This window comes from Miniopterus schreibersii (genome assembly GCF_964146895.1).
Source record: "Miniopterus schreibersii genome assembly, chromosome: 2".
Taxonomy (NCBI): domain Eukaryota; kingdom Metazoa; phylum Chordata; class Mammalia; order Chiroptera; family Miniopteridae; genus Miniopterus; species Miniopterus schreibersii.
In genome coordinates this window covers 167,585,716-167,709,207 of record NC_138102.1, presented here as the reverse complement: position 1 = coordinate 167,709,207, position 123,492 = coordinate 167,585,716, and the positions used below count along the sequence as shown (strand labels likewise).

The 123,492-nt window shown below is 41.1% G+C and overlaps 3 protein-coding genes across 12 annotated transcripts; 2 read left to right on the top strand and 1 right to left on the bottom strand.

Moving 5' to 3' along the window:
* The first annotated feature begins 7,280 nt into the window (after window positions 1-7,280).
* PEX5 (peroxisomal biogenesis factor 5) lies at window positions 7,281-31,591 on the top strand. 10 transcript variants are annotated; one of them, XM_081127662.1, is made up of 17 exons: window positions 7,353-7,431; window positions 8,059-8,221; window positions 8,801-8,836; window positions 9,093-9,225; window positions 9,442-9,573; window positions 17,757-17,882; window positions 21,309-21,414; window positions 21,899-21,989; window positions 22,395-22,505; window positions 22,771-22,863; window positions 23,205-23,324; window positions 27,927-28,070; window positions 28,276-28,346; window positions 28,760-28,972; window positions 29,288-29,453; window positions 29,787-29,944; window positions 30,125-31,591. In XM_081127662.1, the coding sequence occupies exons 2-17, from the start codon at window positions 8,075-8,077 to the stop codon at window positions 30,324-30,326; spliced, it is 2,049 nt and encodes a 682-aa protein (XP_080983788.1). In that variant the 5' UTR covers window positions 7,353-7,431; window positions 8,059-8,074; the 3' UTR covers window positions 30,327-31,591. The 10 variants fall into 10 exon arrangements, with proteins under 10 accessions (XP_080983794.1, XP_080983788.1, XP_080983790.1 ...); XM_081127664.1 differs by having other exon boundaries at window positions 23,229-23,324; window positions 30,125-31,585; XM_081127668.1 differs by lacking the exon at window positions 17,757-17,882 and having other exon boundaries at window positions 7,281-7,431; window positions 23,229-23,324; window positions 30,125-31,585.
* A 1,669-nt stretch (window positions 31,592-33,260) lies between these two features.
* On the top strand, window positions 33,261-72,661 carry LOC308552617 (antigen WC1.1-like; the record flags this gene model as incomplete). Its single annotated transcript, XM_081127827.1, has 10 exons — window positions 33,261-33,336; window positions 54,915-55,235; window positions 58,891-59,199; window positions 59,290-59,607; window positions 66,489-66,578; window positions 66,657-66,971; window positions 68,621-68,935; window positions 71,146-71,187; window positions 71,280-71,594; window positions 72,477-72,661. 10 exons carry the CDS (start codon window positions 33,261-33,263, stop codon window positions 72,659-72,661), a joined length of 2,286 nt encoding a protein of 761 aa, XP_080983953.1.
* A 7,917-nt stretch (window positions 72,662-80,578) lies between these two features.
* Window positions 80,579-110,710, bottom strand: LOC308552616 (antigen WC1.1-like; the record flags this gene model as incomplete). Its single annotated transcript, XM_081127826.1, has 13 exons — window positions 80,579-80,697; window positions 84,296-84,433; window positions 85,491-85,574; window positions 85,784-85,858; window positions 87,117-87,431; window positions 87,524-87,565; window positions 89,362-89,676; window positions 90,803-91,117; window positions 91,196-91,285; window positions 98,135-98,452; window positions 98,542-98,850; window positions 105,888-106,202; window positions 110,527-110,710. 13 exons carry the CDS (start codon window positions 110,708-110,710, stop codon window positions 80,579-80,581), a joined length of 2,619 nt encoding a protein of 872 aa, XP_080983952.1.
* Window positions 110,711-123,492: the final 12,782 nt, after the last annotated feature.

Sequence of the window (123,492 nt, the reverse complement as noted above, 5' to 3'; positions counted from 1 at the left end):
CCCCTCCCCATCTCTTGGAACATTCCATCTGGAGCACATGGCCTTCTAGCTGGGGCATCCAGGAGGTAAGGGCAGGCAGTCCTGCCATTTGTAACAAGAGAGAGTGGGCTCTGAGACATGTTCCCTGGGTAGTGAGGAGCAGTAACCAGATGGAGTTGTTTCAGAAGAGGGACCTGTAGTGGGAGCATCCTTCCTGTGCCGTCCCTGCCCCAGGAAATACCAGGGTCCCAAGTCTTAATTCCTTTCTGTACCATGAGGGGTTTTGAGTATCAGTAATGTTCTCTGGGATTCTTGTTAACATAGGTGGGATGGCAATAGAGCTCACTGGCCCATCCCATGCCCCACCCAGTGCCCAGTCTTACTTCTGCTGGGTGCTCCATCCTTACCCATGGCCTCAACTACCAGCTGTGTAACGATGCCTCCACATATAAGTTTTTCCCACCCAGACCTCTTTCCTGACCCCTATTTACAACCACCTATTGGTATGTCTACTCAGGCATCCTGTGCCTCAGACTCAACCTTAGCCCAGATTCTGCTCTATTCGTGCTTACCTCTATCACCTTTTGCCCAGTTACCTAAGCCAGAAACCTGGGCTTCAGTCTAGATTTCTCCCTCTCCCTTCATCTCTTATCCAAGTGGTGATGAAACCCTGTCATTTTTACCCCTTAAAGTCCCTCAACATGTCTTTTCTTTCTCTTTCCCCTACTTCAGTTGTTGTCTTGATTCACAACCTCTTCATTATAAGCCTGGTCTGTTGCCAGGGCCTCTGACCTGTCTCCTACCTGTTCTTTTTGCCTTGGTGTCTTGCTCCACTCCAGCCTGACTCAGTCTGAGTGACCTTTCTAAAGTGCAACTCTGGTTATGCTGCTTTCCTCTTAGATCCTTCCCTTCCTCCCTGTCACTGCCACGGTCAAGTTCTGATGTCTTGGGAGGCCCCTTAACACAAGTGGGGCAAGCCTTACCTCCCTCCCTGGCTCCTCTCTGCCACCACTCCTGCTCACCTGGGCTCTGGTCACATAGACCACATTTACCCTGTTCATTCTTGCCTCCATGTTTTTGCACATACTGTTCCCTCTGCCCAGCATGTCCTTTCTCCTTTGTGTGCTTATGTTCTACTTACCTATTCTACTTATCTATTCTACTCTGTGTGAAACTTTCTACTTATCACTGGAGACCCAGTTCCAATGTTGCCTCTTCCAGGAAGTCTTCTGTGCTCTGACACCTCTTGTTTATGCCTCCATAGCAGCACTTCCTACTAGACTGTCTCCACCGCCAGATTTGCTGTATCCTTAGCAAACTGTATAGGGTCTGGCATGTAGTAGGGGCTCCATAAATGATGAATGAGGTGATGTGTGTGGCTCTCACACTGAGAGACTTATTGGTAGAAGGAGAGAGAAAAGCTGCTCTGGTGGCCCTCTGGCCTAGGAGGTCAGTGCATAGAGAGCGGAGGTGGCCCCATACCTCTCCTGTGGTGGGGCTGCCCGGATGCCAAGATGACATTTCCATGTCTGTGGCAATACCATGTGGGAGGCAGCTCTACTGGTTCAGTTTGAGTCCCTGAGGCTCAGATGATGACTCAGTAGGTGGAGAGGTGCGAGAGTCTGTGGCCCTGAATTTCGGTGCTCATGCCATCCTCCTCTCCCTTGCCGTCCCTCTGCATCCTTCCCCTCCCTGGTCTGAGAGACCACAGCTTCCCGTGCAGAGGAGCTGAAGCCAAGAGCATCCCCTTATTTCTGTGCTCACCCTTGGAGTCCACAAACTGTGGCTGAAACTTAGGTACTGGGGCCTTATTCACCTCCAGTTCGAGCCACAGCTTTAGGGAGTGCGTCAGGGAGAGGGAGAGCTCACTGCAGACTCTGTCCCCCCTTGATGTACACACATCTGCAATATAGAATGGCAAATGGCAGTGTGGAGTCTTAGCATCTGCCCAACCTCAGCTGGACTTGTGTCCTTTCTGGGTCGTCTGTCTCTGGGATGGGGTTTCTTCTGACACACTCAATTCTACATTAGTTTCCTGGAGACTCTCCAGAATCAGAGCCACCGATCACTGATTATGTCTTATAGGTGTAACCTTTCCTGTCCCTTGTGTCTGACACCCCAGATCCCAGTGTATGGTTACTGCCATCTCCCTCTCTGACAATTGGACACGTAGAGGAGTCATGGGTGGGGAGGGGGTATAAGTAGGAGCCTGGAGGCCTGGAGAAGACCTTGAACTCTTTGTTCCGCCAAACCACTGGCCTAGCTTGCTGGCCCACCTTTCTCTTTCTAACACACACACACACACACACACACACACACACACACACACACACACACAGAATCGGGTGTGAGGCAAGGTGCCAACCTGATCATGAAAAGAAAGGACAACAGGCAGAAGTCCAAATGGGTTTTTATTTTGTTGCTCAAGATCTCCTGGAAGGCTGTTCCATAACTTCCCTACAGAAGCTGGCAGAGCCTCCAGGTGCCTGCCATTGGACAGCATTTCCAATTTACCTACTCCCATTTAATTTGAAATAGCCAACATCTCCTTTGGCCTGACTCCATTCTTTCCTTCTGCACTGGAGGGCTGTTTTCCTCTGAGTTCCTCTCTCTGCGATGAAAATTAATTAGCTCTTGAAAGATGCATGCTGAAGAGCTATGCCCTTGGGAAAAGCCATGCTGTAGAGGCAGATACGGTAACCACAAGTTTGAGAACAAAGTGTGCCCCTCCCGTTACCAGACCAGAGACCTGAAAACTCACCTTTGTGCCTTCCGGGTGGTGGGCACACACACGCTGGTAGTGTGTAAACGCAGGAGGGCTCTGCCCGCTTCAGGAGTCTCCATTCCGCCCTGCAACCTTTGGAGTGATGCACCAATCAGCAAGTATTAGGAAACCCCCATTTCCCCACCCACTAGCCCCACCCTGGGGACTTTCTGGAGTAGGTAAAGAATGACACTTCTGCTCCCAGTCTCCTAGGAGCTATGGAAGATCTCATATGCCCTTCAGATTTTAATATCAATGTTTGCTCCCCAAAGTGTATCCCCTAGGTCCCCAGACTTATCACACCTCAGGGCTCTCTGGACTACATGTTGATCTGGTGAATCCCTCAGACCCCGGGATGTCTCAGGGGTGTCTGAGGATGACTTTGTGTCTATCGTTTCTCTGCGCACCGGGGTACGGCTTCCTCACCTCCACCTCTTGGGAACCCTCTCCTCACCCAGCATCCTTTGGGCAGCCCCTAGCAGGCCGGAGGAGGCACCTGACAGACAGAGAGGAGGAGCCGGCACGATTATTTTCACAGTGCTGGTGTCACTGCATCTCCTGCGGCACCATGCTGTCGCTCCCTTAAAATACCCACGTCCTACGGGAAAAGGACAGATGAGGGTTTAAATTTAGTGACAGTGGGTAGGAGGGGGGGGGTGATGGAGACTCTGGGATGCGGTGAAGCTGCGTTTGTCAGAACAGGGGTAGAAATCCCACGTGCCTGGGTGAGGATTCTAACACACAAGGATAAGGGAACGTCAGTCCCAGATATCCGGTCTCAAAGAGCTGACCCGAATTCCCCAAGTTCTCACTTCAGGTCGGCAGCCCTCTCCCATCTCCCCTTGGGCATGGTCTTTCCCCTCAAACACGGGCAGTGAGGGTTATACTGCAGTCTCTCCAAGGGTCGCAGCATGGCTGGTCCTGGGGGGAAGGGGCTAAAGCAACGTTTGAGAAGAGTTCTATTTTAAGTTAGGCCTCTGAAGGAAGAGTAGCCTTCCTTCATTCTATGGCGCTATAGAGAGGGTAAAGTCCAAAAGGCAGGAAGCAGTGAAGAGGGTAATGCATCTTCCAGGTGACAAGTGTCAAAGCCCCAGGTACCAGGTGGACTTACGCTGCTCTACCTCGTCCCCTGATAGTGTAGCAGTCACCTCACAGAGCCCAGGGCCGGAGACCCTCTCCCTCAGACTCTTGACATGCCATCTTGTTGCTTTGAGGAAATCTTCCAGCATGGAGGGCCCCCCTTGCCAGGTGAAGTGGTGAGGAGCAGGGCTGAGAGGGCTTTGCCGTCGGCTCTGCCTCTGTTCAAATCCCAACACTTAAGTGTTTGTTCTTGGTCTTTAACTTTTCTAATCTTTGGTTCATCACCTAAAAGGGAATTGCTTCCTCAAAGGGTCGAGTGAGGCTTAAATAAGAGCTTTTTCTGAAGTAACTCAGAATCAGCATATTACCCATCAGCTATCATTATCATTAATTATTGTGAGATGGACAAAACCATCCCTAGCTACAGTAAATGGGGTCTTTAAAAGCATGAAGTTCTAGAGATGGCAGGATACCTAAGTTCTTTCCATCCAAAGCCCAGGCAGCATGAGGTTGTTGTTTTGAACACATGCTTTGGAGTCAGACACACCTGGATTTTTTTCTCCTTGGCAGCTTACAGAAGCTTATGCCCATAGGAGAGTGACTATTTTTATAGTTTCCAGCATGTTATAAACAGACACAGGGTTATTATTTAATAGACAGGGGCTTTAGCAGAGGGAGCTGCTAGGTCCTTAGCAATCGAGAGCTCACAGGCTTTTGGGTGCTGACTTCTGTGGGTGACCTTGATCTAGATGGGCAAGGGTGAAGTGGTACTGCAGTTAATGCAAAAATACAGGTTAGTTCACCAAACAGGTTTGTTCACACCTCAAAATGGGTAGAATCTTGGCTATAAAAGCTTTTTAAGTAAGGCATTGGTGTGTAAAATGGAGTTGGGCCTGCCATTCCATATGAACTGCCTTGCATCCCTTACTCCTCAAACCTTGGGATGTTAAAATGGGGCAAAATAACCTTTGGACTGGGGCTAAAGTAACATTGTATCCCAAATAACTGTTCGTGAAGATAATAAGAAAGTGAATATTATGATTACTGGACTAAAAATTAAAAAACATGCTTGGGATTAGTGTCATGATGTTAGCTTATTTGCACCAATAGAAATCCCTTCCTTCTGTGAATGTCATTGTTCCCCTTCTCTTTCTCATAAATACCCATTATCTTTGACTCCTCAATGGAACACTATTTGGGTTTCTGCCCGAATCAATACTTCCTGAATAGCTATTCCTTTTGGTCTTGAATAAATGCTTGTTGCCTCTCACTTTGGCCTTTTATTTTTAGGTTAACAGGTAGATGGAATAACTTTTTGTACTGCTGTGTTTTCCAGCCAGGTTTTCAGACTGAGCCTTAAACCTCAAAAGGAGTTAAGTTGTATTTCTGAGCATGTGTGTGTGAGCTTTGTGCAGGCCCAAGTAGGCCATGCCTGGTTAGCCTCTTACTGTCATTGTGAACTGTATCATGGGTCGTGGGAAGGAGGTATAGAGCAGCCAATAACTCAGATCATTAGGCTTGTCCACAAGCTCACAAGAGTTACCTCTAACTATCTCAAGGTGGATCTGGAACTTTGCATAGAGACAGTGAAGTAAATCATATTTTTATGTTAAGTTTAAGACAAGTTTAAGAATCTGTTGAATTTAAGTTAAATTAAGCTTTGTGTTTTTAACTTGAAATATCTGTATTTAGAGTTATGATTTTTAGTTGAAAGGTATAAGACTGCTCAAGCTTACAGAACATTTAAAACAGATCAAACATCTGGACATGGTAATTAGATTTACAAGAGTTGCTTATGTTATAAGAAAGGTTTTTCATGTGAGGATTTTAAGTTTACCTTGTCAGGCAATTGAAGTGCATGAGGAAAAAAAATCAAATACATTAAGCATATGAATATGATCTAAACAGTTATGGAAATTTTACTAAGTCTGTAGATGAGACTAATTGTTAAGGAAATTTAAATTTGTTTAAGTTGAGTTAAACATCAATCAAAGAACAAGTAGAAGTAATTTTTTAAAAAGTACATTTATAAATAGAATTGCATGATTTAGTTGCATGCAACTAAAATGTTCAGTGCAATGCCTAGATTTTTGTAAGCATTCAATCAACATTAGCTATAATCATCCCCCCAAGAGCTGGGCACATAGTAAGCTATTGCTAACCAGTTACTAATCTCCTAGCAGAGCAGAAGGTTATGTGTGTGGTTTGAGTGGTATTGGGAAGACCTCTCTAGATGCCTTGATTTGGAAATTCTACCATATCACATGCTTTCAGTTAAAAGCTCTCTCCAGGGATCCTCTTTTTAAAAGTATACACTTCTCAGAGGGCATCCCTTCCTCCTCGGCATGGTTTAGTTTATTAGGTACTAGGTATTTGCTTTACAATGGTAGCCTGAGAACAGTGAACATGCAAGGGGAAAAACAGTATTGGGTTAGGGCCCCTGAAAGAAGGTGAAAAGGTAAGGAAAAGAAGAAATTTTGTACAATCTTCCAGTCTGCCCTGCCATTTTGTCCCCCTGATGTATCAGAGCAGTTTCTCTACCTTTCCAGAAATAAGTTTACATAGCTATGCCCCTGTGGTACCCTGGAGCCTCCACCTTTGAAACCTGCCAGACAGCCTGAAAACAACCTGGCCCAGGGCACCACCTGCTCTTCTGTGTGTCTCTTCTCCCATACCCTGAGCTGGACCCGGACTTCTGTCCTTTTGGCACTAATCCATCCCTGCTCATCTACTAGCAGCCCCGAGCACCTCCTGCCCTTCTTCATGACATCAGGACTCCCTTGGTCTTGGAGCCAGGTGAGATTTCAGGATTTCTCAGTGACCTTGAAGTTTGACACCAGAGCCAATCCGGTGGCACATGGAGGGTCCTGAGGCTTAATTCGTGGTTAAAAATCATTTGTTGCATCATGTCTGTGCTTTCCCAGTTGGAGCAGTGGGAATAAGGCCGCCAGGGTGACCCTGACCAGTGGCGTGGAAGGAAGGATGGAAGAGGAGTGACTCACTCTGCACCTTCCCTGTAGGTTATCAGCTTGAGGTCTCAGGATGCGTTGGACCCTATATTAGTCTCCTAAACTGTTATCATCCAGTGCTATTTTCCCCTTTACGCAGAGGTGGCAGAGGGGTTGGGGGCAGGCCTCTGTCTCCACGGAGACTGTGACAAGGTCCACTAGGGGCAGTTTAGAAGGGGGCAGGCCTCGAAGGCTGGGAAGGCCCCGGATTTACACTTCGCAACTCCCCGTTACACACGCGCCTCCAGGGAAGAGCCAGGATGAACGGAGCTCAGCAACTCGCGCCCTTTGTTTTCACCAAATTTGAGGACGCTCCAGCTCCAAGTCCTGGAGTCTGTGATCCTTTTAAGAGCTCCTAGAGCGGTTCCAGACTTCCCCCTTAAGGCGCTCTTCCCCTTTAAGGTGGCTCCTCCCGTCATGCCGCGTCGCCGTCTTAAGGCTCCGCCCTTTGAAACAGCTTCCGCGAGGCAGCAACAGCCTCGCTGTGGTCACGGCCCCTTTAAGCCTGAGCCCCGCCCCCGGTTCCCCGCCCCATTTTTTCCTCTCCCATTCGGGCCCGCACCCGGTGCCCCAGCGGGTCGTGCGGCTCCGCGCGCGACGGTGAGCGCAGGGCTAAGGGGAACGGAGGACACGTTCACCGAGCTTTCCCTGTCCTTGCCGTGTCCTCGCGGGTCCTGGGGACAGGGCTGGAGTTGCGACTGGGGCGGTGGAGATGGGACGGTCCGGAGCGCGGGAGGGGTGGGCCTGGTTTGGCGGAGCTGGGGGAGGGGCTCAGGTGACTTAGGGGAGGGGATGGTTCCCCCGCGATGCTCTCGGGACCACCGGGATTATGGGGGACTGGCCTTGCGGTCAGGCGGCGTTCCCACTCTTCCTTGCCCTGCTAATGCCCCGGTACAGCCCAGGTGCGGAATTATACCCCCCTCGTCTCCTGGGTTCAGGCCCCTCTGAGGGTTGCCTGCCGGCCAGTCCCTCCGCCTGAGACCGCAGTCTTGGAGGCTGCTGGGGAGGCCGAGGCTGAAAGCTGTGGCCTTTGAGAGGGTTGCGGCAGGAGGGCAGCGGCTCCCTCTGGGACTCCTGACAGGTGGGGGCCACAGCAAAAGGCACAGGGTGGAGCATGGCCAGTGGCTAACCTGGGACAGACTTCTGTCTGCTTCCCCCAGGTAGGGGCTGAGTTGTGGGCTGAGTTTGACTACGGGACCTCAATTCCTAACCTTCTCTGCCCATCAGAGAGCTGGTGGTCACCATGGCAATGCGGGAGCTGGTGGAGGGCGAATGCGGGGGTGCCAACCCTCTCATGAAGTTGGCCGGGCACTTCACCCAGGACAAGGCCCTTCGGCAGGAGGGGTTAAGGCCTGGTCCCTGGCCACCAGGAACCCCAGCCTCTGAGGCGGTGAGTGTTCTTGAGGTGGAAAGCCCAAGTAGTGCCTTGGGATGGGGGATACCTATTAACTGCTTTCTCTCTTGGAGTGATTTTCAGTGTGCTGGAAGAATTTTTAAAACGTGAAATACCTGACTATTTAGTCAGAGGCACTGACCTCTTCCCTTAGATTGTCAAAAAATAAAAATAAAAAAAATGACAGCAGCCAATACAACAATAGCTGTCGGCTGTGAATGAATCAACATGATACCTATTTCTTGTCAGATGGGCAAAAAAAATGTTTGGTGTACCACAGATTTTTAGTAATTGTTTTATGTGTGCCATGAGATGAAAAAGGTTGAAAATCACTGCTCTATTGTGTTGCAAATAATAGTTACCACTTAATGAGTGTTTACTAAGTAATAAGCTAAGCACTGTCCATCTTTATATTGATGAAAGCAGCCAGTTTATAGATGAAGAAATGGAGGCTCAGAGAGGTTTTGTGACTTGCCCAAGGTCATATAAATGGCAAAGCTGGAATTTTAACCCACATTTAGTTAGTTGTGTGTCTGATCTTTACCACTCTACCATATTGTCTCCCTTCTGTCTTAGGTATCTAAGCCTTTGGGGGTAGCCTCTGAAGATGAGGTAAATATACCAGTCTCTTCTGTTGCATTTTTCTTTTGCCCATTATGTTTTTACTTTAAACTTGGCTCACTCATATTTTAGTTTTTGACCAAATGAAATTTGCCTTAGCCTTCCTGCTTATTTCTTAAAATGTATTCTTTGAGTATTTCCAAATCTATAGTTTCTGTGTTTTCCTTCCCTTCTGTTTGACATTAGTAACCCCCATCTAACTGGCCTGTCTCTTGCCGAGTTCATCTCATCATCTCTCTTCTGATAGTTGGTGGCCGAATTCCTCCAGGACCAGAATGAACCACTTGTGTCCCGTGCCCCTCAGACCTTCAAAATGGATGACCTCCTGGCAGAGATGCAGGAGATTGAACAGTCAAGCTTTCGCCAGGCACCCCAGAGAGGTGGGTCCAGAGTCTGGTGTGAGGGGAGATCACCATTTTCTGTGTAGATAGAGCCAAGGGGGTTCCATGTTTGGATGTTGCTGGGACCGGGAAACTGAGATGCAGAAGGAGACAAAGGGAATAGTGTTTTCATGTGCACTCAGGGTTCCTTAGGCATGATAGAACAATATGTATTTCTTTTGTTTCTTAGTTCTCTCTCTCTTTCTCTCTCTCAAGCCCCTGGTGTGGCAGACTTGGCTTTATCTGAGAACTGGGCCCAGGAGTTTCTTGCAGCTGGAGATGCTGTGGATGTAACTCAGGATTATAATGAGACTGACTGGTCCCAAGAATTCATTTCTGAAGTTACAGGTGAGGCTCATCATTGAAAAATCTAAAATGGTTCCTATGGGGCAATCAGTGTTCTACACTGTTACCCTAAATCATCTAAGGGTGTAGAGTGATTTCAGGGGCTTATGACTTTTCTGGACTCAGCTTATTTCTATGGGGGCACTGAACCTGAATTCCCTTAGGTGATAATAGGGAATTGAAACTTGTATTAAACAGTGAACTAGGTTTGAACTGGATGAAATAGAGAGAGAAGGAGAAAAGGAGAGAAGAGAAAGAGGAAACATGAGGAGTTATGTTTACTTCTTTGTTATTTGAAACTTATTACTATAGTTTGGTGAAGAGATTGGCTGGATTGCAGTGTGGCCTAGGAAGAGAGAATTATTTAACACAGCCATGGGATTCTGGCATTAAGTCGTCTTGAGCAGGATTGGGCCTTGGAGAATGAAATTGTTGAGTTTAAGGACCTGAAGTATAAGATCTTGGAGGTCAAAGAACATACCCTGGTGATAATAATAAAAATTAATAATAATAGCTAATGTTTGTTTACCATGTTAAAAGACTTTGTGTTAAGTGCTTTTAAATGCATTATCTATTTAATTCCTATGAGAACCCTTGAGATAGTTATTGTTTTTATTCCTAGTTTACAGATAACACAACTGCCGAAGGTGACACAGCTTTGTGAGTGGTGGAGTTAGGATTTGACTCTGGGTTTAAATGATTCCAGACCCTGTGTGTTTAACCATTATGTGGTACTGCCAGGCTTACAGTGTCAGCTCTTCAGGGTCTCAGTCTTCAGGGTCTTCCCTTTCGAGAGCATCCATGATCACTGCATCCTTTGAGGTTGATCCCCCTCCCTGCCAAGCCTGTCTGATTAGGGACATAGAAGAAGGGCATTCTCTTTAGCTTTTCTCTTCTTGATTGCTCTCAGAGAAGCATTGCTAGTCTTTTTCCAATTTAAGAAATCCAGAATAACGAGATTCAAATGAAGAATGTTACAAAAATTCTAGACTAGCCCAGCTGGGCGTGGTTCAGCAGTTGAGCATTGACCTAGGATCCAGGAGATTGTGCTGGATTCCCGGTGAGGGCACATGCCCAGGTTGTAGGTTCCATCCCCAGTTGGGGGTATGCAGGAGGCAGCTGATCAATGACGGCTCTCTCATCATTGATGTTTCTATCTCTCTCCCTTTTTCTCTCTAAAAAAAAATTAGTAAGAATAAAAAAAGTTAATGGTCTCTGTTATCATAACTCCCTTTCCCACCCTTAAGTTGGAGTTTAAGGTAAACAGTAGGTGCTCTTGGTTTCATTAATCGTGCTATACACATTAATCCTCACCTGAGGATATTTTTTCCATTGCTTTTTAGAGTGGAAGGGGGAGAGAGAGAAACATCTATGTGAGAGAGGCACATCAATTGTTTCCTTCCCCCTTCCCCCCCAGCAGGGCCAGGGATCAAGCCTGCAACCGAGGTATGTGCCCTTGGCCAGAATTGAACCTGGGGCCCTTCAGTCCATTGGCCGATGCTCCAACCACTGAGCCAAATTGGCTAGAGCTACACATTATATTCTTTTTTTTTTTTTTTTAAATATATCTATTGATTTCAGAGAGAGGAAAGGAGAGAGAAAGAGACAGAAACATCAATGATGAGAGAGTCAGTGATCGAGCCCACAACCAGGCATGTGCCCTGACAGGGAATCGAACCTCGATCGCCTGTATCCTAGACCCACGCTCAACCACTGAGCCGTGCCCGGCTGGGCTACACATTATATTCTTAAACCCATTTGATCTTCACAAGAACACTTACAAGACTGGCATTCTTTCCCCATTTTATGGATAAGGAAACTAAGATTTGGAAAGGTTAAATACTCTGTCCAAAGTCATTCAGTAACAGAGATGATATTCTAACTCATGTCTGTTTGACTCTAGGCTCTATACTTGGAACCATTACACTATTACTTAGAAATCTGAGCTGTAACAGAGACCCTCCACCAGACTAAAACTCAGTGTTTCATACAAACCTTAGGTATAAGTGCTATCTCTTATTACAGTTGTAATGTGTGGGCATCAGTCATTTTTCACAACTCAAAAAAAAAATCATTGCTACTAAAAGCATTGAGACTGATGAGATTTTCATTATGGTTACCTGAATTGTTTGCAGCCATTGAAATCAATGTTGCAAAACAACTTTACAAAAACACACTGGACCTGTCTTACCTTAAGTCTGTTAAATCTTCTTTGGGAGATCTCTCTCTCCTCCTTTTTTATAATTCTTTTGTAACCATGCCTGCTTCACAGAGGCAGGGACATGGGAAGCTGGAAGTAGAAGGTGAGCTATTTGGAGTCTCCCTTCATAAAAATGTCTTATTGCAGTAGTATATTGCTTTGTATGTAGTGGATTTTCAGTATTTAGTGAGTGAATAAAGTAAAATCTGGGAGAAAGAGCTAAAGGAAATTGATTTTCTATTAATTGAATTTTTTTTTAAATTCTCATAACATTTGTGGGTGATATTATTATATTGATGATATATAGAGTACTTGTTACTTTAATGGATAAGTAGACTGAGATGAGAGGATATATTCTTTAAATCCTTGTTATTTTCTTTTCTTTTTTTTTAAGTTTCTTTATCTTTATTGTTGAAAATATTACAGATGTCCCCTTTTTATCCCCATTGATCCCCTCCACCCTGCATCCATCCCATCCCTAGGCTTTCCCCATACCAATGTCTGTGTCCATGAGTTATGCTTATACACATATAAGTTCTTTGATTAATCTCTCCCCATCCACTCCCCCATCCCCACCTTCCCTCTGAGATCTTTCAGCCTGTTCAGTGCTTTTATGTCTCCAGATCCATTTTGTTCATCAGTTTATTTTGTTTATTATATTACACATATAAGTGAGATCATGTGGTATTTGTCTTTCTCTGACTGGCTTATTTCACTTAGCATAATATTTTCTAGTTCCCTCCATGCTGTGCTAAAGGATAAAAGGTCCTTATTTTTTACAGCTGCATAGTATTCCATGGTGTAAATGTGCCACAGCTTTTTTATCCACTCATCTACTGATGGGCACTTGGGCTATTTCCAGATCTTAGCTATTGTAAATTGGGCTGCAACGAACATAGGGGTGCATAAGTTCTTTGTGATTGGTGTTTCGGGTTCCTTAGGATATATTCCTAGAAGTGGGATCACTGGGTTAAATGGCAGGTCAATTTTTAATCTTTTGAGGAAACTACATACTGCTTTTCATAGTGGTTGCACCAGTCTACATTCTCACCAGCAGTGTACTAGGGTCCCCTTTTCTCCACATCCTCGCCAGCACTTGTAGTTCATTGATTTGTTGATGGTAGACATTCTGACAGGTGTGAAGTGATACCTCATTGTGGTTTTAATTTGCATCTCTCTGATGATTAGTGACATTGAACATTTTTTCATATGTCTCTTAGCCATTTGTATGTCCTCTTTGGAGAAGTGTCTATTTAGGTCCTTTGCCTATTTTTTATTTTATTTTTTATTTATTTTTTTAAAAAATTTATTTTTGTTTAAAATATTACAGATGTCCCTTTTTCTCCCCAGTGACCCGTTCCACCCCGTCCCTTCCCCCTCCCCAGTCCCTCTCCCCACCTTTGTCTGTGTCCTTGGCTTGTGCATATATGCATATAAATTCTTTGGTTACTCTCTCCCCCTGCACCCACCCGCCCTCCTCCATCCCTCTGACATTCGTCAGTCTCATCTATGCTTCCATGTCATTGAATCTATTCTGTTCATCAGTTTATTAAGTTCTTTAGTTTCCACGTATAAGCAAGATCATGTGATGTTTGTCTTTTTCTGCCTGGCTTATTTCACTTAGCATAATATTCTCCAGGCCCATCCATACTGTCCCAAATAGTACGAGATTCTTCTTCTTTACAGCTGCATAGTATTCCATGGTGTAAATGTCTCACAGCTTTTTTATCCACTCATCTACTGATGGACACTTGGGCTGTTTCTAGATCTTAGCTATTGTAAACTGTGCTGCTATGAACATAGGGGTGCATATATTCTTTCTGATTAATGTTTCAGGATTCTTAGGATACATTCCTAGGAGTGGAATCAGTGGGTCAAAAGGCAGCTCCATTTCTAATTTTTTTGAGTAACCTCCATACTATTTTCCATAGTGGTTGCACCAGTCTGCATTCCCACCAGCAGTGTACTAGGGTTCCGCTTTCTCCACACCCTCGCCAGCACATGTTGTTTGTTGCTTTGTTGATGGTAGCTACTCTGACAGGTGTGAAGTGATACCTCACTGTGGTTTTAATTTGCATCTCTCTGATGATTAGTGATATTGAACATTTTTTCATATGTCTCTTAGCCATTTGTGTGTCCTCTTTGGAGAAGTGTCTATTTAGGTCCTTTGTCCATTTTTAATTGGATTATCTTCCTTTTGTTACGCTGTATGAGTTCCTTATATATTTTGCATATTAACCCTTTATCAGATGTGTCTTTGGCAACTATGTTCTTCCATACAATGGGCTCCCTTTTCGTTTTGTTGATGGTTTCTCTTGCTGTGCAGAAGCTTTTTATTTTGATGCAGTCCCATTTGTTTGTTTATTTACTCCTTAGTTTCTCTTGCCCTAGGAGATGTATCAGCAAACATATTGCTACGAGAGATGTCTGAGATTTTGCTGCCTATGTTTTCCTCCAGGATTTTTATGGTTTCATGTCTTACATTTAAGTCTTTTATCAATTTTGAATTTACTTTTGCGTATGGTGTAAGTTGGTGGTCTAGTTTAATTTTTTTTGCACTACTTGTACAATTTTCCCAACACCATTTATTGAAGAGACTGTCATTACTCCATTGTATGCTCTTGCCTCCCTTGTCGAATATTAATTGACCATAATGGCGTGGGTCAACTTCTGGGTTCTCTGTTCTGTTCCACTGATCTATATGTCTGTTCTTGTGCCAGCACCAGGCTGTTTTGCTTACAGTGGCTTTGTGGTATAACTTGATATCTGGTATTGTGATCCCTCCCAACTTTGTTGTTCTTTCTTAAGATTGCCGGGGCTATTTGGGGTCTTTTTTAGTTCTATATAAATTTTCGCAGTGTTTGTTCTAGATCTGTGAAATGTGCTGTTGGTATTTTAATAGGGATTGCATTGAACTTATAGATTGCTTTGGATAGTATGAACATTTAATGATGTTAATTCTTCCAATCCATGAACATGGTATATTTTCCCATTTGTTTATATCTTCTTCTATTTCTTTTTTAGTGTCCTGTAGTTTTCTAAGTAAAGGTCTTTTACATCTTTGGTTAAGTTCATTCCTAGGTATCTTATTTTTTTAGTTGCAATGGTAAATGGGATTTTTTTTTTTTTTTTAGTTTCTCTTTCTGAGACTTCATTGTTGGTGTATAAAAATGCCATTGATTTCTGGGTGTTAAGTTTGTACCTTGCTACCTTGCTGAATTCATTTATTAAATCTAGTAGTTTTTTGGTGGAGTCTTTAGGATTCTCTATGTACAATATCATGTCATCTGCAAATAATGACAGTTTTGTTTCCTCCTTTCCAATTTGGATGCCTTTTATGTTTTCTTCTTGTCTGATTGCCATGGCTAGGACTTCAGTAGTATGTTGAATAAGAGTGGTGAAAGTGGACACCCCTGTCTTGTTCCTGTTCTTAGGAGAAATGGGTTTGGTTTTTGCTCATTGAGTATGATGTTGGCTGTAGGTTTGTCATATATGGCCTTTATTATGTTGAGGTATGATCCTTCTGTTCCCACTTTGCTAAGTTTTTATCAAAAATGGGTGTTGGATTTTATCAAATGCTTTTTCTGCATCTATTGATATGATCATGTGATTTTTGTCTTTCAGTTTGTTTATGTGATGTATCACATTAATTGATTTGCGAATATTATACCAGCGTTGCATCCCTGAAATAAATCCCACTTGGTCATGGTGCATACACGATTTGCTAATATTTTGTTGAGGATTTTAGCATCTATGTTCATCAGGGATATTGGTCCGTAGTTCTCTTTCTTTGTAGTCTTTATCTGGTTTTGGAATTAGGCTAATGCTGGCCTCGTAAAAAGAGTTTGGAAGTATTCCTTCCTTTTGGACTTTTTGAAATAGTTTGAGGAGGATAGGTGTTCTTCTTTGAAATTTGGTAAAACTCCCCTGTGAAACCATCCGGGCCAGGGCTTTTGTGTGCTGGGAGTCCTTTAATTACTGCTGCAACTTCATAAGCAGTTATTGGCCTATTTAGGCTTTCTGACTCTTCCTCATTGAGTTTTGGAAGGTTGTATTTTTCTAGGAATTTATCCATTTCATCTAGGTTGTCCAACTTGGTGGCATATAGTTGTTCATAGTATTTTCTTACAATCCTTTGTATTTCTGTTGGGTCAATTGTTATTTCACCTCTTCCATTTCTGATTTTGTTTATTTGGGTCCTCTCTCTTTGTTTCTTGATGAGTCTGGCTAAAAGTTCATCAATTTTGTTTATCTTTTCAAAGAACCAGCTCTTGGTTTCATTGATCTTTTGTATTGTTATTTTGGTCTCTATGTCATTTATTTCTGCTCTGATCTTTATTATTTTCTTTCCTTCTACTTTGGGCTTTTCTTATTCTCTTTCTAACTTTTTAAGTTTTAGGGTTAGAGAGTCTATTAGAAGTTTTTCTTGTTTTTTGAGGTAGGCTTGTAGTGCTATGAACTTCCCTCTCAGGACTTCTCTCGTTGTGTCCCATAGATTTGGAGTTGTGTGTTCATTTTCATTTGTTTCCAGGAATTTTTTTTTATTTCTTTCTTGATCTCTTTGGTAACCCATTCATTGTTTAAAAACATGCTTTTTAGCCTCCATGTGTTTAAATGTTTTTTAGTGTTTTTATTGTAGTTGATTTCTAATTTCATGCCACTGTCGTCCGAGAAGATGCTTGATATGATTTCAGTCTTCTTGAACTTGTAGAGACTTGGTTTGTGTCCTAACATGTGGTCTATCTTTGAGAATGTTCCATGTGCACTTGAGAAGAATGTATATTCAGCAGCTTTGGGGAAGAATATTCTGTAAATGTCAGTTAAATCCATCTGATCTAGTGTGTCATTTAGGGTCACTGTTTCCTTGTTGATTTTTTGTCTGGAAGACCTATCCAGTGAAGTCAGTGGGGTGTTAAAGTCTCCTACTATGACTGTATTGCTGTTGATCTCTCCCCTAAAGTCCTCTAGAAGCTTTTTTATAAATCTAGGTGCTCTATATTGGGTGCATATATGTTTATGACTTTTTCCTTGACCAGGTTAGGGAAGTTTTATGCCATTATTTCATCAAACAGGTTCTCTAACCCCTGCTTACTTTCGATCTCCTATGGCACTCCTATAATACAAATATTGTTATGTTTCATGCTGTGCCGCAGCTCCCTTAGATTTTCCTCCTGTTTTTTAATTGTTTTTTGTTTTGGGGTCTCAGATTGAATGATTTTTTTCTACCCTGTTTTCTAATTCGCTGATCCGATCCTCAGCTTCCTCTAATCTGCTATTTATTCCTTCCAATGTATTCTTTATTTCTGCTATGTCATTCTTCATTTCTGACTGGTCATTTTTCATAGTTTCCATATCTTTTTTCATGCTGTTCAGCATCCTTACAATCAGTATTCTGAACTCTATATCTGAGAGATTGCTTATCTCCATTTCATTTAGCTCTTTTTCTGGAGACTTCTCTTGTTCTTTCATTTGGGGCTTGTTTTTTGGTCTCTCTATTTTGGCTACTTTTTTTGGTTTGTTTTTAAGTGGTAGGTAGATCTGCTAGGACTCTCAGGCTTTTTGGAGGGTCTCTGGTACAGGCCAATGTTAGATGCATTTTTTGACTGGCCCTGAGCACCATTTGGAGCTATCAACTACCCTAGGCTTGAGGTCTTCTCTGCTGGGGCTGGGTGCATTAGGACTGGACCAAGATGCACACCAAAGTCTGCTTTTCCAAGGCCCAGGTCCTGAAGCAGATCAGGCAAAGACTCAAAGCACCCTGAGGCCTGCCTCTGCCAGCAGGCTGATTAATTGATTCTCTTAATGCGCCTGGGGCTGTAGAAGCTCCACAGGGTGGGGCAGCTGCTTGTTATCTGTCTCTTAACAAGCCTCAGGCTGTAGAAACTCCTCTGGGCAGGGTGAGAGGCTCTCCAGCAGGGTGAGGCAATTGCTTCCCCCCTCAGGCAAAAGTGGAAAATTTGCTGCCTGAGAAAGATGTCCTCCACAGTCTGCGGGAATGACTTGGCACAGGAATCCAGATGGGCGTCCCCGATCTCACTCTCCAGAACCCACAACCCCAGACTCTCCCCACACAGCTCCAGTCTACTCTCCTCTCCCTCCGCCGGAGCCCAAGGTGAGTGGCTGCACACAAAACGTTGGCTCTTTAAGAGGGTGCCTGCAGTTCCAGCTGCCTCTCCCTGGCAGACAGAAACCCAGCTGCTTTTCACAGCCAGATGTTATGTAGGCATCTTTCTGAGTTCTGGTGCTCTTGGCTGGGAAGCCAGCCTGGGGTTTAGGCCCCAGAGTCCTCAGTGGGAACCCCCCACAGCTGAGATATCCCTCCAGACCTTCAGCTGCTGCCTGTGGGAGCCCAGCCAGCCCTCTCTCATCCACACTTCCTACCAGCCTCTGTGTTGTCTTCACTTTTCCTCCTTGGTTATGAGGGTGCTCTCCAGCTTGTCTTCAGTGGTTTTCAGGATGATTTTTCTACGTTTTAGTTGTAAATCCAGATTGGTCCCCGGAAAATGTCAGTGTAGCTTCCACTCAGTCTGTTGCCATCTTGGATCTCTCCTAAATCCTTATTATTTTCTAATCCCCGTTGTTACGATTTAAGTTTAAAAGGAACCTTGAAGTTCAGTTTTTTTGCTTTAATGTTTTATTTGGAAATAATTATAGTTTCACTGGAAGTTGCCAAAAAATGTACAGAAATGTTCTGTGTATCTTTTATTTTGTTTTCCCTAGTGATAACATTTTGCATAACAGTTAGTTATGCACAATATTAAAGTCTGGAAATTGCCTTTGGTACAGTCCACAGAGCTTATTAGATTTCACCAGTTTTATGTGCCCTTATTTGTGTGTGTGTTTATAGTTTTATGCAGTTTTATCATGTGTAGATTTGTGTAACCACCGCCACAATCAAGATATAGAGTTATTCCATCACCACATGAACCTCATTTTTTAGTCTGCCATATTTCTTGATGGTATCTGCCCCCCCCCAATCCTAATTTTCTGGGCCAAATAATTCTCCATCTCATGATTGCTCAGCTCTGGGAATGAAACACATCTTTAAGGAGTTTTCAATTTAGACAGCCTCAGCTAATGTGGTATGTGAGGTTCAATGATAATCATGAGAGATAAACCTGTACTTTCATCGGAAAAGCAGTGGGCAGCAGAAGCAGAAGATTGCCATAGATTCCCCTGGATGACAGAGGAAGAGGCTATGGAATGAAATGAATAACAACCCCATCACAATAACAATTGTGGTGTTTTCTACTTTTGGTGTGAGTTTGCTATGAGCAGACAACTATGATAGCAATAGCTAATATTTGTTACTTTGTGTTTTGTGTATACATTATCTCATTTGGTCTTTATGACAATCCCTATGAGGTAGCTATTATTATTTCTATTTTATAGATAAGGAAATGGAAACTTGGAGGGCTAAGTAATTTGTCTGAAGATGCATGGTGAATAAATTGTGGAATTGGGATTTGAGTGCAGGTGGGCTGACTCTAGAACCTACATTCTTTACCACTGTGCTGTTTAGCAAACACAGAAACTTTGATGGATAAGGGTAGGAAGTTCTGAGTTTGGGGTAGATGTTCCTAGTTGGAATGAACACACCATGAGAAACTGTATGAAGGTGAACATTTTGAATTGTATATTTGGCATGTAGGTTGTTAATTTTAACTCTGCTTATCAATTTTACGTAGGACAGTCTCCTTCCCTTTGTAGGCTCTAGTTGCTTCAGTCTCAGAGGTATCCAAATGGGTCTGATTTTCTGTAAGAATTTCTCAAAAAATATTGTGAAGGCCAAGTGGTATTCTTTTGGTAATTTTATTTTGACTCCTTTGTTGGAGCAGTTCCCAGTGCCAGAAAATTCTGAGTCTTTTGGCTAATATGGCCAAATATCAAATTATAGATATTTGAAGAAGTCTTTTCTCACCTCTGGGATTTTCTTTTAATTTATCTCATGTCTATTTTGTAGTCCAGGTGCTTTGTATGTTTTTCTGTTGCTCCTTGTCTTTGTAAGGAGCACTTGTGGCCTGAGTGTACTTTTATAAAGCACGCTAGTTAAGAATAAGAAGGAGGGATGGGTTATTTTTCAACAGAATGGGACAAAGGAACTGGGAGGTATTATAAAGTCTAAGTGTTAGGTATCTCCTTATTAGGTCTCTACTCTTGAGCCAGCATCTAGTTGGGGCAGAGGAAAAATAAATGTTGACTGTAAGAGCTAGTGAGGGAAATCTGGATATAAATGTTGGGAGTCTGTGAAATTAAGAGACAGAGTCCATGATCAAAAAATTAACTGTATCTCTTATTAATTAGTAATATTAATAATTATATTTTGAGAGTCTTGATTCTTTGTATTTTCAGATTTTGACGTTACTTTCTCAGATGTTGAGATTACTTTGTTGAAATTATTCAGGCAAAGTCTCAGTTAAATGGAATATAAAGTTCTGTTAAACATTAAGAGGGAATAAATCTCCTCAGTATTAAAAGAAATGACAGATCTTTAAATTGGGAACAAAGACAGAATGTCCATCTTAGTATCTGGTTTGTAAATATGTGGATGCAGAGCAGGAGTGAACACTGTAGGCTCACACTTTCTCTACATTTACACATTTTTTAGGGCCCTTTAGAATAATTTTTCTTTGCTTCCCCCCTCCTCCTGGCCCCAGAATAATAAAGGGCAAAGTCCTAGAGGTTGAGAAACACTTAGTTCAGCACCCTCATTCGATCTGTTGCCTTAATATGTTTATTTGGATATTGCAGCTGTGCCCTTTGTCACTAGAGCTAAGTCAATTTCTAGAACTAGACTTAAAACATAATCCTCAAAATTAATCAAAAGTGACTGAAGTCAGAGTAGTTTATCCCTGGGGGATGGAGGCATAAGGGAACCTGTGAGGGAACTGTAAATATTGATCTGGGTTGTGGTGATTTGAGTGTATTCCTATGTAGAAATTAATGAAACAGTCTACTTAAGTTTGGTAGACTTGATGAACTTTCATGTCTGTATTCAATCTCAATTAAAGAATGAAAAAAACCCAAACATCAGTGGGAAGAGTGGACCCATAATTCTAGTTCAGTGTCCTGCTTCTCAATTTCTCTTGGAAGGTACATTAAGATGAAATATGAGGCTCCTTTCATTGGGAGGGTGTGAACTCTGTAGATGGAGAACAGACCAGAGACTTGGTTAAGGAACAAGAGCTCTTCTGTTCTCCCTTAGATCCTTGCTGCTTCCCGGCAGTACCTTCGAGGAAGATGGAGGCCCTAGTGCCTTCTGTTTTTTATTGAGGTTTCAGTAAAAGGGTTTGTCCTCACTCCTTTCCTGAGCCTTTTTATTTGGTGTCCTGTTCCTAACTCAGTAAATTTCTATCCTAGGCCCCTTGGGGGCAACAGTGGGTTTGATATTGAAAATTTAGTAATATTTTCTTTTGACCAGGGGTCTCTAAGGGATTAAATAGGATTTTGTCTGCTTTCGCTTGGTCAAGTTAATATTCTTATTCCCTGTCCACTCACTGAATCCTGTGTGATTTCCCCAACTCTCTGCTTCTTGCAGACCCTTTGTCTGTGTCCCCTGCCCGCTGGGCTGAGGAATATCTGGAACAGTCAGAGGAGAAGTTGTGGCTGGGAGAGCCTGAGGGAACAGCTGCCACTGATCGCTGGTGAGTGCAGCTACTTCTTTCTGGATGGATCCTTGTGGAAGGAGGATTGGACAGTTTTCCTAGCTTCCTCCAACCCCCTCCATCCACATTCCCAAACCAACTTGTTACCCCCTCCTTTTGTACGTTAAGGTTTCCACCTATGTTATGATCCCTAAGAATCCTAATTGTCCTAACCAAAAGTTTGTAGCTTTACTTTATGCGCCCTGTTTCCATTTTAATTTGGAGCTTGTCTATTCCTTCTCGCTGAAAAGATATATTTGGGAAAGAGAGAGAAAAGGACGTGGCCAGTGCTTTACCACTCCTGCCCCACTGTCCTTTTTAAATGTAAATTGGAATTTGTAGGTCCTCAACAAGAGAGTGGAGTAAGGTCATTCTCTTTTCCCCCATAGGAGCTGTGATTGCCATGGGCTGGGAGGGGAGAAATAATATGGGGAAGGTAATGGCTAACTAATGTGTAAAATTAGTTTGTTTTTACCTGTTCCAGGTATGATGATTATCATCCTGAGGAGGATCTGCAGCACACCGCCAGTGACTTTGTGGCCAAAGTGGATGACCCCAAACTGGCTAATTCTGAGGTGAGCCACACCCCACTGCTGCTTTGCCCAGCAGAGCTGGTGTTGAAAGTCAAGGGTCTTGCTTCTCTTACCCCAGTTCAGTTTAAAGAGAAGGAGATGAGATCCTTGGTCCATTCCTTCCAGTCTGGAGAATGGAGACTTTGGAACCTGCCTCTTCCTTCCAACATTCTTTCCCTCATTTCCTTGCCTACTAACCCTTTCTCTTTTCTGTGCCTTCTCAAATCTTTAGAGCCAGAAATCCCTTTCTTTTTTGCTCTCTACATTTTTTGGGGTCTTCAGCATATCTTGTCTGCAGCCATAGATGGTCAGGGGGGAGGGGTAAGTGCAGGCTCCTCTTGGGCATGATCAAGAGTGCACACCTGGAAGTTCTTTCCCGAGTGGCCTATGTGTGTCTCTGTGCCCCAGTTCCTGAAATTCGTGCGGCAGATTGGCGAGGGGCAGGTGTCCCTGGAGTCCGGTGCAGGGTCTGGCCGAGCTCAGGCAGAACAGTGGGCAGCAGAGTTTATACAGCAGCAGGTAGGACATTGTCACCACCCAGTTCCACTTCAGAGCCAGCTTGTACCCTAGGCCTTGGGTTTAGTGTTCAATGGTCCCAGATGGGGAAGGGATTTTATTTCCAGCTTGTCTTGGTAGCATTCAGGTCCAAGTGGGTGGGAAAGAGGTTCTGAGACTATTCTTCTTGGCCAAAGTGTCCAGGTTGGTGGTAGTCAGTGGGTATTGAGTTGGTGTTTAGTGGGTAGAAAGTTGGTGGTGGTGGTATGACCATCCTTCTTTGTCGCAGGGTACATCAGAGGCCTGGGTTGACCAGTTCACAAGACCAGTAAACACATCTGCCCTTGATATGGAGTTTGAACGAGCCAAGTCAGCTATAGAGGTGAGAGCAGATAGTGCAGGAGCAGACACTTATTGAGAAAAGACTCCATTGGAGCGAGTGGGTGTGTTAAAATAAAGGTGATGAACATAGAGTTCCTGGATCATCTGTGTCAGAATTGCTTGGGGTGGGTGCCTCTCAATGCCAATTCCTGGCATCACCTCAGACGACTGAATCAGAATCTGGGGGTAGGATCTAGGAATCTGCATTTTTAAAAAGCTCTTCAGATGCTCTTAAACATATTGAAATTTAAGAACTGTTGCCTTAGGGAATTGTTCTAGAGGAGCTGGGGGGGGGTGGTCATGATGTATCCCCTTTTTCTAGCTGCCTTCCCTTCCTTACAGTCTGATGTCGATTTCTGGGACAAGTTGCAGGCAGAGTTGGAGGAGATGGCGAAACGGGATGCTGAGGCTCACCCCTGGCTTTCTGACTATGATGACCTCACGGCTGCTTCCTATGATAAGGTAAGAACTAGGTTTTCAGATTGCAGGATTTCCTTGTTTTGTTGTCTCTTCTTTAATCCTGAATTTGGGTACTCACTTAAAAAAAAGTTTGTATTGATTTCAGAGAGAAGAAAGGAGAGGGAGAGAGATAGAAACATCAATGATGAGAGAGAGTCACTGATCGGTTGCCCACTGGGGATCAAGCCCACAACCCAGGCATGTGTCCTGACTGGGAATCAAACAGCGATCTCCTGGATCATAGGTCAATGCTCAACTGCTGAGCCATGGCAGATGGGCCGGGTACTCACTTTTAAGTAATTATTTTCTTAAGCCCCTTTCTATGAAAGGAAGTCTAAAACATTCCCTTACCCCTGCTGTCCTCTAGTAATTGAGAGTATGCTTTATTCTTAGGCTATAAAGGTTAATAATAATAGACCATCCGTGTTAAATACCAATGATATGATGATGTTATACCTATGGTAGAGGTTTGTACATGATGCAGGAAGAGCACAAACAAAGGAGCTCTGCCTGAGAGGTTGAGAACATTTTGAGAAGATTGATAACTCTTTTGGTGTGGAGTGCCTCCACACCTCTCTCTGTGCCTCCACACCTTTTTTTTTTTTTTAAATATCTTTATTGATTTCAGAGAGAGGAAGCGAGAGGGAGAGAGAGAGAGAGAAACATTGATGAGGAGAGTGTCACTGATTGGCTGCCTCCTGCACACCCCCTACTGGGGATCGAGCCCGCAACCTGGGCACGTGCCCTGACCGGGAATCGAACCCCGATCGCCTGGATCCTAGGTTGATGCTCAACTGCTAAGCCACACCCAGCCGGGCAATATCTGTGTACTTTTAATTTTATTATTTTATTTTATTTTTCCCATCATCATTTATCCCCTCTATGCCCTCTTCCACCTCCTCTTGCCCTCTGTGTATTTTTTTTTTTTTAACTCATAAATTTAAGTTCTAATCTCTCCCTTGAGATTAGAACCACTTGCCCCAATTTAGGGTGTTTTTAAAGAATTATACTAAATGTTAGGAAAACTTCACAGGAGTCACTGGTGAAAGATTACCTAATTTTGTATATAGTATATACTATTGCCTTAGAAGTGTGTATTTTTTCAGACTTATCATTGTAAAAAAATACTACCTGTGGGTTGTAGGGCATTTGGGGATGTGGTTAATAATTGAGCTGCTGAGTTGAAGCATGATTGGGAAGGGAGAGAATTACTTGGTTTTGTAGAAGGCAAAATAGGAACTTGGGAGGTGAATAGTAATGTTTTTTTCTCAGGTCAGATCTGTTTTGGAAGGGACTTGGGCTAGAACCAGGGGTGGAGATATAAGGCAGGATGATGAAGGTGGATCTTGACATAAGGGAGCTGTGCAGAGGTAGAGATGAATAAAGTTCAAGATAACTTTAAAAAGCCAATGAAACAGTACTAAGAGAAACACGATTTTTATTATCCCAGTCTGATTTCCTGAGAGCTATCTAGTAATATAATAAGAGAGTTGACTTTTTGGGACCCTGCCCTATGTTTTACCATAATAAGAGTTTCTCCTATAGCATTCTGATGAGGGAGATACCACTTTTATTAATTTGTATGAATAATTTTTGTTGACTTATAAATGGCAAGTTCTGAAATTTTAGATAAAAATTTCCATGCTTTTGATAAATATAGACATAGCACTAGTTTCATATGAGCAGCATTTTTTCTCTTAGCATTTTTTTTTACTCACATATTAATGATATGCTAGGCCGAATAAATTTTTAAGTTCAAAACTTAAAAACATAATTCTGTTTTAGATTCTTGAACCCTATTTGATATCATTGATCCTTGGGATATTGTGAAATTAGTATTAGAAACATTTGCATTAATGTTTCACAAAAATATGCTTTACTTTATTACTTACTAATAATGAACAATTCAGGTTTTATCTGGCTTTGTGCTATTACTGAATTATATGTCATTAGTACTTTCTTCCCCCCAAATGTGAATCTGACTCTGATCGTCATATAAGTTCATGGGTCTCTGACTATACAAACATTTTTTTTCTTTTTTTCTGGTCTTTATTGATTTCAGAGAGAGGAAGGGGGAGAGAGAGAGAGAGAGAAACATCAATGATGAGAGTGCTCATTGATTGGCTGCCTCCTGCATGCCCCCTGCTGGGGATGGAGTCTGAAACCTGAGCATGTGCCCTGACCCATGTGCCCTGGATCTCCTGGATCATAGGTTGATGCTCAACCTCTGAGCCACACCCGCCGGGCATGAATGTACTAATTTTTATTGATGGTCCTTTAATTTTCCAAGACAGCACGTATGTATAGCTCAAGCAGATGTTATATACTGTGAGCATAAAGGAGAAATTTCTGTGATAGGATACACTTCTTAGTAGTTATCCTATTTTTGCAGTGTGATCCTGTGAAATTTTTGAATAAATCAGAAAATGATCAGACCCAATGATTGGCTTGGATTAGACTTTTTAGGATGTAATAGTGTTGTGTTTTTTTTTTTTTTTTTTTTTTAAATATATCTTTATTGATTTCAGAGGGAGGAAAGGAGAGGGAGAGAGAGATAGAAACATCAATGATGAGAGAGTCATTGATTGAGCCCACAACCCGGGCATGTGCCCTGACCGGGAATCAAACCCTGATCGCCTGGATTCTAGGTTGACGCTCAACCACTGAGCCACACCCGGCCGGGCAGGATGTAATAGTTTTGAAGATTCTTCTAGAGCACTTTAAAAGAAATCTATGCAAATATTCTCATTTTGAAAAATGTCTCTCTGATTAGCATTTGATAAAAATCTCAAGGAGGATAGATAGCATAAACAAGAGGATACTTAGAGAACCCTGTGGTTGCAACATAATGGCACCGACTTGTTACATTGTCTGCTGAGGGTAATACCTTTTTACAAATAGCATTTTAAGCTTTTTGGTAAAGCTTTGGTGAATATTCTCATTTGATGCTTTCAATAGCTCTGAGAGGCAGGAATTACTGTAATTAGGGAATTGTGTGATAGACAACAGTGGTCACTGTTTTCTACAGGGTGGCTTAAGACTTGGACTGATGAGGACAGTAGTTGAGGATGAATACAGAAGGATTTATTTTGTTGAACTTTAATAGTCTAAGGTGGGTGTTGGCAAACCATGTCCTGTAGGTAAATCTGGCCTGCCACCTGTTTTGCATGGCCTGTAAGCTGAGAGTGGTTTTAACATTTTAAAGTGATTGACAAAAATGAAAAGTAATATTTTGTAATGTGAAAATTGTATAAGTCATGCTTAGTTATTTAAATAATAACTGTGGCTGCTTTCTCACTACCATGGTGGAGTTGAGTAGTTGGGACAAAACATTACCTGGTGCTTTACAGAAAAGGCTTACTGATGCCTGGCATAGTGTCATTTTCTACCTTCTGAGTTTTCTGATTGTACAGAGATGTCCCAGGAACATTACCTATTCTTGACATGAATATACTTTTTATACATTCCATCTTGTATATGTCCAAATCCATCTTGTATATGTCTTGCTTCTTAAACCTCCATTGTAATTATTTAATTTTTATTTGTTACAAATAATTTGCATCTGATGACTTTTAATGATTTAGAACTTTTTGGTAAGATTTAAATGTTTCTGGTTCTTTAGCAGTTTCATAATAATATTGTAAAAGGGCCTTACTCATATATTTATTATGTACACTTTCATCCTCATTTGTCCTTAACTACATTTAGAAGGGACCTACGTGGTATTTTGCATCTTGTTGTTATCTGGTATATTGTTTTGTGATGGTAACCGTTTACTCTCCAAGAAGGAACATTTTATTTGCTTGTCCCAAGTCATATGGTTTATTAGTGACTACCATTTTACCTTATTACGTCTCTGCCTAACATAAAATACCACTAGACAAAACTTTGCACAGAGCATCATAACTCTGTCTTCAAATGAGAAGTCCTCAGTTAGAAGGGAACAGTGTTTTTCTGAAGCATTTCTGCCCCAGGATTTTGGGATCTAGCTTTCATTTACTATCAGATAAAGATTAATAATAATTTTTAAGAATGAAATTGGGGAGTAAATTAAAATTTTCAAAGTGCTTCAACACATGCTATCTCGTTATTGCCCACAATGACTCCATGAGCTAGGTAGAGTTGCATTTAAATGGCAGGGTCTCTGACTCCAAATTGCCTTTCCTTTATACATTATCACACTATTACAGGATAACAAGAAATGTCCTTTGAATAGTTAAGTAGAACTTATCTCATTACTATAAGCAAATTCTGGTAAGACATGTGTTCTGTTCAGTCGTGAGAAGTCAAGGATGTGGAAATCCAGGCCTATAAAGGGTCCCTAAAATAAGCTTGTTGTCAGCATGGATCAGAATTTGTAGACTAGCCTAGCTTTCCAGTTATTGTGAACCAAAGATAGAAGTGTGAGCACAAAACTGAATGATTTTACTATAGCCATAGAGGATCTCCTTATTAATATGGAGAATTTTCCAGCATTTATTCAGATACCTTTTTGGAGGCCTTCCAACTTCTTCTCCACCCCTGTTTTGGTGTCATCTCCTATTCCTGCTGTTTTGTGATGGCTCCTTCTCATATGGGTTCCTGCTTGGCTTCTCTTCCTTGCAGGGTTACCAGTTTGAGGAGGAGAACCCCCTGCGTGACCACCCCCAGCCTTTTGAGGAAGGGCTGCGGCGACTTCAAGATGGGGACCTTCCGAATGCTGTGCTGCTCTTTGAGGCAGCTGTGCAGCAGGATCCTAAGCACATGGAAGTGAGTAACTCATTATTCTGACTTCAAGTTAGTGACTGCTTCCTCCAGTTTTGAGGGAGGCCCCAAAGAGTAGTACAGATGGATTAGAGCCTGTGTGATGGCCTGGGGTGAGGGTGAGAGTGAGATAGTGGGTCAGGGGGAGCCAGAGGAAGGGAGTATGGAAAGGTGAATACATGGGTGATGGAATCTGTCAACTTTTCTCTAGGCTTGGCAGTATCTGGGTACCACTCAGGCAGAGAATGAACAAGAACTATTAGCCATCAGTGCGCTGCGGAAGTGAGTACACTGGAAGGTGGGGTGAGGTGGTTCCAGGGTTCTCCAAAAGCCTTTAGAATGATAAGAGCCTGGATCCAGATCCTTGTCTTCTTTCTGGCCACTAATAAGACTGTTTCTCATGATTGAAACTCTAAGGTTTGGAGTGAATCGGAGATAACTGGTTCCATTCCTTCAGCAGCTTTTGGTTTTATTTGTGGGACCCTGGCTTGTTCCTTGGCTGCTAAAATGTTTCCTTTCTCAGATCTGTAACTTTATTAATAACTTACATGTAGAGGATTTCTCTGTACATTAATCTGAGGGAGTTGGTAGGTGAGGTCATCGTGACTACATTCTGAATCTTGGCTTGGGTCCCAGGGTGCTGATGGGTGCCACTGTCACTGCAGTACCAGCTCTGTCCATCTCTGTCCAAACAGGTGTCTGGAGCTAAAGCCAGATAACCGGACAGCACTGATGGCACTGGCTGTAAGCTTCACGAACGAGTCCCTGCAGCGACAGGCCTGTGAAACCCTGAGAGACTGGCTGCGCTACACACCAACCTATGCCCATCTGGTGGTGCCTGGGGAAGAAGGGGCCAGTGGGGTAGGACTGGGCCCCGGCAAGCGCATCCTGGGATCTCTGTTGTCCGAGTGAGTGAGGAGTTCCTGGGGTGAGAGTGGTAATCTGATTAGGAGGAAAACCTTGATTTTGGAAGTTTGGATTGAGACTCAAGGGTCTAAAAGTGTAATAGGAGTCCTAGGGTTGACTTGTAGAAGGTCTACATTCTACGGTGTAATGCTGGGAGGAGACATAAAAACAGGTTTCTAAATTGGAATTTGGGAGTAGAGTAGGAGGGATGGCTGATAGATTGATGGATCTCTGGGATATGATTGACTAATTAAGGAATTATTTTGGAGGGGTAGGAATATAGACATATCCATCCACATTTTTCTCTCCTTTTCCAGCTCCCTGTTTCTTGAAGTGAAAGAGCTCTTCCTGGCAGCTGTGCGCCTGGACCCTACGTCCATTGACCCTGATGTGCAGTGTGGGTTGGGGGTCCTTTTCAACCTGAGTGGGGAGTATGACAAGGCAGTGGACTGTTTCACAGCTGCACTCAGCGTTCGTCCCAATGTAAGCCTCGGGAGAGTGGAAAAGGGACATAACTGTACCTGATGGAGAATCATTTGGTGGGACCTTTGGAGTCATGGGACAGTTCATTCCAGTGTTCCATGTACTGAATACCTTGGGAGATTTGGGCAAAGAAGGGTGGATGTGTAGGGTCCTCTGAACTTAAGGGAGTCTATATGGTGAGAGTGGTTACACTGAGCCACACAATGAACTGTTGAGGAGAAAGGAATGGGGTTGTAACATGTGTTAGCTAAGCAGATTGATGAACCAGAGGAATGGGCAGAATCTGACCTGAGCCTGGCTTATGCTCCTAACCCTTCTTCATCCCTGTCCCAGGACTATTTGCTGTGGAATAAGCTAGGGGCCACCCTGGCCAATGGAAACCAGAGCGAAGAAGCAGTAGCTGCTTACCGTCGGGCCCTCGAGCTGCAGCCAGGTTACATACGGTCCCGCTATAACCTGGGCATCAGCTGCATCAACCTTGGGGCTCACCGGTGAGAGTGTCTTTCGAGTAATGAATGAATGAACTTTTTCTCCCTGCCTTTGGCCCTAGCTCCTCATTCTCTGCTCCTGTTATTTGACTAACGATCCCCAGCGTTCTTTCTCCCCATACCAGCTGCACTACCTCCTTCCTTGGTGTTCTGCTCACCAGTACTCATTCCTGTTCCCTACAGGGAGGCTGTGGAACACTTTTTGGAGGCCTTGAACATGCAGAAGAAAAGCCGAGGCCCTCGGGGCGAAGGGGGTGCCATGTCAGAGAACATCTGGAGCACTCTGCGTTTGGCATTGTCTATGTTAGGCCAGAGCGATGCCTATGGGGCAGCTGATGCCCGGGATCTGTCCACCCTCTTAACTATGTTTGGCTTGCCCCAGTGACAGTGGGATGGGCTGCCCTGCGAGTGTCTGCCTAGAGGGGTCCCCGCTCTGGATGTGACTCCCTCCCCCCAAATGGGCCTACCAAGGGGGTGGGCTGATAATCATAAGCGGTATGGCCTCTCAGGAGCGGCCTCAGTGTAGGCGTGAGTAGTCTTTGTTTTTGTTCCTACATAATTGTAGGAAAATGAACTGTGTTATCTCAGAGTCCCTTGGTAATTCAAGGGCCGCACATCCAGCTACAGATCTCTCTGCTCATCATGCCCTTTCTTGGTGCTGCTTTTTGGGTAGGACCCAGAGTAATAGGGTAACTGTTGTCATCAGCTGCCATTTCTCATAGGGTCTACCACATTTGTAATGTCTGTTCTCCACTCCCACCCCCCTTTACTGGGAATTGATAATAGTACAGCTTCCTTGAGCAGTTATGTATAGGATGTTCTACTGTGCACCTCTGTGATGACTATATCTAGGATGGGATGGCAGGAGTTGGCCTGTTTGATTTAAATGCTGATTTGGCTCAGCAGAGCTGAATTTGGGTAGGGATACTCAGAGTTCTGTCATTCTTGAACCTCTCCTGGCTGTCGCTTGGATTCCTGGGTACAGTGCTGCACACAGTAATGCTGGCATCACTATCGAGGGGTCCTCAAGAGCTGCCAGGGTAAATTGCTACACAGTGTTTAGGTGTTGGGTAGCAGGAAGGCTCACTTTTGGAATTAGCCTAGAAGGGACCAGATGAGATCAGATCAAGGGCTCTGTTCTGTGGCCGTTGGTGGGTCAGAGCAGCAGGATGAGGAATGTGGTGTGTGCAGCAGTCCCTCCTCCTCTTAGACCTGTGAGTAAGAATTGAGCTAGTAGCTCTTCTAGAAAAATTGGTTCAGAAATTGCCATCTTGCCAAATTCCTAGCAAAGAGGGAGTTCAGTGTTACCTTAGGTTATTTGCTGTATGTCTTAAAATGTTTCTAGGGGAGAGTGTCAGAAATCCCCTTCCCTGTAGTCCCTTCTCAAGGTGAAGATGGGAAGCTGAGGGAGCAGCTTGGACTCTTCTCAACTGGGCCCTGCATGGAGAGCTGCACTAACCTCCAGAAAGGACTGCTGAGCCTCTTGCCTTGTCCTCAGTAGCTAAGGATCAGAGAGATTTTTTTTAAATTACCATGGTCCCAAGGTTCCATCCTGAAATTTATTTTTCTTTGTATGAATGTGTGTAAATGATTTTAAAATAAAACTGTAAAATATTTGTATGAAGAATAAATGGGACTGACATGTGTCTGAGTTCTGCTGCCAGGCATGAAGTTGGGGTGTTGGGAGGTTGGTTGGTGTTTGGAGGATTGGTATTCAACAGTTTTCCCCTTTTTATCTTTCAAATTCTCATTGATATATTGATTACCCATCTGTCTAGTAATTATTTAGCACCTAATACATGCTAGGTATTATGACTAAGGTGGAGCTTATGGTTTAGCAGGGCAGACAGGTGTTTAACAATCATTTTTTACACTTCTATAAAAAATATGAGGGTGCTGTGTCATTGTTTGGTATTGTTTTATTGTGAATTACAGGGGAGAATTTTTGTAGTTTTTTTTAATGCTTAGGGCTTTTAGAGGTTTTCATTTGGCTCTACCTGGTTTCTCAGGACTGTGTGAAGAGCCGTATCAACATGGGTCACTATCCTAGGGAAAATTTTAAAAATACAAACAAATATTTCTTTTGGAGATAAATGTTCAAGGCCACATTAGAATTTTAAAAAAATGTCTAAAGAGAACTGGTTCAGTAAATTTCTAGACAGGGAAGTATTATTTAGCTATTTATGGTATAGTTTCCAAGGACGATAAATGCTGACATTATAATGAGAAAAGGTTAGCATACCACAGGTTATTGCAAGAAAAAATACATTGAAAAGAGAATAAGGAAATATCCTAATATGCTAAAAGTGTGAAGGTTATGAGTGATTTTCCCCATTTTGTCATGCTTCTCTGTAATTCCGATTTTTTTTTAGTTCATATGTAATACTTTAATAGGAAAGAAAATTAAATACCATGAGGGAGGAGGGCATCTGTTGCCACTACCTGGGTGATCTCCAGGCAGCTGGAGTCCGGGGCTCTGAGAAGTGGGCAGTGCGAAGCTCCAGGCCTGGGTTTGGGCTGGGCAGTCTGAGGCAGCAAATTCTATAGCAGGGAGATACAGGAAAGAAGAAAGTGGCTGAGTAAATGGCTTGAAAGCTTAGCTAACGTCTGGTTTAAATGAAGTCTTCAGGTCTGTCCGCCTTGCCTGCACTTGGTGGTGGGAAGGCATCCAGGAGGATGCTTTTCTTGCATGGTCTGTGCCAGGTGCCTCTTTTGAACCCAAATAAAATTCAGCCGGTATTTGTTGAGCCCCTATCATGTGCCAGGTGCTGTTCAGCACCAGGGATACAGTTCACAAGGCAGACAAGGTCCCTGTGCTCGTGGCTTACATACTAGGGGGAGAGGCAGAATAAGCAAGTAAATAAGAAAATTTCAGGTATTCATATGTACTATGAAGCAATCAAAATGCACAGGAGAGTAAAGGGGAGGGTTTGGGGGGCAACATTAGATAAGGTAGTCAGAAAAGGTCTTTGTCATTAGGTGATCTGAGTGAACGGAGGGAGCCAGCCACTCGGAGTTCTGGTCCCAGGAGGCAAATGGGAGGACTGATGTGAGGTTAAAAGCTCTGTGCAATCCCACAGGAAGAAGGCTGGGGTGGAGAGGAATAGGGGAGAGGGTAGACAGGTGGTCAGGAACCATGGCAGAGAGGCTCTCTTTGATTATGGTAGAGTTTAAGGGGAGGAGTGGGGGACATCTGTAATACTCAACAATAATAAAAAAGAGTTTGAATTTTATTCTAAGTTCCACAATAAATCACTGGAGAGTTTTAAGCAGAAAAGTGATGTAGTTTTAAAAGACCACTATAGCTGCAGCATAAAGAATGGATTGTGGGGGTGTGGAGGCTGGACTAGAGCTGAAGCAGGCAGACCAGTATGGAAGCTCCAACAGTAAGCCAGGTGAGGGATGTTAGTGGCTTACTGTAGGGTGGACATGGAGTGGAGGGGATAGGTGGATAGCATATAGCCAGAGAAAGTTGGACAAATTCAGTATATATACATTGTAGGTACAACTGATAGAAATTAATGCTGGATTGGATGCAGAGGGTGAGGGAAAGAAATGAAGGATGACTCCTAGGTTTTTGGCCTGAGCAACTGCAACTGAGAAAGGGAAATAGTGGATGGAGCAGATTTGGGAAGGAAAATATAAAGTTTTATACTGAACACATTAGATTGGAGGTAGAGATCTCTCCAAGTATAGATTTTAAGTAAATAAATGGGATGTATAAGTCTCAGAGGGAAGTCAGGGCTACCTATATAAAGTTGAGTGTCTCATTTATATAGATGGTATTTAAAGCCCTGAGACTGTACATGTTTAAAGAGAAAGTAAATGAAGAGGAGTGTGTAAGGCTGCACAATTCACAGGTTATCAGGCACATAGGATCTGCTGAGGCAGCTTTTGTTCCTGTATGATACAAATCTGTAAAGAATAACGTTTTAATTTTTATTTTTAAAATCTGAGTTGCATATCTTCCTTTCTGTAACTTTAAAAAAGAAACAATTTAAGTCCTAGCCAGTTTGGCTCAGTGGTTAGAGTGTCAGCCTGAGGACTGAAGGGTCCCTGGTTCAATTCCAGACAAGGACACGTACCTCGGTTGCAGGCTTCATCCCCAGCCCTGGTTGGAGGCAACATCTCACATCGATGTTTCTTTCTGTCACTCTCTCTGAAAAGCAATGGAAAAAATATCCTTGGGTGAGGATTTAAAAAAGCACCACCACAACTTAAATTTCCTCCCAAGTTTTTCTGTCTACAGGGAGAAATATAATTGGAAGGTGGTTTGAATTCTTAATTCAATATGACTAGACCATTCTCCCTCTATAGGTAAACTGATAGGAGGTGAAATGACGGAAAGGCTGCTTGGTGAGTGAGGGAAATTAGCTTAATAGGATGTCTTAATAGTCCCAAACTCTGGTTGCTGATGGTCCATTTTCACAATACTATCAAGCTGATTCAAAAGGTTGTAGTTCCCTTGGGATCCTGAAATCATCTTGGGTCTCTACTTATGTTTCAGTGTTCCTAAGCTTTCATATAGGAAAACAAATCCTCACTTGTTCAAAAACTAGATGAAAATTATTAAAGTTTGGTTACACTAGACATTACATGGCAGCTTTATATTTTAATGAAAAGAAATAGATGAACTAGGGGGGAAAACCCACCCACAATTTCAGGATAAAACACTTTTGTCCTAGGATTTCTAGCAAACCACATATTTATTCTACCCTTTAAGGCAATGGGTCTCTTGTCTTGAGGAAGGGCTGCCACCTAGGGCCATACCTTTTTTCCCATCTAAACTCTAGTCAAAGTTTCCTAGCAATCTGGGAACTCATCCCTTGATCCCCACTGAATGCTTAATTTCAAATGTCACAAAGAAAGAAACTATCTCAAGTTGGGTTAATATCTATCTAACTTAATAATATTTTTACATAATTTTGGAAAAATTCCAAGAGGACAGAGCTTAAATGACTTTTCCTCTAAGTTTGACTACATAGGCCTCATCAGTTCAAAAAAATTCATGTGCTGACTCCACTAACAACATCTGGCAGCTGCTACTATGCAGCAAAAACTACTACCACTGTTATATATTTGAAGTTATCTTACTTTCTGATGATTCTCAAAGCCAAGGTTATTCTAGGTTGTTTGGACCATGTTAAAGGCAAGCACAAGTTGAGACAGGCTCCAAAACTCAGAGAGGTGACCTTGGGAGTCATGATTTGCTTTTCACTCCTTCTTAGTTTAATCAACCAGTCCAAGGTACCAGTTTCTTTTAGTTTAAGTGAGAGCCAATTACTCTCAATCTCTTTGTTTTGATAAATGATCCAACAGAAGAACACATTATATTCAGATGGTTCAGTAAGAGGAAGAAAAAACAACTATAGGGAATCCAAACCATTTGCTACTGCCAACCCTAAGTCAACAGCAGATGGCGCCAAAGGACCTTAGTAGCAGCGACAGTTACCATGGGTGTTCTCTGCTCTCTCTTACGGGGAAAATTCCTGCAGAAATCATTATGGTAAATTCATATAATAAAGAATGGTTCTGGATTTCTAGTTGGATTCTAGAAACCACTCTCTTCTGGGTTTAAATATCTTGATTCTTTTTTTCACCCATGCAATTTATTTTGCCTGAGAAGTCAGATTTAGCACCGTAATTGTGCTAAATCTTCCAGGTGCCCCCCTCCCCCAACCCCAGCCACAAGTACCATTCTGCTAACTGTTTGGATGGCCTGGTGGCATATTCTTTGCTATTTTCTAATGAGTGCTTTGGCCATATTAAGCTGGTTTCTTGTTACTATATTACAGTTTGCCAATCTTGGAAAAGCCTATGTGAGAAAGCCTTACCAGCCACTATGCCTTCTAACATTTGGGAAGCCATTGTGAAAAAGAGCCCAAACTCCTTATAGTTGATCATGAGCATCTGTGAATGAGCATTGCTCCAGCAGATGTGGCAAACCAATGATTAACTTTTCTATAAGGTTGCCTTTGTCTCTACAGAGTTTTACTTGGATGGATGCCTAGTCCCTGTTTCTTTGTCTTCTTCCATATTTTCTTTTGATTTTTTCTTCCCTTCTCACTGTTAAGGCTACATCTGCTACATTACCTGAGCTAATGTAATAACAGCTTTGTGAATGACCATTTAATTTCATTTACGAATGACTGATTTTTTAATAAAATATATCTTGATTTCAGAGAGAGGAAGGGAAAAGGAGAGAGAGATAGAAACATCAATGATGAGAGAATCGTCATTGATTGGCTGCCTCTTGCACGCCATTGTCAACTGGGGATTGAACAGTGATCTCCTGGATCCTAGGTCAATGCTCAACTGATGAGCCACGAACAGCAGAGCTACGAATGCCTAGTTTTTTTCCACTTTGGGAGAGCAGACCAGGGAGGACCAGACTTCTTGAGCCACTGAAACTCCTGGGAAAATCCTCACAGGAGTATGTTAGGCACAAAAATATTCTGCACCTGCAACATGACCTCCTGGCTCCTCTTCTCTCTGTCTGTTGTTACTCTTACTGGGAATTTACTGTATTGTGCAGAACAATTTAGTTCTTGGCTGCTACAGTGCCCTTCAAGGTCAGCTCAAGAGGCTCTCCTTTCACAATGTGGAAGATTAATTAAGCTGTGTTCCTAAGCAAAACAACTCTCTCTGCGCCTGTCTCCATCCTTATGTCATATAGACACTGCTGCAGTACTTTTTAATTGTGGATATTTCTTCCTGTTATATTCCTGTGTGGTTTTAGTTGAAAAGCAGCCAAATGATACATACATGTATAAATATCCTGTCTCCTCTGTTGGGTCTGATTAAGACTTAATAAGAGGTTGCATGGTTTCCAGCTGTTAGTATGTTGTGGTTTTTCTTGTTTATCTTTGGAGACAGACAAATTTGCAGCATTTGTTATTATATATTTGTTGGTGATAAGCTGCTTTTGTTTTGAAAGTTGAAATTGCTTTATTTATTGCTGAAATCCTTTGACATGAAAATATCAGTTACCTAAACAATGTTCTCAAAAGTAGTTCTTACTTAAGATAATTTCTCTTAAGTGTCTAGGCCCAGTGCCATTCTGTCATTCAATAAATATTAGTTAAGCATCTATTAAGTTATAGACTTTGGAAATACAGAGCCATTCCCTCTAAAATCTAGTTTAGGAGATTAAGTGGCACGTAAATAAGTGAGTTAGAAATTTCAGGCATTAAGGTAGCAGTACCTGGGAGGTAAAATGGGGCATAAAGGAGGTACATAGATATAGACTTTACACTAATATTAGGCCCTAATAGGGCCTCAGAAGATGCCTGTAGCCTACAGGGGCCTTAGTTAGCATGCTCAAATGGGGAAAGATTCAACGATAAGGAAAAATTTATCCATTCACAGACTTTTTAGATGTTAAAGGCAAGAACAAATTTTTGCTGTATTTCAGTGTTTTCAAGCAGGCCTGCAGGCAGGACTAAGCTGCACCAAAGCTCCATGTGCAACAGCACCAGTGTGGGAGCAATTAACTTTGAATTTTGAGTGCCAGCCATAGATGGGCAATGTTGGGTCAGCTGACTAAACTCTTCTCCTCTTATTTTGACTTGAATTGTCTTCTGGGCTAGGGAGCAAGCTGTGTTGATGCTAATCTTGGATTTAAGTGGGTTAAGAATCACCACCTACAAGAACTCAGATTCTCTGGAGTTGTTAATTACGTAACCTCTGATCAGAGATGGATTAATCATGAACTAATGAAGCTTAAGCATCATGGATTCTCAGGTACCAGCCCCTTCCAAGGCCTTGAGAGGGGTCCTAACACTGTGCTCACAAGGGCATATGTCTTCAATGTGCCATTTTCTTGGATCAAGAAAAAGAGGCAATTCAATGAAATTATTTCTTACCCAAAGGTCAAGAAGGTAATTAATGGGGCTGAACATGAAACAATAAATCTAGAAATCAGATTGACTTGAAAAATCAAGAAGAAACTGCAGAGGTTTAAAAATACCAGCTGCATTTTCATTAGTATAGAAATGGTGGAAAGATAAAAATAAAATCAAAGATGATGAGTTGAGTAACCCAGAGGAAAGAGGAGATGCTAAGGATTAAGGTCAAGATGCTAAGAGACAAAAGTAGGCTAATGGGAGCATGACTGTCAGCATAGACTGATTAAAATGAAAAAGGACATGCACTTAGGTCCAGGTGCTCTTAAAGATGGTTCTAGATCTAGTTGTCAGTAAATTGGAAATGGTAACTGTGAGCCAACAAAATCCAACAGAGGAAATAAGGTGAGATCTGAGAGAGCAGGTAGGAATGAATACACAGAAGGAATCCTAGCAAGCTATTTTCTCCAGGAAACTATTGAGAAACACCTTCTTCAAGTGACAAATTTCATCTTTTTTTTCAAGTCTTCTTTACTCTTTATATTGGTCAGAATAGACTATGTTATGCTGCTGGAACAAGTTAACCCCAAATCTCAGTAGCTCTCACACACACAAAAATTTATTTATCAAGTCTATCATGGTCAGTGGAGGGCTCTGCTCCACATAGTAATGCAGGGATCCAGGCTGACTGAGGATCCATCATCTTGAAGATGTATCTTCTGGCCATTGCAGTTTTGGGGGAAGGAAAGAGACTAGAGAATCATACTTGGGTTTTTCACTGCCTCCTCTCAGGAGTGACACATATGACACCCACTGACATTTTGGTCAGAAATACTCATTGGGGATTAGGAAAATAAATATTTGGCGAGTATTATTGTCTGTACCACATCCTTCAATCGAACTCTTGATAGCGATGCTGTCAGTTTTTTCTTGCCTTAGAGAAACTTCTGAGGTACAGCTTTGTGCAGAAATTGCACATGATCTGAACCTCCCCAGAGGGATTGAAGATGTGATTTCTTTGACTAGTGGGGTCTTTAACTCCTTACTTCCACTTTAATCTGTGCCAAGTGTGGTTACTCAGATTTGTATCTCCCCTATCCCCAACTCCCATGACTCCCAATAGTCATCAACTGCAGGGTTATCTCATGCTCCATTTATTGATTCACTTATTTACTTATCCAATATTTATTAAGCTCCTGCTGTGCACCTTTACTTGGCCCTAAAGAGACATTGAAGAATAAGGTACAGTCCTTGCTCTCAAGAAGCTCCTACTTTAGAGGCAGTAAGCAAGTTTGTACAGATTAAATAGACACAGCAGTAATTTTGAGCTGGAAGGATCAGAAGAGCTTCGTAGAGGTGACAGTTGTGCGCATTTATAAATACGGGAAGATTTGGGAGTTAGTTATCTATAGTGGGCTTGAAAACATGTCCTCTAAAATTTGAATATGCATAAGTGTAGTATTCCCCATTTTCATAACTGATTTCATCTTGCTCACTAGCAAGAGGTGTTTGTATGGATTAAAAGTTTCCATAAAGTTGACTCAGACTCTTCTATTTAAAATGTCTTTTTCACCTTAGCTCAGGTTCCGCATAATAGATACTTTGTCAGTTTTAGGTTCAGACTTCCTGCTGGTTTTCCTCTTTTTCAGGAGACATTCCCTTGGTTTCTCCTCCCAAAGATGGTGTCTGCGATGAGGGGGCTTTTTACTACCCTAATGGCATTGGGGAAAGTGCCCTTGGTCTGCACGCTTTCCACTTAGCATCTGCTTGTCTTTGATTTAGCAGGTTTGACCTGGTCTGGTCTCAGGGCATTATGTGCTGGACTTGTGGAGAAAAGAATGAGGCCTCTTCAGCGCCAAGCTCTTTGCTAGATGTTGTTAGTCAGAGTCTGCAAAGGGCTGAACAAGGATGACAGACTGGACCTGAGCCAGTTTATGACCTTGCTCTTTCATGCCCTTGGGGTGAAGTGGGCTCTGGTGGAAGAACCTTTGCTAATCCTGTACCGTTCACAAGGAACACAGATTGGTGAGGTGGATCATCAGTGCTTTTGTGAAATAGCTCAATAATTTCTTTTTAATGTTTTATAGCTCTTTTTTAATTCCTAAGAGATATTTTGTATTTTAGTCACTCTGTTTCTGGTAGGTCTTGAGGAACTGTTCCTCAAACAAGGATGTTTAATTATTAACTTCCCCAGAAAAGAGATTACTTAACCTCTTAAACCTCCACTTTCTTATGGGGAAATTGGGAATGATAATGCTATGTTACAATATTGTTGTAATATACTGTATTATGTTACAATCCATAAAGCGCAATTTACCAGTTATGCTAAGTAAAGGAACAGAATTCTTTCTGCTCTTTGCTTCTTCATTTCTTATTCAATATAGAAGCTGCTGAACTAAATTTTTTCATAACAGAATTTCTTCCTGTTACAGTCATGTGTGGTTTTAATTGAAAATGTGCCAAATGATAAATACATAAACATCCTGCCCACTTAGCCATCCATATCTGATAGAGCAAGAGGCTTCATGGTCTTCAACTGGCAGTGTGTTGTGGTTTGTTTTCTGTATCTTTGGATATACAAAGAAACCTGTAGCATTTATATGCTTTTAGAACTGGCTGTCTCAGCACTGCCCTGGGGATGGGGCTGCATTTGTTTTTGAAATTGGAATTTACGTATTCACTGCAGAAACACTGTGTTGCTTTGAAGCATAGCTCATACCATATAATAGTATTGTATTAAGTACATTAATATAATAGCCTTTAATGCTATTATCATTATATCAAATGATATAACTTCTATTGCGATATTAAGTTCTCACAACATCAAGTTGAATAATGTTCTCAAAACAGTTCTTTTTAATTGAAATGACTTGTGTAAAACACTTAGCAGAGTGCCATTCATTCATTCATTCATTCATTCAATAGACATATTTGGAGTTTTTAAATAGCCAGACATTGAGGATAGAGAGGTGAACTAGAGATAGAACTTCTACTAAGAACATTAGAGCTTATAAAGTAAAATTGGCAAGTAAACAAATAAGATCACAAAAGGGTTACTGATACTAAGGTAGAATTTCATATTCAGTAGAAGGCTCATAGCTCTGAGTGGCACAACTATCATTATACCATCAAGGCACCACTATAGTTCTTTGATAGATTTTTGACAGGCTCCAGTCAAGGCTAGAGGAAACAGAATTTAATTTCACACTCTAGAGTCCTGTGATTCCTGAGATGGGATGGAGAAAGATGCCCTAATGCCACTTCTCTACTACTACCATCCAGCACTTTCCTTTTGGCCTTAGATCTAAGACGGCGAGATCGCTGATGGTTTTAGGTAGTATCTGTCCCCTTCTCTTTTCTGTTTCACATGCTTCTCCTTCACCACCCTATAGCAAGAGACTTTATCTTGTCCCTTTCTGTTTGGGCAGTTCCCTAAAATTATATTTTGCATCTCTTTATTTATGCTTTATAATACAATTGTGCTCTGAGTCCTTACCAAACCAAATTCTCAGTATATAAAGGGGAACAATGTGAAGTTTAGAAAACCTTAGTCTTTCAAAACTATTGTATTCTTGGGACCCAAAAAGCCTATTTTGAAAGGCCAGAGTTGAGTGTTGCCTCATTCTTTTTCTTTATTTCCTGTAATAACAATCTCTTTCTCCCCAAAGCATCATTTGGTGAAAAGGGATAGTTTACATAGAATGAAATGCAATAAGGAAAAAAAGATTTAGCTTATTTTAAAAGCCCATTATATAGCTATTATATCCATCTATTTGTCTATCTAGCCATATCTATCTGTCTACCTATTACCATCACCACCATCAATTTATAATCCCACCTACCTACTCTATTTCTTTAGTGTTTATATTTCTGTCTTCATTAATTTCTTTTATACTTCAAACAATGAAACTCTGATATATTGCTCAATAGGCCATTCTAGGATGTTTAATTATGAAATAGATCTTAATTGTAATTAAAAAAACAAACAAAAAACAAGCAATTAAATTTTACTTGGCTCCTTCAGCTTCCAGGAATTTGTCATTCCCAGTTCTGCCATCTTGTGGCGATCCTTCAAACTGCACACTTGCAACCTGGAACCTTCGATCTTAGACAAGCCACACCATGGACAAGCTGATCCTTTCACACATTAGACAAGTCCACTGATGCAGTGAGTGGATTACAGTTTGACCCTGAACTTTCTTTGTAAAAATTAATAATTTAAGTATTTGGAATTCAGAAATATAGAACCAGTCAAGGGCTATGTAAAGACCCCACGCCTACGTTAGCCAAGGGCTGGTAGTCAGCCCTAGTAAAGGGCAAGGGAGAGGCTGGGGGAGTCATGACACGAGCCTCCTTTGCCTTAAACACACCCCATTCCAGCCACTCCTGGAAGAGATAGTCACCTGGACCCATAGTGGGATGAAGGACATAGGTTTTTTTTCTTTTCTCCTTCTTCTAGAAGGTTGAGTGATTCAGAGGAGAATAGATAGATTTCCAGGTACTACATGGCAATATAATAAAAAACTTAATATTTTTGCCATTTGACTACTAATAAATTTCTTTTCTGCATATGTAATAACAACCCCCCCTCTGGATATCTAGCACAAGTAAGTAATCTGAACTGCAGACAAAATTTATGTGAAAATTTTTTATGTTAACATTAATTATATGAAAATGAAGACATGGAATTTTCCTTTCCACCTTCCTCCTTCTCCTCACTCTTTTCTTCTTTTTCCTCTCTGATAATTATTGATAAATTAGTACCATTAAGGAAGCTAGCTGTTAATGTGGTCTTATTTTCAAAAGGATATGAGATGGCTACTAACTGCAACTTTTCAGAAAGCAATTTAAAATTTAAACCAGAATGCCATTTTTATTAATTTATACTGGGAAATGCAACTCTCAGATGGACTGGATGTTATATGAATATGACCAAAGCATCTTCTAATCATAACCCACAAGGGTGCGTAGAGGAGAGGTTGGAATGCCATGACCGAAAACTTGCTTAAAAACAGGGAAGGTTGGATGTTTAGTTGGAAGTTTTAATGGCCTCGAGCTCTGGAAGCTGACAAGCCCATCTTTGGATGTACCTTCCATTCCAATGGGACTCTCTCATATGCCTTTCAGGATTCCAAACCCATCATACTGGCCAGAGAGGGCATTCTCTGGCTTAAGCAAGGCTTGCACAGACAGTTCCACTGTTTGTCTTTGATAGCTCTTTCATGCTTCTGGAGTAGAATGTTAAAAACTGGAGTTTCCACCAAGATACCAAAACGTAATAGCTATGAAATTCAGACTACTAAATATAGAATTTGCAAAAGAAATATATTAGACTTGGTTCCATCGCACTTGGCCCCTTTAAGCAGAGTATGAATATTAAAAGGATCATAATATCAAGGGAGGAGGACTTTTGTAAAGGAGGGTTTGGGCACCTTTTGTGCCTGAGCCGAGAAATGAGAGATTTATCCTCATGCTGCCCAGTTCAAGGCAGGCAACCTCTGCCCCAAAAGTACTTCAATCCCCTATTTCCTCCGAGAAACTTGAGGGGACGGCTAGGTTTAGAATGTGGCCTTGCTGGGGAGGGCCAGCCTGAGGTCTGCCCTCCTACCCTTCTCATTCCCACACCTCCCACACAGCAAGAGGCCTGGCCTGTAAACCTGTGTTGCCACCCAGCCTGTACGTCTCTGCTCCATATAAACAAGCACTTATCACACCTCGATGTGCATAAGAATAACCTGGAGAATTTATGACAACACTGATTCAGGTTTAGGAGGTCTGGGGTGTGGCCTGAGGATTTTCATTTTTAACAAGCTCCAAGATCCTGCTGCCTGTGGATGTACCATACTTTGAGAAACCCTGGTCTAAACTGTATCTCTACTTTCACAGCAAACAGCAGGCCCTTGGTTACCCCTCAGGACCAGGGATGCTCACTCTGCCCACTCTTGGGAGGATGTGTTGGGCAGATATTTTCTTTTCTTCTTCTTCTTTTTTTTTTTTTTAAAGGGAATACCTTTTTTTCTTTTTTTCAAAACACACATTTTTATTGATTTCAGAGAGAAGAAGGGAGAAGGAGAGAGAAACATCAATGATGACAGAAAGAGTCATTGATTGTCTGCCTCCTGCATACCTCCTACTGGGGATCGAGCCCACAACCCGGGCATGTGCCCTGACCAGGAATCGAACATTGATCTCCTGGATCATGGGTCAATGCTTAACTGCTGAGCCAAGACTGCTGAGCAGGAAGTTATTTTCAAGTTACACTGGGTTTATTTGGATGTAACCCCAACATAAATGGAGGAGCATCTATATTTGGTCTTTGTTCACAGTTCCTGGCTCACAGCTAAAAGTGTTGATAGTGATACAGGTGTCTTGTTATATTAATGAGGTGACTTTGGGAAAGTACCTAAGAATGGGGACTGGCTGCCAGTAGAGCCAACCATGTGCTTAGAGGGTTGGAACTTTCAGTACTCTATCCCTTCCTTATTTCTGAGGAGGAGAAAGGGGCTGGAGGTTGAATCAGTTGCCAATGGCCAATGGTTTAATAAATTATGCCTATGTAATGAAGCCTCTATAAAAACCCAAAAGGACTGGGTTCGGAGAGCTTCTGGGTTGGTGAATAAGTGGAGGTGTTTGGAGAGTGGCCCACTGGAAGAGAGCAGAGAAGCTCTGCACCCATTCCTCATATCCTGCCTTATGCATCTCTTCCATCTGGCAGTTCCTGAGATATCCTTTTATAACAAACCATTAATCTAGTACATAAGATGTTTCTCTGAGCCACCCTAGCAAATTAATCAAACCAACGGAGGAGGTAACCTTCAATCATAGCCGGTTGGTCAGAAGAACAGAAATAAATGGGCTTAGGACTGGCCTCTAAAGTGTGTGTGGGGGCAGTTTTGTAGGAATGAACCCTTAACCTGTGCAATCTGATGCTATCTCCAGGTAGATAGTGTCAGAATTGAGCGAAATTCTTGGACACCCTGCTGATGTCAGAGAATTGGTTGGTGTTGAGTGGGAAGACCTCACCCACCACACATTGGAATTGGGCCCAGGAACCCAAAAGAGTAACAATTTTGTTGTGCACAGAATACTCCTGTCCACCCCCTTGTCATTTATTACTATACTTAACTTTCGGTAATACACTCCAAACTCTGAGCACCTGATGCAGGCTGAGCCAGACAGAGCAGCTCATCCTTCTGAGCATAGTTCTTGGTCCAGGGATGAGCACAAGACTCAAGCCAGGCCAGACAGTGTCCTCTTCTGGATTTGTCCTGCTGAAGCTAGAAGGAGAGATTCCCTTTGCCTCTTGGGTAAGAAGGGGATAGAAGTGGTCTGCAGTTGAAAAGAATGGAGCTGGGCAAGAACAAGACAGAACAAGGGGACCAATGCAGAGACTCCTGGCAGTGGCTGGCCCTAGCTTCCAGACAAAGAAGCTCTTCCTTTGGTTTAAGGATTCAATGAAGTGCCCCAGGACTTTCCAATAAATTTATATTTGACTGTTTACAAGCTCAGAGTTCTAACAGATAAATGGAATAATGCAATACGATTTCTCCTCTCATTCCCATCATGGGCAATTGCAAACTTTGCTTCTCTATTCAAATCCTTTATTAATCATTAACATCCTTCTAGTAGCTTTATCTTCTATTTCACTGAGAAGTGAAATGATCAGACAGTGATTTAATAAATTATCTTCTCCCTTCACTACAAAAGTGTTTGCAGCAGCACCGGTATGTATTCATCCTCTCATCCCCGAGAACAGAGTTGTTTTCTTCTAGTTCAAGGCCCATCTCTCCACTTCCATTCTAGATCTCAATCCTTTGAGCAACCAAATGAGAAGATGGGCCTAACCCAGTACTATAAACTCCACAAAAATAAAGATAAGGGCTGTGTGTGGACTCTATCTATCCCATCGTAGGTGTGAACTGACTCTGGACAGGAATAGTTAAACTCCTAAGAATTTTCTCTTTTACCACTAAACCTGATGTCGTAGCCTTATCATTTCCCTTCTTCTAACTGGATATAGAAAAGGTGGCTGCTAAGGAAGAATGGTTGAAACATGGAAGTGAGTAATTGGGTCGTTCTCTGCACGATGGAAGTGAAGGCATTAGGGTCCACCCTGAAATTCTGTGAGTCAGAGGGAGAAAAAAGGCTAAAATTGTTGCCTGACTTCCCATGGGGTCTTCCTGCCTTTTGATCCGAAGTGGGGCTGCAGGAGTGGTGGTGCAGGAAGTAACTAATTAATCTAGGAGGATAGAAGCTGGGCCTCTGCATTCATCTTCACATACTTGAGTATGAGAGCCATGAGTGGGGTCCAAGGTTTATAGCTACCTGTGTAGGGGGTATTGAGCTAATGAAACTTGGGACTGAATGTTAAGAGGACTCTTGGAACAGAGTAGATACAATGTCAAGGTCCCATGCATACTCTCAATCAATGGAGGGCGAGCTGGAGTAAGAAGGTTTTGTTGTTAACCTATTGGCTAGAGTACAAAGATTCTGTGTGATTTTGAAATAGCATCAAATAACCCTGCAGGGAAAAGAAGTGGTGAGTTTGAAACTTTGCATGACAGAGAGCTTCCCTTTTTCTTTTTGACGCCTGCCAAGTGGATGAAGGGACAGCTTCTCCTAATAGTGTACCTATTGATGATTGAAGGTATTGGTGGATCAGCTTGACTGAGTTCATTCCACTCTTAGTTTGCCAGTTGTAGAGAGGTAGTGTTTGCAATTTTTTCCCCATCAGATAGACTTCCATTGGTTATCTGTTCCTTTTTCTGGTCACACTGTGCAGATTCTACAGCTGTCTTTGTCCTCTGTAGTAGTTTCTGTCTCAACCCGAGAGTTGTGTTTTCTACCTTTTTTGAGGCTCCTACTGGCTGGAACTTCCTGAATCTCCACTTCCATTATTGCACTAAAGCATTGGTCTATGGGAAGTCATGAATCACAGTGAAAAATGAAAACAGTAGGGCTAAAGTAGCATCACTTCTCATGGCATTTTACATATGGACCATGAAGAAGATGGTAGCTTCCCTGTCCCTCTTGCTCTGGCTCACCATTCCCAATAAGTTCAACATCAGCTTAATTATTTCAAACTCTAGACCTCCCTGAGGGCTGGCTCTATATATTTATACCACAGTCAACTGAAATACATCTCTTGATGATCTAATCTTTAATTCTTTCTCCAATTCTTAGTGCATTCTATCTCAAGCAGAGCAAGAGTTTCAAGGGAGTACAGGTATTGAAAAGTTGAAGGATAGGTGTGGTCAAAATAAGAGCAAAAAATAGAACAATAGAATTTCAATATGTAAAAATTCAGAAAAGGAGTTGTTACCAGGAATGACAGGGTCTAGGGAGGGGCCATAGGTGTGAGTTGATGATCCTGAGTTTCCTGGTAAACTCCAATTCCATCAGGTATCAGCTTAAATATCCCCTCCCAAAAGAAGCTTCCCTTGGCTGGTTTCAACCTCCTTGCAATTCCCCTTTATATTATAACCTCTCATTACTCATGGCACACACACACACACACACACACACACACACACACACACACACACACACACACATTGTGTTTCACCAGTAGCTAGACTGTAAACCCCATGAGCCCAGAGATAGTATCTATCTTGCTCACTGTTCTATTCCCAGCCCATGGCACAGTGCTTACGAGCAATGGTGTAGAGCAGATGCTTAGTAAATGCTAGTTGATGGGGTGTCACATGCTATGCCCAGTAACTCACAAATTTTATCACAGTGAAATTTATATCTTATGAACACTTGTTATTTCTGTCTCACCTTGTTCCTTTCTCTGGTGTGACTCAGTAAAACCATTAATAATGAAAAGAGAATGAGTACATATATTAGGGATAGCAAGGATAAGATGGACTTGGAGTTAAACTTTATGCTTCACCAAGCTATGAATTAAGAGAGATTCCAAAAGGGTGGATGCAGGAAGAAAAATGGTGCAAGTAGATAAGCCAAGTGGCCGATGCATTCTCACCCCTGAGTACCAGCCTGGCTCTCAGGGCAGGACTGCTGGCCCTGGGCAGCTGCACAGGGAGGAGGAGATCTGGTCTGTAAATATCCTGTAGACTACAGCCCCTCCTTATCCTTGAGAAGGAGAATTTAGCCCCAGGTGATGTGAGTGGCCCGGACAGAGTGATCTTAGGGGCTAAGAAAGATCTCTGAGGAGGAAAAGTTAGATTCTGGCGAAGCCCTGATGTTATTATGAGCCCCTCTGTTCCAAGTCTCCAGTCTCCAAATCATTATGAGAAGGAGAGAAAGACCAATAATCACACCTCCCACACTTGGTGCTCCCCACCTCATCCCTTCCACATTCACCTGCGAATTCCTATGCTGCTGGTCCTCATTTTCTGCTGGTCTGATAATTATTCTCATATTTCAAGGCTTCTTGTGGCTCTTTGCTTCAGTCATGAGCTCAGTCACAGGGAAGAACAATGTTTGATTACAACGAAGACATCCTCCCACAGGCCAAAGGGTAGCTGATCGCAGCACCATGATCCTGAAAGATCTCACGGTCTGCGGAATATTGGTGGAGAGAGAGCCACTCATGCTTTTTGATGCAACTTTTCTATTCCAGCTGTGATCAGGGGGGCTTGGTTCTCAGGGACCTAAGGAAACATGATGTCAAAGGGCCATGCTGCTCATATAAGGCGATATTGAAAATTCAGAATCTAATTGGTGTTTGAGCTTCAGAAGGTGGCAGATGAAGTCTCCGATAGCATCTGAAAATGGTAAAAGCGATCTCTATTGGCTCTCAGGAGGAAGGATGTCAGTGTCTGTCTGTATATTCCCCTCCCATTGTTGAAGACCTTTGTCGGTACTTTGATGCCTTCTCGCAGGATTATTTTGTAGCTGGGACTGTGACCTTGATGACATAGGAGTAAGGATGGCTTTGAATGGGCATCCCTCTCTTCAGGGACTCTGTTTTCTCCTCCTTAGCACTGTGCTGGATTCTCAAGGTAAGAGTTGCCTCTTTTTCCTGGGATCAACAGTGAGTGGACATCTTGGCAAGGGAAAGGTCCCAGGAGTTATGGAGCCAAAGCCTCAATGTAGACCATGTTTTTGGCCAAAAAGGAACCACAATGATTATGAATATTGGATCTTCTCTTGTGGGGTTTCAACTGGTCATAGCAGCGGGTTTTTCAAAGAAATGATATTTGATTGCAGACTGAAGGGAGTCAGTTTTAGTGCTGTCCTATGTATCCTTGTTTTTAAGGAACATCTGTTTTGTCCCAGTGGCTCCCAGTGTGTGGGAAGGACCAGCGAATGACCTCAGCTGGGTGTCTGGGCTGTGCCTTTTTGCCTACTTTGTAGAAGAATGCCCTATGAGGATTTCTATGTTTTATGTATTTATGCTTCTTTAGGCTCTGTGTGTGTGTGTGTGTGTGTGTGTGTGTGTGTGTGTGTGTGGTGGATGTGAGGGATGTGTGAGGAGCGTGGGAAGGCTGTCTGTGTGAGGGGAACAGGGCTGCCGAGAAGTGACTGAGTCAGTTGGCCTGTGGAATACATACACAGTGCCCACACTGTTGGGGTGTCATGTAAACTGTCTGCAACCAGATCATAGATAATCGTGCACCTGCTTGCTTCTCTCTGGCTGCTCCCCTTCAATCCCACAGCCTCCTCTCTGCTTCACTACAGTGTTTGCCCAGCACTGGTCTCTGAGAGGCCTTGCCTCCTGGCTCACTTATTCCTCCCAGGTGTCTGCTGTAGAGCAGAGGACTCTGCTGCCACAGGGGATCTCTTGTTTATAGAGATTAACTGATACACAGCATCAGTTATCTAAAGTTTCCTGAGTTTCTGCCCCAGTTCTTGTGAATTGTTCTCTGACTTGTTGAAGTCCTGACTGGCCCTTTCCACTCCCTAGGGACCTGCTGTGAACTCTGTAGGGTGCATTTCCTCTCTTGTGTACTCTTTTGTCCCCCCCTGCAAATTGACTTCCACTGAACCAGAGGACTGCAGGCATCAGGGATAGGGTTGCCGAAAACCTAGCTTTCAGTCTGGAGGAGGCCGCTCTTTCAGATTTGGGCATTGGTCCCAGTTGAGATGGGGTGCAGCTCTGTCTCTTCTCAGTGCTCAGGATCTTCCTCCTGGAGCTCAGTCTCTCGGTTCCATCTCTCTCCTTGGGAAATCTCATCCCTCTAAGCTTCTGCTCCTAGAGTGTTGGCAAAATGCTAGTGAAGATTCTTCTCTTGCTGGCTCTGAACTGCAGAGGTGGGCTTTGATTCCATGAAGAGGAGAGACAATGAGTGTTTTGATAAAAAGCCCCATCTTCTTATTAGAAAAACTGTAGGAAATTTCCTCAGTAGTTACTTAAGAAGAAAGAACATTTCGCCAAGGTAAGCATTCCTTTTTATCTTTCCCTGAAACAACACTGTTCACCATTATCCTACTAAAAATTTATTCTTCTATTTCATATGACATTGGACTTGCTCCTTGTAAAACAGTAGTTCTGGCCTTTCTGAGCATTTGATGATTTCTGAGCTGGGCATACATTATAGGAGTCTCCACAGTGAAATCCATGATAGGCACTGGCAAAAAATTATTCCTTCAAACACACTTTAGGTCATTATACATGAGAACACAGACCCTCAAAGATTGGAAAATTTGGTTTACATTATTTTGTAACCTGCTTTTAAAAATTAACAATATATTTTGGACATCTTTCTATATCAGTAACTATTCTTCTTTTACATACTAAAATATTTATTGTAGTATTACAAAAATATAGAATATTATAAGGATAATATGGAAAATTTCATTGTTTCCAATTATTTCATCATATGACCACCACATAATACATTCACCTAATCACTCTTGTTAGCATTTAGTTGTTTTAGTTTTTGCTATTATGAAAAAAAGTTGTTCGACTTCCTTGTATTTAAATGTAAGGACTCTCCATGATTGTTTCTCTTAATAACATTCTAAAAGTGGAATTGCTGTTCTCTAGGTTATGGATACCTTTAAGGCTTTTGATACATAGAGATTAATTGCCTGCCAGAAACCTCTGAACTAATTTTTATTCCCACTAACACTGGATGAGAATGTTAGTTTCCACATACCTTCACCAGCATTGATTTTCCCCCCCAAGTTTTTTAAATCTTAGCCCATACTGGCGTATGTTAGGCAAAAACTGGCGTATATTAGCTAATTTAATCCTTCGTTTGTGAGTTACTTGCTCATGACATTTGTCCTTTTTATCTTGGGATGTTGTCATTTTTGTCAGTTTCTATCAGAGCTCTTTATACTACAACGATAACTACAACTACTACCACCAGGTCCTTATGCTGCATTCACTTATATGAACTCATCTGAGTGCACAACAATCCTACAAGGTGGACAATGTGTGTATATTTTATGTATATTATGTATAAATTTATATATTATATATAAATATACATTTATATTTTGACTTGAGCAGATTTTATTTTGCAGTCAAGACTGTAGCAGACAACATAAGGGTAATCTTTAAACTGAGTCTCAGTGGCGAGGTGACTCTGGTCTGGAAGAAGCCTGAGGCAACCGAAATTTCAAGAGGTCCAGGTTTAGGTCTAAGAAGATGTACGTGGTGTAGTCATGATGCTGCTTTAAAAATTCTCTCTTTGTCTTTGGTAAAACACAGTTTTAGCATAATATAATTTGTTGCGTAGCACTATATAACTAAATTAGGGGTTCCCTCCAAAGCCAGAAAACAGGGGGGTGGACAAGTTGGAGATTTATATGAGTGGCTTAATTGCTTTATCCAAATAACACTTCTTCCTGAGTGACCAATTCTGCAACCTTGATCCCACCTGAAACAAAGACCCAAACTACCTCCATCTTGTCATATCTGTTTCTCACTCAGTAGCTTAGATTCCTGCTTTCCTGTTAGAAAGAGAGAAGTGAGTTTTCTGAGGCCCTAGAATCATCTTCATTAACTTTGAATTGAGGTAATCAAAATGAGAATTTAAAAAATAATCTAATCAGGACTCAATCCTTGGGGTACTCATTCCCCTGCTCAGGTTTATGCTTAGCTCCACATGCGTCCACTCTGGAAAACAGAAGTGGTGCACCAAGAAGGGAAGCATCTGGAAAGATGCTGAACTTGAAAAGAATCCTGGTGTATTAGTCTGCTCAGGTGGGCTGCCATAACAAAATACTACAGACTAGGTGGCAACAAATTACCGCCAAACTTGGCAGTTTAATGCAGCAAACATTTAGTATCTCATAGTTTCTGTAGGCTGGAAATCTGAGCATGGCTTATCTGGGTCCTCTGACTTATGGTCTCTCATAAGGCTACAATCATCTTATGGGTTGCCTGGGGTGAATACTCCCCAAACTTACTCACCTAGTTAATTGGCAGCATTTAGACCTTGGTGGACTGTTTAATAGAGACCCAGTCCCTTGCCGGCTGTTGGCTGGAAGCCTCCCCCAGTTCCTCGTCATGTGGGTTTCTCCATACACAGCTCACAACATGGCAGCTGGCTTCATCACAGCAAGGGAGAGAGCAAGATAGATCAACAAGAGAGAAACCAAGAGTCTTCTTGACACCTAATTTCTTAAGTGACAGCTCATCACTTTTGCCAAATTCCGCTTATTGGATGCATGTTACTAGGTTCAGCTCACAGTCAAGTGTGAGGGAGATTACATAAGGGTGTGAATACAAGGAAATAGGAATAATCAGGACCTTTTAGAGGCTACTTAACCCAGTCTTCTGTTCCAAAGCTAGATGAGAGTGCACCCTGTGGGCCAGAGGGGAGGGAAGATTCCTCCACTGGCCTCTTGGGCCATGAACTGTAACTGAGATGGTGAAGTTTGGCCCCTACCAGCCTTAGGCATTATCTATTGGGACAGCAGCATCCTGAGTCCTCTGAAGTCCTATCCTCAGTGGTGCTTGGAGCTGGGTCCTACTAGCTGGTGAGAAATAATTGTGACTTTAGAGAGAGAGGAAGGGAGAGGGAGAGAGAGAGAAACTTTGATGAAGGAGAAACATCGGTTGGCTGCCTCCCACAAGCCCCTCACTGGGGGTCAAGCCCACAACCTGGGCATGTGCCCCAACCCAGAATTGAACCGGTGACCTCCTGGTGCATTGGGGAGGTTCAACCAACTGAGCCACACTGGCCAGGCTGTTTTTTATTGATTTTTAGAGAGAGAGGAAGGGAGAAAGAGAGAGAGAGAGAGAATAATTTATGTGAGAGAGAAACATCAATTGGTTGCCTGTGCATGTGGCCCGACCAGGGATTGAACCTACAACCTAGGTATGTGCCCTGACTGGGAATCAAACCTGCAACCTTTTGGAGTAGGGGATGATGCTCCAACCAACTGAGCCAGCTGCCCAAGGCCTCTGTGTCCTTTTTTATGCTTAGTATCTTTTGTTGAATTTCTTACTATGTTCCTTGAGCACCCTTTTAATCGTTGTTTTGAACTCTCTATCTGGTAGACTTCTCGCCTCCATTTTATTTATTTCTTTTTCTGGAGATTTCTCCTGTTCTTTCATTTGGGATATGTTTCTTTGTCTCCCCATTTTGGCTGCCTCTCTGTGTTTGTTTCTATGCATTAGGTAGATCTGCTATGTCTCCCAGTCTCTGCAAGGTGGTCTTATGTAATAGGTGTCCTGTGGAGTACAGTGGCACAGTCTCCCTGATTACCTGAGCTGAGTGCTCCAAGAATGTCCCTTATGTGGGTTGTGTGTGATCTCCTGTTGTAATTGAGTCTTGATTGCTGTTGGCACATCAGTGGGTTCGTTTGATCCTCAGGCTGATTGTCTGTGAGGATTGGCCATGACCACAGTGTATAAGCTACTGTGCAGGAACAAACCCCAAGGAATGGGATTCATCCTTGGTGCCTGCTGAGACCACCCTTTGGGTGTGCCACTTGTGAAGTTAATTGGGTGATGCCTGTTGTAGTCTAAAACTGCCATTGTGTGTGTTGGTTCTGGGTTCTTGTATGAGGGGCTCTGGTGCAGGCCAAAGTCAGCTGCAGCCTGTGACCTGCCCAGGGCTACCTGGTAGGAGTTACAAAGTGATCATGGTTGTTGACTGCCTGTGCTGGGCCTGGTGGCATGTGAGAGAGGCCACACTGTGAACTGAGGCTGGTTGTACCTGCAGCTGCTTAGCAAAAGCACAAGGCACCCCAAGGCCTGCCACCACCTGCTGGCTGCCCATAGGTTTAGTCTGAAAAAGCCTTAGGTGTACAAAAGTTGGGTGAGGTGGGGTCACAGTGAGTTACTACAGTGAGGCAAATGGTGTTCACCAGGTTAATTCAGGCACCACACAACAAAAGGCACAGGAACACATCAAGGCCAGCTGCCACCTGCCTGAGTCCTGCCAACTTTTGAGAGTTATTAAGAAACACAGCAGCCCAGCTGAAGCTGGTTTCCTGACACTAAGAGTCTCTGGTGGTGTTCCAGTTGGTTGGGTGGGGTCTCAGGGATTTTTCAGGGTGGGGCACCCATCAGCCTAATGCAGATTTAGATTTAGCCCTGTGGGAGGATCACTCAACACAGAAACAATGGTAGCTGTCCCTCCAGTCATCGCCCTGAAGCCACACAACTAATTTTCTCCCTGTAATTCTCTGGTGCCTCCTGAGCTGCTGTCCCTCTGCTGGAGCTCAGGGTGAGTACCTGCGAGTAAGTCTGTGAGTGGGCTCTTTAAGAGGACACCTAGGTTTCCATCAGCCATTTTACCCAAGCAGACTGAATCCCCACTGATTTTTATAGCCAGGTGTGGGAGCTTCTCTTCATGGCACAGGTGATCTGGGCTGGAACTCTTTGCTTCTTAGGGGAGGACCTCTGCAGCAGAGATACCCCTCCACTACCACAACTACCATGCCATGGGTGTGGGACTAGCTTGTCACATGTCTCCTCTCTCCTATCAGTCAAGATGTAGCTTCTTAATAGCCTTAGTTATAGGACTTCTGTTCAGCTAGTCTTCATATGGTTATCCAGGTTGATTGTTCTACAATTTAGTTGTAATTTTGATGTGGTCATGGGAGTTGGTGAGAATAGTGGTTACATGCTCTGCCATCTTGACCTTTGGAACCCTCCCAGAGACCTACTTTTTAAATATTTAACAGCACACCACTGTATGGTCTCCTAAAATCTCTCCATGTCGTGTAATCTGTGTCTGTGTCTGTCTCTCTTGCAGATGTAGACCTGAGGCTGGAGAATGGAGGCCAACGCTGTGAGGGGAGAGTGGAAGTGAAGTACCAAGGAGTATGGGGCACAGTGCATGATCATGACTGGAACTTGGAGGATGCAGCTGTGGTGTGCAGACAGCTGGAATGTGGAGTTGCTATTGATGTTCCCAGAGGGTTTTATTTTGGATCACAGGATGGGCCCATTTGGCATTCATATCTTTCTTGCAAAGGGACAGAATTCAAAATCAATGACTGTATCCGTTCTGCGGTTCAAAAATATCATGAAATGGACTATTCTCATAACTGGGATGTTGGAGTAGTCTGCTCAGGTAAGGTCTGTCTTGTCTGGCAGGGGATCCCCAGCAGTAACAGCCTCAGTCTCATTCTCAGAATAACTGAGAACACAGGATCACAGCCTTTAGAGCACACTTGGGTGAAGACTCCAGTTACACAGTGATTCCTAGAGCATTAGGCATTCAAGGAAGCATAAGAGCTTGTTTAGCGCTAGACAGTAAATAGTCTATATCTATGGATCACTGAACTTTTCATCTCTGTGGTGTGTCATGAGAAGTAGGGAGGTGGGATCAAAAGTTCCATATAGGTACAACTGCTGGGTTGTACCTGTATGAATTCGTTTTATCATGGTAGCTGTTTGTATTCTTTCATGAGATGGTCAGTGAGGTGCAGCCACAAGAGGGGACATGGAAGAGGCACAGGAAAACAAAGTTTATTATACTTACAAGTCCTAGAGAGAGAGTCACTTAATTCCATAAGGGGGCCACATGGGGAAAATACCAAGGAAATAGGCTTAACAAGCAGGTGGGGAGCCAAGAGGGAATGAAGACCTGTAGACAAATGACTTATGTTGGGGGACAGGGTGGAGTACACAAGCAAAAGGCATAAAGGGATTTCATAGGTGTGCTTGAATGTTACTAGGTCACAGTCAGGGGAGGGCAAGAAGGGAGCCTTGTGGCAGGGGTCAGCCTTATCACATTAGTGTACCTGGTGAGGGTGGGGTGCTCACAGCCTGTTTGTGGGGATGTTGAGGCAGCAGGAAAATATCAAGTTTTAAAACTTACAATACAGTAGCTGGAGTGAAGCAATTACTAGACAGTGAGGCCAAGAGAACCTGAAGTGGCACAAAAAACCTGAAGTTCAATACTAAGTGTGTTTGACCTGTGCCAAGGTGGAGGCAGTAAAGACAGCAATGAAATCAGAGTGCAAATGGGTGGTCTTAATATTTGTCAGAGATGTTTCCAGTTGTTATTACAATGGTTAATAAAATGTCCAAGACACTAATACCATCAGAACAGCTTGACTTGGGAAGATATCATCAGATATCACAATGAGTTTCCTAAGGCAGGTGATTGGGTCTTAGAAAAGGGCCACCCCATCTGATGGAATGTTGGGAGAGGTAGAAACCTGAATACATTTGCAATAAGTCCTTAGCAGGCCAAAAGACTGACTTAGCCAATCAACTCTTTTGTATTATGCATGGGGAAGATCACTGGAAAAGCAGTCTTTTTCAATCTCACCTTCAGATCTTTGATGATACTTACCAGGCCTCTAAACAATTATTTTCATTTTAAAAGCTACTTTATTGAGGTATGATTGACATACAAAAACATATACATGTTTAATGCATAGAAATTGATGACTTTGAAGATAAGTATACATCTGTAAAACAATTACCAAACCATCTATGTTATAATCCTATTACCTCAAAAGTTTTCTACCATCCTCATTATTATTATTATTGAAAGTAATTCTTTTCATGGGGGCATTGAATTTCAATTAGGAATTTTTGCTTTAAGAAAACCTGTTTTCTGGTATTTCAGGTAATATTCCTTAAAGTCATGATGGCCTAATCATGATATCAACTGCAGATAAGTTTGTGGAAACACTGCAGGATAAGTCAGTATCTGAGTGAAAATGGAGTGTGTGGTGTTGGAACTTTTAATGTTATCATCTTAAAAAAATTGATGCCCTTGGTATTAATTTTTTCAGTTCAGTCATTGTATTCTTGAGCTCCAGGAATTTTTGTTTTGTTCCTTTTTATGTTTTCTATTTCTTTATTAAACTTTTCATTTTGTTCGTGCATTGTTTTTCTTATTTAGTTTAGTTGTCTATCTGTGCTCTCTTGTAGCTCATTGAGCTTCATTAAGACAATTATTCTGAATTATTTGTTCATAGATATTAATTTCTTTAGGATCAGTTACTGGAGCATTATTATTTTCCTTTGCTAGTATCATCTTTGCCAGATTCTTCATGATCTGTGTCTGCATTTGAAGGAGCAGACACTTGTTCCAGTCTTTACAGACTGTTTTTGTTTTGTTTTGTTTTGTTTTTTTATAGGTAAAGATATACTACAGTCAAGATCCCTTGATTGATAGGACTGCCTTCAGGATCATGGTCTAGCAGAGCTGGAGTCAGGTCATGTAGCTGCTGCTGGGTCTGCTATTGGGTCTGTGGTCAGTGGGTCTGGTAGCAGGGGCACAGATATATGTAGTTCCTGCTGAGTTCCTGGGTAGGCAGGACTTCCTCCTGAGTGTGGTAGAATGGAGCTGGAGCCAGGTCACAGGGCTGCTATAGGTCTACAGTCAGGTTTACATTAGGCCTTCCTGTTACTTGGGAGTGGCTACTTTTGGGTCCCTGAGTGGACAGGGTTGTCTCGAGGACCACAGTGGTGCAGGGTTGGATCCAGGTGATGGAACTGCTTCTGGGTTCACAGTCATGTCTATGGTTGCCAGACCTCTTAGTGAGGGCATGTATTCTCATGTATTCTCTGGGGTTCTTTGGTGGATGGGACTGGTGGCAGGACCATGGACAAGTAAGCTTATACCAAATCTACAGGGAGATGGAACTGCTTCCAGGTCGCAGCTGGGACCACAGTCAGAAGGCCTGCCACTGGGGCTTGGACATGACTTCTCTGATTGAACCTCCTCAGTTTTGGCTCCACCTTGGTTTTACAACCTCTCATCTGGATCCCGAGCCTTCCACAAAGGCACTTGTGTGTTTAGATGGCTGCGAAATCATTGTTTCTGTGGGAAAGCAGAGGTTAGGGACTTCCTATTCTGCCATATTGCTGATGTCATATAGGAACAGAGTTAGGAAAATGATAGGATAAAAATCAGTTACATCACTCTTTAGCATTTGCTAAGACTCCTGAGCCTCAGAAGAAAAACCTCTAGTAGGACTTGATGACAATCTCAGCTGTCCTGTAACTCCCACTAAGAACTCACTCTCATCCAAGTTTATCAACAAATTGTAGGGTTTCAAAGAGATGGCTAGAACCAGCCCCTCCCTCTGCTATGTCTCTGAGCTTTCTTAACATCCAGACTTATCTTTCTCATTTAGATCACCTAAGATATTCTTGTAATTTTTTTGTCATAAAAATTATCAGAAAAATAAAATGTGAAACCATAAAAGTGAATTTATTATGTCTATATTTCTAATCTTGAGCCATCAGTCTATCTATAGGTTGATGTGCATTCATGGATACAGCCCTCATGATTTTCCCTATCCTCAGTCATTTGGGGGTTAGATCCTGAGAAAGAAGCTAATCAGAATTTGAGCCCCACAAGACTCAGGATGACTTTCTAACCTTTTTTGACAGATAGGTCTCTATAATTTCATAGCCCTTTTCCCTCTAGGTTGGTTCTGTTCTTCACACTTCTTCATTAAAGTTTGAATGCTTATGTATTGTGCAGTTTCCTCAGGCCATGTAGATCCCAGTCCCCTAGACGAAGACTTCATTTCTCTAATAAACCCTGAAATATATGTTCTAGATATTCAGCTATTACAAATGATCTGTCTTCAGAAACATATGCATGGAGGTCCCATTCTGACACTGATTGTTAAGTCCTGTCCCCATTTGTCATTCCTTGGAAAAGGAAAACTTTAACACCATTGTTTACGGCATTTCACTTCTAATTGTCAACATGTGATTGTGAACACTCACTGGGTTTGTTTGTTTTCTCTTAGGATTTGTGCGCCTGGTTGGAGGGGATGGACCCTGCTCAGGGAGAGTAGAAGTGCATTCTGGAATAGACTGGAATTTAGTATCTGGTGGGAACTTTACATTCCTCACTGCCCAGGTCATCTGTGCAGAACTGGGGTGTGGCAAAGCTGTGTCTGTTCTGGTGGATGTGCCCTTTAGAGAGTCAGATGCACGGGTCTGGGCTGAAGAGTTCTGGTGTGAGGGGCAGGAGCCTGAGCTCAGGATCTGCCCCAGAGTGCCCTGTTCAGGAGACACTTGCCAGCACAATGGGGCTGCTCAGGTTATTTGTTCAGGTGAGATACAGAGCATGTCTTTAACTTCCCTGCATACTCTGTTGGGATGAGAAAAACATGATATTTTGCTTAAATCCTGTCTTCTACCAGCATACACAGAGGTGCGGCTCATAAAAAATGGCACTTCTCAGTGTGAGGGACAAGTGGAAATGAATATTTCTGGAAAATGGAGAACGCTCTGTGCCTCCCACTGGAATATGGCCAATGCCAATGTTGTCTGTCGTCAGCTTGGCTGTGGAGTTGCCATCTCGACCCCAAAAGGAGCATATTTTGTGGAAAGAGATGATCAGATCTGGAAAGCCCAATTTCACTGCTCAGGGGCTGAGTCCTTCTTGTGGAATTGCCCTATGACTGCCTTGGGCATTCCTGAGTGTATCCATGGAAACACAGCCTCTGTGATCTGCTCAGGTAAGAGAGGGGAAAGGGCTAACCGGTACTAAGGATGTTTCTTGAGTGACATGTCCCTAAGAGCAGAAAGTGTGGAAAAACTGACTTAAAAATAAGGTATTTTGTGGTGAAATATTGTTCTTCTCATTGTTTATTCATTTTTCAGGTCAGGGCAAGAAATGTTAAGAGGAATAATATTTTTAAAGTAAATATTATTATTTAAGTATAATCATAGAGAACAATGTGTAAGCAATAAGTGTATACCTCTGTCATATACCCGAACCCAGATTAATATAGAGAACATTACTAGTGCCCAGGAAATCACCTTCCCTTCCCACCAATCCCTCTGCTCTCCCTCCTCTTCAAAGGAGAGGTCCTCAAAGAACTAGAAAACGGAGAACAAACTAAGCCCAAAATTAGTAGAAGGAAGTAACAATGAACAGAGCAGAAATAAATGAAATAGAAACTAAAAAGACAATAGAAAATATCAATGAAACTAAGAGCTTTTTTTTTTTTTTTTTTACTTAATCTTCACCTGGGGATGTTTTTTTAAATTGATTTTTAGACAGAGGAAGGGGGATAGAGAGGGAGAGATAGAGAAACAATGATGTAAGAGAGAAACACTGATCGGTTGCCTCCATTACGTACTTGCTCTGATAGGGGATCGAACCCAAAACCTTTTGGTGGTACAACAGAAATACAAAGGATCATAAGAGACTATTATGAACAATTATATGACAACAAATTGGATAACAGAAGAAATGAATAAATTGCTAGAAACACACAATCTGCCAAGACCAAACCTTGAAGAAATAGAATCTTAAGGGACCAATAACAAGTAGGTAGATTAAATTAATTCTCAAAAAACCTTCCAACATAGAAAAGTCCAGGAGAGATAGTTTCACTTGTGAATTCTATCGGACACTTAAAGAAGAATGAACACCAGTTCTTTTCAGTCTCTTTCAAAAAACAGAAGAGGAGGAAACACTTCTAAATTTATCTTATGAGGCCAGCATTACCCTGATAGTAAAACCAGATAATGACACTGAAAGAAAACTATAGACCCATAGCCTTGGTGAATAAAGATGCAAAAATTCTTAATAAAATATTAGCAAATTGAATTTTGCTCATATACCATGATCAAAAGATCATACAGCACAACCAAATGGAATTTATACCTGGAATGCAAGGATGGTTCAACATATGCAAATTAATAAATGTGATGCACCACTTTACTAGAATAAAAGATAAAAATCATATGATCATCTCCATGAATGCATAAAAAGCATTTGACAAAATACAACATCTTTTCATTATAAAACACTCAACAAATTGGGTATAGAAGGAACATACCACAACATAATAAAAACCCATATATCACAAATTCACAGCTATCATTATATTCAAGTGTGAAAATTGGAAGATTTTCCTCTAAGATCAGAAAAATCTACAAGAGTGTCTATTCTCATCACTTTTATTCGGCATAGTACTGGAAGTCCTAGCTAGAGCAATCAGGCAAGATAAAGAAATAAAAGACATCCAAATTGGAAATAAAGAAGAAAATTGTCATTATTTGCAGGTGATATGATGTTATATATTGGAAATCTTTTTAAAAAATATATATATATCTTTATTGATTTCAAGGAGAGGAAGGGAGAGGGAGAGAGAGAAAGAAACATCAATAATGAGAGAGTCACTGATTGGCTGCCTCCTGCATGCCTCCTGCTGGGGATCGAGCCTGCAATCCAAGCTTGTGCCCTGACTGGGAATTGAACCTCGATCTCCTGGTTCCTAGGTCAATGCTCAGCCGCTGAGCCATGCCTGGCCAGGCTATATTGGAAATCTTAAAGATACCAAAAAACAGTTAGAAGGACTCAACAAATTTAGTTAAGCTGTAGGATATAAAGCCAACATATAGAAGTCAGTTGCATTTTTATTAATCAGAAATAAAACATTTGAAAATGAAATAAAACTATCTCATTCACAATAGTATCAAAAAGATTAAAATACTTTAGAATAAATTTAACCAGGAAGTGAAAGATCTGTACAATAAAAACTACAAGAGATTGATGAAAGAAATTGAACAAGACCCAAACAAATGTAAAGCTATCACAGTTTATGGATCAAAAGAATTAATATTGTTAAAATATCCATACTACTCAAAGACATCTACAGATTCAAAGCAATCTCTAGAAAAATTCCAATGGCATTTTTCACAGAAATAGAAAAAACAATCCTAAAATTTCTATGAGCCGTGAAAAACCCAAATATCCACAGTAATCTTGGGAAAGAAGAATAAAGCTGTACTCATCACTCTTCCTGATTTCAAAGTATATGACAAAACTATGGTAATCAAAACAGCACTATATTGGTATAAAAAAGGACACATACATAAATGGAACAGAATAGAGAGGCCAGAACTAAACCTATGCATATATGGTCAATTAATTTACAACAAAATAGCCAAGAATATACAATGTGGAAAGGATAATCTCTTCAATAAATGGTGTTGGCAAAACCAGACAGCCACCTGCAAAAGAATGAAACTAGACCCTTATCTTACACCAGACACAAAAATAAACTGAAAATGGGTTAAAGACTTGAATATAAGACTTAAACAATAAAAGATCTGTAATAAAGCATAGGGAGTAAAGTCCTTGACATCAGTCTTGGCAATGATTTTTTTGGATTTCACACCAAAAATAGACATAAAAAACAAAAATAAACACATCGGACTACATCAAAATAAAATGCTTCTGTACAGCAAAGGAAACCATCACCAAATGGAAAGACAACCTATGGAATGGGAGATAATTTAAAAGTTGCCAATAAGCAAAAGAAAAGATACTCAATAAAATTAGTTATTAAGAAAATTTAAATTAAAGTGTAAAGAGATATAACGTCACAAACTAGAATAGCTGAAGTTAAAGAGACAATTCTAAATTTTAACAAGGATGTGGATTAATGAGAGATCTCATATATTGCTGGTGGTAATCTAAAAGAAAATGACCTCCTGGAAAATCAGATTTTTTAAAGTCAACTTACTAGGTTATCCAAAAATTCTACTACTAGATATTTACAAAAGAGAAATGAAAACATATGTCCACAAAAAAATTTAGGCAAGAAGGTTCATAGCATTTTTATTCATTAGAGCAAAAACCTGAAAACCAAACAAATTTTCAAAAACAAAAGCATAGATAAATTATAGCATATTTATACAATGGAAGACTTTTAAGTAATAGAAAGAATAAACTACTGGTCAATGCAAAACTACACAGATAAACCTCAAAACATGTTGAGTAAAAGAAGACATACAAAAAGGAGTACATATTGTATGATTCTATTAAATTCTAGAAAACATAAAACTAATTTATTGTGTTAGAAGCTGTCAGTCTTTGTCTGGGGATGGGTTGTGAGGGCTTTTATTGGCTTCAAAAGGCACAGGGAAGCTTTTTAGAGTCATGCATCTATTTTGTATTTTAATTGTGGTGGTTGTTATATGGTACATGCAATAGTCAAAACTTATGAAAATGTACTCTTTTTTCTTTTTAAAAAATTTGAATTATAGTTTACATTCAATATTATTTTGTATTAGTTTTAGGTGTACAGAATAGAGGTTAGACAATCATACACTTTATAAAATGTTCCTCCTGATATTTCTAGTACCCAACTGGCACCATAAATAGACATTACAATATTATTGACTATTCCCTATGTTGTACTTTACATCCCCATGACTCTTTTGTAAACACCAATTTGTACTTCTTAATCTCTTCCTTTTTCATCCAGTCCTACCCCTCCTCTCTCTGGCAACCATCAGTCTGTTCTTTGTGTCCATGAGTCTGTTTGGATTTTGTTTGTTTGTTAATTTTGTTCTTTAGATTCCGCATATAAGTGAAATCACATAATATTTGTTTTTCGCTGACTTATTCACTTAGCATAATACCCTCTAGGTCCATCCATGCTGTCACAAATGGTAGATTTTATTATTTTTTATGGCTGAGTAATATTCCATTGTAAAAATGCACTACAGCTTTTTTATTCACTCATGTATTGATGGGCACTTGGGTTGCTTCCATATCTTAGCTATTGTAGACAATGCTGCAATGAACTCAGGAGTGCATATATTCTTTCGAATTAACGTTTTGGGTTTCTTTGGATATACACCCAGAAATGAAATCACTGGGTAATAACAAAGTGCCATTTTAGTTTTTTGAGGACCTGCATACTGTTTGCCATAGCGACTGCACTAATCTGCATTCCCGCCAACAGCGCATGAGGGTTCCCTTTTCTGCACATCCTCGACAGCACTTTTTTGTGGATTTATTGATGATAGTCATTCTGACAGGTGTGAGGTGATATCTCATTGTGGTTTTAATTGGCATTTCTTTGATGATTAATGACATTGAGCATCTTTTTATATGTCTATTGGCCATCTGTATGTCCTCTTTGGGGAAGTGTGTATTCAGGTACTCTGCACTTTTTTTTTTTTACCCTATTGTTTGTTTTCCTGGTGGTAAGTTGTGTGAGTTATTTATAAATTTTAGTCATTAAGCCCTTATCAGATGTATCATTGGTGAATATATTTTTTCCATTCAGTAGGTTGTCTTTTCATTTTGTTGATGGTTTCCTTTGCTGTGCAAAAACATTTTGGTTTGATGTAGTTTCATTTTGTTTATTTTTCCTTTTGTTTCTCTTGCCTGAGAAGATATAGCAGAAAAAATATTGTTAAGAGAAATGTCATAAATTTTACTGCCTCTCTTTTCTTCTAGGAGTTTTATGGTTTTGAGTCTTACATTTAAGTCTAATTCATTTTGAGTTTATTCTTGTGTATAGGGTAAGAAGGTGGTCTAGTTTCATTTTTTGCACCCCTCTGTCCAATTTCCCCAACATTATTTATTGAATAGACTGTCTTTACCCTGTTGTATGTTCTTGCCTCCTTTGTCAAATATTAATTGACCATATAGGCATGAGTTTATTTCTGGGTTTTCTATTCTGTTGCATTGATCTATATGTCTGTTTTTATGCTATGCTATTTTGAGTACAATGGCCTTGTAGTATAGCTTGATATCAGGTAGTGTGATTCCTCCAATTTTGTTCTTCTTTTTCAAGATTGCTGTGGCTATTTGGGGTCTTTTGTGGTTCCATGTAAATTTTTGGAATATTTGTTCTAGTTCTGTGATATATGCTATTGGTATACTGATAGGAATTGTGTTAAATGTATAGATTGCTTTGAATAGATGGACATTTTAATGATGTTAATTGTTCCTACCCATGAACATGGAATATGCTTCCACTTATTTGTATCTTCAATTTATTTCTTCAGTGTCTTATAATTTTCTGAGTACAGGTCTTTTACATCCTTGGTTAAATAATTCTTAGGTATTTTATTTTATTTTGATGTAATTGTAAATGAGATTATTTTTTGTCTTATTGATAATAGCCATTCTAACAGGTGTGAGGTGGTATTTTAGTATAGTTTTGATTTGCATTTCTCTTATAACTACTGATGTTTAGCATCTTTTAGTATATCTGTTGGCTATCTGTATGTCTTCCTTGGGAAACAGTCTATTCAAGTCCTCTGCTCATTTTTAAATCATTTTGTTGTTGTTGAATTGTATGAGTTCTTTACATATTTTGGATATTAGCCACTTCTTGGCGGTATAATTTGCAAATATTTTCTCCCAGTCAGTTGCCTTTTTGTTTTGTTGATGGTTTCTTTTGCTCTGCAGAAGCTTTTTAGTTTGTTGTAGTTCCATTCATTTATTTTATTTTTTTACTTCCCTTGTCTTTGGGGTCAGGTTCACAAATATCCCTCTGAGACCAGGGCCCATAAGTTTAGTGCCTATGTTTCCTTCTTGTATTTTATTGTTTCAGGTCTTATATTCATGTCTTTAATCCATTTTGAATTAGTATTTGTGTATGGTATAAATTAGCAGTCTAGTTTAATTCTTTTGCATGTGACTTTCCCCTTTTCCAAACACTGTTTATTGAAAAGACTTTCCTTTATCCACTGTACGTTTTTGGCTCTTTTGTCAGGGCATGGAAACACCTAAGTGTCCTTCAATGGATGATTGGGTAAAGAAGACATGGTACATATATATGATAGAATACTACTCAGCCATAAAAAAGATGAAACATTGCCATTTGTGACAACATGGAGGGATCTTGAAAGTACTGTGCTAAGCAAAATAAGTCAGATGGAAAAGACAAGAACCACGTAATTTCACTCTTATGGAGGATATAAAACAAAAAGCAACAAATGAATAAATAAAACAAAACAAACAAACTCATAGATACAGACAATAGAATGGTAGTTAGCAGAGGGGAAGGGGAATAGGGGAGGGCAAAGAGGGTAAAAGGGTCAAATGCTAGGTGATGGAAGGAGTTTAGTCTTCGGGTGATGAACACTCAATAGAGTATATACATGTTGGACACCTTACATTTACACAATGTTATTAACCAATGTTACACCAATAAATAATGAGAAACAAGAAATTTTGGCATAATAAGAACTCTCCATAAAGAAGGTGAACTCTGCCTGGCTGTCATGCCTCAGCGGTTGAAAACTGACCTATGACCCAGAAGATTGTGGTTCGATTCCCGGTCAGGGCACATCCTGGGTTGTGGGCTCGATGCCCAGTGGGGGTGTGTGCAGGAGGCAGCCGATCAATGACTCTCTCATCATTGATGTTTCTGTCTCTTTCTCTCCCTCTCCCTTCCTCTCTCTGAAATCAATAAAGATATATATATATTTTAAAAATGTGAACTCTAATGTTATGATAACATTACTTATATTTTCCAGCTTTCATCTCAGGCCCCGTCATTAGGTTATTATTTAGTTTAACTCAGTTTCCTGCTCTTCAACCCTACTAACACTTTGACCACTGCTGTTTCCGTAGGAAAGCAGACCCAGGTGCTGCCCGAGTGTGACTCTGTGTCTGAACCGGCAGGCTCTGAAGCCTCAGAGGAGAGCACCGCCAGCTGCTCAGGTGAGGGGTCCCACAAAACCAGAAAGCCCTTCTGTGTCCCTGTGTAAATACCCCATTGGCCTGACTCTCTCTCCTCAGACAGTGGACAGCTCCGCCTGGTGGACGGGGGCCATCCCTGTGCCGGCCGAGTGGAGATCCTTCACCAGGGCTCCTGGGGCACCATCTGTGATGACAGCTGGGGCCTGAATGATGCCCAGGTGGTGTGCAGACAGCTGGGCTGTGGAGAAGCCCTCAGGGCCACGGTCTCTGCTCACTTTGGGGAGGGATCAGGCCAGATCTGGCTGGATGGTGTGAACTGCACAGGAAAGGAGTCCCACGTGTGGAAGTGCCCTTCCCGTGGCTGGGGACAGCACGACTGCCGGCACAAGGAGGACGCAGGGGTCATCTGCTCAGGTCTGCACTGCACATTGTCCATAGGCTGGAGGAGGAGGTGGGGCCCCGGGAAATGGGAGCCTGAGCCCTGAAGGGGTGTTGCTGAAAGGGCCAGAGGGCAGTGCCTGTCTTTCTAGCAGGTATAAAGATTGGTGCTTTCACTTCCTCCTGCAGCAGCTGAGGCTCTGGTCCTTCCTTCTCAGCAATATCTCCTGACAAAGCCATTTCTTACAGAGTTTCCATTGAAAACAGGGCTCCCTCTTCAGTTGCCTATGGTACTAAAATCTTGAGATTTTACTGATGTTATAATGAATTACCATACACTTAGTGGTTTAAAACAATACCAATGTATTATTTTATAATTTTGTATGTTAAAAGCCTCACAGGGTCTCACTGTGCTGACATCAAGGTGTCAAGAAGGCTGCATTTTTTCTGGAGGCTCTGGGCAAGATTTCTTTTCCCTGCCTTTTCTAGTTTCTAAAGGCCATGTGCATTCATTGACTCCAACACCCTTTCTTTTTCTTCAAACAAACAATGTTGCCTCCTTCTGACTGTTCCACCTTGCTCACACTTCCCTCTGAACTGAAGCTGGGAAAGTTTTTTTATTTTATTCATTTATTTTTTAAATTTATCTTTATTGTTGAAAGTATTACAGATATCGCTCCCTTTTTTCCCCATTGATCCCCCCTATCCCACATCTGCCACCCCCCCCCCCAAAGCCTTCACCACACTGTCGTCTGTGTCCATGGGTTATGCATATATGCAGATAAGTTCTTTGATTAATCTCTCCCCACCACTCCCCCACCCCTGCCTTCCCACTGAGACTCATCAGTCTATTCCATGCTTCTATGTCTCTGGATCTATTTTGTTCCTCAGTCTATTTTGATTATTAGATTCCACATATGATTGAGATAATATAAAACAGAATCAGGAAGAATCAGAAAACCTGAATAGGCTAATAAAAACTGATGAAATCGAAGCCGTAATAGAAAAACTCCCAGCAAACAAAAGCTCTGGTCCAGACAGCTTTACAGGGGAGCTTTCTAATTTTTTAAGTTGTAGGGTTAGATTACTAACATTTTTTTCTTGCTTTTTGAGGTAGGCCTGAAGTGCTATGAACTTCCCTCTTAGGACTGCTTTCCTTACCAATAAACTTATTTGTTTTTAAGAAGAGTGAGTTTAAAGATGTAATTAGCCTAGGCCCACCTGGTTAATCCATAATATCCCAGGTTAATCTCACCACCGCAAGGTTGTTATCTTAATCACATCTATAAAGTCCCTTTTACCATGTAAGGAAACATATTCATATGTTCCAGGGGGTAGGATGTAGAAATATTTGAGGGTCCATTACTCTGACTACCACCCACTCTCCACACACTCCCTTTCACATACTCTGTCTGAAGTTTTGTCAGGAAGCAGGATTCAGGTTTTCCTCCCTGCCAAGGACCCAGGTTGGTGTTCCTCTCTGTTCATTTTCCACTACATCATTGTGGTAGAGATAGACAGACAGAAATGGACAAAGTCAGGGAAAAGGGACACAAATTTCACTTAGTGGGTGTCTCCTCAGCAGAGTCAGTGATGAGTGTTCACAATCTTAGGGAGAGGGAAAAATGCGGAGCATTGAGTAGAATGCTTTCACTGTGCCCTCTTCTCCCCTCTTTCCCTTTTAGAGTTCCAGGCCCTCAGGATGGTGAGCGAGGACCAGGAGTGTGCTGGGTGGCTGGAAGTTTTCTACAACAGGACCTGGGGCAGTGTCTGCCACAGCCCCATGGAAGCCATGACCTTGTCCATGATCTGCAGACACCTTGGCTGTGGGGACAGTGGGACCCTTGAATCTTCTGTTGATTTTAGGGAAGGTTCTAGACCCCGGTGGGTGGATGGAATCCGGTGTCGGAAAACTGATATGTCTCTCTGGCAATGTCCTTCTGACCCTTGGAAATACAGTTCATGCAATCCAAGAGATGAAGCTTATATCACGTGTGCAGGTGAATTACTGCTTGTTCCTGTGTGTCTGTGCCACTCCTGTAGGATGTTGTTAGTGAGACTTTATATTTTCAAATCTAAGGAATGGCTTTAAAATAAGTGTACAAAACTTAATTGAATCAGATTATTTAATCCACATGTTGCAATCTTGTTTCAAAGGAAAAAATAAGAATACCTGTGCTGACAGCAGTCTATGTGAAAAATATCAGGAATTGCATTGAATGTGTGGCGAGCATGATTAATACTCTGATAAACTTTCTAAGGAATGGCTAACTAATTGTTAGTTAAAAGATATGCTCACCACCTTAAAGTAAGTAAGGAACAGAGTAGAGAATCTATCCTGCTTGCTTTGTCTCTTACACTCATGGTCTTTACTCTGAAATGCATCCACACCACTTGGATGACTTCTCAAGTCAGTCTGTTGGTTGACAGTAATTGAGTGCCTGCCTGTAGGTACAGATTTATATTCCAGGTAAGAGGACAGAGAAGAGAAGGAATCTAGTCACTGTTCTCATAGAGCTTAGAATCTAGTGCTGAAAGCCCTCATGAGGCAGAACTTTCAAGTGTCATGAAGAATGAGAAAGTGTGTAATTGGGGCAAAAGAAAATCACATTTAGATGGAGACCTGGAGGTTGAGTAAGAGTTTCTTAAAGGAAAGAAGAGGAAAGATCATGTGGGTCATTGTAAATACTGAGTTGGGAGGGGACACGTATGTGAGGCACTGAGAAAATTCCATCACGGGCAGAGCAGAAAGAGGGTGAAGGAGACGGAGGCAGGATTCACCTGGAATGGTGAGCAGAGCAAAGACCTGTGTTAGGCAGGACCCCAGAAAACAATCCTGTTAAAGAGGAATTTGTTCCAGTTCTTGGCTATCACATCATGGAGTCCTGCTGGGAGGTCAGTGGCCTCGTGTTCCTATATTTTTCTGCTTGAATTTGTCTCTTCTAAGAAGCTCTTAGTACATTGGTCTTTTTGGCTGATCCTCCATCCTCTGGGCCTTTTTCATTTATATTGTATAGTCTCTGCTCCCTCATTCCATTCTCCCAAAAATCTCCAAAGCCGCTGGAATTTGGAGCCCATCATCTGCAAATTCCCTTCTACCTTCAGTACTCCCTTTGCTTTTATGTTCAGATCAAAACCTGGCTTTTTCCCTGAAAACACTGATTTCCCTATCAATTGGAGGCTGTGTATTTCTCTTTCAACACACTTTTTTCTGGGCCCAGACTTGGACTAGGTATGTTCCTTGCTCTCAGTTGTCATTTTCAACAATTCCTGTTTTGTGTTTCTTCTCAACATCCATTTACTTTGAAATTCACTCCATGATTCAGTACCATCTGCTGCTTCTGTTTATTGCTGTCATCCCGCCTTCTGGTTGCTTCTCCTCATCTGCTGAAAAACTGCAGCACCGGGCTCATCAGCTTCTTCGTCTATGTCTTACTTCTGGAACTATTAGTTAGGATATTGTCAAATTACTCTCAATTGGTTAATTATTTTTAATTGTTTCCTTCATATCTAGATAGAAGATGCTGGGTTTTTTAAAGAACTTGACTAACTAAAGCCAAATCACATAGATGCTCCAAATCAATAAGCTTACAAAGCCCTCAAATCTCATTCTAAGATATTTGAAGTCTGAATGAAGATAGCAATAGCTTGGCCTGTGTTTCTTTTTCCTTCTTTCCCTTTTCTCTTGTTCCTTCCTTCTCTTCTTCCCCTTCCTTCTTTCTTTCCTTCTTTTGCATTTTCAGTGTTTTCTCTCCCTCCCACCCCCAGCCACACCCCATTCAGGGTGGACTCTACGCTGGGTGGTGCCTGAAATCCACAGCTGTGAGAAATAGATATTTTAAAGGCAGAAGCGAGGCTCACTCCCTTTCTTGCCTCTTTTTCTTACTCATAAGATATGCAAGGTCCTTCTTCTAGGGGAGCTTTCATTCAGGTATATGTGGCGTGTGTGTATGTGTGTGTGTGTGCCTGTGTTTGTATTTGTGGCGGAATGTGGGCAGTGATAACCAAGTAAACAGATAAAGTAATTTCATCTGGTGATAGAGGCTAGGATCCATTGAATGTTCCAGTAACTCAGCCCATTAGATTAATTATGAGGCCTGTGTTTTCATTTGTCATTGGACTGAACCAAGGACCTTAAATAATCTTGTTGTGGGGAAGAGCATGCCCAGCTGTCCCTGATTCGGTGCTTCCCCATTGTCTGCTTCTGCAGGAAGGAGACCCAAGAGCTGTCCCACTGCTGCCCCCTGCACAGGTACATCAGCCCCTCCCACCTCCCCTGTTGGCTCCTAGAGGCTCCTTCCTTTCCACAAGGGGTGGTAACAGGAGGTACTTCTGCCTTTTTAGACAAAGACAAGCTCCGACTCAGGGATGGAGACACCCAGTGCTCAGGGAGAGTGGAGGTTTGGCACAGTGGCTCCTGGGGCACAGTGTGTGATGACTCCTGGAGCCTGGCAGAGGCCGAGGTGGTGTGTCAGCAGCTGGGCTGTGGCTCTGCCCTGGAAGCCCTGCAGGAGGCAGCGTTTGGCCCAGGAAGTGGACACATCTGGCTGGATGAGGTGCAGTGCAGGGGCAGGGAGTCCTCCCTGTGGGCCTGTGCTGCGGAGCCCTGGGGGCAGAGCAACTGCAAGCATGAGGAGGATGCTGGAGTGAGGTGCTCTGGTGAGTGTAGGAGCATGGGTCTGGCTCCGGTAGAGCTGGGACAGAGGTGGAGCAATGGGCTGGAGTAAGATGGGGAGTTTGTATTCAGAAAGCATCTAAGTGCTGTAGCACTGGGTCTAGGAGATGGGGCACTGGGAGAACTCAATATTGATATTGTGGTAACTGAGGGGTGATTTCAGGGCTCAGGTGGGAAAAGTGGGTTGGTTACCCTGTATTCTGGCTAATTCCTGTGCTCCAAACTCCTGTTTGTCTCTCTAGGTGAAAGAACAACATTTCCCACCTCTACAGCAGGTATAGTGCCATCAACCATGCATGGGAGAGAATATTCAAATTCTTGGGACATGTTCTATAGAATCTCTAACAGAATTAGATAACCCAGGAAAGGAAATCCTGAGGAGTGACTGGGTGGAAGGGAGGTATCAGGGTATTTTCCCTGGAGAAACTTCCCCTTCCCTGGTTCACTGTGCCAGAAGTTTCTTATGCCCTCAGGCCATGGGAGGCTGGCTCCTGTGTTGCAGATTCTGTGTTTTTTTCCCACCTGCTTATGAGTGTTGCTCCTTAGTAGCTGACACCCACGCCAAGGTTGTTTGATGCTCTGGTCTGGTGAAGCCCAAGAGAAGGGGCTGAAGCTGTGCCCTGGCCCTCAGAGGTTGTTTTAGCCCGGAGCTCCCTGATGATCCGCAGCATCCCTTGGACCACAATGGAGTGGAGTTGAATTTATCTTAGGACACAGCCTGGGGGAGTGCCCATCAGGGTTCCAGTCAATCCCGTTATGTTGGAAGCTGGGACTTCACTGTCTTGAGCTCTCTGGAAATGCTGGGATACGTGAGTTTCCCTGTACATATGCCCTTCTCCATATCCTCTTGGATTTGTTCTTTTTAGGGACCAGATCTGGCCCAAGTCCTGTCCCTGGCATCTTCTCTGTCCCTGGGATCCTTTGCCTCATCTTGGGGGCCCTTCTCTTCCTGGTCCTCATCATCCTGGTGATTCAACTGCACAGATGGAGAGTGGGGCACAGAGGTGGGCTGCAGGGGGTACTGGGCAACAAGGAAAGCGTGTGGAGGTAGGAAATGGGGCTAGGGGTGACAGGGGAAAACTGCGCAAGGTATCTGTTTTTACCCCATTAGTTTGCAAATCCATCTGCCCCACGTTAGCATCTAAGGGCTGAATATACAGAGCTTCTTAAGAAGGGGGTGTGAGCACTCATAAGTCCTGGCTTTTTATGTGAGACAAGAAAGGGTAGGAGCTGAGCTTTGGATACAGGGTCAGACAAAGGTAGGAGGTGCAGACATGGTGCATGGGTATAAGACTATTCAGGGGTCCTGGAAGCTGTGAGGGTTTTCCCATGCATGAGCTTCGGGGACAATGAAGGATCAGCCTGTTAGTTCAGAAGTGTCTCAGGTGGGAATCTCTGACCTGCTGGTGGTCTGCTCAGCCTTACCCAGTTTCGAAGATGCTGTTGAAGAGGCCACATATGAGGAGATTGATTATCATGTAACACTGAAGAAAGATGCTCTACTGAGCAGCCCAGGTGAGTGTCCCTACTTTGCCCTCATGGGACCTCTACTTCTAAGCAACCTACTGGCTATGAGCCAGATTTTCTCAGCGTCTGCACACCCCATATGTACCCTAGGCTCACAGAGGCAGGATGAGCCTCTCCAGACTTCCTGTGAACTCGACCCTTGATGCTACAAGAGTCATGCTAGCCCAAGCATTTTTTCTCAGCCTTACTGTGGAGCCTATGGGTGTGGGAAGGGTTGTTTTGTTTGTTTTTATGATGTTTTCCTCCACATTAGGGTCCCTGTCAGGTGACTCAGTGACAAAACTGCCATATTGCACTAGAGATGGTGAGGAGAGCAGTGACTATAAATCTGTCCTTGGTAGTAGAGGTGGGTCTGTCTTGGCTGGGTAGTGGGGGCAGAGGAACTTCCCTCACAGAGGAGAGCTGAGGGAAATAGTCTTCCTTTGACTGAGATTAGAAGGGTCTCTTGTCTTGCTGGGGTTTAGTTTTCCTTTTCTCTGGTGGCTCTGAAATGCCTCATGTTGGGGCTGGGCTCTCAGTTTCCAGAACCACCCTCATTCAGTCATAACAGGTACAAATTGTTTTTAAAAATAACATCCGGAAAGTATAATCTGATAAAATATTTTAGTAATGCTTTTTGGTGTGAGACTTGCTTTGAAAATATGTAGTTTTAGTCAAGAAATATTGAGATATTTGGATAATTTTCTGGTTTATTAGCACATAAAAATGAAATGCATGGCTTTGGAAAAGACCTGTTAAAGCCTGGGGTGAATGGTGCCTCTGTTTAGCAGTCATCAGAATCTCTGTATCAGAAAGGATTTTAGCTGTTTCCTAAACCAACCCATTTACTGTGGTTTCACCTGACTCCCTTGTCTGTCCTTAGAACCCCCAGCTCAGAGGACTGATGCTTTTAGAGAGGTTTACGATGATGCTGAAGAGGTACTGGCGCCCAAGACTCTTTCTGCCTCCCAGATGAGTGGGTGGGAAGTGCCTCCAGAGGAGAATGGGGTGAGACAGGTTTTTCAGACAGGTGAGTGGGATTAGTTGATCCCTGTCATATTTTGTCTCTGGCCTGGAAAGGATGAATTTGATCTCAATGCCCATTCTTCTTGTAGATTCAAAATTTGGATGACCTCATATGTTTGACAGCATCACTTAGACCCTATTCCTTTCTTTAATGCTTTCATATTCCTTGGGAGGGAGGAAGCACTCTGTAGTCTTGTATCTGTGTTTCCTTAACTTCATCTTCGATATGTCTGCATTAAGACTTGTAGATTAATTGAGCATATTTACCAAATCCAAAGCCTCTGTAGTGAATTACAGATTAAGAATTTGTAGGTAGCTAAATTCTAATCTGCTCCAGACATTTCAATGGCCAAATGAAGATGCTCATTCTCCAGAGAAGAGTGTTGTTCATCTGAGAGCTCAAGTGATTCCATGGGGAGGGGGCAACTGTGAAAGAATCTTGTGATGGTTTTTGTTAGCATTTGGAAACACAAGTCAAGGCCATCAAGAGCAGAGTTAGATTTTTAGTAAAGAACTGAGATTTCTCCAGATGTGGCCTTCTGACTCCTTCTCCTTGTGAACTCAGGTATGGCAATTGTGAAAGGAGAAATTTTCACATCCTGTCATATGATTCTTACCATTCTTGGGCTATTTCCCTGCTGATTGTGTAAGCCAGGAAAAAGGCCTTTAGAGAGCACCTGTGTTGCTCACAAATCTCCTGTGATCCAGTGTTTCCTAGATAAGCTGTGGCCCCAGAAACCCACTTGGACTGGATCCTAATAGGATAGTCCTGGTACACCCCTGCTGTAACTAATATTAAATAGTCCGATCCTACCTGATCATCAGTGGGTCCCCAGAGATGCTTTTTTAAATTTTATTTTATTACCATTTACTAGACTTGCTTCTACCATGGGGCACTTCCCTGTCCCTCTATCACAGTTCTAATTAAACTTCTCTTCACTGTTGCAGGCTCCTCTCTGCACTTCCCTGGAGGAGCAGCTCATCCTGGGAAAGAAGATAGTCCCTGGCTGCTCCAGGGGGACCAACAGGACCCTGAGTATGATGCTGCTGAATTAAATTCCCCTAGAACACCTACAGTGACTTTCCATGCTGTTGTATTAAAAAAGAGATGAGACCTCAGATGTTCTATCTGTATTCCAGTAGGGTAGTACTGATCTATAATTGTATTATATGTCAATTGCTCAAAATTAAATATTCTGAATAAAGTACTTTTTGTTTTGTTGATAATTTAGCAAATTTGAGCCATCTGCTTTTAGAGGATTGGCCTTCAATCTGTGTCTCTAAGAGGAAATCCAGAACTGACTTTTTTTCTCATCTCCCCACAAGTTCCTCAAGGCTGTTCTTTGCCCAGGCTCACGGATGTTGCAGGTCACTCTTGTTTAGACAAGAGACTCTAAACTTGGTCCATACTCACACCCTCATTCCTAGCATGATGAACTCATTAAAAAAAATCCTGAACATTCATGCATGCTTTTTCCTGAGATGTCACCACAAAAGCACAAAAAGAGCTGGCTGCTATTAATTTTTTGGTGATAAAAATCATCAGGAAAATTTAAGGAAGAGTTAGGACAAACTTCACTACCCAAAGCTGGGAGAGTTTTAGGATGAGCCCTTTTATGAACTGGGTGCTCAAGAAGCAGCCAGGAGTTGGTGAACAGATTTTCAGAGTGTTTAGACTTAGGAACATAAGAGGCAATCATTTCAAATGATCTATGTTGCTTACGAATGAGACTTCTGTGAGGGGGATAATACCATTCCAGGGTCTGCAACAAAAGCCAGAAAACTTCTCTGCTTAGTAGTAATTATGACAAAGTAGCCAGAATGTCACAATGAATGAAAACTGAGATTTATTGTTAATAGACTTTCACTCCAAAAATGCTAATGGAAATTCTTCAGGCTGGAAGTAAATGACAGTAGATGGAAACAGTTCTACAGGAAGTAATAATTAGAACTATAAATGTCAAACATATGAGAAACTATGAAAGATCACATCTTCTTAATTTCTACAAAACATATATGACTATCATAAAGATGTAGTATAGTGATCAAAATCCATGTGAGATATAATACACATGACAGCAATAGCACTAAGGGTGGAAGTAAATAGAACCATATTATTGCAAAGTTCTTATATTTTACCTGATGTAGTACAACATTACCTCTAAGGAGACTGTAATAAGATAATAGTGCATGTTCTAAAGCCTAGAAAAACCACTGAAAAATTGATGTAAAGATGTATAGCTAAGAAACCAGTTGAGGTATTAAAACAGAATATTAAATATATTCAATTAACATAAAAGAAGGTAGAAAAAGATGAATAAAAGAGAGATAGTACAAATAGAAAATAGCAAAATGATAATGCTAATCCAACCACATTATAATTACATTAGATGTAAATGGGCAAGATTGTCTAATTAAAAGGCATAGGTTGACTACTACACATCTATTAGAGCAGCTAAAATGAACAATAGAGATCATATCAAGTGCTGATGAAGACGTAGAGAAACTGGTTCTCTCATACATTGCTGGTGGGGATATAGCCACTCTGGAAAGCAGTTTGGCAGTTCCTTCAAACTAAAAGTGCACTTACCATATAATGCAGCCATCACATTCTTGGGCATTTATCCCAGAGAAATAAAAATTTATGTTCACAGAAAACCTGTGCACAAATGTTCTTAGCAGTTTTATTTGTAATAACAAAATACTGGATACAGTCCAAATGTCTTCAATGGGCCAATAGTTGAACGAACTCCGATACATCCATACAATGGAATACTTTTTAGCAATAAAACGGAATGACCTACTGATACATACAACAACCTGAACTGGCTTCAAGAATATTATGCTTAGTGAAAAAAGCAATTTCAAAAGTTTGCATCCAAAGGTTATATGATTCCATGTATATAACATTATCAAAATGACAAAACTATAGAAAAGGAGAACAGATTAGCAGTTGCCAGGAGATAGGGAGAGGGGTGAGGAGGGTTGGGAGGTGAGTGTGAATGCAAAGAGGTAGCATAAAGGAGTTCTTTTGTGGTGATTGACCATTCTGTATCTTGATTTTGGTCACTTCAGGCTTTTCTTGTATTTTGTATAGTTTTTCAAGTTTAATTTATACTGCTTCCACATAAGCATAAACTCAGTACTTTGCCCTTAATAATAGGAGAGATAGCTGGGTAGTAAAATGTAATATTAAACTTCCTATTGTTTATATCTACAAATGTACATAATCATTTTTTTACTTATTTGCTTGTTTCTTCCACCTCATACTGATTCCACAGTGGTGAGTAGATTTCCTATTTTATTTACATAATCTTTCTCATTTTTCAATGGCTATGAGCTCTTTATCTTAACTTTTGAACACCCACAAATAACCACCCCTTTTGTAGACATTAAAAAACCAAAATTAACTCTCCATTTAATGTACTTACTTCTCTGTAGTCCTCTGCTCTTTTTACTCTGGTCACATTACATAATTTTCACAGCCTCCTGTGAGAAGTGCTAGGCATTTTTTTCTGTACGGTTCTTTTCTGGATTGATAGATAGTAGAAGTGCAAGAATTTTATACTGCAGATCTCCATTTTATTTTCTTTGCTGTAATTTGGATATTGATTTGGATTTGTAAATTAGATGCCTAGGTTTATATCTAAATAGAAAAAAATTGTTTCCCAACTGTCCCAGATCCATTTACTTGACTCTGGCACAGCTCGGACACTGGGATTAATGGGTTGATATACGCCTACATCAGAGGAGATAGTGACAGGAAAATAGTCCTCACACAGAAGTTGATGCAAAGTCATTCTCTCAAACTCTCTTTTGAGCAAGAGGATCTTCAGGATCTCAATCACATGGCTTCTCTTTGCTTTATTTTGCTTTTCAGAGTCTGATTCTGATTGAGTAAACAGGTCTTCTTTTTTTCTTCTATTGCATCTCAATGGGAGCTGAGTCTCCTCTAACTGGGTAATTTATTCAATATAGTGTAGTTAGGACAACTACTGAGAGATTAAAACTCAGATTGAGTCCAGGGAATTAGTACTACTTGGACAGATCCAGGCAAATTTTTCTAGTTGGATATACAAAAAGGTGAAAAGTGATGTGCAAAAAGACTGGGATCATCAATTAATGAATTTGTCTTAGTGCTCATTTGATAATTGAATGAAATCAGAGGTTCTAAAAGCTTATTGTTGGTGAGCTAGAGTGAATGTTGTTTCTGTTTGTCCCTTGTATTTGAAATATGGGCCAGATAGGGACAGAATCACCTCTGTCATTTCTGGAAAAAGGAGTTGCGATAACAAGAGTCATATAACATTCATTCAAGAAATGCACCTATTAAAAGAGGTAGTAAAAAAATAAAGTAATATATTCTCTGGAGTGATAAATTTATTTACTTTTTAAAATAAATTATTTTAGGAGTCCAAAATAAATAGTATATAGATATTCTCCAGCAGGACTCTATCTCATAAGTATTTGATGATTACACTAACCCAGTTTAACTTAATGAACTGACATGAGTAAAAAAATGACAACTTACTTAAAATTGGGAGAGATGAGGGAGAAAAAGGTAAGGGCTGGAGAGAAAAGAAGGCAATTTCAGAAAGAAGAAGCATGTATAAAACAGAGTTTCAAAAGAACCTGATGGTTTAGAAAATGCTGAGCAGTTTAATATTGCTTTTTCCTAAAATAATTGTAGTGATGCTTAAGAAAGAGTTACAAATGTGGAGAGCTTCATAGGCTATGGGTTTCGAACTTTCTAGGGTAGTTTACTGTTTCCCAAACTTTGATTTAAAGTATTGAATGGGGATTTTTTTTTTTTTTTGGAAAAATAAATGTATATATAGTTTGCGAACTTCAGAAAATTTTCTCTTATTCTATAGATATTTTTGGTAGTGATATATATTTTATTTTTGAACAAAATGTTTAAGTTAAAAAGATAGTAAATGTAAAGAAAATCTTGGTTATAATTATACAGTTAGAATGCAGGTATGGAAATATTAATTATACTGGCATGCAAATAACTGAATTTTGGAAACTTTGGCATAACTAATGATAAATTAGCAGTGATTTTTAGGCAGGAGAATTACATTGTTTGGCTTGCCTATCCTCATGCCCCAGCACTCTCTCTCTCTTTCTCAATTTATTTTTTTATTGTTGACAGTATTACAGATATCCCCCTCTTGCTCCCCTCCACCCAGCCCTCACCCCACCCCAGGTCTTCACCAGATTATTGTCTGTGTTCATGGGCCATGCACACATGCATATCTGTTCTTTGGTTAATCTCTTCCCATCCCCCCATCCATCTCCCCTCTGAGATCTGTCAGTCTGTTCCATGCATTCGCATCTCTGGACCTATTTTGTTCATCAGTTTGTTTTCCACATATAAGTGATATCATGTGATATTTGTCTTTCTCTGACTGGCTTATTTAGCTTAGCATAATAATCCCCAGGTCAACGTATGCTGTTGCAAAAGGTAAGATTTCCTTCTTCTTTACAGCTGCATAGCATTCCATGGTGTAAATGTCCCACAGCTTTCTTAGTCACTCATCTCCTGATGGGCCCTTGGGCCGTTTCCAGATCTTAGCTATTGTAAATTGTGCTGCTATGAACACAGGGGGGCATATATGTGAGGATGGTTTAGGGTGGGAAGAGTTCAAAGTAAATACAGCCCTTAGAGAGCTCTTGCAATTGGAGAGGTTAGAATTGTTGGGGGTCTAAACAAATATAGTCAGAGAGGAGAATGGAAAAGAGATACTATTTTAAAAGGATGGAAAACAATAGGATTTATGAACAATAGTATGTACAATTTGATGAAGAAGGTGGAGACTTAGGATGTGGGGAATAACTAGAAAAGAGAAAAGGCAGTTAGAAAAAAAGATACTTTTATGTAGTATAGATTTTTGTTATTAATACTCCATAAATTGTTGAGCTACATTAGAAGAGCTGCAACTATTTCCCTTCTACCTGATCAGCCCTCACTTTGAACCTCACTTCTTTGAATCTCACTTCTAGGTTTTAAAGAGAGGTGTAATATTTTGGAATATTCAGTTATGTGTTTCTGAGTTTATCTTCCTAAGTGAGAACTTACTTCAGGGTCAGATTTCAGAGTTTGATGCTGTTCAAAAAAAGTTTGAACTTTGTACCTAAAGGATGGCAAGAGTGTAGTCTGAGGGGAGGTGATAACACTGATTTTTCAACTGAGATTTCACTCAAGGAACGAAAAATTTTTGAAGGCTGAATTTTCCAAGGTCAGTGGGGGTGAAAATACCTAGATACTGAGTAGCATTTGTCTATGAAGCTCAGAGTATTTATTACGGATAATTTTCTTTCATCATAGGTACACATAAAAACTTTGCAGTAACGAAGGAGACAGGACTCTTATTTATTTGAGAAAAAATATTACAGAGGATTCTTTGAAGAGTTTCTTGCTCCAAGAATGGCACTACATGGTACTAAGCTCAACATTATCATACCCAGGGTCTTCTTGTCTCAGGACCAATGAGGATGCTTTATCTTCCATGCTAGAGTTGACAGCTTCTCTAGAAGGCTGCAGAGAGATGCCTGAAACAGTAAGGAGAATTCTGATTTCAGCGGTGAAGACAAGACAGAGTCCCTTAGAAGATGGATACAAGTACAAAGTGGCTACAAAATATCTGTGGGGGCCTAGTATTTGTCTGAAAGGCTTAGATAGAGCTACTTTAGACTGATTCAGCTACTCTGTGTAGTCTTGTCTTGATTTCAACAGTTTGAAAGGAAGTGGATAAATAATGGCAAGCGGTGGAAAAGATTTCTTAAGGAATGGAGGAAGAGGTGACCTCTGTAGAGCACTCAGATGACCTCTCCTCAACACATCAATAACAGATCATTTCTGCCTAAAAGTGTTCATGAGAACAATCTGGATCACCTGTCTGATGCCAAAAGGGAGCAATTCAACCAATCTTCCTGCTAGCCAGGGACCACATGCTCCCATATAAACAGAAAGCCTAGTCCTAGGGAATGAGGGTCATTAACTGTCAATTGAAACACTGAGAGAAAATTATATCTTAGTTTCCTTCTAGTGCTAAGGTTTTATGACTCTCTAATTAAGGCTACTGCATATTCTGTATTATTAGTGGGCAATGTCAATTTAAAACATTTGGTTACATGGTTCTCCCAAAACAAATTTTTATAGCTCGCAAATTTAATTTACATTTATATTAAAAAACTTGCCAGATTACTTCTCACAATCTAAAAGAGCCCTCAAATTTATTGTCAGAGCATAAATTTCAATTTAGGGTATAAAAATAGGACCAAAGCCTCTGCAACTCATAGACATGTCTACATCAATTGATGGTGCACATGGACACAGAGGACACAGTGTGTTTCTCCTCTCAGAAGAGATGAAATGGCTTCAATATACCTGGGATAAAGAAGATCTGAACTTAAAAAAAAATTATTTATTATTATTTTTTAAATTTATCTTAATTGTTGAAAGTATTTCAGGTGTCCCATTTCCCCCCGCTGACCCCTTCCACCTCACTCTTGCCCCCTCCTCAGGCCTTCACCCCATTATTGTCTGTGTCCATGGGTTATGCATATATGCATATAACGTCTTTGGTTAATCTCTTCCCATCCTCTACCCCATTCCCTCTTTCCTCTGAAATATGACCATCTGTTGCATGCTTCAATGTCTCTGGATCTATTTAGTTTGTCAGATTGTTTTGTTCATTAGCTTCTTCTTAAAGAAGACCCTTCAACATTTCATGTAATACTGGTTTGGTAGTGATGAACTCCTGTAGCTTTTTCTTATCTGTAAAGGTCTTTATATGACCTTCAGTTCTAAATGATAGCTTTGTTGGGTAGAGCAATCTTGGTTGTAGTTCCATGTTTTTCATCACTTTGAATATTTCTCGCCACTCCCTTCTGGCCTGCAAACTTTCTGTTGAGAAATCAGCGGACAGTCGTATGGGTGCTCCCTTGTAGGTAACTAACTCCTTTTCTCTTGCTGCTTTTAAGATTCTCTCTTTGTCTTTAACATTTGGCATTTTAATTATGATGTGTCTTGCTGTGGGCCTCTTTGGGTTCCTCTTGTTTGGGACCCTCTGTGCTTCCTGGACTTGTAAGTCTATTTCTTTCCCAAGGTAGGAGAAGTTTTCTATAATTATTTTTTCAAATAGGTTTTCAATTTCTTTCTCTCTTTCTTCCCCTTCTGGTACCCCAATAATACAAATATTGGTCCACTTGGAGTTGTCCCAGAGGCTCCTTATACTATCTTCACATTTCTGGATTCTTTTTTCTTTTTGCTTTTCTGGTTGGGTGTTTTATGCTTTCTCATATTCCAGATTGCTAATTTGATTCTCAGTGTCCACTACTCTCCTGTTGATTCCCTGTAAATTATTCTTCATTTCAGTTCATTTAGCCTTCATTTCAAATTGCTCCTTTATTATGTCATTGATGATCTCACTAGTTTCCTTAATCTTACTGAGATCCTTGAGCATCCTTACAACCATTATTCTGAACTCTGTATCTAGTAGCTTGCTTGGCTCTGTTTCATTTAGTTTCTTTTCTGGAGATTTCTTCTGTCTTTCCTTTGTGACATGTTTCTTTGCCTCCACATTTTGGCTGCTTCTCGGTGTTTGTTTCTATGTATTAGGTAGAGCTGCTATGTCTCCTGGAATTTGTAGAGTGGCTTTGTGTAGTAGGTGCCCTGTAGGGCCTAGTGGCTCAGCCTCCCCAGTCACCTGAGCTGGGACTTCTAGGTGCTCCCTTGTGTGGGCTGTGTGCACTGTCCTACTGTAGTTGAGCCTTGGTTGCTGTTGGCGTCACTGGGAGGAATTGACCCCAAGGCCAATCAGCTGTGAGGACCAGCTGCAACTACAGCCAAAGAGCTGCTGTGCTGGAGATACCCCTATAGAGCAGGATTTACTTCAGTGGAGCTTTGGTGTTCACCAAGTGTGCCCCTTGAGTGTGTCACTCATGGATGTGGTAGGGTTGTAATCCAGCATGGTAGAGCCTGACCACCAGGTGCACTGACTCTGAGGCCTTCCAGGAGGTGCAAAGTCAGCCTGTGCCAGTGCCTTGCCCAGGGCCACCCAGCATGAGCTACATAGCAAACCATAGTTGGCTGCTACTTGTGCTGGGCTTGGAGATATCCAGGAGAGGCCAAGCTTTGAACCAATGCAGGCTGCAGCTAGTGCCAGGCCTGGGGCCACTTATCAAGCCATATGGGGCATGCTGCTGCTTGTTTGGGAGATTTTAGGAAAGTCCTACACATGAGGCTGGAGAGGCCACTTGCATAGAAACATCACTGGAAATGGCCTGGATGAGCCTGCAGGTGGGGAGGGGCGGGGAGTCCGGGAACCTCAGGGCAGGGCCAAGGGTTCAAGTCAGGTGCTGGGGATTCAAATATGGCACTTGCCTGCGGCTGTGTGCAAGGAGGACTCACCAAGGGAGCAATGGCCTCTGCCAGCTCTTCTGCCTGGGAGGAAGCTGCCCCTCCACCTCTCGCCCGGATCTCAGGCAGATTAGTTCTTCCCCAAGTGTCCCAGGTCCTTTCAGGCTGCTGCCCGGCACTGGGCTCAGAGGGAGCGCGTCTGAGTGAGTCCGTGCGCGGGCCCTTTAAGAGGAGCTGCTGGGGCTCCCGCAGCCTCCTCGACCCTCAGCCACAGTCCCCACTTGTTTCACAGCCTGAAGTTGTGGGGACTTCTCTTCCTGGCCCTGGAGCCCTGGGCTGGGGACCCGATGCGGGGCTGGGACCCCTCGCTCCTCCGGGAAACCTCCACCGCTGAGATTCCCTCCCGGGTTTACCCCGCGGCACCAGGGGGTGGGCCAGCAGCCGCGTCTCTGATTCAGCCCCGATCCGCCCGCGTCTGCGCCCCTTCTACCGGTCTCGGTGCTTCTTCAGCTCCCTGGTTGTGGGGCTTCTGTGCAGCCAGATTTCAGGAGGCTCTGAGTGATGGTGGTTCTGTATTTTAGTTGTAATTTTGATGTGGTTGCTGGAGGCGGCGGGTGCAGCTGTTACCTGTGCTGCCATCTTGTGAAGTCCGAGCTGATCTTATCTAGGTATACAAAGCTACCAGATTCAGATAGTAAAGAAAAACTGACTATTGATAGGTTCAAACTCATGTTTTCCATAACGAGGAAGGAAGTAAGGCTACTCGAGACTAAGTTGTCCACTCACCTCTTTGGGGATACCCGGCACCACCTCCCTCTTTAGGGAAAGAATAATTCTCATTCATCTCAGAAATTTTTGGAACAGGTAACTCTTCAATATCATCATAATAATTTCCTGTGGCATAGACATGTTGTCTTGGAGTCTCTGAAAACAGACAAGGACTTAGGTGAAATAACAAAATATGGGTTGGACTAGGTGATGCCCAAGGTCCCTTCTAATGAAGAGATTCTAATAGCTAATAAATATATATACCATATTCCATGATTCTCTCAAAGATATATATTTGATCTCAATATTCTCAGCAATTATTTAAATCTTCTAAATATTCTAATTTATCAAGGTCAACAATATTTTTCTAACATGGCCTCTCAATCAACAAAAGTTATTTTGCTATGAGTTTCAGGCACTATTTTCAAGCATATGGTACAGAGTTGTAACATATAATATGCACATGTCAGTGTCCAAAGGAGGCCGAAGCTGGACCAAGAGAACCCAGGCTGTCTGTGCGCTTCTGAAGCTGTGGGAGACACAACCAGTAGGGAGAGTGCAGTCTGGGTATCTATCATCCAGAGACAGGAGATCCCAGCAGTCCCAGTCCCAGGAGGTTTCTGTTTCAATTCCCTCTAGTGCTCAGTTGATCTCAGGATTTAATCCCCAAGAGCCCTTCTAGACATGCCTCATCCCAAGAGCTGTTCATCTTTATTGTCTGGAGAAGATAGAGGGGACATTCTCCTCTCTTAGGTCCCTAGTAAAGAAGAGCTTCTGATCACTGATAAGTACAAGCACCAACTATTCCATGTATTCCAGGGTTTATTAAAATCAATTTTTTGTCTTAGTATACACATAATCCACTAAATGACCCAAATATCATACTATCTCAGGATCCAACCATACTTCCCAATGTTCTCTCTGGACACAGAGTTTTTGAGATGATCAGTTTCAGATGTTTTTTTTTAAAAAAATCACCTTTGAATCCATAATAATACCTTAGATGCATGTTTGTAACTGAGGAGAAGTAGCTGTGGATACAGAGAACTAAGTCTGATTTTTCCCTTTCTGTGGTCACAGGGTGGGCAGGGAGAGGAAAAATTGTGAACTGGATGGAAGAGATCCTCCCTATCCTAATCACAGGAGGAATTCTCTTCAGATGAGACTCCTTCTCCTCATCTCCACCATTCAAGCAAACACCAATCACTACTACTTGGGGCAGATCCAGAGTCTCCATTCTCCTCATTGTTTCCTGTATAATACGGCAGCTTAGTCATAGAGTCATCAGACAGGTTACCTGGTAGGGAGAAAAACATCACAGACAAACAGAAAAACTTTTCCCACAGTAGTAGGTTTCATGGTTCAGAAGAAATCTTGAGGCTTCAGACTTGTAGAGAGAGAGTTTGCAGCTCCTACCTTAGGAGGAGGCTGTTTGAGGTTGGGTCTGTGCTTGCTGAAAATAACCCATAGCCAGGTAATGAACAGAGGGGAAGGCATGGAACACACCTGAGCTGTCCAACTGGTCCTCCTCTAGTTTTACAAAGTAATCAATCTCTTGGTACAAGGCTTCATCAGGAGGATCTTCAAAAACAGATAAGGCTGGTGAAAGTGACATGAGTTTAGAGATGACCCTGGAGATATTCCCTTTAACAATAGATAAAGCCTTCAGTGCTCTCCAATGCTCACCCTTGGAGAAGCCCCTGTGGGCTGCTAGGAGCCCCCCCCCCCCACCCACACACACACTGCCTTTTTAGATTTGTGCCCTTTGGGGACAGATTTGGGTGTCCTGATCCTGATCTTGATCCTACACTGAATTCCACTGACACTTTTCACACAAGAAGTCATAATTTTTGAGCAGCTTTACATTAATCTCAGAACCAAGCATGCAATTCTTTTAAATCTTGAAGTCTATTGTAGAGAAGGTGGAGTTTTACCAAATAATGGGAATGAAGACCAATACTCGTGCACTTTTTTTGATATCACAACTGGCTCAATACCCTTCCCACTACTTTCCAGATCATTTAGAACCCTCTGGCCCACCTTTTTGCTCTGCTCTCCATCTGTGTAGCTGAATCCCCAGGATGATAAGGGCCAGGAAGAGAAGAGCCCCCAGTATGATACAGAGGGTCTCAGGCAGGGAGAAGATGCCAGGGGCAGGAACTGAGCCTGAAGTGGTGCCTGAGGAGAGAAGAGGGTCATGGATGAGGTTTGAGGGTCATAAGCCTGGAAGAACCCCCCTTATCCCGATCATCTCCTGAGTCCTCAAGACCACGAAGTCACCATTCAGATACAATGGGTCTACCTGAACCCCAAGATGTGATTAACCTAAGTCCTGCCCTGAGCTTTCTTAACCAGAACTGAATTTTATTCTAAAGAATTTTTATAAAATAAAAGCTTGTAAAGCTTTGGAAGATTATAGCGGCTACAGCTTCACAGGATTATAAATACCTGATTGTTGGGTCTTTCCTATAGTGATATGGTTAATTTTACAAGAAATACATAGATTACATATTTCAGATCCCTAAAAATATGGGTGTCTCTTCTATCATATGACCCAGAACAGAAGAATCACTTACTTCGATGGGTGGGGGGAACTGATGTCCTCTTACCTGGAGAGAAGAGGAGAACAGGATCACTGTACTGAGTTGGCCTGGGAAAGCCACAGGGTTATTATACTACCATCACTGCCATGTGGTTATTTCCCAGATATCAGGAGATCAGGCAATAGCCTCTCCTGAAGCCAGAGTGCAGAACAGCAGGTTATTCCATGAAAAATTGCTTCTGGCTACAAACTCACACCTCCTTCAACCCAACCCAATGCCATGGTCTTCCCACTCACCAGAACACCTCACTCCAGCATCCTCCTCATGCTTGCAGTTGCTCTGCCCCCAGGGCTCCGCAGCACAGGCCCACAGGGAGGACTCCCTGCCCCTGCACTGCACCTCATCCAGCCAGATGTGTCCACTTCCTGGGCCAAACGCTGCCTCCTGCAGGGCTTCCAGGGCAGAGCCACAGCCCAGCTGCTGACATACCACCTCGGCCTCTGCCAGGCTCCAGGAGTCATCACACACTGTGCCCCAGGAGCCATTGTGCCAAACCTCCACTCTCCCTGAGCACTGGGTGTCTCCATCCCTGAGTCGGAGCTTGTCTTTGTCTGAAAAGGCAAGAGCACCTTCTGTTACTGACTGTGGTGGGAAGGAAGGAGCCTCTAGAAGCCAACAGGGGGGGTGGGAGGGGCTGATGTACCTGTGCAGGGGGCAGCAGTGGGACAGCTCTTGGGTCTCCTTCCTGCAGAAGCAGACAATGGGGAAACACTCAATCAGGGACAAAATTTGAAAACACTCTCAAAGATATATGCACCCCTATGTTCATTGCAGCATTATTGACAGTGGCCAAGACATAGAAAAAACTGAAGTGTCCTTTGATAGATGATTGGATAAAGAAGATGTGGTGCATCTATACAATGGACTACTACTCAGCCATAGAAGATGATGAAACACTGACATTTGTGACAACATGGATGGACCTTGAGAATATCATGCTAAGTGAAAAAAGTCAGACAGAAAAAGTCAAGTACCATTATGATTTTACTCATATGTGAGATATAAATCTGAAAGCAACAAATGTACAAATGAGAAAAACAAACAAACAAAACCCGATAGACACAGAAAGCATATGGTGGTTACCAGAGGGAAAGGGGCTGGAGGCTAGTAAAGAGTAAAGGGGGTCAAATACATGGTGGCAAGAAATGATTTGACTTTGGGTGGTGGACACACAATGCAGTATACAGATCATGTATCACAGAAAATGTACACGTGAAAAACCTATATAATCATCTTAACCAATGTCACCCCAATAAATTTAATAAAAATAAATAAATAGAAAGAGAAAAACACACAGCCTTATATTGATAGAAAAATTAGTGTTTTCAGGGAAAAATCAGATTTTGATCACAACATGAAAGTGAAGGAAACACTGAGGGTACAAGGAAATTTGAAAAAAATTAGGCTCTAAATTGCAGCAGGCTCTGCAGAATATTGGGGGGTATGTGTAGAATGAAGGAGCAGAGAGTACACAGGTATAAAGGAGAAAGGCCCAGAGGTCAGAGGATCAAGAGCACGGGTACTCTGAGGGCCTCTTAGAAGAGACAAATTCAAGCAGAAAAATATAGGAACACGAGGCCACTGACCTCCCAGCAGGACTCCATGATGTGATAGCCAAGAACTGGAACAAATTCCTCTTTAACAGGATTGTTTTCTGGGGTCCTGCCTAACACAGGTCTTTGCTCTGCTCACCATTCCAGGTGAATCCTGCCTCCGTCTCCTTCACCCTCTTTCTGCTCTGCCCGTGATGGAATTTTCTCAGTGCCTCACATACGTGTCCCCTCCCAACTCAGTATTTACAATGACCCACATGATCTTTCCTCTTCTTTCCTTTAAGAAACTCTTACTCAACCTCCAGGTCTCCATCTAAATGTGATTTTCTTTTGCCCCAATTACACACTTTCTCATTCTTCATGACACTTGAAAGTTCTGCCTCATGAGGGCTTTCAGCACTAGATTCTAAGCTCTATGAGAACAGTGACTAGATTCCTTCTCTTCTCTGTCCTCTTACCTGGAATATAAATCTGTACCTACAGGCAGGCACTCAATTACTGTCAACCAACAGACTGACTTGAGAAGTCATCCAAGTGGTGTGGATGCATTTCAGAGTAAAGACCATGAGTGTAAGAGACAAAGCAAGCAGGATAGATTCTCTACTCTGTTCCTTACTTACTTTAAGGTGGTGAGCATATCTTTTAACTAACAATTAGTTAGCCATTCCTTAGAAAGTTTATCAGAGTATTAATCATGCTCGCCACACATTCAATGCAATTCCTGATATTTTTCACATAGACTGCTGTCAGCACAGGTATTCTTATTTTTTCCTTTGAAACAAGATTGCAACATGTGGATTAAATAATCTGATTCAATTAAGTTTTGTACACTTATTTTAAAGCCATTCCTTAGATTTGAAAATATAAAGTCTCACTAACAACATCCTACAGGAGTGGCACAGACACACAGGAACAAGCAGTAATTCACCTGCACACGTGATATAAGCTTCATCTCTTGGATTGCATGAACTGTATTTCCAAGGGTCAGAAGGACATTGCCAGAGAGACATATCAGTTTTCTGACACCGGATTCCATCCACCCACCGGGGTCTAGAACCTTCCCTAAAATCAACAGAAAATTCAAGGGTCCCACTGTCCCCACAGCCAAGGTGTCTGCAGATCATGGACAAGGTCATGGCTTCCATGGGGCTGTGGCAGACACTGCCCCAGGTCCTGTTGTAGAAAACTTCCAGCCACCCAGCACACTCCTGGTCCTCGCTCACCATCCTGAGGGCCTGGAACTCTAAAAGGGAAAGAGGGGAGAAGAGGGCACAGTGAGCATTCTACTCAATGCTCCGCATTTTTCCCTCTCCCTAAGATTGTGAACACTCATCACTGACTCTGCTGAGGAGACACCCACTAAGTGGCAAGACTGAAATTTGTGTCCCTTTTCCCGGGCTTTGTCCATTTCTGTCTGTCTATCTCTACCACAATGATGTAGTGGAAAATGAACAGAGAGAAACACCAACCTGGGTCCTCGGCAGGGAGGGAAACCTGAATCCTGCTTCCTGATAAAACTTCAGACAGAGTATGTGAAAGGGAGTGTGTGGAGAGTGGGTGGTAGTCAGAGTGATGGACCCTCAAATATATCTGCATCCTACCCCCTGGAACATATGAATATATTTCCTTACATGGTAAAAGGGACTTTATAGATGTGATTAAGATAACGACCTTGGGGTCGTGAGATTAACGTGGGATATTATGGATTAACTAGATGAACTCAGTCTAATCACTTAGACCCACTCTCCCTGAAAGTGGAATACGTTTCCTGGCTTTGGTTTGAGAGAGACATGACTATGGAAGATTGATTAGAGATATGCAACGTTGCTGGTTGATGTTGAAGGAAGGGGCTATAAACACAGGAATGCATGCAAGTCTCTAGAGCTTGAAGAGACAAGAGCTAAATTCTTCCCCAGAGTCTCAGAATGGGCTCAGCCCTGCTGACACCTTAATGTCATCCCAGTGAGATCCGTGCTGGACATCTAACCTACAGAACTGTAGGAAAATAAATGTAAGTTGCTTTAAACCACTAATTATGTGATAATTTGTTACAGCAAAAAATGGAAACCAGTACAGTGGGTTAAAACACTTTACCACTGGAGATAACTGAAGAGGGAGCCCTGTTTTCAATGGAAACTCTGTAAGAAATGGCTTTGTCAGGAGATATTGCTGAGAAGGAAGGACCAGAGCCTCAGCTGCTGCAGGAGGAAGTGAAAGCACCAATCTTTATACCTGCTAGAAAGACAGGCACTGTGGAAGGAAGCTTCCTTGTCCTCTGGCCCTTTCAGCAACACCCCTTCAGGGCTCAGGCTCCCATTTCCCGGGGCCCCACCTCCTCCTCCAGCCTATGGACAATGTGCAGTGCAGACCTGAGCAGATGACCCCTGCGTCCTCCTTGTGCCGGCAGTCGTGCTGTCCCCAGCCACGGGAAGGGCACTTCCACACGTGGGACTCCTTTCCTGTGCAGTTCACACCATCCAGCCAGATCTGGCCTGATCCCTCCCCAAAGTGAGCAGAGACCGTGGCCCTGAGGGCTTCTCCACAGCCCAGCTGTCTGCACACCACCTGGGCATCATTCAGGCCCCAGCTGTCATCACAGATGGTGCCCCAGGAGCCCTGGTGAAGGATCTCCACTCGGCCGGCACAGGGATGGCCCCCGTCCACCAGGCGGAGCTGTCCACTGTCTGAGGAGAGAGAGTCAGGCCAATGGGGTATTTACACAGGGACACAGAAGGGCTTTCTGGTTTTGTGGGACCCCTCACCTGAGCAGCTGGCGGTGCTCTCCTCTGAGGCTTCAGAGCCTGCCGGTTCAGACACAGAGTCACACTCGGGCAGCACCTGGGTCTGCTTTCCTACGGAAACAGCAGTGGTCAGAGTGTTAGTAGGGTTGAAGAGCAGGAAACTGAGTTAAACTAAATAATAACCTAATGACGGGGCCTGAGATGAAAGCTGGAAAATATAAGTAATGTTATCATAACATTAGAGTTCACCTTTTTTGTGGAGAGTTCTGCTTCTGACAATGCCAAAATTTCTGTTTTAAGCCAAATATATGAAAAATGAGTTTAGAAGAAGGACTTTACTAACTCTGAAAGTGTTGTAGAGCTACCAAGGCAGTGAGAAATTTAGGAGCCCAACTTTCAGAGAAAAGTAAAGGGCAGAGGTGAGCCTCTTACCCTATGAGGACTTTGTCAATTCAGAGGTTATAGCTGAGACTCTGAAAAGTTCAGCAGAGGTTTTGTCAGATTCACAAGGCTTGGGGGACACAAAGTATAATTCAGGGTAGGCCATGGAGGATCAGCCCTGTTAACCAGAATCCTTGTACCATAGAAGAAAAAGTGAACTCAAACTATTCTTCACAGGGATGATGCTCAGCTCCTAATAACTTCACTTCCTTTTAAATAAGGTGATCCGCCCCTAAATCAGGTACCTCGAGGAAGCAAAATAAAATGCTTTCTAAAGGATTTGTATAATTTTTTCATCTATGATGTCTATCATTAAGAAAATTCCCATAGAAGAGAGATCTCATGGAAAACCGAGAGGAAGAAGGCAACATTAGAAGGATTTTCACAGGGCATCTACCTTGGAGTTATCTGACAAGAAGTTTAAATAACAATGAATAAAATATTCATAAAATTAAATGACAAAATTCATACCTCGACAGAGAAATTATAACCAAAAGTAAATAAAAATCCTAAGGCTGAAAGAGTCAGTAGGACTTAAAAAATGAGTGTAACAGCACAGTAGATCAGCACATGGTAGAAATAGTAAAATAGAAGATCAGAGGCAAAGATATAGGATAAAGCACAGAATAGCAAAGACTAGAAAATATAAACCAGTCACAAGAAACATAGTTAAAAGGTCTAATCTTCATATACACTAAGTCTTAGATTTATAAAGCAACAACTGACAACTAAAAGTAGAAATTAGGAAATGCACAATCACTGTGAGATATTTAACACACCGGTGATGTTTTTTAAACATTTCCACAAAATCTTTGCTATTGCATCCTTTGGGAAGTGAGGTTCATGTCTCCTCTCTTTGATCTTGGCTCCCCTTCATGAGTTACTTGTAAGCAACAAACGCAGCAAAGTTAACACTGCTTGATTCTCAACACTAGGTGGGAAAAATCGTGCACTGTCTCCGTGATTGATTTAAGACATTTGCTTTAAGGGAAGTCTGACACTTGAGATTATTATGCAGGAGAGGCCCTATTTTAGGGGTCTGGTCAAGCTGAACTACCAGGTGCTATCCATGTAGAGATTTCCAGTTCAGTCAAGTCTTCAGATGACTTTAGTCTCAGGCGACATCTAAGTAAAACCACACCAAGATAGAAGTGCTAAGTTGAGTCTTTTTCAAGTGCCTGACCCCAGGAAATCACGAGCAAAATGAAATGTATTATTTGTTTTCAGCCACTAAATTTTGGGGAAAATTTGTTAGGCAGCATTAGCAACCAGGATACTTAAACATGTTGTCCAGAAATGCTACTACTAAATAGAAAAATGTTTATTTTCAACTAAACTTCTACTAAAGAGAGTTGAAAATGTTTGTCTCCACAAGGAGTTGAACATGGATATTGATAGCATTTTTATTCATAGTAACCTAAAATATGTGCTATTTCTTTTGGATCAAAACAGCAGGACTTGGAAGGACCTTAGGGAAATTATTGATGCAAGCCCTATGTTCAAATTTCTTTGTGGACGTAGGTTTTTATTTCTCTCAAGGAAATGTCTAGTAGTAGAATTATTGGGTAACATTTTAAGTGTATGTTTAATATTTAAAAATTACTGCTTTTTGCCCTGGCCAGGTGGCTCAGTTGGTTGGAGCATTGTCTCGTACACCAAAATGTTTTGGGTTTGAATCTTGGTTTGGGCACATTCCTAGGTTGGGGGTTTGATTGCCAGTTGGGGTGAGTACGAGAGGCAACTTATTGATGTTTTTCTCTCACTAGGATGTCTCTCTCTCTCTCTCTCTCTCTCTCCCTTCTTCCCTCTCTAAAATCAATAAAAACTTATCCTCAAGTGAGGATTAAAAATTTATTATTTTTCAAAGTGTTTGTATCGTTTTACATTACCACCAGCAATGTATGAGAGCTTTAGATACTCCACATTCTTGTGAAAACTGGAATTGTCTTTTTTAAAAAAATGTCTATGCTTAATATGTTTGTTTGTTTATTTATTTATTGTTCAAAATTTTACAGATGTCCCCTTTTTCCCCCATTGACCCCTTCCATCCTGTGCCCACTCCCCTCCCCAGGCCTTCACCACACTATTGTCTGTATTCATGGGTTATACATATATGCAGATAAATTCTTTGGTTAATCTCTCCCCATCCACCCATCTATCCTCACCTTCCCTCTGAGATCTGTCAGTCTGATCCATGCTTCCATGTCACTGAATCTATTTTGTTCATCAGTTTATTAAGTTCTTTAGATTCCACATATAAGTGAGATCATGTGATGTTTGTCTTTCTCTGCCTGGCTTATTTCACTTAGCATAATATTTTCCAGGTCCATCCATATTGTCCCAAAGGGTACGAGATCCTTCTTCTTTATAGCTGCGTGGTATTCCATGGTAAATGTCCCACAGCTTTTTTATCCACTCATCCACTGATAGGCACGTGGGCTATTTCCAGATCTTAGCTGTTGTAAACTGTGCTGCTATGAACATCTGGGTACATATATTCTTTCTGATTAGTGTTTCAGGTTTCTTAGGATATATTCCTAGAAGTGGGATCACTGGGTCAAAAGGCAGTTCAGTTTTTAATTTTTTGAGGAACCTCCATACTGTTTTCCACAGTGGCTGCCCCAGTCTGCATTCCCACCAGCAGTGTACTAGGGCTCCCCTTTCTCCACACCCTCGCCAGCACGTGTTACTTGTTGATTTGTTGATGGAGCCATTCTGACAGGTGTGAAGCGACACCTCATTGTGGTTTTAATTTGCATCTCTCTGATGATTAGCGACGTTGAGCACTTTTTCATATGTCTCTTGGCCATCTGTATGTCCTCTTTGGAAAAGTGCCTATTTAAGTCCTTTGACCATTTTTAAATTGGAATATTTGTCTTCCTCTTGTTGAGTTGTATGAGTTCTTTGTACACTTTGGAAATTAACCCCTTATCAGATGCATCATTGGGAAATATGTTCTCCCAGACCATGGGGTTCCTTTGTATTTTGAGGCTGATTTCTTTTGCTGTGCAGAAGCTGGAATTGTCTTTTAATTTTAGCCATTTTAGTTAGTGAAGTGATATTTCTCCTGATACTTTATTTTGAATTTCCTTGATGACTAATGATGTTGAGTATCTTTGAGTTTATTGGCCATTAGTTTATTCTGAATATAAGTCCTTTGTCAGATACACATATTGCAAAATTTTCCCTACCAGTTGAATACCTTTTCATTTTCTTAATGTTGCATACTCTCTAACCACTGAGCCAAACTGGCTAGGGCCACATTTTAAAAAATTATTGTAACTTTATAGTAAGAGTAGAAAACTTCACTTTAAAGGATTTATTTACTTTATAATAACTTCTCTAACTTTGTTGATTTTCTTGCCAACTGTGTTGGTTATTCTTGGTCTTTTACGTTAGCATATACATTTTGGAATCAGCTTGTCATTTTTCACACCCCCTCCAAAGCATAATGGTGTTTTGATTTGGATTAGATTTATTCTACACATAAATTTGAAGATAATTAACTTGACAATATTGAGTCTCACAATTCATTTACATGGTATATTTCTCCATTCATTTGGGTCTTTAATTTCTCTTAGAGCTTTCGCACATCTTTCACTAGGTTTTCTCCTGAGCATTTTGTGTTTTAGATGTTATAGGTATTTCTTTTAGTGAAGGTGTCCTAGGAATGAATTCTTTCTGAATTGTTTTCACCTATTATTTTTCAATATTCTTATTTTTATTAATTTTAGACTTACAGAAAAGTTGCAAGAATAGTATAAAAATTCCCAGATAACCTTTACCCACAGTTTACCAATATAGTACTTTGCTATAATCTCTCTCTTTCTCCTGTCCCAATTCTCCCTGAATATGCAAAACATTTCTGAATCAGTAGTTAAAATTGGTAGTTTGCAGATATGATATCTCTTTAATCCCTAAATACTTCAAGGAATCCCCTTACATAACCACAGTACAATGATCAAGTTTCAGAAATTAACATTGTTACAATATTATTATTTAGTCCATAAACTGTATTCAGATTATACTGAGTTATCCAAGTATGTTGTTCACAGAAAAAAAAAAAAGAAAAAAAGAAAAGAAAAGAAAAAAGATTTAGAGTAATGTGCTGTATTCAATTGTCATGTCCATTTAGTTTCCTCTAGGATTTTAATGGTTTTGAATCTAACATTTAAGCCTTTAATCTATTTTGAGTTTATTCATGTGTATGGTGTAAACAGCTGGTCTAGTTTCATTTTTTTTTGCATGTATCTGTCCAATTTTCCCAACACCATTTATTGAATAGACTATCTTTACACCATTGTATTTTCTTGCCACCTTTTTCAAATATTAATTGACCTTAAAGTCATAGATTTATTTAAATGGGTTAAAGGCTTAAATATAAGACTCAAAACAATAAAACTCCTGAAGAAAACATGAGAGGTAAAATCTCGGACATTTCTCATGGCAATATATTTTTCTGATATATCTCCTTGGACAAGGGAAAGAGCAACAACAAAAATAAACAAATGGGACTACATCAAACTAAAAAGTTTTTGCACAGCAAAGAAAACCAACAAAATGAAAAGGCAATCCACTGAATAGGAGAACATATTTGCCAATGATACATCTGATTAAATTTATAAAGAATTCAAACAACTCAACACCAAAAAAACAAACATTCCCATTAAAAAATGGTCAAAGGACCTGAGTAGACACTTCTCCAAAGAGGACACACAGATGGCCAATAAAAACATGAAAAGATGCTCAACATTACCAATAACCAGAGAAATAAAAATTAAAACCACAATGAGATATCACTTCACTCCTTCAGAACAGCTGTCATTAATAAATCAACAAAAAAACGTGTTGACAAGGATGTGGAGAAATGGGCACCCTCATGTATTGCTGATGGGAATGCAGATTGGTGCAGCTGCTGTGGAAAACAGTATAGTTTCCTCAAAAAATTAGACATGGAACTGCATTATGACCCAGTGATTCCACTTCTGGGAATATATCGAATGACACCCTAAACACTGATTCAAAAGAATATATGCGCCCTTATGTTCATTGTAGCTCTATTTATGATAGCCAAGATTTGGAAGCAGCCCAAGTGCCTATCAGTAGATGAGCCAATAAAAAAGCTGTGGTACATTTACACAATGGAATACTACTCAGTCAAAAAAAGAAGGAAATCTTACCTTTTGTGACAGCATGGATGGATCTAGAAGGCATTATGCTTAGTGAAATAAGGCAGTCAGCAAAAGACAAATACCATACGATTTCACTTATACATGGAATCTAATGAACAAAAAAAACCAAACAAAATAGAAACAGACTCATAGATACAGAGAACAGATTGACAGCTGTCGGGGTGGGGGGTTGGGGTGCTGAGTGAAATAGGTAAAAGAATTAAGCAACTCCCCCCCCCCAGATAAACAGATGTAAGTATGGTGCTTACCAGAATGAAAGGGGGGTGGTGGGGGCAGGTAAAAGAAGGTAAGGGGTGGATAAATGTTGGTGGAAGGGGACTAGACTTTGAGAGGTGAACACAATACAATATACAGATGATGAATTATAGAATTGTACACTTGAAACCTATATAATTTTATTAATTAATGTAACCCCTAGAAATTCAATAAAATATTAAAAAAATGAAAAATAATTAAGCATTTATAGGATACTCTGGAGAATATTTTTATGATTTTTAGATAGACAAAGTTCTTTTTAAAAGGGTATAAGAAGCCTTAAATGTATAGGGAAAAGTTGATAAGTTATACTTGATTAAAATTAAAAACTCGGCTCAACAAAGAATACCATATCATTAGAAGGGTAAAAATAAAAGACCAAGAATTAAATACACAAAATAAACACATATCTACATACAGATATATACATATCTGCACCGGAAGTCATTGTCATGGTAATTTGCAGCATATACCTGTAATAGTCAAGAATTGGAAACAACTCAGATCTACCATTGGTTGACTGCATCAATACATGGTCATGTTATCACTCAATGGAATACTGTACAACAATAAAAATGAATAAAGTTCTGCTTAAACAACAACATGAATTAGAAACATAATGTTGAGTCAAAAAAGTTAGACACAAAAGAAAACATATTGCATGATTTTATCTAAATTTCAAAAAGTGACAAAAATTTCTGTGGTACTAGAAGTTAGAAAAGAGGTCTTCTTTAGAAAGGATGGAAGACATAGGGGTTAGTGGGATGGGAAGGTGACTTCCTGGGTGCTCTTAATGTTCTCTTTATTAATCTGGGTTGGGGTAAATGACTGAGATATACACTTGTTGCTTATACGTTCTCTATGATTGTACTTAAATAATAATGATTATTTAAAAAATGTTATTCCTCTGAACATTTCTTGCTTGACCTGAAAAATGAATAAACAATGTGAAGAACCATATTTCACTATGAAATACCTTATTTTGAAGACTGTTTTTTCACACTTTCTGCTCTTAGAGACATGTCACTCAAGAAGTATCCTTAGTACCAGTTAGCCCTTTCCCCTCTCTTACCTGAGCAGATCACAGAGGCTGTGTTTCCATGGATACACTCAGGCATGCCCAAGGCAGTCATAGGGCAATTCCACAAGAAGGACTCAGCCCCTGAGCAGTGAAATTGGGCTTTCCAGAGCTGATCATCCCTTTCCACAAAATATGCTCCTTTTGGGGTCGAGACGGCAACTCCACAGCCAAGCTGACGACAGACAACATTGGCATTGGCCATATTCCAGTGGGAGGCACAGAGCGTTCTCCATTTTCCAGAAATATTCATTTCCACTTGTCCCTCACACTGAGAAGTGCCATTTTTTATGAGCTGCACTTGTGTGTATGCTGGTAGGAGAAGACAGTATTTAAGCAAAATGTCATGTTTTTCTTACCCAACAGAATAAGTAGGGAGGAAGTCCTACTCTGAATCTCACCTGAACAGATAACTTGAACAGTCCCACTGTGCTGGCAAGTGCCTCCTGGACAAGGCACCCTGGGGCAGGTCCTGAACTCAGGCTCTTGCCCCTCACACCAGAACTCTTCAGCCCAGACCTGCCCATCTGATTCTCTGATAGGCACATTTCCCAAAACGGACACAGCTTTGCCACACCCCAGATCTGCACAGATGACCTGGGCATTGAGGAATGTAAAGTTCGCATCAGACACTGGAATCCAGTCTCTTCCAGAATGCACTTCTACTCTCCCTGAGCAGGGTCCACCCCCTCCAAACAGACGCATAAATCCTAAAAGAAAACAAACAAGCCCAGTGAGTGCTCATGATCCTGGTTTGGCAATTGGAAACATGTCACAGGCAATGGTGTGAAAGTTTTTTTCTGGGGGTGTAGCATGGAAAGGGATTTTGACAATTAGTGTCAGAATTGCATTTTAATGAACAAGTCTCTAAAGAGAAATCCAGAAGGATTTGCAGGGTCAGGTTGGAATAGCTGAATCCCAAGATAATGGACTACTACTCAGCCATAAAGAAAGATGAAATACTGCCATTTGAAATAACATGGATGGATCTTGAGAATATCATGCTAAGCAAAATAAGTCAGACAGAAAAAGTCTGATTTTACTCATATGTGGGATATAAATCTGAAAGCAACAGATGAACAAACAAGAAAAACAAACAACGAAAAAGTCAGACACAGACAACAATATGGTGGTTACCAGATGGAAAGGGGGTGGGTAGTAAAGGGTAAGGGGGGGTCAAATATATGGTGATGGAGGATTTGACTTGGGGTTGTGGGCACACAATGCAATATACAGATGATGTACACTTGAAATTTATGTAATTTTATTAACCAATGTCACCCCAATAAATTTAATTAAAAAGAAAAAAAGAAAGAAATATGAATTCCTTATGTAGGGGCTTAGCAAATACAGGGCCCAAGGAAACTGCACTGTAGTGGGCTTTTAAACTTGGGTGCAGAGGTATGAAGAACTGAGTTAACCTAGAATAAAAAAAGGCGATGGGATTCAACAGATTAGAGGCCTCTCAGGCAGGCAAGTTAGAAGGATATCTGGAGATTTCTGGGGCTAGAATTCTGAGCAACTTTTTCTCAGCAGCCAATCTTCAAGTGACTGAGGATAGGAAAAATCATGAGGGTTGGATCCATGAGTGCATGCCAAACTGTAGACAGACTTATAGCTCAAGGGAGGAAATATAGATATAACCAGTCCACTTTTATAATTCCACATTTTCTTTTTCTCATAATTTTAATGTCAAAAATTCTAAAAATTTCTTAGGTTACCTGATTGTGAAAGAAGTTGCCCAAAGACGAGTTTGGATGTGAAGAAATCTCAGAGAAGCATAAGAGAAGGAGTGGCCGGACCTAGTCATATCTCTTGGAACCCTAGGATTTGCCAATGGACCCGGGAGAGAGTGAGTTCTCAGGGGAAGTATGCAAAATAGCTAAGCTTGTTGATCTCTTCATACTGGGATTTTTCTTCCCAGACATGGGAATCTTAGCAAATGCCAAGGAGTGACAATAATTGAGGTAGTTTAATCCTATCTATATATGAAGTGTGTATTCCTCTCCTGTTTAGATTCTTGAGATAAGAAGCCAGCATGCTGAAAAAAAAGAGAGAGAGAAGAAGGAAGCCGAGAACAAACAAGCTATAACTGGAGCCTTCCAAATTGCAAAAGCCTCATATGGATGAAATTTGGAAAATTATTTGTGGAAAAAGTTTTAAACGCATTTTATCACCATGTGCTCTTCCCACCTACCATCTAACCATGCTATACTTTCTCATTTCTCCCACTGGAGACAAGAGAAAAACAGTCTTAAGAGTTACAAATGGATGGAAAGGAGAATTAAAAAGGAAAGCAATTGCCCTGGCCGGTGTGGCTCAGTTGGCTGAGCATCATCCCCATGTGCCAGGAGGTTACCAGTTCGATTTCAGGTCTGGGGACATGCTGGGGTTGTGGGCTCCATTCCCAGTAGGGAGCATGCAGGAGGCAGCTGACAGATGGTTCTCTCTCATTGATGTTTCTCTCTCTCTCCCTCCCTCTCTAAAAAATCAACAACAAAAAAGAAAGAAAATATAAAAAGGAAAACAACTGCTGTAGAATTGGAGTGTGTGGGGGTGTGTGTGGTAGGCTAAGTTGGAAGTGGATAAATTATGAAACTGAAAGAGGGGAACCAAGTAAAAAATTCATGATCATAATTTGGTCATTCAGGGGACCATATTTTGAACAGATGAAATGTAATTCAATGAAAAAAATAATAAAGAACAATTTTTTATAGTTGCCTGGTTCCTGATTATGAGTGTGCTCATGATTATTTATGTATTGTACATGATAAAATTATTTCTAGTAAAGAACTCTGATTGCATAAATATATAAACTTTGGAGCACATACAATAGAGTTTTAAGGTTCTAAGACAATAAAAATCTGCTACAGAGAGTAGGAGAGAGCAGAAATGACACCACAGGAATTAAAGAATTGAAGGATTAGCCTGACCATTTATATAAGAATGAATGGTGACACAGAAGACGATCTGCTTGTCCTTTATTATTTATCCATTTCCATCTTCCCAGAGGCTCAGGTGAGTACCACTAATCTGATCTGGTTGGGAGGTTAGTCAGAGGCTACTCGTTTCAATCAAAGTGATACCATTGTAATTAGCTAGTTATTAATAATAGGAAAGGAGCAAAGGGAAGGCCAGACATTATAAGCCTGTCATTCGGGCAGCTTCTCCAGGAAGCTGCAACTTTGCAGTCCCCAGGAAACCACCAGCCTATTCCTTGCAAAATACTGGGGGAAGGAATCCAACAAAGGGAAGATAGACACATGCTCAGTAAAGTTGAGGTGACATAGGAAAGGTACTTTCCTGTCAGTCACGCCTGCGGACAGAAGTCATTGGCTAGAATGAGCATGGCCACTGCTAGTGGGTGAAATTTGGGAATATATAATCCCCTAAACAAAGGAATTCTCTCTTTTGTTGCTCTTGTTGCTCTTGGTTCCTCTTGGTTTGCGGGGTTTTTTTGTTTTGCTCCCACCCATGTTTCCTCCGTAGCCATGTGGCCCTGCAGACCCCAGATGCAGTGGACTATTGGGCTGCAGCCGGGAAACACAAATTAAGCTATCTTAATTTGCTGGATTGGACATTGCTCCAATATGGAAAGGAAACTCTGGACACTGGCTCTGATTTTAGCTCTACTGAAGTCCCAGTTGTATTTCTATCTTCCTTTTGTTGGATTCCTTCCCCAAGAGGAATGGGACTTTGGAAACTCAGGAATTTCATTCTATGCAAATAAAAATTACTCATTCTGCCATGTGAGTCTCAGAAAATTCTTTTTCTTGGGATATTGCAAGAACTCAACTTCCACTAGCAACCAAGAGAGATGAGGCCCTCTTCCCTCCATTAACAAAAGCAATTTTACTTAACAGGTTGTTAATCTCTGTATTGATTCCATGAAATTACAAGTTTAGAAAGAACAAGAAATACTCCTTTTTTTCCCTCCAGAAAAAAACCCAATAGTTTTCATTTTAATTCTTTCAGTGGCTTTATAAAATGTAACTAAACATAATTCTGTTTTGTGATCCATAAGAAAGTCTAAATGAAGTAGCACATTTTATTTTTATTAAAAAAGAAATACTTATATCCTATTTTACTTAGTCTGACACATTAGATACACAAATGTATGCTGAATAATCAATAAAGTCGTGTACACATCAGGATAGAGCCTTCTGAAACAAATTATATTAATTCTTTTTCATTTTCTATTTGGCTTTAAAATTCACATAGAATAATATGTGTATAAAAATTACAAGAAAATTTATGAAACAGGATGCTGATATAAGGGGACAAGATACAGAAAATATTAAAACGAGTTATGTGCTTTTGTAACGATAATAGACTAGAAGTGGAATGAAGTAGAATATAAATATCTAATACATTCAAAGACACACACAGATAGAAATTTAAACTTTGAAAAAGTTAATGTAAATAGAGAAGAGAGATTATTCAATAAATAGTATTGGAAAACTTAGGGATAGATTTTAATATAATAAAATCAAATCCCTACTTGCCATCAATCTCTAAAATATTTTTTACAGTAATTATATATATATGTGTGTGTGTGTATATGTGTGTGTATGTGTGTGTATCAGAAGTGAGTCATAAAGCTCTGAGAGAAAAACTAAATTATATGCTATATTTTTTGAAAGAGCAGATTGTAAAGAAGATTCATTCTTGGGCTCTCCTACTAACATACATTTCTTTCAGCATGTCACCTAAAATGATTCCACATTTCCATATTGACTAAAGTTGTTCACCTCTGTGATGTGACAAATCCTCTCCTTGGTCTGTGATTGGTAAGGAGATTTTAATATCTGTGCAAGACTGGTATTGCTAGTGAGAAGGAAAGTTTTAATAATTCAGTAATTCCATAGATACTATAATCTAAGGTAAAATAGTATTTGGACTCACCACAGATAACACCCACTTGTGTCTTGCTATTGAAATGTTTATTGAAAGGTAAATGAAGTTTCTGTACAAACAAGGGCTAAGGAAGAGCCTGACTGACATGGAGATCCTCGCTGAACCCTCCACTGGCTTATCTGAGAACAGTGAGTAAAAATTTCAGGGAGAAGCTAGCTTTATACTGAGAGCTCCTGTCCAGCTTTTTGCCCTTTTAATGGAAATTGGTCTTCCTGACCTGACCTGAAAAATGTTAGGACACATTTTCTAAAAATCTGCCTACACAGAAGAAATGGCAAAGAGATACAGAGATACCTTTATTTCAATTAAAAAGGAGGAAGGCACCCAGGCACACACCAAATAAAATATGGCCTCTTTCAGGGCTAAAATGAAAGATCAACAAGCTTTAGAAGCTGTAAATAATACTGGGATCCCCAAGCACTATGTTCTTATTTTAAGCCAGAGAAGACAGAATCTGGGGAGGTTTTATCATAAGAGTAACTTGTTCAAAGTTACAGAGTTAGGAAATACTGGTGGCTTCAGACTTGGCTTGTTCTGTGCCTGTTTCATGCTCTCAATGACAGCTCCACATCTCAGGTTATTGCAAGACATCTCATCTCATCTTCCATCAGGCCCACTGTTAAGTGTATGTCATGGCTCACTCTCCTTGGTGATTCACTTCTTGTCCTCTCTCCATTTTCTAAATTTAGCCTATTTCTATGAGAGACATCAACCTGTGTCATAGAAGGGATCTCAGGGGGTCAGGTCTTCAGGAAACTACTCTTTCTGCACCTGCGCCTGAGCCTGGGAGATCCCCAATTTTCTACATCTCAGCTTCTGCCTAGGGCTCTTTTGGCCAGAGGAAATCTTTCCTCTCACTGTTGTAGCTTTATTTTGTCTTGATTTTATCTAGGGAAGAAAGAGAACAAGGATGACCAGGTTGGTTTTTATCATCTTTCATCTAGGTCTCATTTTTATTTCTTCATCTCTGGCCAAAATTGCTTTCTTCATTCTGCCTGCTGCTGTGACTCATCTACATCCAAATCAGCTCTCAAGGCCTTTGACCATCAGCCTCACTTGCATCTGTACCCTACAGCTCCTCATCTGTCCCTCCAGGTTCCTACTATTCTGATTGAAACAGAGCACCTTGTTGTCTGAGATGTTGGAAATATCTCCTTTGGTTGTATTTGGTCACTTAGAGATCCACAAAGATTCAAGTATGTTCCTTAGGACCAAACTTCCCCTGTGTCCTTGGGCTGTGCACTCACCTAGAAAGCCAGAGGTGGTCAGGGTGCAGCACAGGGCAAAAAGAGTGGGACACTGGAGGCACAGAAATAGGCAAAAATTGGGCCTTTGATTGGGAAATAATGGAGAGGAGGAGAGAAGGGAAGCTTCATGAGTAACATCTAAACTCTGCACAGTCCTGATACTTAGGTAGGAAAAAGGTATTTGAAAGCAATAGAGACAGTCAATTTCATGTTGTTTTAATCAAAATACAAATGCCTTTTTAGAGTTTGCCATATTTCAGGAACTATGGTAGGTGTTGAGAATGTAAGTCACAATAAAGCAATGGCCTTGTCTTCATGGGGATTTATTTCTCGTGGAGGATGAGAATGAGAAGGTAGGTTTTGAAGCCCCCCTGATAAGATTTTGAGAGCCCTGGATAGCACAAAGGAAAGGAAACTGCCTTTCAGAGGGGTACGTATATTCACCAACCCTGCCTAAGGCAGAATGAAAATTATATCCTTGTCTGGTGTCCTGCTATGTAGAAATCCTGGGCCCTTAGGAAAGTTATTAAAATTTCATCAGTGGATCCTGTGTCTACCATTCTGCCTTGAGTCAATCTAACAACTCATTCTTCTCCTTCCCTACAACCAGCCATACAGAATTCACGTAATGGTGCCCATACCCTTCTTTACATCACACCTGGACTCTTAATGCTGCTTAGACAACCCTGTGTGTGCCCCTTGTCAGATCCCATTGCCATTCCTCCCACCCCCAAGCTACTGTAAGCCTCCTCTACCTTCTTCAAAAATTATGTTTGTTCCTTATTTCCATCCTTATCAAATCAAACCCCAAATGCAATTCTCTTTTTTCACTGAGCTGTCAGGTATAAACTATACAATCTCTTCCATTAAATACACAAATTAGTACCTTACTGCCTTTACCACTGACTTGCCAGTGCATGGTTCAGCGTTCCTCCAAAGTTTGAGTTTATGCACATGTTTTGAAAGAAAAAATGAAGAGAGAATCTTTCCATATAACAATGGAAGGAGAACCTAGGACTCAGAACATTTCATGCACAGATCTCTGGTTCTACTGGCCAAAGAGCTGTAAATATGCCTGAATTTACAAAGGAGACTTGCAATTTGGCACAAATACATAACGTCCTCTCTGATTTGTTTAATGATATCCCCTGTGCCTCTATTTTGCTAACCTGGTGCAAAACAATGCCTCACATTATATATACAGAGATAATTCAACCAAGAAAAAGACATCTTCATTCTTGTTCCCTGCCCTAATAGGCTCACTATACAAAGGGAATATGTGTGGTGATTTACAAAAGTTTAATTCTTACAAAAGTAAATTATAAAAACTTACAAAGATTGATTTTAATTGGGATGATACTGGAATAGATTATTTTGCCACTGGAGAAGGAAAAAAATAACAATTAAGAAATTAAGAGGAAAGTAAATGAAGCCCATTATTCACAAATGCTTTTTGCATTCGAAACTATGGGTAGATGTCTAAGACCTCTCTAGCCCATCCGTCTTCTATTCCCCAGTGATCAGACACCAACTTCCTTGGAACTTCCCATTCATTCACCCAGTGCACAGTGTATTAACCATACCTGAGCAGATGACCCCTGCGTCCTCCTTGTGCCGGCAGTCGTGCTTTCCCCAGCCACGGGAAGGGCACTTCCACACGTGGGACTCCTTTCCTGTGCATTCCACGTCATCCAGCCAGATCTGGCCTGATCCCTCCCCAAAGTAAGAAGAGACCATGGCATCGAGGGCTTCTCCACAGCCCAGCTGTCTGCACACCACCTGGGCATCATTCAGGCCCCAGACATCATCACAGATGGTGCCCCAGGAGCCCCGGTGAAAGATCTCCACTCTGCCAGCACAAGAATGGTCCCCGTCCACCAGGCGTAGCTGTTCACGGTCTGAGGAAAGAGTCAAGCCAATGGAGCATTTACACAAGGAAAGAGAAGGGTTTTCTGGGTCCTATGGGACCCTTTACATGAGCAGCTGGCAGAGCTCTTCTCTGAGGCTTCAGAGCCAGCTGGTTCAGAGACAGAGTTGCACTGTGGCAGCACCTGGGTCTGGTTTCCTACAGCAGCGATCAGAGAGTCATAGGGTTGAAAATAAGAAACAAAACAAAAAACCAAACCAGAAAAAATTAAGCAGAAAATAATCTGGTGAGTAGTCTGAGATAGAAAGTGTTGCATAGGTCCTGTCAGAGTCAACCTTCTGATTTGTAGAGTTTTGCATAGCATCTGAGAAAGATACACAGTAAATGTTAGAATCTCTACCCTGAGCACTTAAATGAGTTCAGAGTCACCATGATGGGCTAGCCGCCAGATAGATTTCCTATAAATCACACACACTTCTGTACCATTAACCTGAGAATTAGAAGAATTGGATTAAAGAGAATGGAGTAAGGAACTGTGGAGAGCTCATTACAGGCCTCAGTTAGCAGTCATCAACTCTATCCTGTTCAGAGTTCTTCTTGATATAGTATTCAGAGCTGAAACATGAACCACGAGACAGGCTGTAGTTTATCCCAGAATACTGCACTTGAATATTTTATTTACAATTCTAGGCTTTAGACTCCAGATCTGGATACCAGTTTCAAAAAATATACTTCTCTTTGAGTAGATCGGGGAACCTCACATGAGAGATGATATGATGTCAGATGATGTTAATTAACATAGGTCAGATACCACTGGGAATCATAGAAGGTTGCTTCTTTTCTCCTAATATATCTAATCTCTATTTGGACTTCATGTGAGGAATTGCTGTCATTCAAAATTTGGAGTTATTGTTCTCTGGGGGGAAAATATCATGTATTTCTAATCCTACCACAGAGCAGAAATAAACCTATTCCTGCCCTGAAAGCACTTGACCAAATAATTTTGACAGATCCACTGTATTATTATTCCCTTTGTTTTACACATGAAAAAGTGATATAAAGAGAGGTTAAATAATGTCTATCAATTTACTTTAAGTAAATGTTGAAGTAGAGAATAAAACCTATAACTTCTGCTTCCATTAAGAATGGAGTGGTTCACAGCAGACCAATGGTTCTACTGGGTCTAAAAAAGCTGGGAAATCTAAAAAGTAAAGGTATTAGATATTTGTGGATACAACATACACTAATAACTATGCTAAAATTTTAAAGATAGGAGATTAGTTCAGAATTAGCCAAAGATTAGTTCAGCTTCTTTTTTTCTATGGTAATTTCCCAATTCAGTTCATGGGTTAATAGCACAGAACCTGGACTTAGGCAGAGGACCCCTGTTGGGACAAAGAAGCCTGAATAATTTAGGGGGTTACCTAGTGCTGGAGTGACAAAATTGGAGGCTTGAGGGCCAGTTTCACACAGCAGGCTTTATCCTCAAATATTTGCCCAGCATAAAAGCTGTGAAGGGCTGGAGGCCAAAGAACTATGTCAAAAATCTTGGAAAGCAGAGTGGATATTCCCTCATTCTCTTGGGTGCTATCCTACCAAAACATCTAGGGTCTCAACTGAAATCCCTGAAAGCCCACGCCAAAGGAACAGGGAAAAGTCAGAGGTAGACTGAGTGTTACAAAACAGCAACTTAGACTTGCTCCAGCTCATTTTTAGGTTGTATTCAGATATTTAGGTGATTAGTATCCCTCCCCCACCTGCCCAGCAGAACAGAAAATGAATCCTCGCACATGTTAGACAATATATCTGGAGTATTTTTAAATTTTTTTTCTATAATTTCTCACATTCAGTAAAAGTTGACATGACATGGGACTTTTTACATAAAGAGAGATCACATGACAAATTAACAAAATGAAAGAAAGAGAAGGCAAATCACACATGATAAAGATGTTGAAATTAGCAGATATAGATTTTAACTATGATCATTCTAGTTAGGAAAAAGAAGGGAAGAAAGAATTAAAAAGGTGAAAAGATTTTTTTAAATTAACTAAATATTGTAAACATATTTAAAAAATCAAAGTAATGGTTTCCAACTGAAAATAAAATGTCTAGAATTAATAATTAAATGAATATAGTTTAAAAGAATTTTAGGTAGAACTCAAGAAATAATTAGTGACTTAGAGAAATCTTAGAAAGGAGAGAAGAGATAGAGGTTGAGGATGAGGAATGGAGGGAAAGAGAGGGGAAGAGGACAGATAGATGGAGTGAGATAGAGAGAGAGAGAGAGAGCACACTACAGAAGCAATATTTGAAGAGTTAATGATTGAGAATCTAAAAAATGTATGAAAGGTATATATAACTCACATTTTAAGAAGCCTCAAGAGCCCTAAGAAAGATATGAAAAGACTTACACCTAGTAAAGCTGCTGAAAATTAAAGGAGAAAAGGAAAATCTGGAATAATAACAAATGTGTCTAATACGAAGAAGGCAAAAAAGGAGAGAAAAAGAAATACAAAGCAGGTGGATCAATTAAAAGCCAATGGTAGATACTAACCTAACAGTATCAGTAATTGCATTTAATGCAAATGGATTAGATACTTCAAGTAAAAGCCAATCTAGATAAAAACAATAAAATTCAAGTAAATGCTATACAGTATGCAAAGTGTTATATATGAGGAGGGCAAAGACAGGTTGAAAGTAAAATGATGGAAAATGTACTTATATATGTAAACACTAACCATAAGTCAACCGGCTTAGCTATATCAGTATCACAAAAAGTAGACTTTTAGACAACATACACTAATTGAGTTAAAGAGTAAATTTTCATGATTATAATTGGATAAGCCCTTAGTAAAGATATTAAAGATATCAAAACCTACCTTTATTAGCATATCACCAAACCCCAAGGAACTGGAATTTTCAAGAAATAGAACAAGGTAGTGACGAACAGAACTTCTTGCTCCTATTGGCAAGAGTGGAATTTCCCAAAGAAGAGAGACAGAGACTTCTGACTGGAGGGGCATGAAATAAAGAGGAAACATGGGTTAGGGAAGGAACAGAAAGGTGAGGAGCATTGCTAAAGCAGCCAGAGACAGAGGCCCACACCTGAAGAGCTGGCTCTCTAAGCATGTGGCTGGATTATTCTCATTTTAGGAGCTGGCATGCTGATATCTTGAGTCGGGGCCTTATGGGGGCCAGATTTCATGAAGGATCTGGGGAAACTACAATGGAGAAAATTCACCATAGGACATTGATAAGCACAGGATTCTTTCTAAATGGCAGATTCTATAGGATATCACAGAACAGGTCTGAGTACCCCAGTGGGGCTGGAAAAAAACTGATGAAAAGAGGTACATCCTGAAGTTTGTGAAGCTAGATCCCACTTCTGTCTTCAATGTTAATATCAATCCATCTGAGAGCAGCTACATTCGGCATCACTTTTCTCTCCTGTACAATGGGGTCGGAGGACCATCAATACAAGAGGTAAGAAGGGAAAACATCACAGGCAGGAAGAAAAGTTCTGCCAAATGCCCAATGCTGGGGGAAAACTATAGTAAAGCAGAAAATTGTCTGAGCTGTGGATTTGTGGGGAAGAAACAGAAACTCAAAGTCAGACTTACATCGCAGGTTCAGCGTTATCTGGGGGTGTAATTATAGTTCATACTGGGAGGGCTTTCTTTATAGGCGGGAAGGTTTCCATATCTGCCCTCATCATATACACAGGCACATGGATCATCACTACACTACCACCTCCACCACCAAGTCCAGCAGTCTGGCTTAGAGAGTGTGAGTTCTATGGATTCCTTTCTAAAACACTGATTTTCACTGGGCAGGCATATTTTTGCTCACATATTTAGCCTTCACATACCCTTCAAACTCCCCTTCACCCATTTCTCTCTCCCGCCTTCTCTCTCTCTCTTACACACACACACACACACACACACACACACACACACACATCCATTGACTAAAAGAGCAGAAACACAAAAATACTGGTCAGGAGAGACATGATATAGAATGCAGGAAGGACCCAGACTGGAGTAGTCCCTCAGCCATAATCCATGACAGGAAGTGACCAGACATTTTCCGAGCTTTTAGGTGTGGAGAGAGTTGAAACACAGATTCAGATCAATCTAAGAACAAAGTTTACATTTCTGCAACATGACTTCTGAACTTGGGAAACAGAGTCCCCACAGGAGAAAAATCAACACTCACTGTCACTGAAGATTACCTTTGGTTAAAACCAAATGGTCAATAGAGAGGCATCGTCTTTACAATCTCAGGGATCATCTCCCCTGGACTTTTAGAGCTAATCTAGTATCGCTGCTAATTTTAAGAAATGAGGCTGTGCTTACCTCGAGCAGTTGCTAGAACACTGAAGAGGAAAAAAGCAAGTCCTTGGAGAAAGCAGTGTCTATTCATGGTCGTTTTGACCCTCGTGTCTACAGGTAACAGTCTCAGCTTCTTCAACCCATACAAGAGATCCTCCTGGTCCTTAATGGGGGCTCCTGCAGCAGGAAGCGGGTTATATAGTCTCATCCCCTGACATCGCCATCTTCTGGGAGCCAGTAGAAACCCTGCTTTACATCTTCCCTGCCATCAGAGACTACATAAAAGGTAACTTTCTGAAGTTCACACACCAATTAGATGCCGAATCTTAAATATCTCCTTATATGAGATACAAGGGTTTCTGATGTCACGCGTTACTCTGCCCCCAAAGCTGATACAGTAAATCTATATTAAAAAAAAAAAAGCGGTTGTCTTTTCTCCACCCCACAGGCCTGGCTCAATGGCTGGCTCAGCGCAGCTGGTGAGATCAGTCAGACGCATTGTTTCTGGGGCAGTTCTACCACCCCATGGGCCAAATAAAAATGATTTTTGTTAAATTAAGTCTAGAGCTTCAATATCACGTGTTGTGGCTGCAAAGAAAGAAGAAGCATCTAACAGTAAGAACAAAAAGTCAGGTGAATAGAAAATTAGGATTAGAAAGATAAAAAAATTCTCAGGTAAATGGGAAAAAAAAGTGAGACAGACATTGGCTTCATAGGGTGGGCTTTCCTTTCATTTTACTTTTCGTTGGTTAGCGAAAGCCTCATAAATATTCAGAGCTTTTGATGGCAATTAAGTATAAAGTCTGCCTTTCTTTTCCTTTCTTCATATCACAGATAATTTTTTGTCCCCAAGACTACCATAATCAGAACAGACATTTCACCTAGGAATAATTATAGTTTCCTGGGACATGGTGGGATGACAGATTACAAATTAGTTAGAAAATTAATCCCCATTTTACAATATGGCAATCTGCACCTCACAATCTAGTCTTCAATGGCTAGAAAGTGCATGCCCTCCTACTTCTGGGTCCTTTTTGTTCCTATGCCTCCCATTCTTCTGTTCATTTTCATATGAACCAGTCCACTTTCACAATTTTTTTTCAGGCCTCTTTGAAAAAATAAATAAGGTGGCTCTCATTACAATGCTGGAAAATAGAATCAATTTTACACAAATTTCCTATCTCATCATTGGTATCAATAAAACAAGTACTAATGTTATCACTTAAAAATATTTTTATTAAGATATAATTGACATTTAACACTGTGTAAATTTAAGGTGTACAATGTGTTGATTGATACATTTATATATTGCAAAATGATTACCATCATAGCATTAGTTAACACCTCTATCATGTCACATAATTATTGTTTCTTTTTTTGTGGTGGGAAAAATTAAGATCAAATCTCTTAGCAACTTTGAACTTTATAACACATTATTGTTGTCTATAATCACTATGCTGTGCTTTAGATCTCCAGGATTTATTTATCTACTGATTGCAAGTTTGTACCTTTAAACATCTCCCTAATTCACCCACCAGGCTCCCTGGTAACTACCATTCTAATTTCTGTTTTGAGATTTTTCTTTTTTTTTTTTTTAATTTCACATAGTGATAGCATATAGTATTTGTCTTTCTCTGTCTGACTTATCTCACTTAGCATAATGCCCACTTAGCATAATGTCATCCCACTGGTTGATTTTTTGCTTTTGTTGCTTGTGCTTTTGGTGTCATATCCTTAAAAATCATTTATTACCAAGAACAATGTCAATGAGCTTTCACCTACATTTTCATTTTCTTGTAGGACTTTTATGGTGTCAAGTCTTATGTTCAAGATTTTAATTCATTTTGAGTTTATTTAAAATAGGGGTCCAAATGTATTTTTCTACATGTGGTTATCCAATATTCCCAACATTTTTGGAAGAGACTATCCTGTCCCCCTTAAATGTTCTTGGCTCCCTTGTCAAATATTAGTTGTGAGGGTTTATTTCTGGGCTCTCTGTTCTGTTCCATTGGTCTATGTGTCCATTTTTATGCCAGTACCATACTGTTTTAATTACTATACCATTGTAATATACTTTGAAATCAGGAAGTGTAATGCATCTGGCTTTGTTCTTCTTTCTCATAATTGCTTTGTCTATTCTATGTTTTTTTGTGATTCTATATGAATTTTAGGATTTTTTTCTATGTCTGGGAAAAATGCCCCTGGGATTTTGAAGGGATTGTGTTGCATCTATAGATGACTTTGGGTAGTATGGACATTTTAACAATATTAATTCTTCTAATACATGAACATCGGATATTTTCCCACTTGTTTATGTTTTTCTAAATTTCTTTTACAAAATTCTTGTAGTTCTTGTTGTATAAGTATTATTTTATTACCCTTTCCAGCAATTTTCCACTTGAATACTTTTTAAACTTGTAATTTAGCCACATTTTTACTTTTTTAAAAAATAGTCGTGCCCTAGTTGGTTTGGTTCAGTGGTTAGAGCATCAGCCTGAGGACCGAAGGGTCCTGGGTTCAATTTCGGCCAAGGGCCCATACCTTGGTTGCAGGCTTGGCCAGGTTGGGGCTCATGCAGGAGGCAACCAATTGATGTGTCTCTCTCACATTGATGTCTCTCTGTCTCTCTCTCTCCTCTTCCTCTCCACTCTCTCTGAAAAGCAATGGGAAAAATATCTTCGGGTGAGAATAAAAAATAAAATAAAAAATAAGCTTAATCTTTATTGGAAGTACTGTATAGATATTTAATTTCTTGGTAAATTTATTCCTATTTTATTGTTTTTTGATGCTATTATGAATGTGATGGTTTTCTTGTTTTTAGATGTTTCATTGTTTGTTTTTTAAAATTTATCTTTATTGTTGAAAATATTACAGACATCCCCTTTTTTCCCCATTGACCCCTTCTACCCTGCACCCACCCTCTGCCCCAGGCCTTCACCACACTATTGCCTGTGTCCATGAGTTATGCATATATGCATAAATTCTTTGGTTAATCTTTCCCACCCACCCACCCCTGCCTTCCCTCTGAGATTTGTCAGTCTGTTCCATGCTTCTATGTCACTAAATCTATTTTGTTCACCAGTGTGTAAAAATGCAACTAATATCTGTATGTTGATTTTATATCCTGCACTTGACTGAATTTGTTGATTAGTTTCAATCGTCTTTTGGTTGACTCTTTAGGTTTTTCTCTATATAAGATTATGTCAGATGCAAATAATTATAATTTTACTTCTTTTTTAAATTTTGATGCCTTTTATTTCTTGTCTTGCCTAATCAGTCTAGCTAGGATTTCCAATACTATGCTGAATAAAAGTGGTGAGAATGGGCATAGTTCTTTTGTTTTGGATCATAGAGGAAAAGCTTTCAATTTTTCACCATTGAGTATAATGTTAGCAGTGGGTTTGTTGTACATGAACTTTATTATGTTGAGGTATGTTATTCTACACCCATTTTGTTAAGAGTTTTAATCATGAAAGTTTGTTGTATTTTCTCAAATGCTTTTTCTGAATGTTTTGAGATGCTCATATGATTTTTACTCTTTTGTCCTATTAATGTGATGTATCATATTTATTTATGCATATGTTGAACCATCCTTGCATCCAGGAATAAATCTCACTTGGTCATGGTGCATAATCCTTTCTTCAGTTTCCTAGTGTTTTGTTGAGTTTTGCATCATTGTTCACCAGGGATATTGGTCCATAGTTTTCTTTTTTTCTTTTCTTTTTTTTAAAATTTATCTTTATTGTTGGAAGTATTACAGGTGTCCCATTTTTTTTGCCCCAATTTACCCCCTCCAACTTGCTCCCACCCCCTCCCCAGGCCTTCACCCCATTACTGTCTGTGTCCATGGGTTACGCATATATGCATATAACTTCTTTGGTTAATCTCTTCCCACCCTCCGCCCCCCTTCCCTCTTCCCTCTGAAATATGATCGTCCGTTATATGCGTCAATGTCTCTGGATCTATTTAGTTCATCAGATTCTTTTGTTCATTAGCTTCTTGTTAAAGAAGACTCTTCAACATTTCCTGTAGTGCTGGTCTGGTGGTGAACTCCTTTAGCTTTTCCTTGTCTGAGAAGCTCTTTATCTGACCTTCAATTCTAAATGATAGCTTTGCTGGGTAGAGTAATGTTGGTTGTAGTTCCATGTTTTTCATTACTTTGAATATTTCTTGCCACTCCCATCTGGCCTGCAAAGTTTCTGTTGAGAAATCAGCTGACAGTCGTATGGGGGCTCCCTTGTATGTAATTAACTGCTTTTCTCTTGCTGCTTTTAAGATTCTCTCTTTGTCTTTATCCTTTGGCATTTTAATTCTGATGTCTTGCTGTGGGCCTATTTGGGTTCCTCTTGTTTGGGCCCTCTGTGCTTCCTGGACTTGTAAGTCTATTTCTTTCCCCAGGTAGGAGAAGTTTCCTATAATTATTTTTTCAAATAGGTTTTCAATTTCTTGCTCTCTTTCCTCTCCTTGTGGCACCCCAATAATATGAATGTTGGACTTCTTGAAGTTGTCCCAGAGGCTCCTTATGCTATCTTCATATTTCTGGATTCTTTTTTCTTTTTGCTCTTCTGGTTGGGTGTTTTTTGTTTCTTCATGTTCCAAATTGCTGATTTGATTCTCAGCATTCTCTACTCTACTGTTGATTCCATGTAAATTATTTTTCATTTCAGTTCATGTAGACTTCATTTCAAATTGGTCCTTTATTATGTCATAGATTTTTCAATTATTTTCATCATACTCTTTCTAATATCCTTGAGCATCCTTATAACCATTATTCTGAACCCTGTATCTGTTAGCTTGCTTGCACCTGTGGTTCTGTATTTTGGTTGTAATTTTGATGTGGTTGCAGGAGGCAGCGGGTGCAGCTGTTACCTGCGCGCCATCTTGTTTCTCCGCTCAGTCCATAGTTTTCTTTTCATGTAATGTCCTTATCTGGCTTTGGTCTTAGGGCAACACCGGGTTTGTAAAGTGAGTTGGTGATATTCCCTCAATTTTTTTTTTTTGAAAAGTTTGAGAAGGACTGGTTTTTGTTGTACTTTAAATGTTTGGTAGAATTTACCAAAGAAATCATCTGGTTTTGGGGTTTTCTGTGTTGGGAGGTTTTTGATTACCAATTCAATCTCTGCTTGTTATTGGTCTGTTCAGATTTTCTATTTTCTCCTCATTCAGTATTTGCAAGTTGTATGTTTCTAGGAAATGATTCATTTCTTCTATGTTTTCCAATGTGTTGGCACTTAATTTTTCATAGTAGTCATCACTAAAATTTTATGTGTAATTGTTATGTATTTATTCTACCATGTGAAGAGAACACCTGTTTAGTGTTGCATTTTAGACCAATGTCTGTTTTATTAATTCAATGGTAACGCAAAGACTCCTTTACCTTTCAAAAATGTTATGGCTTTTAAATTATCACTTATTTTCATTGTGGAATAAAGACATGAATGAAAAATCTGAAGAAGAAAAAAAGACCCAACTGCAGTGGCAGACAAAGTCTGTAGCTTGTCTTACTTCTTATGCATGTTTCTCCAGAATAAGAAACATATAAGGGTCCAACAAGAATAAGCTGTCAGAACTTAACGTATAAAGCAAGTGAATCAGAGGGGCACAAAAAGTGCCTCTGGTGGATGCCATAGTGTGACCCTCTTTCTGACTAAAACACTCACTTCCCAGCTGCTAAGGTGTTGCTGGCTGTGGCTTCCTTGAAGATAGTCCCCATTCAATGACTCTTTAGTACATGGGTATCCCGGCCCAGCCCATTTGCCTCTATTTGGTGCAACTAGGAAGGGCAATTCCAGTTCCCGTGTGAAATCAATTAAGCTTTTGTCATGACTGCTTTTATAGTTCAACTTATCCCTCTGTCAAAACTGTCTTTTTTAGTTCCTGAAGAGAGTATTTATCAGTAGACTTTGTGTTCTCAGATCTTCTTCTCAGAGCCTATTTCCTGGGAAACTAAACTAGTAACAGTTGTGTGAAAAATAGACAACCACTCTAATAGTGACTATTTAAAATGCTAGTTCTTGGTCCTTATTTTGGCACAACACATGAAGCATTGGAGGATTCAGCTCAAGGTTTACTACTCTGTGCATTTCTATAATTCTAATGAATGATCTTGATACCCTGAAGTGTGGGTCGCTGCTGTTCACAGACACCTAGTAACCAGTTCTACTGGGAATCCAAAAAAAGGATGGAGCACAGCTTGTTTTGATTATACAACTCATTATGCTTACCAGGATGTGTTCATACAAACTGGTGAATGCCTGAAAGCATGAGTTTCTCTCTTTTGTACTTTCTATCACCATGTGTATGTCTCTGCACTGGCTGCTTGGGGAAATTGTGTTTGGTCTGGGGAACGGGAGCATCTGGCCGGTTGAGGTGCTGTACAGGGGCAGGGCATCCTCCCCACAGGCCAGCACTTGTAGTCACTGTGAGAAGACTACAAGAGTGAGGAGGATGCTGGAATGAAGTTCCCTGGTGAGTGGAGAGGCCTCGGCTTTGGATTAAAACCTTGTAAAGGAGAATTAGTTTGGGCAGCTTTGAAGATGAGGTATGTACTGAGTTGAAGAGTGTCCCTACAAAATTCATGTCCATCCAGAACTTCAGAATGTGACCTTATTTGGAAATAAGGTCTTTGTAGATAATCAAGTTAAGATGAGATCTTACTGCACTAGAGTGGTCCATAAGCCAATATCTACTGTTCTTATAAGAAAAGGGACATTTAGACACAGACACAGAGAGAAGAACACCATGTGAAAATGAGAGACACCCAAGGAGAATGACATGTTATGATGGAGGCAGAGATTGGAGTGATATGTTCATAAGATTAGGAACACCAAGGTTTGTCAGCAAGCATCAGAAGCTAGGCAAGGGAGGATACTCCCCTAAAACCTCCAGAGAGAGCATGGCCCTGTTGACACCTTGATTTTGGACTTCTAGCCTGCAGAACTGTGAGAGAACAAATTTCTGTTTTGAATCACCCAGTTTGTCACAATTTGTTATAGCAGCCATGGGAAACAAAGTAAGAATGTAAAAATGTTCTTTCAACAAGTATTCCCATGAGCTGTAAGTGTTCTTATACTAGGTAAGCCTATGGCCCAAACTGATGGATTTCTCCAGGCACTTTGGAGGAGGGGGACCTAGAGCCTCCCAAGAATACAGGTTGAATGGGTCAGTGTCCATGTCCTGTTGATGGTTGAACAACTCTATTTTCTTCTTTGCTGTCCAGACAATAGGGAAAATTTGCCCTACATTTTATATATTAAGTTATTTTTAAATTATTATTTTTAAAACATATCTTTGTTGATTTCAGAGAGAGGGAGAAGGAGAGAGAGATAGAAACATCAATGGTGAGAGAGTCACTGATTGGCTGCCTCCTGCATGCCCCCTGCTGGGGCTCGAGCCCAAAACCCAAGCATGTGCCCTGACTGGGAATCGAGCAGCGATCTCCTGGATCATATGTCCATGCTCAACTGCTGAGCCACAGAAGCTGGGCTGCCTTACATTTTAAGTAGATATGGTGTTCCCTTCCTTCTGCCCATGTGACAGGAGAGATAGTCTAAGATTCCCTCTGGTGCACACATTTCACACAGGGCTAAGTGTGCCCTGAGGGATCCTTGACCATTCAGAAAGGATAAGGAGCCCTCCTTGGGATTTTTTTCCCCTTGAGTTGGGAAAGAAAAGTTGGGGAAACAGATCACTTATCATGCACATGGGTACTGTTTCCTTTGGGAATGTTCTCATCCTGACCAGGGGTCCTCTGGGCTTTCCCTTTGCTCTGATGTGGATGAGCTCTATCCCTGGAAAGGGAGCTAGATATGATGATTCTGAACCATGAATCTGTGGCAGTTGTGAAACTTCCTGATATTACTTAGAATTCTCTTATGTAAATTTTTCAGGTATTATAGGATGGGGCTGAAGTCCGCAAAGGGCCTGGGGCAGTCCCTGCCAGGCTCTCACAATCTCCCATTGTGCCTGAAGCTGTGACTTCACCATCCTGAGCATTCAACAGGTAACAGTAAGGGGCAGGATTCCCCCATGTCCTTTCCCATCCTGAGGATATGTCTTCTCTAGTGACCCATTTAAAGTCAGGTGTTGGCGCTAGGGTCTTATTTGTGATAGCTGTCTTCGGTTACATCTTGGGACCCTGCCTGCTTTCTTTTCTCCTTTTATTGACATATCATCAGTTCAGAAAGAAAAAAATGTTTCAAGGTAGGCTCTAAAAAAGAGATGAGAGTGAGGAGAGCTTGTGGGCAGTGGATGAGAAGGGGCCCATTGTGATGTGGGATGCTGAATCTGCATCTTATCCTTATTACACTTCTGGAAAGTGATACCTGTACTTCTGTGGACTCTAAGCCTCAGTGACTTTGGACCATGAGTGCCAATGAAATATAGTATAATATATGACAGCAGTAACTTCCACATCAGGGATGGGGACACAGGACTGGGTTGGAAATTCTCAGTGTACTCATGAAGGACTAGGGACTCTGATGAGCTGAGAGCAGCCCCAGTGACTTCAAAGGTGGTTCTATATAAAGGTGTTTCAAGATGTGACTTTCTGATTCAGAACCTTTGTATGTATCTTGCCTCTATGTAAATATATCTAAGTGAGACTGCATGTGAGAACATCAGTGATGACCATGAGACTGGGGAGGAGAGACAGATGGAGTAGGTGGATGTCCTTCGCCCTCTTTTGCATGTTCTTCTGACCACAAACCATCATCTGGGGTGATTTGCAGCATCTGTGGGCACAACACCTACACATGGCATTCCTGTGTCCCACTTCAGAACCATAGCTTTCTGCAGGTATCAACATATCTCTCCGATCCCTAGGGAACACCAAGTCTTCTTTCTAGAAAGAAGATATTTCAAGTCTGAGGTTCTGTTCTGAAGGCTTATCTAGTTTTCACATGTACAAATTTCTCTTTTTGTGTGTGTTCTTAGAATTTTTTTTTTTTTTACCTGTCACATGATTCTGTGGCCAAGCTGCTACTGTGTGCCAAGGAGCATGAAGATAAGATTATTTTTGGACATGTTCCAGGCAAGGCAGGCAAATCTGCTCTTGGAAATGAGGATGAGGGTAGGAAGGCCTTGTGTAGAGGAGACAATGAAGGAAATAGAGCTTTGGGAAACTGCAACTTCAGTCCTCTGAAAAGGAGGGTCTGGTTTTCTAGGGACCATCCTCTGAGAACAGAAGTACCATTTCTTCAGCTGCTTTAAACTCTGCTTTTTTTTTTGACACCTCGATGATTGCCTCGTGACCTCAGAGAGAAAGAAATAGATTGAGTTCTCCATGTGCATAGTTGCTCTAATAGTTTCAGATATGTGTTCATATGTAGTTAAAGATATCTGGTTTGACAAAAAAATTATAAAACTTTTTAAAAGAATTTTTTATTTTGTTCAAATACAGTTGACATACAATATTATATTAGTTTCAGGTATACAACATAGTGATTAGATATTTATATAACTTATGAAGTGATCACCCCAGTAAGTCCAGTACCCACCTGACACCATACATAATTATTACTATATTATTGACTATATTCCCTATGCTTTTCTTTACATCTCCATGACTGTATTTATAACTGGCAATCTGTATATCTTAATTCCTTCCTCTAAAAATTGTAAACCTTTAGGGTGGGAGACAAGTGAGAAATATCACTTTACTGAAATATATTGGGATTTAGTGAACATTTTTGTGTTTTATGGGGAAAATGCTATAAAATTTTGAAGCTGATATATCTACCAATTATCCAGAATGCCTTTAATGAAAGACTCTGGGACTTGGTACTGGAAGGGATTTTAGGGATTATATCGTCAAATACTGCTCCATAAGTAAAATAACTGAAAATAGATAGCATGCGACTTTCTCAAGGTCACACAAGAATGTCACAGTTAGATCGAGAATGACCCTTTCCTCAGTCCACTCTACCTACATGCTTTCTATCAGAGAAAGATATTGCTATTAGAAGACAGAAGACAGGTGATCTAGAATGTAATTACAAAAATGAAGGTCTTTCTGTGCCTGAAATTCTTCCTGAAGTTTATTTATGTGAAATGGATGAGATGGACATGCTCAGGGACACCTTTTATGGGACTGATACCTGTGCAATTGCAACAAGTCACAACACTAAGGACCAGACCTCACACTTGGTTTACTGCTCTCCTGTTGCATCTTGAACTTCTTGATAGTTTTTGAACAAGAGACTCTGCATTTTTATTTTGCACCAGGCTCCACAAATTGTGTAGCCCAGAGAATAATCCCTCATGAACATGTAGAAGGAAAATTCAATCTCTTGTCTTTCTTATTTCCTGGGAAGACGAGGTTGAGTCCTTAATTGCCAATCCTTCCTGCAAGGACAATTTTTGAGTGGGCCTATATTTCTTAATTGCAACCAGTTATCTTCCCAAGTCACTTCTTTTATTCATAGGTATCTTTAGGGAAAACAGGAATAACTGGATTTTGTGATAGGTACCTTCCTGCACTTATAGCTACACATATATTTTTGATGCTGCGACCTTATTTTCTCAATCACAATAATCACATATTATAAAAAGATTTTTGGGGGTTACTTTAAGGTGTGAAAAAGTGAGAAATATAGTTAAAATGGCAAGACATTGATATTAGGCTATATTTGGATGCTTTCTAGTTACTAATATTTTAAAATTACTTTGAGAAGTATATGTTTACATGGGGACAGGTTTTGGGTGAAAGGCGAGAGTTACTACTCCATATTTTCTTAAGACTCATGGCAGGACTAATTTTATAATTTCAGGGCCTAATGCAAAATGAAAATGTGGGATCCCTTGTTAAAAAATAATTAAGACTTTGAAGATGGTGACAACATGTGGTCTTGCACAACTACATAGGCCCAATGTCCATGAAGCTGGGCCTGATCCACAGAATTTCAGAGCTGGAAGGCCCAATAAAACATCTGCTGCCATAGTCTGTGGAAGGGTGGTGGGTCCCTTGGGAGGAGAAAAGCTGTAGAAACTGAAGCAGCTATATCCATTTAAGGACTTTCAGAAAAGGCTAGGGTTATCCTTGTGAACATCTGGGAAGTCAGGATATGGTCCTTAAGTGTCCTCATGGAATAGATGGTAATGGAATTGTACTTTCCCATCACAAAATTCCTATGATTTAGCCCAATCTCATTGGGAAAAGTAGGATGTTCACAATTATTTCTCCCTCCAATTTTGTGTCCCTGCTACTTGTATAGACTGCAAAAGAACTCTTCACAGAGGTCTTTAGTTTCTATTTTAGGTATTTTCTAGACAATCATCTGAGACCAACAGTTTGATTCTAAAATGATTTTCCTGATGTGTTTTATGTTGTGCAGAAAAGATCTCAATCTGGGGCCCCAGGAATGCTGTTTTCAGATGCCTCTAGAGGGCTCTGCTTAGTCTCTGAGTTATAACCAGGCCTTGAATTTGCTATTGCAGGTTTTTTTTTACATTTCTCAAGGAAAGGAGATCTTGAAAAGAAGAAACTCCTGAAAGAAGAAGACCAGGTTGAAAGTGAGGATACTGAGCTTGGAGATGATGGAATGTCATCTGAACATACATACCTCTATTGAAGCGCTTGTTATATTTTGGTCCATACTAGAGGTTCAGAAAATATCATTGTTGATGTCCAGATAAGGCAATGCTGACTTGTGTTCTATTTTCAAATAAATTGTCCAATAATAAATACTTTGGTCCTTTAAGACCAGTTCTGTGTTATTGAGAAGTCTTTGTGACTATCTAGAGACTTTAACACAACTGCTTTTACAGTATTCATACCTTAGTCACTTAAACTCATATATTTTCTTCACCTGGGTGAAACCCTAAGTGAGAGATCTATGGTCAGACTGAGGGAGATGCTGAGTCAAGATCCAGAGTTGAGGTGTTCTCTTGTCAAGATGACCTCACAGTAAAAACACTTGAATATTCGAGAAATGTTCTATCCTATTTACATCTTATATAATTTAGGCTTCTTTTCCTATAAACTTTGGAATTTGATTTTGTGGATGTAGAAGTATATGTGACCGACCTTTCTTAATAAAAATATATCTTAACACTTTTCAGAGGCATAATTGGAATAGGGAAGTACAGAGTCACTTGGAAGCAGAATGATTTCATGTTAACTTTGTAACTCTGGCTATAAATAGTCTTAGTCCTCAACTTATTTCCAAACCCAGTTCTCTGTCTTTTCATGGCTGAGTTACTGGGTATAGCATATAAGGTGTGCTTTATGGTTAATTGAAGTAAAGATAATTTCTTAGATCCTTAAGTATAGTTATCTTTTTTTTAAAATTTATTTTTATTTTTTACTTTTTAAAAATTTATCTTCATTGTTAAAAGTATTAAAGATGTTTCCCTTTTCCCCCATTCATTCCCTCCCCCCTGCATTCCTCCCCCTAGGCCTTCACCACACTATTATCTGTGTCCTTGGGTTATGTATGTATGCACATAAATTCTTAGGTTAATCTCTCCCCACCCACTCACCCACCCCTGCCTTCCCTTTGAGATTTGTCATGTTTCATGCTTCTATGTCTCTGGATCTGTTCGATGCTTCTGTGTCTCTGTATCTATTTTGTTCGTTATATTCCACATATGAGAAAGATCATGTGATACTTGTCTTCCTCTGACTGGCTTACTTCGCTTAGCATAATACTCTCCAGGTCCCACTATGCTGTCTCAAAGGATAAAGGGATTCCTTGTTTTATAGCTGCATAATATTCCATTGTGTAAATGTTCAAGAAGATGTTTGATATGGTTTCAATCTTATTGAACTTGTAGAGACTTGTTTTGTGTCCTAACATGTGGTCTATCTTTGAGAAAGTTCCATGTGCACTTGAGGAGAATGCATATTCTGCAGATGTGGGATGCAATGTTCTGTAAATGTTAATTAAATCCATCTGATCTAGTGTGTCATTTAGAGTCACTGTTTCCTTGTTCATTTTTTGTCTAGAAGATCTATCCAGTAAAGTTAGTGGGGTGTTAAAGTTTCCTACT

What these genes read in the sequence shown, in the direction of transcription:
- PEX5 (XM_081127662.1), top strand. Translation starts at nt 8,075, where the DNA reads ATGGCAATGCGGGAGCTGGTGGAGGGCGAATGCGGGGGTGCCAACCCT. An exon ending in GGGTAGCCTCTGAAGATGAG is followed by an intron (nt 8,837 to 9,092) that starts GTAAATATACCA and finishes CTCTTCTGATAG; the next exon opens with TTGGTGGCCGAATTCCTCCA. An exon ending in ACAGCTGCCACTGATCGCTG is followed by an intron (nt 21,415 to 21,898) that starts GTGAGTGCAGCT and finishes TACCTGTTCCAG; the next exon opens with GTATGATGATTATCATCCTG.